This window comes from Microtus oregoni, unplaced genomic scaffold, assembly GCF_018167655.1.
Source record: "Microtus oregoni isolate MIOR12 unplaced genomic scaffold, Mior012 000065F_ref0000479, whole genome shotgun sequence".
Taxonomy (NCBI): Eukaryota; Metazoa; Chordata; class Mammalia; order Rodentia; family Cricetidae; genus Microtus; species Microtus oregoni.
The window spans coordinates 9,935,066-10,052,500 of record NW_024543875.1 but is presented as its reverse complement, the minus strand read 5'-3'; the positions used below and the strand labels follow the sequence as shown (position 1 = coordinate 10,052,500).

At 42.4% G+C, this 117,435-nt stretch overlaps 1 protein-coding gene, 1 non-coding gene and 2 pseudogenes across 4 annotated transcripts; 2 read left to right on the top strand and 2 right to left on the bottom strand.

The window, feature by feature from the left end:
* The first annotated feature begins 17,706 nt into the window (after window positions 1–17,706).
* On the top strand, window positions 17,707–17,808 carry LOC121440179. The gene has a single exon (XR_005973333.1). It is a non-coding gene; the product is annotated as a U6 spliceosomal RNA (small nuclear RNA).
* Window positions 17,809–21,249: 3,441 nt separating this feature from the next.
* LOC121440178 lies at window positions 21,250–21,342 on the bottom strand (annotated as a pseudogene).
* Window positions 21,343–26,393: 5,051 nt separating this feature from the next.
* CUNH18orf25 (chromosome unknown C18orf25 homolog) lies at window positions 26,394–102,229 on the bottom strand. 3 transcript variants are annotated; one of them, XM_041640795.1, is made up of 5 exons: window positions 102,100–102,229; window positions 67,926–68,710; window positions 44,481–44,648; window positions 34,613–34,739; window positions 26,394–30,396 (listed from the first exon to the last, which is right to left on the bottom strand). In XM_041640795.1, exons 2-5 carry the CDS (start codon window positions 68,638–68,640, stop codon window positions 30,207–30,209), a joined length of 1,200 nt encoding a protein of 399 aa, XP_041496729.1. In that variant the 5' UTR covers window positions 68,641–68,710; window positions 102,100–102,229; the 3' UTR covers window positions 26,394–30,206. The 3 variants fall into 3 exon arrangements, with proteins under 3 accessions (XP_041496729.1, XP_041496727.1, XP_041496730.1); XM_041640793.1 differs by lacking the exon at window positions 102,100–102,229 and adding an exon at window positions 101,489–101,753; XM_041640796.1 differs by lacking the exons at window positions 44,481–44,648; window positions 102,100–102,229 and adding an exon at window positions 101,489–101,753.
* A 12,079-nt stretch (window positions 102,230–114,308) lies between these two features.
* LOC121440164 lies at window positions 114,309–116,316 on the top strand (annotated as a pseudogene).
* Window positions 116,317–117,435: the final 1,119 nt, after the last annotated feature.

The window sequence follows — 117,435 nt, the reverse complement described above, 5'->3', positions numbered from 1 at the left end:
GCTGCTGCGAGGCCCTGCAGCCGCTCCCCCCAACATGCTGTACACTCAAGCTGTGACAAACCGTCCCTCCTTCCTCAAGTTACTTTGCCATGAATGTCCCCAGCAAAGAGGGTGGGGAGAGGTCCCCTGAGAGGTGCCAATCTGCTAATCAGCCAGTGGGTAGCTATGTTAAATGACTTCCAAAGGGCCTTCTGTTTATAAGGCATTTTTATTTATTTATTTCTTTATTTATTAAAGATTTCTGTCTCCTCCCTGCCACCGCCTCCCATTTCCCTCCCCCTCCCCCAATCAACTCCCCCTCTCTGGGCAACCCGAAGAGCAGTCAGGGTTTCCTGCCCTGTGGGGAGTCCAAGGACCTCCCACCTCCTATAAGGCATTTTTTAAAATGTCCCCAAACAGACTATCTTGTAGCCAGGTAGTCAGGGACAGTGCTTCCGGTGTCACACAAGAATCAGCACTGGGTGGCCTTGGGAGTCCCCCACCTAGGCAGGCCCTGTGGTCACGTTGTCAAGAAGCCAAACAGGACCCCTTCTAGTGTTCTGTCCCAGACCCCAAGACATGCGGTCATCTGAGATGACTGGACCCACATCCTCCCTGTCCTCGACCACAGACACCTCCCTCTCTACCCGCTACTTCACTCACTTCCCAAGGGCCATGGTGCTGTTCACAAAGAAGTCAGGGTTTAGGAACAGGTAAGTCAGGTGACCACCAGCGCAATAGGCAGTAGGAAAGGCCGTGCTCTAGGAGCAGAGGGACACAACTGTGGTCCCACTGGTGTGAGTGGGGGCTGGACACTGACTTGTGCCAGGGCTGTATTCCAGGAAACTTCTCTCCTGGTAAGTACACTACTGTTTATTAGATTGCAGGCCCGAATTTGGTTCAGTCAGGTCGGTTGTTACCGGTGGAATGCTCACCAAATCTAAACAGTCCTGCCTGCCTCTCATGACCTCCCCCAGCCAATCCCATCTCAAAAGAGCTACCTGGAAAACTCTTCCTCCTTCCACACCCTATCCGACTGTCAGCAAAGAAAGCACCCTTGCACATGTGGGAGACACGTCTTCTTTAACTTGACGTTTATTGGATTTGAAAGCAAGTTGATTGTAGGAAAGTTGGAGACATCAAAACAGTCCTACGACGTAAAGCGTCTGCCATGGTGCAAGCCTTAATAACCATTTTCTTGCCATCTCTTTTCAACGCAAATAGACTCAGCTGCGCGCTGCTAAGAAAACCCAGCGCACACAGTTTTACAGCCTGCTCCTCTGCCTCAGTGGCAACTTCTTTCCATCTCTATGGATTCAGCTACAGACACAGAGATCTTAGCCCCATGGGTCTCTACCTTCCTAAGTGTCTTAGTTAGGATATCTATTGCTGTGAAGCGATACCATGACCACGGCAGCAATTAGTTGGAGCAGCTTACATTTTCAGGGCTTTAGACCATCATCATCATCATGGTGTGGCATTGTGCTGGAGCTGAGAGTCCTCACATCTTGACTCAGGCAACAGGAAGTGGACTGTCTCACCGGGCGTGGCTTGAGCATATATGCGGCCTCAAAGCCAGACTCCACAGTGACACACTTCCTCCAACTAGACCACACCTCCTCATAGTGACACTCCCTTTGAGGGACACTTTCTTACAAACCACCACATTCTACTCCCTAGCTCCCAAAGGCTTGTAGCCATATCATAATGCAAAAAATGCATCTAGTCCAACTTCAAAAGTCCCTGAAGTCTATCACAGTCTCAAACTTATTTAAAAATCTGAAGTTCAAAGTCTCTTCTGAGATTCATGCGATCTCTTTAACTGTAATCACCTATAAAATCAAAATCAAAACGTAGACCAATCACATACTTCCAACATATAATGGTACAGGCTATACCTTACTGCTCCGAAAAGTAAGGACGAGAGCATAGTGGGGAAACATTGGACCAAACTAAGACTGAAAATCAGCTGGGCAAACTCCAAACTGCATCTCCATGTCTGATGTCAAAACGCTCTGCAGATCTCCAGCTCCTTTCAGCTTTCTTGGCTGCAACAAACTTATCTCTCTTGGGCTGGCTCCACCCCTTGTTAGCAGCTCTCCTCAGCAGATGTCCCACGGTTCTGGCATCTCTAACATCTTGGGGTCTCCAAGGCAATCTAGGCTTCAACTCAGAGTTTCACACAATGGCCTCTCTAGGCCTCCATTCAGGGACACCCCTGACACATGCCTGGCCTCAGTGGCTTTCGTTAGGCAAGGAGGGAGATTCCATAACTTTCTTCTATCCTCTGAAGTCAGAACCATGCGCTGAAGCTGCCAAATTCTGCTGCTTCCTGGGGTTGAAACACAACCTCCACCACCACCACCCCTGTTCAATTATATCTTCACCAACTGTAGTAATAAGGGCGGCGGGGCTGCGTTCTCAGCACCCCCGGCCGCCTGCCTGGCTAGCTTATGCCCGAAATAATTACACGGACACTGTATTCTTTTAAACACTGCTTGGCCCATTCTCCTCTAGGCTAATTCTCACATATTAATTTAGCCCATTTCTAATCATCTGTGTGTAGCACCCCAAGGTGCGCTTACCGGGAAGATTCTAGCCTATGTCCATCCTGGGTCAGACCTTCATCGTGTGTGTCTGCCAGGGAGCAGGGCATGGCGTCTCTGCTGAGGCGTCTGCTCCGGAGAGCAGAGCTGTGGAGTCTCTGACCTCACTTCCTCTTCTTCCCAGCATTTTGTTCTGTTTACTCCACCCACAGGGCCAAGCAGTTTCTTTATTGGCCAATGACCTTCCTCCATCAACCAACTTTCTGTTTTAGATGGTTTCCTTCCCTGCCTAAACTTGGCTGTTCTGGAACTTTCTCTGTAGACCTGGCTGACCTCAAACCACAGACTCATCAGCCTCAGCCTCTCAAGTACTGGGATTAGAGGTGTGCACCACCACACCTGGGATTAAAGGCATGCACCACCACACCTTGCTCTAAGCTTTTCTGAAAAGGTTGAAAACTTGGCTGGGTGGGATCTTGCCACAAGGTCACCATCCCCTTTATTCCATTTCTTAATCTATTTATATTCCTGAATTTAGGGCTTAGCTCCATTCCACTTCTTGGTGCTCTTTTTCTCCTCAAATTTTACATTTTGTAATTTACCCTGCTCAGCTTGCTCCTTTCCACCATAAATCTTCATTAGAGTTACCACTAATAACCACACAACAGAGTCTATACTAGGCTGCTTTAAGATTTCCTCTGCCAATAGAATTAATCCAAAACTCTTCCCTTTAGTTTCAGGCAGACTCTGTGGAAGAGAGCAAAAGGCAGCCACATTCTTCATCAAAATATCACAAGCCTGGTTTCTAGGCCACATATTATGTTCCTCTCCTCTAACACCTCTTGAGCCATCCCCCACAGTTCAAATCCCTCTTAACACCACTGTCTTCCATGCTCCTACTAGTATGGCCCATTCAGCAGTGCTTAAAGCATTCCACTGCTTTCCTAATCCACTGTTCAAAGGTCCATATTCCTTCAAACAAAAGCATGGTCAGGCCTATCACAGCAATACCCCAGTCCCTGGCACCAACTTCTGTCTTAGGGTTTCTATTCCTGTGAAGAGACACCATGACCACAGCAACTCTTATAAAGGAAAAACATTTAATTGGGGTGGCTTACATTTTCACAGGTTTAATCTATTATCATCACATGCAACACCATGGTATGCAGGCGGACATGGTGCTGGAGCTGAGAGTCCTTACATCTTACCTCAGAGGCAACAGGAAGTGGTCTGTCTGGCTAGGTGTGGCTTGAGCATATATGAGACCTCAAAGCCCACCTCCACAGTGACACACTTCCTCCAATAAGACCACATCTCCTAATAGTGATACTCCCTTTGGGAGCCATTTTCTTACAAACCATCACATTAACGCTGAAACCCTTTAATACAGTTCCTCATGTTGTAATGACCCACAAGCATAAAAGTACTTCATTGCTACTTCATAACTTTAATTTTGCTATTGTTACAAATTATAATGTAAATATGTGAAAATGTAGGATATCTAATATGCAAGCCCAAGGGACTCAAGACTCCCAGGTTAAGAACCACTGCCTTAGAGTCAGACAGGGAATGTGGGGTGACTGTCACAGGGAGGGACAAGGACTAACTTCAGCTTGAGCACCCAACAGCCTTACCCTCCCTTTACCAAGCTTGCTCCTCCCACTGGCTGGCAAATCTCTTTTCCTTTTCTGTGAACTGGATTTAGCCCCTCCGGGAGCCTCTATCTTCTAGTTCTGTCCTTCTGAAGGGGACAGACTGGCCTTACAGCTTCTCCCTGCCGACCCCTCAGGGAGTCACAGTTCCTTTCTAGGTTTAATAACCCCAGACCCCCACCATCTTAAATATCATCTGATCCACCCTCACTCCTATCCCGTTTGGTCACACTTTGTCTATCAATCTGTACCGCTGGGGCAGAATTGCAGGTGTCTTTTACTTGCTGCTTTATGATCTTTAGTTTCCAAATTTGCTGTCACCATTTTATATTACTTCTATTACTTAACGAATAATAAAGTACGGTATTATTTTCCTACTGTAGTATTCTTTTCTCTTAAATACTTTAACACTTTTTTGCTGAGCCAAAGTCTGGTTACGTAGCCCAGGTTGGACTTGAACTCAAAGTCTCCTGCACCAGCCTCCCGAGCACTGGGATTATAGAGAGATATAGATAGGTGCCACCACACCGCAATACACAGGTAGATTCATAAGTGCCAGTGGTGACAACAGTCACCCACACCCAAGGTCTCAACATGTACCTGACCTCAGTCAATTCATGAACTATGAGTAGTTCTCCTTGCCATAAATTACGATAGTTGTTCCATTTCATCATTAGAATTATTGTTAATCTGTTGTTAATTACTGGACCTAATTTATAAACTTTGCCATAGGGCCGGGGGTCCAGCTCAGTGGAAAAATGTTTACTTGATGTGTGCAAGGCCCTAGCTTCAATCCCCTGCACCAAAAGAGAGAGAAAAATCTCTACCATAAGTACATGGATAAAGGAAGAATTCTGTTCAAGCTTTGTTACTACACAGGCATCCACTGGAGGTCTCAGAAGGCATCTCCAGTGGACAGAGCCCCCACTGCCAACTGTGTCACAGAGGCATCTGCATCCACTGTTTTCCTCCAGTCCTCTGGTAACTGGACCCAAACTCCGAGGCCACAGCTACGATGGTGTCCTCCCCTCTCACAAAATTCTATCTCATGAGCACACAGGGCAGCCTGGAAGCTTGCCAGAGTCATTGCTTTTCCTGTCTGACTGACCATAGGATGTTGAGAAAGATGCGGGGAAAGCTTTGGTAACAAAGCTCCCTGGGTATGGCTTGCCACGACTTAATGAACTATTCTGGAACGAGCATGTTCTTTGTAGTGAGCTCACAGGCCATCTGTTTAATAATTCCAGGGTGCTGCTGAGTGGCATTAAGCTCAGATGCCAAAGCTGGATCCTTCTCATTTGAAAAACCAGGACATTTTGCTCCCTCTGGCTGTTTGGTCCCTCCTCTTTTCTCCCGCCCATCCTCCAAGCACTTTCTCTTCAGTGCCTTCAGGACTAGCCAATAGCCTCATCTTTCTGGAACTCACAACCAGAACTGAACCATGGCAGCAGCCAGGAGCAGGGCATTCCTGCAAGATCTGAGCTGCTGTGGCCAGGAGTGCTGTTCACGCACTGCTGTGACGTAGGTAACTAGAACTCCAGTCACTAGAACAACAGCTGCTACTGCCGTCTCCACGGGGCTAAGGGGGGACAGATTCCCAGAGGTTCTGGTCCCTGCATTGCCCAGCAACCCCTAGCCCGAACACAGTTGCTGAGCCTTGACTACAAACCTGGATTTTACTCTGCAAAGTCCCATTTTTTATTATTTTTATCTTTCTTTTTTTTCCCCTTACAGACAAGGTTTCTCAGTGTAGGCCTGGCTGCCCTGGAACTCACGCTATAGACCAGGCTGACCTCAATCACACAGAGATCCTCCTGTCTCTGCCTCCCGAGTTCTGGAATTAAAGGCATGTGCCACCACGTGCATCACTTCTGGGGTTCTCAGCTTCATATCTCTAGTATGTTCAATACAGGCCAACAAGGCCATGGGCCACAGGAAGTGGGTCCCCTGTGGCTTTTCTTCAGTATCGGTTCTGATCCTGCCTTCTGGTGGGTGCTGGCAGCATCCTCACCTTCACTCTGGCCCTGGGAGAAACTGACTCAAGAGGCTGAGAAGACCTGGCCCAGCAGCCTCCACCTCTCACTGCGTTATTGGAACTGTTGGGGTGTACCCAACCCCTGGGGCCCGGGAGGATGACACTGCAAAGACTTTGCCTTCTGTCCCTCCTGCAGAGCCCTGAGGACCAAGACCCAGCCGACAATTCTGCAAATCTAATACTCACCAAGGCCTTCCAGGCTGGTAATTGAATTCTGCTTCCTTCCCAGCCCCATCAGGGAGCCTCGGCCAGTTTCTGCCTTGACAAGATGCTGGGGCAAACGTCTAGGGAGGGCAGGGACCTAGACATTCCTCGCCAGCTTCTGGGAGCCACTCGGGGACAGACATGTTCAAATGTCACCTCTACTGCTGCTTTCACCTCTAGAACAATCGCCAGCCAGGAGAGCTTCAAGGTGAGATGGGCTTGTCTGTGGAGATTGACAGCAGCAGTCTGTCAGGTGGGGATGACGTCCTGGAGGTGAGAATCCACAGATCTAAGTGGTGCTCCAATGGCAAGAAGTAATCCTGCCCGGATGGGTCTCCTTGGCCTTCAACTCCCAACCCCAAGTCACACTCGGTTGCCAGGAAGTGGGACAGGAGAGTCCGTGTCAGTGTGCCTTAGACCCTGCTTCATGGAAATGCAGGGGGTCCATGTCAGTGTGCCTTAGACCCAGGCTCATGGGAATGGAAGACCAAAATGGAAGCCTGGTCCTGGAACTGGGCACCCAGGGTACTCCCTGGCTGAGGATAAGATCACCTGTGCCCCTTCCTCTCCTTCCCCCCTCCACAGCAGACAGTGTCATCACCATCTCAGCAGCCCCCCTCACCTTCTGACTGGCAGCCCCCCCCCCCCCCCCCCCCCCCGTCACCCTTTGACTAGCAGGAGGCTGTCACACCTGCCGCTGCTCTAGCCTTCCTGGCTCACACTCCTCTGGCAAATTCTCCACACATGCCCCACGTGGCTCCCTGCAGCTGTCACTCTCCAGGGGCTTCTTAAGCCCCTTTAAGTCCAGGGATCTCTGTGACTTTGACCCCTCACCTCTCCAGTGTCATCTCTCACTACTCAAACATTTCTGGCCTGTTACCTCAACGCAAGATTGCAACCCGCACTCTGGTTATTCGGAATTTCTCTTCCTACAGAAGCCTGTGTGGAGGAAGAGCTAAGAGGGTAAGAGCCTCGCTGGCGTTTGCACCTCTCATGAGGAAAGCATCAGGATTTGCATCCAGGTGGCTGGTCTCATCGTCCGATTTCTTAAACACAATCTAGATTAGAGATTCTTCGGAGCCTTCTGTGGGTATCAGCATCTCGTCTCCAGCCACCCATCCCCCACGCCCATATCTGCCCACGAATCTCCCCTACAGTTAGTATACCCGACTCCCACCCCAAAAGCTTGCTCTGCTCCAGGTTGGGTTGAAGACAGAGGATTCCCCGTCTTTCTACACACTGCCATCATTTGGGAATCTTTAAAAAAAAAAATGCAGATGCACTGTCTAAGTGGGTGGGTGCACCCCTCGCATCTCGCATTCCTGACATCCTTGCTCATGTTCTCCCTCCTGCTCCTCATTTGGACCTTGGGAGCTCAGTCCGGTGCTCCAATGTGGTGGTTCCTGTCTACGGAGAAACCCTGTCTCCAAAAAAAAAAAAAAAAAAAAAAAAAAAAAAAAAAAAAAACAAAAAACGAAAACAAAAAAAAAAAAAACACGGACTCTCTGAACATGGCGGACAATGAGGGCTGATGAGAAGCCAAAGACAATGGCACTGGGTTTTGATCCTACTGCATCAACTGGCTTTGTGGGAACCTAGCCTGTTTGGATGCTCACCTTCCTAGACCTGGATGGAGGGGAGAGGACCTTGGACTTCCCACAAGGCAGGGAACCCTGACTGCTCTTTGGACTGGAGAGGGAGGGGGAAAGGAATGGGGGAAGAGGGAAAGGAATGGGGGGAGGGGGAAGAAGGGGGAGGGAGGGAAATGGGAGGCGGGGAGGAGGCGGAAATTTTTTCAATAAAAAAATGCAGATGCTTAGGGCTGGGGGCACAACTCGGTGGCTGTGCATGGCTCCCATGTCTGGAGCCACGGGGTACACCCTGGCACTGAAATCCGACCCCCTTCCTAAACATGTGATTAAATCCCTCCCATGTGTGATCTTGACTATAAGTCTCCTCCAGGTGACTCTAAAGTTCAGCAGAGTCTGCTCAGAATGGAGATGGCACCAGAATCGCAGGGGGTGGGGGACCACAGGAACGTACAGCAACTCCCTACCCTGAGCCATAGTCCCAGCATGTACATTTCTAACACGTACCCCGGTTGAGATGCGGCTGCTGTCGCTTCAGATCCAGGAGCCCTGGAGTTCAGGTGTCCATGTATTCCCAGAACATCACACTTGCCAGTCCAGAGCTCTTTGCTTGGTCATGCTCAACGAATCACAGGACACTTCAACAGGGTTCATGCCCCACGCCCCACACTATGGCTGGCTGTCGGCGTAGAAACGGAGCAGTGAGGATCCCCAGAGCTGTTTTTCATGGAGGGCCCCCGGAACCTGAACCATGTCCTCGGGGTTTCACATACAGGGCTTCTTTGGTCCTCATAAGTTCCTTGTACGCAGGTGATATCACTGTTTCACAGACACTGGACACTGGAGTATGGTGCAGATGCCGTGATTTATCCAGTCAGGCCCCAGATGGATGCGGCAGTGTGGGATTATAGCCATTGTACCAGAAGGCCCTTTTCCAGGTAACCCCAAAGCGCAACTCTCCCCCTCCTCCACGGCCTAGATTCCCACTGAGTCTCAGAACAAGGTCTCCATCCTCTCACATCAGCCACGTGCGTGCGTGCGTTGTAGCAGTAATGTTTGAAATACCCGAGTCTCAGAAAGATCCGGGCGCAGAGGACCTTAAGCAGCATTGTTTCGACAAACACACATAAGCTTAAGCCCAGAGTGCATCGAGATGCGCATGTCTTACTGTGGGTCCCTGGCAAAAAGTTCCTAAGTGTCGCTTCGAGAAAAGGCCTCCAATTCTCCATAGAAAGGGGCTGGTTCCCCGCCATGCAGGAGCTGGGAAGACCGAAGTCGGCCTCTGCTGGGCGGCAGCAGCATTGCAGCAGAGCTGTGGCATGGGAGAGCCCAGATCAAAAGTTACAATTTCTTCAAACCGGAATATCGATGCTTTTCTAAAAACAGACACACTTTAAAACAAAATGTACGCGGATAGTTTTTTCCAGCTTGACACAGGAAGGCTCATATGGAAGCGGGAACACCAAATGAGAAAATAAATCCTTCAGTTTGGCCTGGAGGCCTGTGGAGCATTTTTTTTTATTCAATTTTTTTCATTTTGCATACCAACCCAAGTTTCCCCTCCTTCCCATTCTCATGACCCCCCCCCCATTTCCCCCCACTCCACTCCTCAGAGGAGGTAAGACTAAGTCAACAAAGTCTGGCATACCAAGTTGAGGCAGGACCAAGCCCCTTTCCACTGTATCAAGGCTAAGCAAGGTATCCCACCACAGGGAATGAATTCCAAAAAGCCAGTTCATGCACCCAGGATAAGTTCTGGTCCCACTGCCAGACCCTCCTCCCCAACAGATCAAGCCATGTAACTGTCACTCATATTCAGAAGGCCTAGTTAGGTCCCATGCAGGTCCCCAGCTGTCAGTCCAGAGTCCATGAGCTCCCACCAACTCAGGTCAGCTTTCTCTGCGGTTTTCCCAATCTTGACCCCACTCACTCATATGATCCCTGCTCCCTCTCTTCAGCTGAACTCCAGGAGCTCAGCCCAGAGCTTGGCTGCAGGTCACCGCATCCGCTTCCGTCAGTGACTGGGTGTAGGTTCTGTGATGACAATTAGGGTAATGGAAATATATAAAGAACTCGAGAAACTAAATGAGTCGGGTTTTGCTTTCAGCTGACTGCCAGAGTCTACATCACCCACTCTGCGTCTTCTCATCCCCTCCCCTGAGGGGTACCTATGCAAGTCCCCAACACCCTGGTCACCACACTCAAGTCTTCCCTGTGAGCTGCCGATAGGGCCACAGTCATTTCTTCTTTCCAGGAAGAGTAGAGCTCCTTGAGGGGAACCCCCATTTCTGTCTTCATCCAGACCCCCACGCCGACACCAGTTTGGAGGTCGTTGAGTAAGCAGACTCGTGTAACGAGTGTTGCAGAAGACCCAGGCAGGCAATGCCAAGGCGCTGTCTTTCATGTTGCAAAGGCAAAGGAGGAAGTGAGATGGGTAGAGCAGACTAAATAGTTCCTGGGAGGCCAACAACCACAGCCTGCTTCATTAACTCTCTGTTCCCCTCCCTAGCCTTGCTTAACACCAAGGCCTAAGATCCTTGGTGTTAAGAGACTGACAGGCAGTTAGGCCAATTCCAATTCCAGAGCTGGGCCTTCTGACTCCTGAGCCAGCTCTCTGGAAACAGGGAGAGGCAAGTCGAGCAAGGAGGAACCAACTGGGCCTCTTTCTCACCTCTTCCTCTAACTGCCTTTCAACATTTCTACCCATTGTACTTGGTGGAGCTAAGTCCTGATGAGGCTAGTCAGCGGTCTTTGCAGAGCAGAGCCTTTGGTGGGTAGTCTGAATGTGTCTGGGCATAAATCCTACAGGTGCCCTAAACTCCACTACACAATCTGTTGTCTAATAGAAAATACACTTTCACTGTGTTACCCATAGTGCCTTCTGTCACAGCACATCTCTAATAGAAGGGGATCTTGTCAACTTCACACCATGATGATTTGAGCCAAGCCTGCTTGGGGTGGGGAGCTCAGAAGGCTTGGCAAATGGGGTGTTAGTTACCACCTCCTTGTAATCTCTTGGAGCAGTTCTATTTCATCAGTGTCTCTGGCTACTGGTAGTATCCCTGCTTCTATTCACTAGGTACCAGTAGGAGCACCTACCTCCGTCACCACCACCACCACCACACACACACACACACACACACACACACACACACACACACAACCGAAAATGCCTCAGACATTGTCCCCTGTACTCGGTGTGATAAAATGCTCCCTGGTTAAGAAGCGCTGTCTTTGAAGGGCTTTCTTTCTTCCATGGTTCCTTTTAGATAAGCTTTCCCTAAACCTGTGTAACAGCAGCCACCATAAGCTAACAAGAAATCTCCATCTCCATCTCCATGGGATGTCATGGGGCCAACACCTACTGCCTGCTTCTACCAGGTATCTCTCCAGCATGTCAAAACCAGGGTGAACTCTGGCCGTTTTCTTCTGCCTTTTGTTTTAATTCTCCTAGAAAGCAGATTCGGGGAAATGGGAGATGAGAAACCGTGGGGAGTGGAAAAGTGAAGGGAAAAGTCAGAGACGCAGCCATCAGTGCTCAGGTCCACTGAGATTTCCTGAGACTGCCCAGAACTGTTGAACCAAAACACATCTTGGGCATTTGTCTCCTGGCTGTGGTGTGTGAGGTGAGTACACTTATTAGCTGCTTTCCATTTGCCAGCTATTGGGTCCAGGGCCATTAACTCCCCTGCTTCTCGGCTGTGCGGGAAGCACATGAGCCAAACAGACCGCACACACAGAATAAGTGCTGCCAGCCTGCGCCCGAGTGTACACAGAACCGCGAACCACACCTTCCCTGAAATCTCAGGATGGCACAGGGCACACAATGAGGCTCCCCAGGTGGTCTCCTCCTTGCATCAACCTGACCAATTAATGCCCCACACGAAGTCCATCTCGCCACTGAGTCTTCAAAGTGGCAGACAATCATAATCTACCGAAAAATCATTGTGCCAGAAAGTGAATAGGACAAACGGCAGTCATGCTCACCGCTGAAGCTGGCTATGAGGCTGAAATGCCATTGGTCATCTCCCTTTAACATCTGCTCCAGATTTCCTCATCGACAGACAGCTCTTTAGTCTGAGGGCTTGACAGACACCTATCCCTCTGTAGCATGTGAGCCCTCCCCGACCTGCCACGTCACGGCATAGCCTGCCGTGTCCCAGCATAGCCGCCACGTCCCAGCATAGATACCACGTCACGGCATAGCCTGCCATGTCATGGCATAGCTGTTGCCAGAACCTACTTTCCAGTACCACCAGGTGAAGAAGCTGATTGAGTTATCTAAGCTCCAGGTAGAACTCTGCTGGAAACCATTGTTCTTACCCATTCCTCAACCTTTGCTGGAAGAGTCTCATCCTTCCACAGGAACTCCCGTCAGCCATTCATCCCATTCGGCCAGCCGGTTTAGTAGACTTTGTTTTGCTGCCTCATCTTCTTGCGTTGGTATTTGTGACGACACTTTGTTACACCAGAAAGCTCCGGCTACTTGAGGATGAAGACTGGCCCCAGAGTCTGGCCCACTGCCCAGCACTTAGCAAACACTTAATTCTTGGCTGGTCCTGTGAAGTATGCACAGCCCAGAGATGGCAAATCAGCAGCCTGGAGCTATTTCTGACCTGCAATGTTTTACTTGGCCCCACAACTCCAAGCTGGGCTAGGCCAAAGAGCATTGATCCAGGTGATAAGGTTGGCAAGACTCACGATATAGATTTGGTCGTTGGTTGACTATTTAGCAAGCCAGAAATGTACCAGGAAATTATCAGACCAAGGATGCCAACGGCCACCATTCCTTGAGTACACTCTGTACTTATGGTGGTGGCTCCCTGTAGTCCTAGTAGCCTGCACAACATGAAGGTCAGAGTACCAGTGCCCCCAGGCTCACAGCTCACAGTGGAGAGACAGGGGAGGGTGTGGGATGGTGACCCGTTAGTGATGGGTTTGGCTGACTTTTATTTCTTCCTACACCAACAGGTCTGTACCCAGCAGGCCTGACTATGGCCACATGTGAACACTTCTAAGTCAGAAACTTACACTTTTCAAAAGAAAAAAGAAAGAAAGAAACCTACACTTTAAAATAAAATAGAAATGAAAGAAACTTACATTTTTAAACTCACTTTAGGAAACATAACCTCTTTTCATTTACCTTTTTTTGCTTGTTTTCCCGAGACAGGGTTGCTTTGTGTAGCTCTGGCTGTCCTAGAACCCTTGTAGACTGGGTTGGCCTCAAGTTCAAGAGTCAGCGTCTGCCGTCCACATTCTGGGACTAAAGGTGTGTGCCACCGTGCCAGTTTCGTTCATGCTTTTTATTAGCTTTTGAGGTGGGGTCTCACAATCCAACCCTGAAACCTGTTATGTATACCAGGCTAACCTCAAACTTGGAGCGATCCTCCTGCCTCAGCCTCCACTCCGATCACCACGGGTCCCACACCACGTAACAGTAACAGGTTTTCACACATCAACAGACTGAGTTCCTAAGAGACTGTGGCAGCCACACCTCCAGTGTTATGGGCTCCAGTTAGCGCCTGAGCTGATGCTCAGCGGATTTTGAAGATTTCACTGCTAAGAGGAAGGTTTGAATTTTTCAGTGCAGCAACAACTGTGCTCTGGCAAGGGGCCAGGGAGCTAACCGACAGAGCTAAGACGTGGAGAATGTCAACACCACCTGAAGCCAAGGGCTGACACGTTCTCACTCAGCATCCCTGAAGGACACCACGAAGTCTCTGCTGTGATAGCGACTGAAAGCCTGCAACCCAGAAATGGAGTGAGAACCCTGGCAACAGATCTTAGGACAGAGAAGGGCATCTCTAGCGAGATATAGATCCCACCCAGTGCCATGGCCAGACTGGCGGGATGCCAGCTGTGGGAAAGAGGTGGCAATCAGCAGGACCCTGAGAACTCATGGCATTCTATCCCACCTCCCTTACAAACCCTGCCTAGGCTCTCTCTGGAAAGCCATAAGTACTCCCACTCAGCGGGAATAATGGACGGTTTATTTAGGAATACATCATCTGTAGTTTGGAGAGTGAGAAGCAGTATTTCTCAAAGGGGGGGGGCCTTCTGAAGTCTCTCAGTGTCGGGGTAGTCTGTAGGTGGGGAGGGAGTCAGTCATGTTTGCCTTCAATTATGGCTATTTTTGTCCTCTGGGTCCCCTGCACATAAGTAATAACTTCCCACATAAGTAATAAACTATGTTTCGTGCCCCTGCTATTTAAAATAGTTCAGAGAAGTGTGTGGCTTTTAACATCTCAAAACATACTACCCTCAATTCCAACGGTAGTTGGTATATTTCTAATAGAGTTACATACCATAAATCATCATTTAAAAATGTTTTATTTATTTTTTTTGTGAGTGTTTTCCCATATATATAGATAAAGACAGACAGACAGACGACATGGTAGACATAGATAAATGCACTACATGCATGTAGTATCCCAGAAGCCAGAAGAGGGCATTAGAGCCACAGGAACTAGAGTTACAGACAGTTGTGAGTCCTCGTGTGTGTGCTGGGAACTAAGCCCAAGACCTTTGCAAGAGCAGCGAGTGCTTGTAACAGAGCCAATGCTCCAGCCTCAGAAATAAACATTCTAAGGCATGTAATTCAGTGGCATTTGGTAGATTCCAAAGGGTGTGACGTCACCGCCACATAATTCTTTTAAATGATATTATTTTTAACTTTAAAATAAGGTGTGTTTGTGTGTCTTTATGAACACACATGTGGAAGTGTGAACACCAGTGAATTCTTCAGAGGTGGAGGTGGAGGCAGTTACAAGCTCTCTGACATGGGTTCTGGGAACCAGACTTAGGTTCTCTGCAAGAGCAGTCACGCTCTTAACTGCTGAGCCATCTCCAACCCCACCACTACATAATTTTGCAGGATTTCCATAATCCCCAAAGACAGCCCTGATATGTTAGCATTGGGCCCTTATGTCTTAGTTTGGGTTTCTATTGCTATGAGGAGACACCATGACCACAGCAACTCTGATAAAGAAAACATTTAAGTGAGGTGGCTCACTTAGAGTTTCAGAGGTGTGATGGAGGAAGGTCATTGGCTAATAAAGGCACTGCCCTGGCCCATTTTATTGGTTAGAGGATAGGTGGGAGGAGTAAACAACAAAATGCTGGGAGGAACAGGAAGTGAGGTCAGAGACTCGAAAGCTCTCCTCTCAGCAACAGACGCCTGAGAGAGACGCCATGCCCCGCTCCCGGGATGAAGCTCCGACCCAGGATGGACATAGGCTAGAATCTTCCCGGTAAGCGCACCTTGGGGTGCCACACACAGATGATTAGAATGGGCTAAATTAACATGTGAGAATTAGCCTAGAAGAGAAGGGCCAGGCAGTGTTTGGAGGAATACAGTGTCCGTGTAATTATTTCGGGGCATAAGCAAGCCGGGCAGGCGGCCGGGGTGTTGGGGACGCAGCTCCGCCGCCGCCCCTATTACCACATATGGCGCCCAACGTGGTGCTACTTCGGAAGTTGTGAATTAGTCAATGGCTTTCTTGAAATGTCTAAGTGTCTTCATCAAATTTAAAAAACACTTTTGCAGTGCATAGCAATCTTGGTTGGAAGTTATGTTCAGGGCTTTGCTTCCTGATCTGCTGAGATGTCCACCAACCACCTCCAGCTCCTCCTGCCATGACTTACTTCCCTGCCATAGTCTGGTTCCTCAAATTGTGTGTATGTGTGGTGTATGCACGTGTGTGTACGTGTGCACATCCATGGATGGGCGTTGAAGCTAGAGAGCATCGGGTGTCTCTAGTGCTGCCTCCGTATTTCCTGAGAGGGCCCTACTCAGGGTCACCATTGCTGTGATGACACTCTGTGACCAAAGCAGCACGGGGAGGAAAGGCTTTATTCGGCTTACACATCTACATCACAGTTCATTACTGAAAGAAGTCAGGCCAGGAACTCAAACGCAGCAGGAACCTGGAGGACAGAGCTGATGTAGAGGCCATGGAAGGGTGTTGCCTCCTGGCTTGCTCCCCATGGCTTGCTCAGCCTACTTCCTTATGGAACCCAGGACCACCAGGTCAGGGGTAGCACCGCCGACCATGCGCTGGGTCCTCCCCCATCAATTGTTTATTAGGAGAATGCTCTACAGAGCTGCCTATAGCCCCATCTTATGGAGGTATTTTCTCCCTCATCTCCAGTGATTCCATCACCAGACATAAAACTAGCCAGCACAGAGGGTCTCTCATTGAATCTGAAGCTTACTATTTTGGCTATGCTGTCTGATCAGTGAGCCCCTGGGAAAAGCCTGTGTCCACTCCATACTGCTACAGGTATAGGTATGTACAGGCATGTCCCGCTCTTATGTTGGTGCCAGAGATTCAGACACGGGTCCTTTTGCTTACACTCTTACCCACTGTGCAATCTCCTCAGTCCTTAAGTTGCTTCTTATTAAGTATTTGGTCACAGGGATGAGAAATGTACCTAACACAAAATACTGGTGCCAAGAAGGTTCTTGTGAGAAACCTGCCCATATTAGTTGCAGCCCTTTGGACCAGACTGTGGGAGAATGGGAGTCTGGAGTTGCAGGCTAGAAAAACCCTAGAACACCATACACGGACTTAACTGGGTTTTTCCGGTGGGAGTTCAGAAGGCCACCGTCCTGATGTGGATGCACAGTGAAGTCAGGCTTGCTGGGTTTCAGGGAGGGCACAAAGGTTGTAAAGGGAACTGGAGTGCGGTCACTGTGACATTCTGGCCATGCGTGTATGTTCTCTCTGTGTCCTAAAGAACTGAGTGAGGCTAAATTGAACCGTGATGGACTGATCTGCTTGGTGGGAGAAATTTCAAGGCATCCAGGCTGTGGCATGGCTATCGCTCACTTTCTTCAGCTAGGCTTCAAACGAGAGTGAGCAGGAAGTAGGTAAGATGTGGCAAATATACAGATTTTTCAGGAGAGGAATGTGAACACCAAGTCGCAGACAGAGGAGACAAGGCAGATGTGTGCAGAGCAGCTGTGGCTGTTAACAGGGACGGGTGCAGCTAAGGACAAGCCAGAAACTTTGTTCTGGGACAAGAGAATGATGCCATGAGGGCAAGACCCCATTCCCAGGAATAAAACTGAAAACCCTCTTGAAAACATTTATTTCAAAGGAGAGCTCCTAAACAGAGTGTCTCAAAGGCCTCATGCTCAAAAAATTCTCTTAGGGAAATGTTTTTCCAGGCTCTGCCACCCCAGGTCAGGCTCCATTCAGAACCAGCAGTGGAAGGTTTCATCATTCATATGGTACTGGTTTTGAGGTCATGCAAGTCAGAAGACTTAGAGGGTCATGGGGATTTGTATCAAGCTTTCAGAAGCTTTTAAGGACAGGTACCGTGTACCTGAGTTGCATTCCCAGCATGCAGCCCGATTGAGCTGTTCAGAAAACTGCAAACAGATACCCCATGCTATTAGAAGCGCTAAGAATATGGATATCTGCCAAGCAGCTCTACAGGCACATGGTGGAGCCAGCCAAGAAAGAGGTCTCACATGCCACAGGAGGTGGGGTCACAGTGACAAGGCCACAGAGCCCACTGAAACTCAGCAGACAGCACCAGGAGCCTCAGATGTTGGGCCTGGAGTTGTCAGATTCGGTCGCCTGGCTCTATTGGCCACGCCCTGGTCTGATCCATCCTCGCGGTCCATATTCCTTTTTGGAAGGGCAATACTTACTCTGTACCATTTTATACTGAAAATAAGTAACCGAGAACTTGTTTTTTCCGGGGACTCAGGTAAAGACTGCCTTGATACAGAGAAGATCAGCATGGCCCTGAGCAAGGATGACTCACAGATTTGTGAAGTTCATTCTTTGCTTTCTCTGTCTCCTGTGCATCCTTAACACTCAGGGATTAACCAGTGTCATCAAACAGAAGCTGAAGGATAATAATGTCACTCAGCTCAAGAAGAATGCAGACACCCTGTGGGACATTCAAAAGTACCTAAAAAAACCTGTGACTGCTAGATCCTAGGCTAGAGAAATCCCGAATCTACAGTGTGATAGCCATGAACCTTCAATCTTCAGCTTTGTTCATGGGTCAGTCTGCTTCTCCCCCGATGTGATATGTACTCACAGACCAAAGCCCAGGCCTGTTTGGTGCTTACAGTATGAGCTCTTGAACAAATAAGGGTACCTACTGCAATGTGAAAAAGGAAGAAAGGCGAAGAGGAGGAGGAGAAGAAAAAAGAGAAGAGACTACCTTGAATCTTAGTATCTGCAGATCTCTTAAGAGTTGGAATTCTAAGACTATGGAGATTTTTTAAGTTGATTTGGCATTATGACATGGCTATGTGCGTACAGGAACCATGGGCAGAACGTTATGGGTTAGTGTCAATCTCTCCAACACTTGTTTCCTAGCAGGTGGTGGTGGGGTTTTCCAAGTTTGCAGACAGTAGGTAGGGCCAAGCTGGAGGAAGGAGGCCTTTGGAGTAGGCTGCTGGGGTAGGGACTTGGCTATCACTTTCTACTCCAGGCTGTTTCCTGATCCAGATGGTTCTCAAACTGGACAATACCCTCAAACCACTGGGTAAAATAAATCAATCCCTGAAAACAAACAAAACCCTCAAGGAGAGGAAAAAAAAAAAACCACAACAATGATCATTTCACACTTTCCTGGCTCTAATAGTTTGGGTTAAGAAGGCTCACAATATGAGCAATTGGGTCAAGACCATGATGGATACCCACAGAAACAGCTGACCTGAGCTAGCAGGAGCTCATTAACTCTGGCTTGATAGTGGGGGAAATCTGCATAGGCCCAAATTAGGCCCTCTGAATGTGGGTGACAGTTGTGTGGCTTGGGCAGTCTATGAGGCCACTGTCAATGGGACCAGGATTTATCCCCAGTGCTTGAACTGACTTTTTGGAGCCCATTCTCTTTGGAGGGAGGGCTCAGCCTAGATATAGGGGGAGGGCCTTGGTCCTGCCTCAAAGTGATGTGTCAGACTTTGTTGACTCCCCGTGGGAAGCTTTACCCTCTCTGAGGAGTGGATTGGGGATAGGGAAGGGGAGGGGAGGGGAGAGAGTGAGAACTGGGATAGGTATGTAAAATGAGAAAAGATTGTTTAAAAAAAATAAATAAATTTTTAAAAAATTCTGACAGTACTCTGATGTGTCACATGCCTACAATGTATTGGTGTGTTTTTACTTGGATCTTTTAACGTGGTTCCAGCTGAAATGTGCCAAGGCTGGGTTCTTCTCCAGCCATGTCCATTTAGGACTTTAAATGACTCTCCTCCTTGTACATGCATCTATGTTTAGATTTGGAAAGTTTTCTACTATAATTTCATGCATAGATTTCTGCACTTGAGTTTTCGCAGCTCCTCTTCCCAGGCAGTGGCTCCTTAGGTCTGTTGTATCCCTTAATTGTGTCCCTTGGTTCCTGGAAGTTGCGGTCACGCTTGTCCTCATTTTTCTGTGGCTGTGACAAACACCATGAACAAAAGCAACCAGGGAGAAGAGTTCATTTGGTTTGACTTAAACATTCAGGTCACAGTCTATCTTGGGGGGGGGGGGCGGTCAGTGAAGGAACCAAAGCAGAAGTCAAGCATGGAAGGATGCTGCTTCAAGGCTCATTCTAAAGCTTTTGTTCTTTTCTAAAGCTGAGATTCTGATATCGTTTCCCCTTATGTGGGATTCCCCTTTGTATTCTGTGAATACTATTGGCTAATAAAGAAGTGCTTTGAGCCTATAGCAGCGCAGAGTAAGGCAAGGTGGTAATTCCAAGCACACAGAGGAGAGAGTAGGCAGAGTCAAAGAGAAGCCATGGAGCTGTCACCCGGAACCTTACTGGTAAACCATGAGCCTCATGGTAAAATACAGAATAGAAATAAGCTAATTTAAGGTATAAGAGTTAGCCAATGAGAAGCATAAGCTAATAGGCCAAGCAGCGTTGTAACAATAAAGTTTCTGTATGGTTATTTCAGGTCTGGGTGGCACAGAATGAACAAGCAGCCTCTGCCTACATTCCCCCTTAGCTTTCCTCCCCTCCAACCCCTTGCATGTACACCCCACCCCCCAAATTCATGGCCTCTTTTGCTTTGTTGGTGGTGGTGATTGCATGTGTGTTACTAAGATGTAAGTACAACTTGCTCAGCCTATATAATGTTACTTGTATGTACGTTTCCAGGGCTGACCATTTGGTACTGGATAACCGATCTGGGTGCTCTTCCCTGGGGAAGACTGTTTCTCCTGGTCTCGGCACTCGTCAGCTGTCTGTGGTTCTTTGACAGTGCCCTTTCTTACACGGGAGCTTGTGGGCTGTAGTGAGCGGGACAGGATCGCCATTACAAGATGGCGCCGACATCCTGTCTTGTTGGTAATAAACAACTCCATATTTGGCTATGGCTTTGAGAGCTGCGCGTCCCCGCTTCCCACATGCGCGGTGGATGAGGATCCTTGAGCCTATCCCGATGCGGTCTGGTGTCAGCTGTTGGTGGCAGCCAATCACAGGGCGACCCGTGTGCCAATTCCCTATTTAAGCAGCTGCCTAAGTGCCCTTGGTCCCTTTGCTTCCTGCTGCCTCTCCCCTTCGCTCCCTGCCCCTCGTTTTCCCGCCCTCTCGTTCCATGCTCCCCATCAATCAAGGGCACTCCAGTAAAAGCGTGATCTGAGTGGAATCCTGGTGCGCCGGTCGAGAAGTCCGCCACAGTGGGCAGCCATGTAGCTTTGGTGATTCCTGTTTCTAATGCTTCTGCGTATCAATCTGAACATCCACTGGTCTGGACGCTTCCTAGTTGTATTTCAGTATCTTCTCAGTAAGCAACACGCTTTTGAGGGTCCACTCGCAGAAGAGGAAATTAACCACGACAACAGCAACAAGAATAACCAGAGTAAGACGCAGAAATACGCTTAAAACCACTCAAAGTCCACTTACACGCCACGATGACTATAGGCCGGAAACAGCAACAGGATGTACGCTATCAAGGTAAAAAGTACTTTGAGTAAATACAGAAATAGAAAATGAATAAAATTAAGGAAGGGAGTAGGAGGAAAACAAAGAAGGGCATACAAATAAAAGGAAGAAAGGCCAGGCATGGTTACTAGGTCCTTAATCCCAGCACTCAGGAGGCAGAGGCAGGCGATCTCTGTAAATTCAAGGTTACACTGGCCTATACAGGAAGCTCCATGCCAATCAATCAGGGATATATTAACATAGTGAGATACTGTCTCAAAAAGGAAAGGGAGGTATGAGAGAATGTCCTGAAGAGAAGGGGTTAAAAGCAAGAGAACATTACCAATAATGAGAGAATTCATAACCCAAAAAATCTTTTAAATGTAATTAAAACCTTGTACAGAGGCCATGCTAAACTTCTCTGTATTGTTCCAATTTTAGTATATGTGCTTCGGAAGCAAGGTTTTGCAGTGGCATTTAAAAAAAAAGATTTATTTATTTATTATGTATACCATGGTCTGCCTGCATGTATGTCTGCATGCCAGAAGAGGGCAGTGGATCTCATTATAGATGGTTGTGAGCCACCATGTGGTTTGCTGGGAATTGAATTTAAGCCCTCTGGAAGAGCAGCCAGTGCTCTTAACCTACAAGCCATCTCTTTAGCCCCTTGCAGTGGTATTGCTGACTGTGGACTCACAGTTGAAAAAGAGGAATACAGAAAGCTTCTATGACAACCCATACTCTCACCCCATCCCCACCCCTACAAAATAACAGCCTAGACAGACAGCCATCAAAGAGAACCCTTAAAAATGTAGTAAGGATGCTGAAGTGTACTCTCCACAACCAATGGCTTCTGGCGGGATGCGGGTGGGGAAGGACTGTTTAAGGGGCTGGTCTCTGGGAGTTTGATCATGCTCCAATGAGTATATGGGTAACACAAGTTGAATTTTTTCTCTTTCTCCTCTTCTCCTTTTTTGGGGCAGACCTGGGAGGACTGGGAGATGAGTGTGATCAGAATGATATGAAATTCCCAAATAATCAATAAAAATATTACATGATTGAAAAAAATAAAACCACAAAAGCTTCAAAACACAAAACAAAACAAAAAAAGAGCTAAAGTATAAAATCCTAAGGAGATGGCTCAGTTGATAAAGGCCACGATGAACAGGTCTCAACCCCCACACCCATGCAAAAGTAAAAAGGAAAAGCTGTATCCCAGACTGAGATGGTGTAGAGACAGGAGGATGCCTGGAGCTTGCTGCCTAGTCACTACACTGATCAATGAGCTTCTGGTTGAAAAAAATCAGATAAAGTGCTGGTGAGATGGATCAGTGGGGGAAGGCACTTGCTCTCAAATCTAAAGAGCTAAGCTCAGTTCCCAGAAACCACATCCTGGAAGTCGAGGGCTGACTCCCGCAGACGGTCCTCTTCACACCACATGATGGAAGTCGAGGGCTGACTCCCGCAGACGGTCCTCTTCACGCGTCCCCTGGGCTCTCAAGCTTTGAGCGCCTATTTCCTCTCAAGCTTTGAGCGCCTATTTCCCGGCTTCTGGGCCTGTTCTGAAGGCTGTGCAGTGTTAGACTTGTAGAAAAGCCGCAGGTCTTTAAAGGCTATACTGGCTTCTGGTTCTGCCCTACCACAGTGTAAACAGGCTGCTGCTTCCCAGGACCACACCACAGACTGAGATGCCCCCTACTGCCATGCCTTCTACTCTCAGACAGACAGGAACGTAGCCACCCTTAAGATGCTTTTTCAGCTCACTGATCAAAATGAATGAGAAAAGCAACTAACAGATCTTAACGACTGAAGCAGCAGTGAGAGCATCACGTATTTGTTTGACATCTTTCTGATGGTGCTATTACTGAATATTTGTCTGTTTTCCAGGTAGAATAATCCAGATCCTTTGCCCATCCCTTTTTTCCCCTTAACACACACACGCACACACACACACACACACACACACACACACACACACCCCATAGTCTCACTATGTATCTATCCCTGGCTGGCCTAGAACTTGCTGTGTAGATCTGGACTCGGACACGTGCCCACCTCAGCCTCCCAAGTGCAAGGATTAAAGGTGTGTGCCACTGCCACTGGCCTTTGTCCATTTCTGTGTTTTTAAAATTGGCTTGTAAGAGTAGATACAAACACAAGTCTCTTAGTTGAGGCCTCTAAGTACTTTCTTTTATTGGGTGAACAGTCTTCTCTATTTCTTGAAGCAAATTTCAGTTCCCCAGGGCACACAAAAACAAACAAACAAAACACCAAACCCCCTCAAGCCCTTTTAGCACCCTTAGTTTTCTGAGGTTCTCACCTGTCCACCGGCCTGACAACCTCCGCCACAGAACAGCGATTCAAAATTCACCGCCATGTATTTCAAATGGGCTTCAGTATTAGCAATACTCAACAGTCTACCTCACGTCACCTTCTCACTCTGGAGACGGAAGTGCAACCAGAAGGGAACAGTTCCATGTAGCAAAATTAATAAAAACCCAGAGACAGATATCAGAGTTCAACCTGAAGGTCAGAAAAGCAAAACAGCCAGCCACTCACTGGCTCTTACCTCTACCTCTGTCCGAAATGGAGACCCTGCCTCCAGTAATCCTCGGCATGAGACTGCCTGAGAGTTGTCTCCTTCCATCTTACATTCCTCTCCAGTGCTGGGATTAAAGACGTGTTCCACTTCTACCAGGTTTCTATGATAAACCAGTGTGGCTACTGGGATTAAAAGGTGTGTGTCACCACCGCCTGGTCTGTAAGGTTGGCCAGGGAGGCTGCTTTACTCTCTGATCTTCAGGCAAGCTTTATTTATTGAAATACAGATGAAATACCACTACAGTTTTAACTCCTTCAAGATGTCAATTACCAAAGCCCAGAGGGTGGAGGGTCCCCAAGGAGCTTCTTTCAGCAAAGAGTACGAAGTTACACAGATAGAACTAGCAGCTAAGGTTGGTGACCAGGCAGCATGCCAAGTCTAGACTCCACCTCTTTGTGCCACACGTCTTTGCAGAGTTGACTTAGCCACTGGCACCCGTGCCCATCCTTCACCCACCCATCAAATGAAACAGCAAGGTCCATCAAAAAAAAAAAATTCAGGACTCCGCAAGACTTGAAAGCAGGGATCCCTGCCCAAAGCCCTGCTGCAGTGGCGGAAGCACCATGTTCTCCTGGGTAAGCAGGCATTTCTTCTGTACGTCTCTGCTACTCAGGATCATTGCCTGCCCTCTGAGCTCACACCTCTTGCTGCTGCATCCAGAGCCAGCGTCTCTGAGCCAGAGTTCCTTCCGCTGCAGCCCAGGAACTTCCCTGTGTATTGGTCCTTCTGACCCCTGGCACCCACATGGAAGGAGAGAACTGACTCCTGTAAGGTGTCCTCTGCCCTCCATGCGTGAGTACACACAAGCACACGTGGGCAGCAAAGGAGAGAATAAATGTTTTAAAATTTAGATTTATTTAATTTCTGTGTAGGAATGCTTTGCCTGTGCCTGGTACCCTCAGAGGGCAGAGGAGGACATCATATCCTCTAGAACTGGAATTGCCGTCAGTTATAAACTACCATGTAGGTGCTAGGGATTTAGCCTGGGTCCGCTGCAAGAGCGGCCAGTGCTATTAACCAGAGCCATCTCTCCAGATTCCCATGTTTCAAAATGCAAATGATGAGGATGATAGAAAGCTGACTATGACGGCGCACGCCTTTAATCCCAGCCCTTGGGAGGCAGAAGCAGGCGGATCTCTGTGAGTTCTAGGCCAGCCAGAGCTACATAGTAAAATCCTGTCTGGGGCAGGGGTGGGGGGAGGGGAATAATAGAGCCAGAGAAAAGAATCATACTTACCACGATCTCAGAGGACTACTCCTTCCAGAGCAGTAGTGTAACTAAAATGAAACTAACGCGCGCGTGTGTGCGCCGTGTATGACTGCTCCTTAATTTTTTCCTTTTTAGATTGAAGTTACAATGAGGTGGTGTCTACAGTAAAAAAAAAAACAAAACAAAACAAAAAAAAAAACAAAAAAACAGACCATTATGACAGCAATTCTTGCCTAGTGGTGCTTCTCAGCACCCGGGAAGCAGAGGCGGGTGGATCTGTGAGTTTGAGGCCAGCCTGGTCTACAGAGTGAGTTCCAGGACAGCCAGAATTACACAGAGAAACTGTCTTGAAAAACAACAACAAAAAAAGGGCAGTGGTTCTCAACGTTCCTAATGTTGTAATCCTTTAATATAGTTCTTCATGTTGTAGAGACTCCAACCATAAAATTATTTTTATTGTTACTTCTTAACTGTAATTTTGCCACTGTTATGAACTGTAATATAATACCTGATGTGCAACTCACATGGTCACAATAAACATGATGACAACCACTGCAATAAGGGCAAAGGAAGGCAAAGTCCAAGGAAGAAGCCCAAATGGGGCAAGCACCAACCACGTATTAGTATTATTTTGTATTAGTATTATTTTATTTACTTGTGTCTATTCTGCAAAAGGCAAAAGGTCAGGAAATGAGGTCACCCATAACCAGTTTCCTCTAGAGTCAGGGTGTGCCCCCACAAACTCTTGGTGGGAGCTATCACATACAGGTTTCAGATACAAGGCAGTATGAAGTAGGCGTTTCAAACAAACTGGAAACAGCCCTGCTTCTTGGACTGGGAGGACCTGGAGTTGAGTGACAGGATTTAGGGGCTAGGCCTTATTCCATCTAGATCCTCATTCTTCTTCATTCACTTTACAAAAGTCATAAGGTGTTCAAACACGACTTCTACCATTTTGGTAACCAAATACAATTCTGAAAGCAGAACCAAACTAGGGAAAGAGTTTGTGAGGTTCTTTGTAAACTACAGTATTAAATCAACGTGCAGTCGCGGCAGTCAGACCCTGGCATGGTGCTTTCTGGAAAGTGATTAGTCCTGAATGGAGTTTTGTTCCTGGGAGCAAACGTACCTCAGATTGTGCCAAAAATCACTGATCCTAGCTAAGGAGAAAGATTCAGGCTACAGAGAAACTAATGTAAAACTACCTTTCTTTTTTAAGTGCTTTTACATTGTGTGTGTCAGGGCATACATGCAAGTGTATACTGGGGGTGTGGAGGATTACCATCCAGCTCCCTGAGGCGGTCTTCTGATGGCCTAGGGCTTACAAATGACAGGCCTGTCTGGGCATTCTGCTCCACGGATCCTCTTGTCTCACACCTCCCCAGGGCTGAGATTCCAAGCCTGTTCCACCTTCAGCTTTTTACATGGGTACTGAAGATCAAACCCAGGTCCTCATGTTTGGCAAACACTTTACCAACTGAGCCAACCTCTTAGTGCCATGAAACTATTTTTGCCTAGATCTGACACAGGCTACTCACAACACATCTTAGAAATAGGATACATCTATGGGTTAGCTCACATGGTGTCTTAAAATGGTCTATTAACAAAATAGAACATTTTTTCCTCCAAAGCTGGGGGACGGTTCCAGGCACTACCTTATTAACTAAGGCAGGAAAAAAAATTCTCACCAAGTATCATTGTTTAAATACACTCTATTTTTATTTTGTCTTAAAATAGTTTAACCTTTATGCTACAGACTTATTTCAAAAAACAAAATCTTATCTTGCACCAAAAAATATATATATAACACTCTGTTTATTTTTTTTCTCCAAAGACCATTAAATACTAAATGGAAACAAAAACTAAATAATGATGTAAAGAACCAAATTCATTTTACAAACTCGAGTTGCACATTTGGGAAACATTACTTCTACGCAATGATCTGTCGTCACTGCGTCAAGTCCACGCTCAGTCCCCAGCAACAGCAGATCTGTTAACGCCAAGTGCACTGGTTCCTAGCCATACAATGGCTGACAATTCATGTTCAAGGTAAGAAGAGCAAAGGATTCAATGACCTTCGCACTCTTTAAAGAACAAAGCAACAACAAAAACATTTCCTAGTTTCCAGTGATTTTTTAAGATCACTACCCTTTGAAATTTGTTAGAGAATAAGTAGTGTTTTAAATAAAAAGAAAAAATACAACAGCATTGGACTAAAATACGTGATTATTTTAAACAAACAGTGCACAATCTGAGGGAGTTGGGTTAGGGTGCAGCAGTTTTATATACACATGGAAGTCACATCACACACATATGGGAGAGCAGGAATTGGGGCTCAGCGCTTTGCCTTAAAGGGGGGGGGAGGGTGACTGTCAAAACTAAAACAAAGTCATGCCCCAGGCTTTGGCAAGCCTTGGGACACAAACAAAAAAGCAGGCAATGAATCTGTCTTAAGTTAGTCATGGTGTTAATCTCTAATAGTGGATGGACAAATAGCTAAACTAGCAAACCGGGCAGGCCATGCGCGTAACCGTGCTGACAAGCACATGCAACGGCCGCTCTCTCACCACTGACAGCATCCAGTTAGTCCACAGGAGTGGTTCTCAACTGTCCTATTGCTAATCCACAACCATAAAACTATTTTCATTGCTACTTCATAACTGTAATTTTGCTACTGTTGTGAATTGTAGTGGAAATATCTGATATACAGATGGTCTTAGGAGACCCCTGTGAAAGGGCTGTCCACTCCTCAAAGGGGTCGTGACGCACAGGTTGAGAACCACTGGTCTACAAAGAGCAGCAGTTGCCTTACAGAGCAGTCACAGTGGCAAATAGCCAGGTTTCTGCTCCTCTGGTTTTTCAAATTGGAGGGGAAGGGAATTAACCACATTAATGGCATAAACCAATCTGGATCCCACTGTAACCCAAACAGTATCTTGGCAAAGCATAAAGAACTACTTATGTTACCAAACATAAAACTTTAATTAGAAAATAATACTTTTAAAGACAATTTCAAATATTATGAGATTTATGTCACAGAATTTGATTAACACCTCACCAGAAACCTTATTTCCACTCTCCTGGATGTAGCAATAGAGAGAGCTGAAGAGGAGTTCAAATGCCCTCTTAATTAGTTATTTGATGGGAAAGTCCCGTGCGTTTTACAGAGAGCCGACTGCCTCAAGCATCCCCTCACTCCTTGCATATTAATGCCTACATCTCTACTCTGATGCAGGGAGTCAAGTAGACAGGGACCTGTATCAGGAGTAAGGATCTGTCTGTGCAACCTAAGACAAAGGCAAAAGGCCAGAAAAGAGCGTGGAGCACTCCATTCTGTCCCCAATCCACAGTGCACCCAAAGTTAGGGGATGGCTAACAAGGACTAAAGAAACTGTCAGGGGAAATCGCCTGTAGTATAGACTTGAACAAAACATTAGTAACATGAAAACAAGCCATGCAAAAACATTCTTTAAATGGGGCTGTGCCCTGATACTGGGGGAGATAGATAAAAGCTGCGAAAACTTCAAGTCATACACTCCACTATATTCTCTTATCAATGATTTTCTGGAAAGCAAAGACCAGAAATTATATATTTCTCCTTTGTTGAGCATTTTAATTCAAGTAAAAAAATGTGTAACAGTAAAACTCAATAAATTAATCCTAAAGCAAGAGGTGAAGGCCCAAAGATATACCAGCAGTGAATTTTCAAAGTTCTATTTCGGTCTGGCCTCTGGGTCTTTGGTTTCTGTCTAGGACTGTGGCAGGTGAGGGCAGTAAATGACGGACTGAAACTGGAGAGTCATAATTTTTAAAGTCTAATTAGTAGTAGACTAAAGAAAAAAACTGAAAAGTTGATGAGCAGAGGGCAGATCAAATGACTACCACCAGATAAGACCAAAAAAGAAAAAAAAGAAAGCCACATGCTCAAATATAAGCTACTGAAGGAACCCACAGAAGAACTGAAGTAACAAGAAAGAAAATTAATGAATAAACTTGTCTTTACATAAGAAAAGAGAAAACGTCAGGCTGACTCATGCATGAGCGTGCAAACTGTGTCTCATTCCTCTTAGGGCCTCCACAGCATCCACCCTGCACACTGCTTTATGCAGAATGGGTCCTTGGTCAATGTGTGTGCACTGAATGAAAATGGCAGGTCTCATCCTACGATCAGATCAGAAAGAACCACCAAGGCATAAGGAGGGAAGCAAAAGGACATGGCAACCCCACATGTAACAAAGCAAACAAAAACCAAACGTGAAACCTTCTGAGCCAGTATTACTTCACTCCCCCTGGGCACAATACATAGTGTTCTAATTCTAGGTATTGCTTTTTAAAAGTTCTTCACTAGTAACTACAACGTTATAGGAAAAAGGTAGTAACTAATGCCACAAAATTCCTCTGCTGGCATTTCCTAAATTCCCTGAAGTTTCTATTACCCTTTACTAATCCTTTTAGATACTGTAAGACTTAGAGTACTTATCAATGTGCTTTGCATTTGATTTCTTATGGTATATCTTCATTTCTCTTGTGTATGTATTTTAGAAGGCAAAGAAAACTACCCAAACACAGCATGAGGTCCAGTTAAACAGTTGTTACACACCCTCTGTGGAACAACAAGCTATAAGAAAAGGCGCCTCCCTCTCAGATTTGCAAGTGCCTACAGACTTAGATGCTACACAGCCTCTTATGCTCTTCCTACTCAAGTAACAGGTTTCCCTGTTTGCCTTCCTATTTGAATAAACCAGGGAGGGGGGAAGCTGAGAGAGAGAGAGAGAGAGAGAGAGAGAGAGAGATTGATTGATTTACCACTGATCTCTCAATGCACTCTTCAGACATCCAGAAACTCTCAAGAATTAATTATTGCGACAAGGAGACCAACTGAGTCCCCTTAATAGTATCTGGAAATAAAGGGTGGGGGGCATTTCAAATACCTGTGTTATGGCAAATTGACAAGGAGCTATGTCAGGAAAGAAGGCAGAAGATGTAAGCTAAAGAAAAATATATTTTATAATACTTCTGTCTTCCACTTTGCAGGAAGGGTTTTCGAAATGCACATGCCCTACCAGGTGCCAACGAGAAGGCCCTGACTGATATGTATGCAAATGCCCTAGGGTAGGAGTGACAATGAGGCAGACGGAGGGTGGTCATATCTAGATATTAATTTCATTATACAGAAAAATAAATATAAGATTCAAAACCTGAAATCCATTTTGACTAGTAAGTAAAATATTATTCTAAATGGAGAGTGACTTTTAAGATAAGTCACTAAGCAAAATGAAGTTCTCTAATAAATCCACCATTCTCATGTTCTTACTGAGAAAAAAAATTATTTTCTCTGTGTTAAGTTATTTTCCTAAGTGAATTGTTTTAATAAAAAGTGGGGGAGGTTACCATGAATTTCAGTTCCACAAATGCCACAAACAGCTTCTGAAGCTGAAGCTATGACAATGAACTTCCATGTCACAAAGAGGAGGAGGTGGAGGGAAACAGTGCAGAGAAACAGTGACATTGCATTACAGTAGGTATTTACGCCTGCTATCCTCATCCAAGGTGAGGTCAACAACTTCTGCTGGGGAAGCCCACGTCTGCTGGGGAGTCACAGCAGTCCATGACTGTGTTTGCCGGGAGCCACCATACTGCGTGCCAGAGCCATGCTTCCAGGAAGAGACACTCTGTATCACACCTCCTCGGGGGTGAGCACACCTGCAATTGTGTAAAGAATAGAGCCCAGTTACTTACTGTTAGGAAGCTGAGATGCTGTGACTCCAGCTGCACTCATCAACACTACCAATCCCATTATGCACACTTTGCTCAGTCTACGGGGGGGGGGGGGGGGGGGGGGGGGGGCTTGGTCCTGCCTCAAGTGCTATGACAGACTTTGTTGACTCCTCATAGAATGGTCTCACCTTGAGGAATGGTTGGGGGTGGGGTGGGGAGAAGGTGGGGAGACTGGGAGGACAGGAGGGAGAGGGAGCTGGGATTGGGATTTAAAATAAGATTGTTTTAAAAATTTATATATAAAAAAAGTTTATTTTACAAGACCAAGGGTTTGTCAGCTCCTGAGTTGTACCAGGGTCAGTTACTGACAACAGGGAAGATGGTTTTCTATGAACTCACTTAAATTAAATCTCTCATTTCTATGATACGGACATAGAAATTCCCCCCCAAAAATGAACAATCTTAGTTGAAACAACAAGAAAAACAGAAAAAATCTACTTGTAAAGTAAGTTTTGTGACACAAATAACCATGTTAAGAACAATGAAGACGAACTAGGCTGTTGGTGGTGCACGCCTGTAATCCCAGCACTCAGGAGGCAAAGGTGCGAGTTCTGTTGCAGAATATTATTTTAAGGTGTGTTACTTTTGTTTCTGCTGTGGAACATTTGTTTAATGATGCAAAGATGTATGGCTTTTGTTTATATTGCATTTGTTTAACTCTGTGAAGCTGTGATTCTCCACCCCCCCCCCCCCCCCCCCCCACACACACACAGGATTTCTCTGTGTAGCCCTGGCTTTCCTAGAACTAGCTTTTAAACCATACATTGCCCGGAAAAAAAAATATCTACCTGTTAACCTGCCAACAACTAAGAGAACTATGGAAGAATAGAGCCACTGGGGCCAAGGCACAGGGCATATGTATTTTTGTATTTTGTTGTTGTATTTTTTGGGTTTTCTTTTCTTTTCTTTCTTTCTTTCTTTTTTTTTTATTTTTTTTTTTTGAGACAAGGTTTTGCTATGTATCCCAGATAGCCTTAAACTGACTAGGTATCAAAACTCACCTTGAACTTGCACTAATTCACCTATCTCAGCATCCTGAATGCTAGAATTACAGGTGTGGGCCATCACACCTGACTGAGAACACAGATTTCCTAAGTACCAGAGAATCTGTTCAAGAAATGGGCCAAGTACCCACTAAGCCAGAGGCTAATACAATATATTCAAAGACTTTCTAGCAAAAGTATTAAAATAAGAAACCCACAGCACAGTGTCTAATCCCAAACCCTCCAGTCTGTTAAGTAAACACAGACTAAGTGAAGGGAAATGGCCATGGAAGTGGAACACTGACAGAAATTATTTTGATGGGATACTTATGCAGTTTCATATATATTACCTCACTGGCCTTTTCAAATAACCCTATGAGGTGGAATGGAAGTCATTACCCTGTCTACAGACAGAAACAGGCTTAAGCAGGTGACAGGGTTTACCTGGTCATAGAACTCTTCAAGGAACTTTGAGACAAGTCTACTTTAAATAGGCATAAATGAAATGAATCATATTCAAGTATGAAGTTCTCTAAAAGTTCAAAAGCTCATTTGCACAAGCATTCTAATTTAAGTAAAGCTGACTAGAAAGTCAAAAAGAATTCAGGGACTAAGGAGCCACCAAGGCAGTCAATGTAATCTTTGGCAGAATTCCTATATCATCTAAACAAAGGGATAGAAAGTCCCACTGTTACTCTTCCCAAGGAATCCCAGGCAGTGGTTTTAAAGGGATCTAATTGAATCTGTATTTTACGGAAGAGATGGACCAAGGATGAAATGCAACTTACATTCAGAACTACAGTAAAGTCACACTTCCATTAAGGTTTATTCTCCTCTAAGTAACTATGCTTCCTCAAACGACAGCTGAAATACTACTGTTTGGTCCAGAGGACTGTTGCTTGGTCCCAAAGGTATTTGTTAAACATGAAAACAGATTCCAGAAAAGTATTTGTTGTAGGAGCAGGAAGTGCGAGCGAGAGTTTAAAGTCTGCATTTATTACTGAAGCGTGAACAGCCACAGTGGACAGATGAAGCGCATATTTAGCTAAGCGGTCACTTCTGCACTGTGTTGCAAGCAGTTCTAATGACCAGAAGCGAAAGGGGCAGTTAGGACACTGGAACACCTAAAAGACCCAAGGATGAGAACAAGCCTGACCACCTGAGTTTGTCTTCAGAATTCTCTAGAGGACATGGTGATCATACCGCTCGGGCCTAAAGCTTTTCTGGCTCTAGACAGCTGTAGCCAGGTGGTTAGCTTCCAGAGAACCACCATAAACTGTAGAGCCCCTTGGAGATTTCAAAGATAAGTGACACAGACCAGATTCTAGAGGACAATTCTTGGGTGATCACATCTACACAATTCAGCCACCACAGAACACAATAAACTGCCCATTAAGATTCAAGTTGGGGGTTAAGAGAACATACTACTCTTGCAGAGACCCCGAGTTCAGTTACTAGCACCCACCATGGGAAATTCACAACCATCTACAACTCCAGCTTCAGAGGAGCTGACAGCACCTGAACTCACTCATGTGCCCGTATCCCCACAAACAATGAAAAAATAAACAATTTTTAAAAGAATCAAACTGGGCATTAAAGAAGATACTAACATGACCTCCAAGGTCATCAGTGCCTAGGATTTGTTGGAAGTCAGGATCAAAATCACTAAGGGAATGGCCTGGGGAAATCAAGAATACAGAGTGTAGTCACAAGAGAGTATCTGTCTGTGCTTTGATCTGTGTGCTGGATACTTTAAAAATAAACAGTTTGCAAATATTAAGGTGTACAATATGACTTGTTTTGTGTGTTATAAGCAGTAAAGCATTCATTTTTTTATGGTTTAAGTACCTCAAACATCTTAAATAGAATGATAGCCAGGAAATGAATGACACACTGAGGATTTTTTCTTCTTCATCATGAAAACACGGTCCTACAGCCCCAATATATAACTATATAATTTAAACCACTGCTTGGCCTATTAGCTCTAGCTTCTAATTAGCTAGCTCTTACATCTTAATTTAACCCATTTCTATTAATCTGTATATCGCTGTGTGGCTGTGGCTTAACGGCAAGGTTCCAGTTCATCTGTCTCCGGTGGTGACATCTCCCTGATTCCGCCTTCTTTCTCCCAGCATTCAGTTTAGTTTTCCCCACCTAGCTCTGTTCTGCCCTGCTATAGGCTCAAAGAAGTTTCTTTATTCATTAACCAATAAAAGCAACACATATACAGAAGGACTTACCACATCACAGAAAAAGAACTTTTAGGGGCAGGAGTTAATGTATGTGTTCATGTGGATATATGCACATGTGCAAATATGTGTGGTATATGCACCCATTTTGTGTGTGCATACCCACATATGGAGGCCTACAGACAACTTCAGCAATCTTCCTCAACTGCTTCTTTCCCGCCCCCCACCCCCACCCCAAGACAATGAACCCGAGGCTCATCAATCCTGCTAGACTGGCTGGCCAAGGGGCTTTAAGGCTCCATCAGCACTGGGGTTATAGATACAGCCGCCCTAAGAGCTGTGGATCAGAAATCAGGTCCTCATGTTTTGTGCCACAGGCACTTTACCAATAAAGTCACCTCCTGGGCCAAGAACTTTTCTAAAGCGCATAAAGCAAGCCAGTGTTGGAGAAATGTTTCAACTACTTTGTAAAATAAAGTCCATTACAGAAATAATTTATAGTTTATAATGATAGGGATGGAAATTTTCATGTAGTAAGACTACAATGGTTTTTATAAGCCCCACAGAGTTGTTCTTGAGGCTTGGAATTTCAAGGCATTAAAATAAAAATAAACAATTTTCATGCATTAACCCATGCACTTTCCTATATTATGGAAGGCATGGGATAGCCTACACCTTCATGCCAACCAGGATGAGGTCTACCACTTTCTTTCCTTTAAGATTTTATTTATTTTATTTTATGAGTGTTCTATCTGTGTGTACACCTTCATGCCAGAAGAGAGCATCAGATCCCACTATAGATGGCTGTAAGTCACCATGTTGTTGCTGGGAATTGAACTCAGGACCTCTGGAGGAGCACTTGTGCTCTTAAGGGCTGAGCCATCTCTCCAGCCCTGATCTATGACTTATCTTTTGGTTTAAAGAGAGTCACAATGTAAAGTATCAGAATACCCCCAGGTACTCGCCTACCTGGCATGCTCCTGAACACCCACAATCTCCACTTCGCTATCTGAAGAGGCAATATTAATTTCTTCATTAAGTGGTGCATTGCCAACAGATGTTTTGTCACTTGCTAGGAATCCTGGATCCAAATGACCTGAGAGAGAAGGGGAGAAAAGCAAGCAATACAGATTGATTCCTTTAAGCAAAAACTCAGTGATAGATTACTCATCTAAATTAATTACAGAAATAAGTAACTCTATTCAGGCTCTATTAGCCACAGCAAAACTGTTACCACTGTCATATAAACAGGGGCACAACCCTGCATTTGTTGGTTTTTTTCTTCCTTTTTCCATTTTTTGTGTGCATGTGTGTCTGTGTTTGTCATGCATGTGTGTACACTGATAACCTTTTTTTGCACATGTATAGGTGCACATGTGTGGCATGCATATGGAGATACAAGGTTGATATCCAGAATCATCTTTCATCGTCTCTACCATACTCACTCTAACAGGCTCACCTCAGAGCTCCCTGACATGGCCTATCTTCAGGCAGGAAGTACAGGCAGGCTAACAAGGCCCCTGGCATTTGCATGGGTTTCTGAATTCCACTCCTCACAATTGCATGGTAAGCACTTTAACCAGAACTATCTCCCAAGATGCTCTGCCACTTGAAAACAAATAAACTGTCTTTTAAAAAGAAATAGAAAGGGCTGGAGAGTGCAGCATGTGCAGCTCCTCTAGGGGACCCAAGTTCAATTCCCAACACCCACATCAGGCAGCTCACAGCTCCAAGGGATCTGACATCCTCCTCTGGCCTCCATGGGCACCCATACACATAATGAAAAACAAAAATATCCTTTTAAACAAAGAAATATAATGTCTGGACATGGCATGTATCCAAGTAGCACACCAGGGCTTTCCAGGAAAAGTTCCTTATTCTATATTTCTGTCTCTTAGGAGAAAAACAAAATACTTTGACTAGCACTCTACCTAAATATATTTATAGATATATAACACTCTATATTTTATTCTGTAGTGCTTTTTGCATTCAACTCTAGTCTACTATTAATGACCTGCACAACCCCCTTGAGGTCAATAGGGTAGCTCTCTACCGCTTATCATCACAGAACAAAATTCTAAATCAGAAATCTGTAAAGGCATTTGCAGAATCAAAGTGACAATTAATGCTGTATTTATACCAAAATGCTTTTTCCTATCAAGGAGTGATAATCTGGCAGAGTCTAATCCTAAAATCCATGAAAAAGCAAAGACAAGAAGCAGATGGAGCTTTGGGATGCACATGACTGAAACATACGCTGCACATGGCTGACAACTCCCAACAGACATGAACAACGCACGAGAGCCTGGGGCGTACCCAGTTCAGCGCACTGAGACACAAAGGATCACTGCACAGGCATCTTCCTAAACTACTCGTTACATGGTGCGAGGAAATGCCTGCAGTGTCACAGTGAGCCAGACTGTCACGGACCTGACCGGCCATGTAACGGTACAACATCAAATCAAAATACAATCCAAACATGAGTAAGAGAATTCAGCTATGTGCACCAATCTTAAATATACAATCTTAAATGAATTGTAAATTCCTACATGGCCAGCAATAAAGTTCAGTGGTAAAATCATTTGTACCTCAAGCCAGACAACCCGAGTTCAATCCCCAGACACACAATAGAAGGAGGAAATAGACTCCCCAAAGTTGTCCTCTGAACTAAACACACACACACACTGTCTCCCACTTTTTTTTTTTTTTTTTTTTTTTTTTTTGGTTTTTTGGTGAGTTTTGTTTTTCAAGACAGGGTTTCTCTGTAGCTTTAGGGCCTGTTCTGGAACTAGCTCTGGTAGACCAGGCTGTTGTAGACCAGGCTGACCTTGAACTCAAGGATCTGCTCGCCTCTGCCTCCCAGTGCTGAGATTAAGGGCGTGCGCCACCACAGCCTGTTTCTAACAAATTTTAACTAACAAATTAATTCCTACAAATTAACTTAGTTGTAGTCAACACAAATTTTCATTTATTCATTAAAAAAGTTTGCATTTAAATATGTTATCTGATACAATTTTTTTTCTCCATATTGAACAAAAATGTTTACGAAAGTTCATACAAATAAAACCAATGAGAGGAAGATCTTACAGGCATGGATCATCCTCTCTCTCACTGGCTCCAATGCATCAGCATCACTGAGAGATTTCGTATTTTCCCTGTCAGCTGTTCAACATAACCCTTTTGGAAAAGCACAGGCAGCTCCAAATTTAAACTTCATAGTATTTGCATCCTCTACCCTTGCAAACTCACCTTGGAGAGTTCACCCTATGAGGAAAAGCCTTATATAAGCGAGACGTTACAACAGTCAAAGATGGGCACGACAGTGTTAACAGAGACTTGGGAAAGCAGACACTCAACATTAAAGTATAATTCATACCATTATAAAATGTGTAGACAGTAAGTAAAGCTGCAGAAAGTAATCGTTTGATGAGACTGTTAGTGCTTACTGTTTAATGCTATTTTCACCTATATGGGAAGTTTAAAACGACCGAGAGTTGGTGAGATGGGTCGGTGGGACAAGTGGGACTACCTGAGTGAGTGTGATCCCAGGACACATGGTGGAAGAAGAGAACCTACTCTCAAAGTTGTTCTCTGACCTCCACATGTGCACTATAGCACATGTGTGCCCACATAGAACTAATTTTTAATGACTAGAAACAAAGTGACTGAGACTATATTACAGTCTGCATGAGTTTGTAATATGATTTGGATTTCATGTGGTAACACTGGCAGTAGCCACCAATCTTTAAAACCAAAATGCACAAATATTCTCTACATGGCACCCAGTTTTGTTAAGTCAGGGATGTTGTTTAGATGGGATTTGGGAAAGTCTAGAACTGGTAAACGCAGATCCTTATTCTGTCTACCACATTGCTTTAGTCAAGCATTTCATGCATCTGTACCTTCACTACACACACTGCTCCACCTGCACCGCAGGGTAAGACAGATTGACAGCCTTGCTCTTTTCAAGTTTCAACAAGTCTGTAATTGATATCTCAAGTAGATTTTATTGTTTATCTGTGTGTTCTTACAATAAGTATATTACTTGTGATGTGGTATACATTATACTGGGTGGTAGGAATACTATTTGACAGAGGGCAAGTACAGACACTATCCGCAATAAATCTGTAATAAATCAGCAATAGAAAAAAAAAAACAATCCATTAGCCACAGCTCAAAAAACTGCTCCATGTTTTTTGGTAGGAAGCAGCCTGGAAACATGAACAATGGTATACATCTGTGATCCTAGCAACTGGAGCCAGGCTGGGTTACGTATCAAGTTGTACAAGGAAAGAGAACAGGCACTTTCCCCAGACTCTGACCAGGGAAGCTGAGCTCCCAGGAAGACTGGGTACAGTGAAAGGGGAAGTACCCCTAGGGTCTAACAGTGGATTGAGAGTTAGAACAGAAAAAGTCATGACGAACACTGCTGGCAACACTGGCAAAGGTGAAATCTCAGGTTGGAACCTGGACTTGATTTTGAAAGGTGAGAAACCACCGAAAGACCTGCAGAGTGACATAATTCAGCTCTGTATTCTAAAGGCTTCCTTTTGAGGTAAAGAAGTCAAACTGGCAGCAGGGCCAGAAAACTGCAGGCAAAGGAACCAGTTACACTGTTGCACTTTCTGGGGAAGGTACCAAATGGGGACTGCTCATGTGATGCTGGGTCAGATAAACCAAAGGATGAGGAGTGAAAATGATGTGTGCTGGTGACTTAGGCAGCTTGAAGGAGACAATGAAGGCTGAGGATAGCTTTCCAACAGATAGTTGGAAGTACTATCCAAAAACACTTTTGAGCAAAACAGACTTGATAAATCCTTCCCATCCCCGAGAAGGGTCACCGCAGTGAAGGGAGCACAGGAAAGAACCCTGGTGACCACCACTAATTAAGAGATGGCACAGAAAGGGGAATCCATGGGAAAACAAAAACAAAAGCCCAAGACATGGTCAGGTAAGAACTGAGAAGGGGGGATTACCTACTTGGAACCCCTCCTGCTCTTGGGAGTTCTTTCTCAATTTTTCTCAATAAATCTGTGCTAACTGCTGAAGAATAAACAAAAATATGAAAATAAGTAGAGACTTCTAGAGTCAACAACAAGATGACCTTAGAAAGCAGGGTCTCAGGAATGATGGAACCAAAACAGCAAAAAGACTGAGGGGAAACAAGAACAAACTACAAAAGGTGGAATGTGGACGAAAGAAGGTAAATGAGGGAGAAAGATGAGTGTATATGTATTTTTAGAGATTTTTAAAGATGTGCTAGATCAGGTTATATTAGGAAAAGGGAAGCAACAGAGCCATGGCAGGCAGCTGAAGTGATCTTTACTGGACGTGAACAGGGAAGTTGGAAGTGGAAGTACTGCAGGTGCTCTAGGAAAAGAAAAGATACTCCTAAGGAAAGCACAGCCTGAGAGACAGGTGACATTGCAGATGAGGGAAATACAGTGACCCTTAATCCAACCAGGTAACTGTCTCCATTTGGGTTTAGCAGTGTAAACACAGGCTAACTAACAGTATGCCAGGTGAGTATAGCTAAACATTCAACTACACTCAAAAGCTGAGGACACTCGCCAAGGAGCCCTGGAACTAGACCCAACAAGTGAATAGTATCAAGAGTAAAGTCCTCAGTGCAAAGCCAGAGTGGCAGCTGTGATCTCAGCCTAGGAAGGCTGAGTCAGAAAGGAGGCCACAAAACTGACAAAACAAAGAAGGGCCCTGGTTGTAAAAGGAGAGAACAGGAGCAGGCAGAGAGCTAGCAGTCAGGAGAGTAACACACTGCCACTTAATCTTCCACCTACACATAAATGTGAAGCCCCTGGCCCATTCCTCTTCTCTGGGCTCACCCTACAGTCTTATTCTACTGGGTTTGTGCCACCCACAACTCACCTGTCAACAACTTTTCTACTGTCTTCTGGAATGTTGGTTCAGGGTAAACTGTGCTGAACTTTCCTTCCACTTCCTTATGGAACAGGCTTTCCTGAAAATGCTGCCCACCCCAGTCCAGCTTCTAACCTGTGCCCCAGTTTGGGGACTGGCTAAACAGTCCTTCATCCTCCAATACCAGCAGTGTCTTTCTTCCAGGGAACTTTCCTACCTTCACACGCTGACCCCTGACAGATTCATTCATTCATTCCTGAATCATGACTGGAGTCTCTCTCCTCTCTTTCCATTTGTACATCAGCTCTCATGACTGCTCATCTGTGTTCACAGCCATCTTAAAACAGTGTCAACTTACTAAGAAATAAGGAATTGTGCTCCAGGAGGCACTTTTTTTTTTTTTTTTTTTTTTGGTTTTTCGAGACAGGGTTTCTCTGTGGCTTTGGAGCCTGTCCTGGAACTAGCTCTGTAGACCAGGCTGGTCTCGAACTCACAGAGATCCGCCTGCCTCTGCCTCCCGAGTGCTGTGATTACCCAGGAGGCACTTAAAGCCACATGTGACAGACTTACAACAAGATTCTCAGTCTGTGAAGGTCCCCAAAATATGTACATAAACTGTATGAAGCCTAACTTAAAAGAGCATTTTATTTTAAGTCAGTGCAGCTGTCAAACTGTTCCTCCATCACCCAAACACAACCCACCGAACCTTACTACTTCTGTGTCCAGCTTACCGCCATCCTTCTGACCCACGGTTTAACTTTATAGGAATCTGTGCTCCATCTCAGACATACTTGTATTCTTGAATACCAGCCTTTACTAGGCAGGCCCTTCACCCTGACCTGTGCCCAAAGACCTATCAGAGCCAGCAATGTGATATTATACTAGTGGGTATTTTTTTCTTTAAAAAAATTGTTTTGAAGAAACCACTAAGCCACATTATTTTTAGAATATCTTTTTTTTTTAAAAAAATCACTAGTATTTCAGATTTTCTAACTTTATTCCTCATAAATCTAAAAGTCAATAATTTATATACTACTTTCAGATTATTAGACTCAAACAATTTAAACAGTACAACTGTGGCCATAAAAATTGCAATGTAAGCCATATATAGTGGACATGTGGGTCTAATTCCAGTATTTGGGAGATTGAGGTAAAAGGATCATAAGTTCAAGGCCAGCTTGGACTAAACAAAACCTTGCCTCAAACACAAACATCCAAACGTGCAGTTCAAAAGCAAGCTACCTTCCAAAACAGGCTCCAAAACCACAGAGAAACCCTGTCTCGAAAAAGCAAAAAAAAAAAAAAAGCAAGCTACCTGGTAACAATGCTTATAGTCCTAGGATTTGGGTTCTGATGAGGAGGACTGCAAGTAAGGATGTTCTTGTCCTATATCCAAGAGCATCTCAGACTTCTGCTTCTTTGAACTCCAACTATAATTATTGTTGTTCTTTCTTGTTTGTTGTTTTGAAATAGAACCTCACTCTCTAACCCAAGTGGCTGAAACTCACTATGTAGCCAAGGAAGGCCTCAAACTCATAACAATATTAATCTTCCTCCTTAATCTACTTCAGCGTTATCACTATTATGTAACACAATGGTTGGGGGCATTCCTGCTTTGTGCTGTACATTAACAGTAACAATAACATTTGCTGAGGCAGATACTAGTTTTATAGATAGAGAAAACTGAGGCTTTACATAACTGACCTGTGGCTACTGATTGAACATCAATCTATACATCTATACAACAATTCAAACATCACATAAGAAAAAGTAACATGGCAAGGAAACATGGCAAAAGCTAAAATGTACATCTTTGCTGATCAGTGTCTTTCCTGATTCCAAACTAGTCTTTAAAATCTGCCTGTTACCCAACTCTTTTACCAGTTCAAAACTAAAGATACTAAATAGTGCTACATTTTCATATCTAGGGAAAATGACTTTGAAAGAGAGACATTCTCACAAGAAAATATCATGGGTGCTACTGAACAGTGGTAATTGTATCATAAAGATTAACCTATCATAATTTATGGCCCAATGTGCACACATACTTTGTATTATAACTTAAATATATACAAAATTACATATACATGTATGTATATACATACAAAATTATATGTGCATATATAGAAAAATTATATGCATATATTCAAAACATGCTAACAGCAGCAGCATCTAAAACAGCACCCTCAACATTCAGTGAGAGGAAGCTGTGATAAGCAAACACACAACTCACAAAATGTTTAAGAAAAAAACTACAAATGATTATCTGCAATGCAATTAATTCAAAAGTAGGTAGGTGTTTTTAAACTAATTACTAGTAAACAAATTAAGAACATAAAGGAATAACACAAAAATTTAGAACAGCTTTCAGAGTAAGGGAGAAAGCAGCCTGGTACCGACCTCCTCACACCCTTTCAACATGTTCTATTTCTTAAAAAAGAAGGGTGGTAGGTACACAGCAATCATCATGTTTTAAATAAACAAGTTGAATAAACAGTGAGCTCTCCATCCCCACCAACTGTGAATGGAAAATACTGAGGAGAAACTGCACTTGAACTGAACACGCAGGATCTTTTTGTCGGCATTCCCCCCAAATACAATGAGGGCTTATAAGTGATCCGAGGACGACTAAAGTAGAAAGATATGTGTAAATTATATGCAAATACCATACCATTTATAACCGAGATTTGTTCTTTCCTATGGATTTGGGTTTGTTCTTTTTCAAACAGAATCTTACTCTATCCCAAGTTGACTCATTTATACTCTGGAGCCCATAATGTCCTTAAACTCAGAGTGATTTTCCTAATTCAGCCTGCCAAGTGCTGGGAATATGGATCCAGTCCCTCTGGGGTTTTTGGTTTTATTTTGTTTCATAATTCAGAGGTTCTGGAAATTCTCCACAGACACTAAGATATGACTTTACCAGAACCTAAAAATGTAATATTAAATCCTGGATAGAACTGTTAGGTTTTCTGTAGTTGAAAGAAAAACATTAACAATTCTACATGAGTCAACATACTGGTAAAAATTCTCTATGGTAAGTGCCAGGCGGAGGTGACACACACCTTTAATCCCAGCACTCGTGAAGCAGAGGCAGGCGGATATCTGTGAGTCCAAGTCCAGCCTGGTCTGCAAAGTGAGTTCCAGGACAACCAGGGCTGTTACACAAAGAAATCCAGTCTCAAAAGAAGCAAAGGGATTCTCTATATTAATAATTACATGGACTAGAGAGACAGCTCTGCAGCTAAGAGCACTGGCTCCTCTTTCAGAGGATCCAAGTTTAATTTCCAGCACCTACATGGTGGTTCACAAGCACCTGTAACACCAGTTACAAAGGAATCTAATGCCATCTTATGGCACCAGGCATACAAGTAGTGTGCAGACAGACATGTAGGTGAACACCCATACATACAAAATAAATTTTAAAAATAAGCAAATAACATGTGGGCTAGAGAGACAGCTCCAAGGTTAAGAGCATTTTCTTGCAGAGAGAACAGGTGAATCTCCTAACACCTATACAGAGGCTCATGACTTCCAGTTCCAAGGAATGATAACCTATTGTGAACTCCATGGATACTGCATGCACACGGTGCACATGCAGACAAGCAGGTGTTCGTACACTCGTATACGCACACACACAAATTAAAGATTTCATTATTTTTTAAGAAAAAAAACAACATGCTAAAAACTGTTCATTTTTATTCCTAAGAATTTACTAAAAAGTGGTCTGTATGTAATGACATGGTTGGGGAAACAGGAAAGTAAAATTGAGACGGAGAGACTACTTCTTCACCTATGGGTAGGAATCAAAGAAAAACACATCTAGTAATAGAACAAACTAAATCACACAGCTTGGAAATATGTTAAACAATTATGTGGTTATTATCATCTTTAACTTTAAAGTGTTACTTCTTTTCAAAGTATTGACGTAGAATACTAATAAATCCTTAAAAGATTCTTGTTAGGCAAATATTTATACAAATAAAAATGAAATGAAAATCCAAAAGAAAAACAACTGATCCATGATCAAAACCAAATCCAATTTCCAAATCAGACACAATCTTAGAAGATCAGTAAGTTATTCTTCAGTGTTAAAGACGGTGATAGAATTCAGGACAACCACCACTGGCACTGGGTTTTAATGCAGAAAACAAAATTATGTTATAAAACTTCCCATAAAAGTAATGAATTAATGAAATAATGGCTAATGACCAATGCATTAGAGCAGTGAACATAATCCTTCGAAAGCTACAAAGAAAATAGAGACTGCATAAGAGTTTACGTTTCCTCCCCTTTCCTCTTAAACTTTAAGTACTATTTTTTTATTTAAAGTTCAAATTAAAAAGAATATTTGAGGAAGAGATTGAAGGGAAGCTGGAGGCATGCTAAGAAGTTTCCAATATGCAGTGAGGTTCTTTCTAAGTATCACTTTAAGAATGTCAGAAATCTAAAAGAATGGGACGCAAAAAAGGAGATTCTCTCTGAAATGATGGAAGCAGGGGTGAAAGAAAGGCCTTAGGAAAGAGGAGGAGAGCTTACTGGGGAGGAATTAACAGAGAGAGACCACAAGGAAACAAGGACAGCACTGCAGATGAAGCAACACACGCGGAGAGCATCCACAGACCCTCCTGAAGCTACAAGGTGGCTATCCAGAGCCCAGGTAGAGACAGAACTGGCGGAGGCGTCTGAGGACATCTTGGTTGCTTTCATAAAAGCATTTTAACCCAAGAGTATGCTTCCTGGAACTTGATGCCTACATGCTCATATATTTTTATTTTTATATGAAGAAATGGCATACTACTCAAATCTTCGGTTATATAGGGCAGCCTGGAAAGTCACAAGCATTCAATAACAGAAGGCTGTATATGGCCTGCTCTCCTCAGCAGGGTCTATTACCATAAGAAATGGTTGGCAGGACTCATGCACATTGTCATTAGAAAAAGGGGTAGGGGAGACCAACCTGCCTCTAGAAGCTCGCTGGTCCTCCAGGTAGCTCCTGTGTTCTGGCCGCCTACTGAATTACTGTGCTCTTGAACTACTGCAGCCGCCAATAAATTGTCCACATTTACCACTTCTGGGTCAGAGCTGGTGTCAGACATATCATAATGAGCTACAACTGGAGGTCCATCTAGGGAGGAAAAAAAATGTATACTTGTATCTAACTTGTGGGGTAAGAAATACCTCTCCAACTAATTAAGAGCCCACTAAATGCCAGCTACTTTAACTATCACTGCATCTGATTAGAGCTCACGTTCTATCTAGTGTTTTGAAAATGATACTGAAGTAGAAAAGATAACCCAAGAATACAAAGATGAGGGATACGTTTTGGAAAGAGGAAAAGGGCATTACTTACTACAAAGAGCAGAAGACAAGACCATACTGCACAACATAACACTGAATTATTCCTACAGAGCAACAAATTAAGAAAAGGCAATGATGACTCCACAACGAATATGGGGGAGACTGCAGGAAACTGTTGACTCTAACTTAATGTCTTTCGAAAATGAGTTTAGCTCTTTTAGTAGCCAATATTAAAAATTCCTAGTAGACTTGGAGAGGAAAATCCCATGTACACTTTCTTATTTACTAATAAAGTTGGCACGAGAGCTCTGCTGCACTAACTTCTTTACCTCCAGCGAGACCCTTCTACAGTAACAGGATGTTACGCACTTCACAACATTCTACAAAAAGACAATACCACAAAACCCACTGTCAGGATTTTACTTTGGGCATCTTATGATGGATAAGAATCAAGGAATATTTATATTTTCTTTTCCCTGAGAAAGGTAAGTTCATTCAAGTAAAGGATAGTAACCTTGTGAGTAGGTTTTTAAAGAAGTTGAGAAAGTTCTTATTGAAAAAATAAGAACATGCTCAAGCCCAAATCCCAAGACTAACTGCAGGTAAGTACCAAAGTAATTATACTACAGTAATTCATGCTACAATAGCCCACTATTCATGCTTCTAAAATGAACACATGCTTTAAGATGGTATTGCCACCCTTTTCCTAACACAGTAGTAAAAAAGTATTTTGAAATTGTTTTCTTTCAGGAAATCCCTCGGCCCTGCCCCCTTTTAGAACAGAATTAAAGGGAATGCTGTCCTTCCCAAGAACTAGCTATGAAGAACAAGCAAACACTTTCTCTACATAGACTTTTAACATCACCCAACAAATGAGTATAAACACACCTATTTATGACTATGAATATATGTATCCGTGAATCAAAAAATAACACACAATGAAGGCTCATTGTTTCAATACATACATCCATCGTATAAACTATCACTGAACAAAACACAGAATACATATGGGCTATTTATGCCATGTCTTATGTGGTAACACTTTTTTAAAAATAGAAAAGTGATCAGACACAAAAGCCACTATATAAAAGAAAGACACATCACAACATGAAATTCTGACGATTGTGGCAATTTTAGATAATTACTTAAAATCATTTCCGGTTTCCTTACAGGGGTAAATCAAGTTCATCAAAGCCCAGAAAAATTAACAAGATGATAATGGATTTTAGTTCAAACAGCAAAATCTGTTCACGTTTGAGGTTTTTCTTAAGGAAAAGTCCAGCATTCTATAGAATTTTCGTCAGAGTTCAAAATGACTATTGTGGAATCATGATACTGTGTGATGTCCAAATACTTAGGTACAGGAGGTAAAGAGACCAAGTACAATGTTGACTATGTGACCACAGGTTCTATTTTGAAAGAGTTTTGTGGGTTTCTTCAGTTGTTTGCAATGAATTGCTTACTGATTTATTCTAAAATTTATATAGCCAATACCAATTCTGAGTCACTTACCAATATATTCCCCATCTTTGCCCCCAAACTGAGAAACAGGTCACAGGTCAAGTCAAAATTGTACTACTCCTACATGTATAATCATGCAAATAAGTATAAATGTATGTATACATGCAGAGTCACATCACCTACCCATGGAAATAACTTGTCTGAAAGTCTTCATCAGGAGAAAATACAAGCATAAACTTGTTATCTGGCTTCATTCTTGTATCTTCCATATTTCCAAACCGCACACCTTATAACTTAGCTTAAATTTAGTATTTATCATGAACAAAGACAGCAATATTTCATATTTTAATAATATTTAACAGTTATATTATGATTACTGTCATTTTTCATTCCCATTGAATTCAAACAATGACAACTCAGAACTATACAAACTTTATTAATAAAGTAAAGTACGTCTCCAGCTTTGACTCTCAGTGAGAAAGCACTATTAAAGATCCTGAGTTTCAAGATAATCTTACACCTATCATTAGTAAGCCCAAACTAAGTAAGTGTAAGGCACTGGCAACAAGATTTGAACTCTGAAAAAATATGTGGTATTAGTTAAATAATGGTGACAATTTGTTATAGTGTTTTAAAGTGTGAATTTTTTTGGTTGATTATTTTTATATTTACTATGGGAGAGTGTGTGTGTGTGCATATAAGCACCCATTTGCATGTAGAGATCAGAGAACAACTTGCAGGAACCAGTTGGCTCCTTCCACCATGTGGCTTCTGAGATCAAACCAGTCAGGCTTGGCAGAAAGCACCCTTCTCCAATGGCCATTTCATAACCACCACTTATCTGCTTTACTTTTTAAAATATATCTTCAAGTAAAACAATCAGACCACTGAGAAGCTATGAAGGTTCGATGTGTTAACAGAAAGATTCATGTTGTCAATTCAAGGCTGCACAGAGTAAACACTCTGATGATTCCTAGATGCTTTTAGAACTACTGAATTCCTAATTAATAAACTCTCTTAACTTTCAAGACCATCAAAATAGTTGCTTTAGGTAGGTCTACATGGAAACACTAACAGTTTAAGATTCAATTGTTAACATAAACATATTCCATGTGACAACAAATAAGGCTACCCACACAGCATTCTCCCATCTGCTGAGACCCATCACACCCATAAAAATCAGCACACAATAATAAACTTGCTAGTTTTTATACAATCATTAAAAACATATAAAGACAAACTGAATACAATTAGTTAATGACATCAACGTGTGGTTTACCCACGTGCTACTTTCCCCTCATTAACTGCTTTCGTAGGACCCAGCCAGGGTATCCTCTTGAGTTTATATACCATAGACATGCACCACTATGTACAGTTAGCAGAAACATTGTGGATGCTTTATCATTTATTGCAATTACAAAAGTAAAAACTTTAAATCAAGAAATCCACCAAAGCCGGGCGGTGGTGGCACACGCCTTTAATCCCAGCACTCGGGAGACAGAGGCAGGCGGATCTCTGTGAGTTCGAGGCCAGCCTGGTCTACAAGAGCTAGTTCCAGGACAGGAACCAAAAGCTACGGAGAAACCCTGTCTCGAAAAATCAAAAAAAAAAAAAAAAAAAGAAATCCACCAACTACCTTTTATATAAGAACAAAGCTGGAGAGGCAGCTCAGTTGTCAAGTCCCTGTCCTAGCATTTACTAGGTTCTGGGCTTAATACACTGTGCTAGATTTGTACTAAGCATCTATCTTATATGAATGGATTCTAATATCGTGTGTGTGTGTGTGTGTCTGTCTGTCTGTCTGTGCAAAAGCATGAGAAGGCACCAACCCTGAATATCCCTTCTAGTCTCAGGCATCGTTCACCTTTTGTGTTGTTGTTTTGAAACAGGAACTCTCTCTCACTGGCATGGATTTCTCCAAATAGGCTATGCTACCTGGCTTGCCTAATAGAGCCCAGGGGCCTTCCTCTCCCCAGTACTGGGACCAGAATCTATAGTCTTACATCTGGCTTTTTCACATAGGTTCTGGAACTGAACTCAGGTCCTCATGTTTATGCTGCAAGCACTTTACTAAGTAATCCATCTTCCCAGCCAGTTCTAACTTCTCAAATACAAATATTGGTGAATCTGTATTGCAACTCATTCCTAATAAATTGAAATTTACTCTTTATGATCTTCAACTTTCTTCATTATTGATAGCAAATGTTTAATAAAATTAGTTTCTTTTTCAAATGTATTTTAATGAAAAAAACAAAGTCACACACACACACACAAACAAAATAAATATTTCTTTAATATGCTTATCTATAATGGATTTCCTTAATTTGGCAGTTAGCATACCATTTGATAACGACACAAGGTAATCACACAATTGAACCATCCCCCTTTTTCCAGTACTGAGAATACCAGAATCTCACTAATGCTAGGCACTACCATTAAGCTACATCCACAGCCTTTTTAAAATTTGAAGACACAGTCTAGCTACACTGCCTAGGCATCTACCCTCCACCTGCTTCTTTCTGTACAGATGAAAAGCCTAAGTCCCTATTAGAACTATTAAAAAAAGATTCTGAGAGTGGGTCTTGAGATTTTGGCAGAAGATACAAGAGTTGAAGCCTTCCTTCCTCTCTTGGCTGTTAGAGGACTCTGGTCAATTACGTTACCAATGTTTCTTCATTGGTTAGGCTGGGTGTTCAAGAGCCAACAGGTGCTGAGGGTCAGCTGAGTCAGTAAAGTGCTTGACTTAGAAGCACCAGGACCTGAATTCAATCCCTCAGAATCCACATAGAAACACAGTGGCTGGCCAATCTAGACTAACTGGTATACTCCAGACCAATGAGGAACCCAAACTTACATGAGGTGAATGGCATTCCTGAGCATGACAACATGTCTTCTGGCCTCCATACATATGCACACACGTGAACATACATGGGGACATGCTCATATACACACCATACTTTATTAAAAAGATGACACTGACACAATACAACAGGAGTTAAAATAAAATACAGCCTGTCAAGCATGGTGTGGTATGTCTTTCATTCCAATACTTGGGAGGCAGAGACAAACTCTTGACTTCAAGACACTGATCTACATACATAGCATGTCTTTAGCCAACCATGGTTACATAGTGAGACCCTGTCTCAAAACAAAAGAAAAACATTTGCCTTCTGGCCCATCTTTCCGTCAGAAGGAGTTATCCTATTTTGTCTGTCTGCTTCTTTTTCCATGTACACTCTGTAGAACACAGTTCATAGACAAGAAGCTTTAGGGAAATAGCAATGCCCCAGTTGGTTTATTATATTGGTTATACACAAACCTGCTAAGTGTCAGGCTAAGATTAAGTTAAATGAGGTCATCATTAATGCAGGTTTAATTCTCTAATCTCAGTACCTAGGAGACTAACACAGAATGTTTTAAAGTCCAGACCAACTTAGACTACACAGCAAGTTCTAGGCTAGCCTAATTAGCTATAAAGCAAGACCCTATTTCAAAAGCACCAAAAAGGAAAAACCAAGAAACAGAAGTGAAACGTTAGTTTGTAAATATTTTTATAAAAGCATCTCAAAACCAAAGATTATTTCAGATTGGTCCACATTCAGCATCACTTTGGATTGGTCCACATTCAGCATCACTTTGGACTGGTCCACATTCAGCATCATTTTGGACTGGTCCACATTCAGCATCACTTTGGATTGGTCCACATTCAGCACCACTTTGGACTGGTCCACATTCAGCATCACTCTGGACTGGTCCACATTCAGCATCACTTTGGATTGGTCCACATTCAGCATCACTCTGGATTGGTCCACATTCAGCATCACTTTGGACTGGTCCACATTCAGCATCACTCTGGATTGGTCCACACTCAGCAACACTTTGAATTGGTCCACATTCAGCATCACTCTGGATTGGTCCACATTCAGCATCACTCTGAATTGGTCCACACTCAGCAACACTTTGAATTGGTCCACATTCAGTATCACTCTGGATTGGTCCACACTCAGCAACACTTTGAATTGGTCCACACTCAGCATCACGTTGGATTGGTCCACATTCAGTATCACTCTGGATTGGTCCACACTCAGCATTATCCCTACCTACAGTGCACTTTTACTAACTTACATTTCCAGTTTCTCATTATAAAAGCTAATTAAGTCTAGAATAGGACTTCCTCATGCATGCCAGACACCTAGCATCACTCTTGATTCACCTTCACACTTAGACCATGCTGGGCAATGCACCAAACATGGTTTATTCCTTTGAGTATTTCTATGACTACAGTAATATAAAACAAAGCCCAGAAAAAAAATTCCTTTCATCTGTTACACCTCATCTCTAAATCCCCGAACAAAAAGAATGTCTGTCCTGCTGCTACTAAGGAACCTTAAGTGACCCCCATACCCCCATCAGGCCAATGCCCAGTGCCATTAGCACAAAACACCAGGAGGAGAATGAGGGGACAGACGCCACTCAGATAATGAGATAGGAAAGAAGGCAGTCTGAAAGGAAGGTTCTGAGGGATCAATTAGCCAAGGAACCTCAGAAAATAAAATGTGTGCACTCGTGTGCATGGTGGATAGTAACAGAGTGTAGAGGAACTGAAGGAAAGAGTCAGACTTCAACATACAGAAAGGAGTCTGAATTTTAGAAAAGCCCACCTTTAAAAGACACTAGTTTTGCTGTACGCTAGAATACAAAACTACAAATTTATATTTGTAAGTGGAAAAATGCTTGAAAATACTTATTTTGTTCTTTCATTACTATCAAGGAAAAAAAGAAATCCAGAACCGTTTGAATAAATAAGAAAGCAGCCCAAACATCTCTTAGAAGAGAATTATGTCAACAGAAAACAAAAATTTTAAAAAGTACTATCTTTGGAAAAAGTAACCTTAATATCAAAAGTTGTGTGAGTATGTTTTTCTTCAGAATAACATCATAAAGCTATTTTAATAAAAAGAAAAATGTTAAATGGGGGAATTAAACAGATGCAATTCAGCAATATGCATTACATTCTATGTTTAGGAATTATGCTATCTTTAAAATAAAGTCTGCTCTAAACTTTTCCCTCTGTACTCATTTCAATTATTAAAATTGAGAAACTTCATGAAGTTCCTACCATGGAAATGGTTTTAGGAATCATAGTGTCTTTTCTTCAAGCTGATAAAAAGTCAGTCATTTTGTTCAGAAACAAAGTTACCTAGGATGGATAGGAGTGCTTCATTTGTCACTCTGAGAGGATCAAAGGTAAAGGAGTGAGTGCTTCCAGATCCTCAGAACACCTGAAAAGCTGATCAAGAGACAGCCTAACAGTTCAGCATTATTTACAGAGAAAAGAAAGCGCTGAGTCAAGTGAACTAATTCAAAAGATAACCAAGTATCCCTTATAGAGATACTTAAAAGAACCTAAAAATACATGCAAGGGGCACCTGAAGAGGTTGCCATCTGCCTTGAGGACTGAGATCTGCAGAAAGTGACTAAAGCATCTGCTACAGATGACAGAGAGCAGACCCAGTACAACTCTCCAAGTCTAGCTCCCCGCTACAGAGTCACTCGCTCGCCATTTTAGTTCCTTCTTTAAACAGACATGGTCTACATTTTGCCATTTTCCAAAATGCTCTGATTTTTAACATGATAACCAGTAAAACACATAGTTTAAAGGAAAAGACAGACTTTTAGGTTTATATTGGTGTTTATCTCCCTTTTCAATATAGCAATTCCAAAACTGAAAATCACCCTAAAAAATATTGTGTAAAATCCATTATCCTAACTATAAACTAACACTGCTAATCTTATTGTAGAAATATTATTTCTTGATTCAGGAACAGAATGAACTAGCTGGTAGGGAATGACTAACATTACAACAGAGTCCTCAATAGAGTAACAAGAAACATTTCTTTTTAAATTTTTTATTTAATCTATTAGTTACACTCCAGATGCACAGATGTATAAAGGATATAAAGAAAATGCAATAAAATAAAAACAGCAATTTAATAACATTCTTCTCAAACCTTCAAGGTTCTAATAGAAATCAGAATACATTTATGGAGGCCATTCCTTTGTATAATACTGTGGTGACCTAACACAGCAATGAGACCATCTACTCCATACTCAGTGCTCTACCTAGTGTGCTGCTGACTCTTAACTTCTCTCAGCTTCAAAGAACAAAAATTACAAACCCCTCCAAAAACACAGAAGTAGTATTCAATGTTATTTATGTTTATAAATTCACATACCTTCTAGATAAACTGACACATTTCTTGTCTTTACTATATGATTAAAGGCACTTATGCCATTTTTGAAAAGGATCTGAGAAGAATCTAAGAAGACTTTTACAAAAACAAATCAATAAAATATATTTAATGGGCAAGTTTAATAAATCTGGTAGAACTATTTTTGATACTATATTTTTTGATATGTGGCATAACACGAAATCTCACCACTACCCATAGATTATTTAAATCATTTTAAAAGAATAAAAAGGTTTAAACTAAATAGAATATAATACTTTTAGAAGATTTCCTGTCCATAATTTTTTATTATATACATATAAAGACAGCAAGAAGCCTATGTACCATTTTCCTATATCTGTAGTGTAACTACCATTAGGCAAAGTCAAATACTGAAAATGAATCTTAAGACCTGGTGTGATGATACACAACTGTAATCCCAGAACTTGAGTGGCGGAGCCAAGAGAATCGCAAGTTCAAGATCATCCTTGGCTACACAGTAAATTCAGGTCAACCTGCATTACAGGAGTCCCTGTCTTAAAAATAAATAAAATTAAAAATTAAGAAAGAGGAAGGAAAAAAGGGAAATAATCAGTAGATGAGCAGGCAGCAAAGGCCTGTGATTCAGGATGAGTCAAGACCTGTGATCCCGGATGAGATAAGGTTGGGCCAGCAAGACTGCAGAGTCAAGGGCAGCTACATAGCAAGACCTTGTCATTGACAAATCAAGTTTATCAGTAGTATCAATTTAAGACGCCTTGCTGAACAAAATGACTTACTACATAATTTTTTTCATCAGCAGCCACGGTGTACTTGTACAAGCCACACAAGCTTTCATAAGCCTAGACATAAGCATACTCAGAGGCCCTTGCTTGAAACCTACATAACAGTAAAGCAATAAGTAAAATAAATTCATTTGAGTGTGTGCACATTTTTGGTTTGTTTTGCTTTTTAAAGAAACGATCTCATTATGTAGCCCTCGATAGCCTGGAACTTGCTATTAATACAAACAGGCCTGAAATTTGCTACATAAAGCATACCAGGCTGGCATTCAACTCAGAGATCCATTTTTCCTTGTGCTAGAATTACAGGCATGCACCACCATGCCAAAGCTAGATATCTTATATTTTTTATTCAGTCTGTTAGCAATAATTTATGCCCAAAGATACTGTTTGAAAATAAAAGCCGTTCCTCTCTCCAATTTAATTAGCATAACTAGGTTTATATTGAACGACATTTTCCCCTGCATGTTAGGAAGCAACAAATGGACAGTGTATTAATGACTGGATCCATTCCTATCACTGTAGACTACAACACAGGAATTTGCCTCTAGACACTCATCAAATAATTTTAATGAATTTGGAATTAAGGTAATAGGTATATATGTGTATGCATACACATCCCTCGAGATTAGACTCCTTTTTCTGATTTGGGGGGAAAAAATAGAAAGAAAGGAGGGAGGAAAGAAAGGAAAGAAGGAAGAAAAAAAGAGAAAATTAAAGATAAGTTCCTTTAAAAAGCTTCATGCAAGAGGCTGGAGAGATGGTTCTGCAGTTAAGAGCACCTGTTCTTACAGAGAATCAGGGTTCTGTCCTCAGTACTCATACGATGGCTCACAACCATCTGTAACTCCAGTTCAAGGGTATCTAGTGCCCTCTTCTGACCTCAGAGGGCAACAGGCTCACATGTGGTACATATACACACATTTGAGCAGACCACTTAAACATATAAAATAAAAATAATTTAAACTCATGTAAAATATTAAATCTTAAGTTTTTAATTTCTTATGTATTCTACACTAAAATTTTACTTGAACTTTTAAAAGTTACCTCAATTTTAATAATGTGTATAAAATATGTCAATACAATTGTTACTATCTCCTAAGTGGCTCTAATAACTAATTACTTTAATCTGTTACTTCAAATGTCTCTTCAAATGAATAGGTATATAATATTTCAGAATGCCAAACTAGTAAATATCGGGGAGAAAACAGAATACAGAAACATTATTAGAAAGTATTATTTAACTTTATGAGGGGATTTGGCCCTTTAAATGCTACAAATGAAAGTGAAACACTGTGATGAACTAATTCAGTAAGAGTTATGACTCAACACACTCCCTAACACCTGCCAAATAATGTAAGTGAAGGAACAACTTTTTGTTAAGTCTTCAACTTGACTGTCTAATTCTCTATCCCATGGGGGAAAAAGCCACAAATGAAAACAATCACCCAATAGATAAAAGAAAATTCTATATGCAGATATTAAGAGATGGAACACTCCTGTTAAAGTTACTCTTACATAAAAGCATTTCAGCAATGGCTGGACTAGCACTGTGGGTAGAAAGATGCTTCCTGGCAGGACTAACCCTTACAGACTTAGAAGTATATCCAAACAAGACACAGGTTCTATCATTTTTAAATTGCTGGACAACTACAGAAATTCATGGAAAAGGAAGGGTAGACTGCTAGGTACTTAAACAACAGATACATTAAACTGTTATCTCTAATCTGGAAACAATTCTCACTTGTGATTTTCAGAATACTGGCATCTGCCTGACTGAAGACAAATTCAATAAACCAGTTTTCTAAATGTTCATAATACAAACTCAAATATTTTGAAGGAAGATTTTGAATCTGTGCAATCTGGAAATGGTGCTACTGTTCCAGTGAAATCTAGTCTCAAAAGAATAATCCTTAAGACAGTTACAATGTATTATCTTTAAGGCACTGAGTGAAAAAGAAACCAGGGTAAAATTTTTGTATGTTTCTACTGCAAAATTACTCTTAAGGCTAAACTCTGAAAACTATAGAATGCCAAGTTTTAGTTCAAGATAAATTCTTAATAATTTAGTATATATTCTTTGAATTAAATCAGTGTGTTAGGAGTTTCTTCTTTCTACCAAAACCCTCTTCCACATCTTTACCCAAACTTTTGCAGAGAAGACCTCCCAAAATGACAAGTATTTAACATATCTTCAATATTCAAAACAGTATTTTATTACCTGAAAATATCAACTATTACTTAAACATTCCAATTAGTTGAATTTTTCCTTTTTAATTCTTGGGAGGGATGTATATGTGTGTGTATGTATGTGCATATATATATATATATATATATATATATATCCATCCTTTAATCTCAGTCAGTACTTGGGAAGTAGAGGCAGGTGGATCTCTGTAATTTCAAGGCCAGCCTAATCTACATAGTAAGTTCTAGGCCTGGAAAGGACTACACAGTAAGATACTGTCTCAAAAAAAAAAAAAAACCCTCCATAGAGTTCTTAACAACAAAAATAAGACTATGTCCAGCCAATATAATCAATACCAGTGTAATTTTCTTACAGGTTATTTCTAAAAGAATTGGTCTTTTTATTTTAAAAATAAACAAAAATTTTAATTATATATATTATTTGTTTACTGTGTTAAATATCAGAAAGCAAAACAGAACTCATTAAGTTAATGCATGCATTAGAAAGTCATAGCAACATGCTGACATGAAAGTACTATGTTTATGTCTATAGTCTACTTCTAGGAAAATCTGTGATTCCAGAATGAAAGTAAAGACAAAATTAATTTCCTCTAAAAACTTCCCAATTTCAAGGAGAGATTACTGAGCAAAGCTCAGTTAGCTATTCAAAAGCAGGCCACTCTTTCTGCTGATATAAACTGAAGATCTATACATGTATGTATTTATAAGATCTGACATAGTCTGTAACTGTACTTTCACTTCAGAGAAAATATCAGTTATAATAAACTCCTATATCTTTTACAGGGAAAAATCTTGATGTTCAAACCTTACCTCAACTGATCAAAAACAAAGTTCATAAACCTTCAACTCATTACACAGTAATGAGAACATCAATCTACAAAGATATTCTTAGGCAAGAACATATTAAACTTTCCACAGTTAACTCAAAATTCTCATACATTATGTTTTGAACATAAAAAATTACAAGTATTTAATTCAAACCTCCTAAGAAAAAGGAAAACCTTGGCTGAGTCTATTACTCTTAATTTAAAAGTTGTAAATATTTGCATGCTCAGTAATACCTGCCTGGCATGTGTGAGGCCCTGGGTTAAATCAAGACCACCCATAAGGAAAAACAATGGGCCTGGAACATAGCACAGTTGGCAGAATGCCTGCTTAGCGTGCATAAAGCCTTAGGCTGGATCCTGAGCACTTCATAAACTGGGTGTGGTAGACAAGAGGATCAGAAGTTCAAGGTTATCCTCAGCTACACAACTAGTTCAAGACCAGCCTGTGCTATAAGAAAGCTTGTCTCAAAATACATTGGGAAAGAAGTAACAGGTTTTTTTCACATAAAATTACTGAGAAATATTAAAATGAATTATAGGTTTCAATTTCTTACATGCAAACTTCTAAATATACTACCTGGTCTGCAAAACATAGAATTTGTTTTTTTTCCCAAGTTGATGAAGTTGCATACATAATAAATAAAACTAATTTTTTTCATTGACGTGAAGGCCAACTTTCTCTAAAACCTAAAACTCAGTTAAACAGCAAAATTATGTATCCCTTATTGAAGACTTTCATGCTTCAATTTAGCTGTCTCTCACCACATTCCTACAAATCCTCAAAAATATTTAAAAAAGAAGAAACCCACATTCAAGCACATCTATCATACTGCAAGACTTCTGTTTTTGTTTTAGGGGCAGAGGAGGTTATTATATAGCCAAGAACGACTTTGAACTCCTAGTCCTCCAGCCTCCACTTTCCCAATCCTGGGATTAGAGGCTCACACCACCAAATCTAACAAGTCTGTCAATCCTGTCATATTTATTCTCTTTGTTACACTCCACGGGACTTTTAACACTATCAAAGACTATTTTCAGACTAAGGAATGAAAACAAAATTAAACTAGTTATTTTAAAAGCAAAATTAACTAAAACTTTTTCACTAGCAACTTAAAAACCCATTCAATTCCACAGACTGCTATTTGCCAGGGTTAATTCAAAGCTCAAGATTAAAGTTTATCTGTGTAACACTGAAAAGCAGAGTATTGACCCACTAAAGACACTTGCATTTTCCTTGGTTTCAGTTACCCCACAGTTAGCAAAAGACCAAAATAAAAGAGGAAACCACAGAAATGACTAATTCACAAATCTTAATTGGCACAATGTTCTGAGTAGTGTGATGAAATTTTACACAGCCCGGAGCTCAAGTTCTGAACCATCCCTTTGTCCAGAGAATCTACAAAAAAAAGTCACCATCTCAGTTATCAAACCGTTTTAGTATTGCAGTACTTTTGTTGAAGTAACTTATGCATATAACAGGCGAAGTCTTAGGCCAGTAGCACTCCCTTCACCATGAAGGCAAGGTATCTGCCATCTTACTACACCACAGTAAGGGTAAATGCAGTCCAAAAGGATGCTTTGAGACACTAATTCAACAGTTTTTTAGTGTACTGTTAAAACTTTTCTATTTTTATTATTGCTATTAACCTTAATGTGCCATCTTTATAAACTAAGCTTTATAGCAGATGTACATAAAGAAAAAAGCAGTATATACAGGGCTTGGTATATGCAGTGTATAACATCCACTGGAATTCTTAGAACACACCCTCTCCCTATAAGGGGAACTACTGCACTATTTTTCCTCATGCAGGAAGTCAACCTGCAGTAAGGCAGTAAGATGGCCTTTCCTACAATACTGTCCCCCTTCCCTTAAGGAAGGATTTTGCTATAACCCAGACTGACCTCAAACTCATACTCCTCCAGCCTCAGCCTCTTAAATGTTGGGATTACAGGCCTGCACCATCATGCTATGGTATTCCATACAGTATGTTGCATAGCTGGTACAAAAGTAAATTTACTCAAGAAATTAATTAAGACTACTGACAAATTAGTTCACTAAATAACAAAGACTATGAAAAGGTTCATGTAGTGTATTCTTTCATAATCTTCATAAAAAATTACAGGATTTGAATCAGACGAGTTGACAAATGTTTATGGAAAGAATGTAAGATATTCTCAAGTTATAAACTACCCATGAGTTTCTACTAATTATCCTTTATTAAAGTTTTTATTTAGCTTTTTTACATGAACAGACATAAAAGGGAGAATCATTCCTTCCTATTGTTGCAAAAATATGGTTTAGGTTCCAATCTACAAAATAAAACATAAGCTAAAACTTACCAAACTTCTGCTTTCTGTTTTTAATACTTTTGCTTTTTTTTTTTTTTTCTTGAAACGGTTTCAAACAGCCCAGGTTAGCCTCGAACTTGCAAATTAGCCAAAGCTGGCTTTGAAATTACTGGTATTCCTGCCTCCCTATCTCCCAAATGCTGGGATTATGGTTATATGCCACCAGGCTCACCTAATTTAAAAAGAAAAATCAAAGCAAACCTGTTAAAATACCATCAAAAGAAAATTCTAATAGGCAAATATACTGTTTACTTAATCCCATAAAATGGACAACACACTTTAGTGATACATTCATAGATAATTTAGAAATGCTTTCATTTTTAGGAATGATAAGTAGAAAACTATTATGTCTTTGGGAATTGTAAAATACTGCGAAGCTTCAAAGGGGTAAGGAACATAAGAACTGACAAAGGATTATTGTGAGTACTTGCAAGGGTAGGGATCAGCATTTAAGCACCTGAAGAGGTGAGGGGGAATTCTTGGAGTAACCAGCTGTGTTTTGGGTCCCCTGGGCTCAAGGGCTGCTCACTGTCTTCATCAATGTCAAAGTGAGTTAGTTTCCCACCTACCTACATTGAGGACTTCTGCCTATCTCTGTAACTCAGCAAAACAGTTACTGGCATCTTCTAGAACACTGCCTATCCAGTTTCTCATACGCCACACCTCTCGTCAAGGAATTTTGACATTTCCTATTTCCTTGGACACTCACCCACATTTAGCTGATGTGATGTCATTCATAGAATGATATCAGCAAAACTGATGCCAGCTTTGAGACACAGAGGCCACTTAACAACACATTAATAACTTAGAAAAGTGTATTTTTATTTAAACACACTTAACTCTGAAAAGTGGCAACAGCGCTGTTTTGTTTTTAAGCCTGATGGATATACCACTGATAAGCAGTGTTGGAATTCACTAACCAAGCCAAATTAATAAAATTACCAATATCATATGATGTTACCTTTTATTATAGCTTCAATGATCTATCTGGGAAAATTGGTTTTCTTACTGTACAACTGTCTTTACCTGCAGTTAACTGGTTTTTAGCCTTTGATAAATGTAAGAACCTGGAGTGCTTTACAATAACACAAACCACAATGGCTCCAAGATATATAAAGCTTATTTTTTTAAGTTTTCAAGATAATTTTAATGTACAGCTTTAGTGAAGAACCACTGTATATTTGACTTATGTTGACTGTGTTGGCTTTTAGAATTCTAAAAGGTAATTCTTGGTCAGGTGGACCCATAATTCTCACCTGACTGAAAGCTTTTATTTATTTTTAAATTGTGTGGGAAACACATAAAGGATGTACATAATCTATGTGAACTTCTGGGCCAGTCTTATAAAAGCCATAGTGTCTGCCAGGGTGTTAAGAGGGCTGCATGTAGCAGAGGAGCCCTGTGTTTAAAGGTTGAGGTACACAGGCTAAGTATGTAGGATATACAGTACTTGCCTAGCATGCATGAAGCCTGGGTTCAATTTCCAACACTGCATGAAACTAGATGCAGCGATACATTCCTATAATCTTATAATACCAGTATTTGGAAGATGAAGGAAGGGGGGGGGTTGTAAGTTCAAGGTCACCCTCAACTGGAAGCCAACCTGGACTATAATGGGACCCTGTTGCAAAAATAAATAAATAGAAAAATAAATAAATTGAATAAATAAGGCATAGTGAGAATTATATTTATCCCTTATAAAGGCTTTATTAATAGTCTTAAGTTGTCCTGTAGTAAAGAAACTTGTTTTCACATAATCTAGCATATTCCAAATATGTGAACATATAAATAAGTATTGATATTCTGTAGAAGAGTAGCTTCATAAGATTCTAGTTGAACTTCACAAACTGGCCCTACACAAAATGTTCATCCTTGAGCTGGACTGTTTTGGTTTAGGCCTTGAATAAAACTAACAGTATTAAACGCTTCATTTTTAGGACCAATATTAAATAGGCTACCTTCTCACACCACTCTTGACTATACTATCTACAATAGCTTTTCTATCTAATCCTCATTCAGTCTTTCTCCTTTATATGCTTTATTATTGTTGTAGTGGTGATTGTTACTATTAGTATTGATAATATATGCTATATTATTATTATTATATAGTATAGAACCACCTAGTAACAATGAATGCATTTATTATCTGGCTCCTCTGGGAAGAGTACATTCCGTGAGGGAAAAGACTTCATTTACTATTATGCTCCCAACACTGTATATTAGGTACACAAATACTTGCTAATAAAATGACTGAGGGGAGCAATCAATGTTGGGCTTATAAAATCTCTACATTAAGAAATTGTATGAACAGTACTGAGATTGGGATACAGCTCAGTGATGGTTGCCTAGCATGTGCAAATCTTGGTTGGATTTGATGCCCAGCACCACTGAAAAAAACAAAACGAAACAAAACAAAACAAAATTGCAAACACAATCTTATAAACTGTTCTATCATGTTTCCTCCAGGTTATTTCTGAAAGAATGGCTCACTTTATCATTTAGTGGCTATTTACAAAAATGCAAAGGAATGCCTCATTATCAAGAGTAACTGCAGACACTAAGAACTTTTAATCATGCCATCCTTTTTTCTATACCTATATGCTACTGAACAAATTTTTAGCTCCTTTTCTACTTAGTAATAAAAACCTCTTCAAGTTTGTTACCTACATTTCCTCTAACTTCATCTTACCGCTTTTCTTCTGACTACTTTCTCCACTATTTCCACTTTTAAAAAATTGTTTAAAGAAAAGCTCTGTCTGTATTACATGATTCTTTGAGAAGTATGTACCTTCTCTTCTTGTGAATTCAGCTTAGGAAGATCAGATCAAATAGAATTGACACTTTATTCTCCTTGTGGTTTTGAGACAGTGTCACGTTACATAGCCATGCTGGTCTAACTTGCGGTCACTCTGCATCAGCCTCCTGGGGCTGTGAGTAACTACAGGGTACCTGAACTCTATACTATCTTTGAGACAGGGTCTCATTAGGTGGCTTAGGCTAGCCTTGAACTTGATAAATAGCTAAGTCTTTCATTAAACTCCTGCCTTGAGTAACCATTTTCCTTTTAGTCCCACTGCATGTGCTCGGTAAAAATAAGTGTTAAGAAAGCAGAAACGATCTGTTAGATACTGACATTACCTATTTCTTGAGATATATATATATATATATGTATGTATTTAAAACTTGAATTCAGGAAATGGTGAGAGGACACTTATACTAACAACAGTAAAAGAAGCCCTAGCCTCAAAAAGATGACTGCCAGCCATAAACACTAACAGATATAAATTTCAAGAACTAAAACTCCACAGAACTTAGAAAAATGAAGTGAATCCCAAACAGTACAGGAAGAACTTTAGGTGATAACAGAAGGTCAATGTAGGCTTATCATTTTTTTTTTAATGTACACTTTAATTGGGTTGCTGACAATACGGAGGCTGAATGTGAAGGAAGGAATTAGAAAAACTGTTCAAATTTGCTGTGAATTGAAAACTACTAAAAAGTAGTTTGTTAAAAAAAAATTAAAAAACAGGGATGATAGTCTCATCTTAAGTAACTATGGTCTTTTTCTTAACACTAAGGTATAGTCTGTGTTGTAAATACAAAGTTAGTGTAGACACTCACTTTAGACCAGAAGGATGAGAATAATGTATCTTTGTGTTTCAACATGAAAGGTTGCCAAAGGATATCTACTTCAAAGCCTATAAATTTAACATGCAGGCATTGTAACATCCAGATAACATCCTTAAACAACATATGCTTTAAAAACACTTAGGGTGGGTGTGGTGGTAAATGAGGTGGAAGCAGGAGAATCACTAGTCGAGGCCAGTTACCTCATCAAATACTGTGTTAAAAAACAAACATTTCACTTAAATGGAGAAAGAGGTGCCCCCAAAGAATTGTGTACAGTATACAACTCTAATTTCCAATAATCAGACATCATTTTTTAGAACCTCGCACCCACTGGCAACTCCGGTGACCAGACTACCAGTTTTCCAGGAGTCACTCTCACCACAATCTGGATCAAGCCACAACTCCTGGCTAACTGAACAGTTCACTGCAGAGTTATAAAGGCACTGGTACCCATGATCAGACCCCAGAAGATTGTGATTTGATTGGCTGGAGTGTGGCCTGGGCACCAAAAGTTTTAAGTGGCTATTAAAATACATAGCTAGGTTAAAAGCTGCATGACTCTTTTAGCCTAGTCTACATTTACTAAACTCAGAACAGTTTTTACCTGAAGGTTCTAAACAGCTGCCAAACTAACTCCAGATTATGGAAAACGTACTTACATTAACTATATGAGGCTTTCAGCCACTGGAGGACACTTCATAGTCAATCAAGGAGAGAATGCTTCATGGGGATCCTTAGGAGTCTAAAAGTCTTCTACTATGAGTCCCTACTGCTTGGATTAATACCAAAATCTTTCCAAGCAATACCCAATAGGTTAAGAACCACTACAGATTAAGAAGAAAAAAAGCACATGTGCCAAGAAGAAAACGTATGAAGAACATGAAAATTATTTACCAAAAGAAACAAGTGGCAAAGGTAGTTTTTCAACTTCACTAAACAGCAACGTAACACAAATTAACCTGAAGCTCCAATTCTTCACCAAATCAACAAGAATAAATAAATATTTATCCATAAAAAGAATACAATACATAAACACTCAAACTCTAAGATAAAGTAAATAATGTATTTTTAAAGATCATTTTAGACTATATGGTCAGAAGCCCTAAGTGCTCATACTCTTTAAATTTATAACAGCAAAATATAAAAATGGCCCAAATGGCAAACATTAGGGAAGTTATTTTTATAGTTAACTAAATTATTCAAAATCCAAATAATATAGAGGATAATGTATCAGTTAAAGGTTCAAAATGCAATGTTATAAAGAAAGTTTACCCAGTGTGACAAATTTTGTTAGGTATTATAGAAGACAACATACTCCTTAGACAACAATGAGGACACTAAGAGAGACATACATGGATCTGATCTACATGGGAAGTAGAAAAAAGACAATATCTCCTGAGTAAATTGGGAGCATGGGGACCATGGGAGAGGGTAGAAGGGGAGGGGAGAGAAAGGGAAGGGAACAGAGAAAAATCTAGAGCTCAATAAAATCAATTAAAACAAAACAAACAAAAAACAAAAAGACAGCGTACTCAAATATCAACAAAAGTGAAATTATGGGAGGCTGGAGAGATGATTCAGCAGTTAAGAGCACATGTTGCTCTTGCAGAAGACCTGAGTTCAATTCCAGGCACCCACATGGTGGCTCACAGCAATCCATAACTCTAGTTCCAGGGGATCAAAAGCTCTCTTCTGACTTCCACAAGCACCAGGCACACATATGGCCACATACATGCATTCAAGCAAACAACTGTACACAGGAAAAAAAAATTTTTAAATAAGAAAGCTTAAAAGTCATTTTTAAAAAGTGAAATTATGGGTAACTTAAACATTTACTACTATTTAAAAAGAGATTTATCTTTATTGTTAATTGTGTGTTGTGTATGTATCTCTGAGCAGGCGTGTGCACATACATATGTGCATGAAGGCCAGAGGCATCAGATCCCCTAGGACTAAGGTTACCCATGTGGACACTAGGAACTGAACCTCTAAAAGAGCAGTACTCATGCTTAACCACTGAGCTATCTCTCAACCCCAAATTTGTCACTTTGCAAGAATGTTTAATTCTAGCCAAGAATTACTTGATTAAGTATAATAATCAGAAAAACTGGCTAGACAAATTTGTCATGATACATGTGAGCATATCAATATTTGTGGTGGATAGTAGGTGTAAAGTTGCTGGCTTCAGTAGGGTTGAGCTGGTCTGAGAGCATCACATGAATTAAGAATTCAGGTGATTGTACATATCTGTTCTCACTAAACATCCTCACCTACTCCAAAAAAAGGTAAACCAGCTGAGACAACTGCCTCTTACCTGACACAATGGGTACCCTTCTGGAACCTCGTTCTGAAAAAGCATTTTAAGACCACACAAAAGTAGGTCATAAGAGCCAAGATGAGACAAAGCCACCCTAAAGCTCACTCTATGCTAACTGTTAATGAAAAGGCAGGGCCAGAAAAAAAGAATGTTTTCTGGATGCCCACATATACACTGATACAAAAGTGAACTCAGGAAATTCCTAGAAATGAAGTCTAATGCCCATTATTCTTGACTAAAACCAAAACCCTTCCAACAAACTTTACAGAGCTAGAATGTTTTACAGAGAAACTGTACCCCCCCAATGAAAAAATGTTCAGTCATAAACTGTAAAGAAAACAAAAACCATAAATGTTCCAATTATAAAACTGCAAAGATAATATATAAAGCATACCAAAAACTCTAGAGATAAGTCAGGCATTTCATAAAAGCCTTAACTACTCAAGATAACTATCACATAGCATTTTTACATTAGTTTACTATAGAATACTATAAATTTATCATAAAAGCTCTAAGTTCTCCAAATGAAAGTACTGCCAGATTATCATGTTCTTCCAAACAGGTATTTAAAGCATCCATATTTCTAAAAACTTCAAGAAAATGGTACAATGCAATACTAAGTAGCCTATCAGTTAACTGAAACAGTTAACTAAAAAAAAAAAAAAAAAAAAAAAACTTCATAAACATCTCTTCCCAAGACATCAAACTAATTCAGTAAGACTGTACTGGTCTTCACCATTATCTACATTCTTTAAAAGAAAATATACTGTTAAATTACTTGACATATAGTACAATCAATTTTTAAGAATTATAAATGAAAGTTTATAATAAAGCATTTTCTGAATTACTAAACTGCTTGTATCTTGACAAAAATCACATAGTAGGAAATTTTACTGTTCCAATTGCTTTCCATTCTGTGTAAACAGCTGGATTCAAATTTCAGCATCCAAAGATTCTCTTAGGCACATCCAATGTAAGTTCACCCGAATGTCCATGTTGCTGCACTGAAGTTGGTTCACAGCATTTTTTAACAACTACTCTTGCTAAAGGTTGAGTGTGCCTCCCTTCTGAACCAAAGTCATAATGTGACTCAGGAAATTAAAAAATATATGTCTGTCACAGTAGAAATGGATAAGGTCACAGTTTTTCAGAGATAACAATATGGTTGACCTGAAGTTCCTTATGTTTAAACACTAGTTCATTGTTTTCTGCTTTGCACAATTACCAAAAAAGACCATTTATACCTGTTCTATGTGTGAATAGGGCCAGCCACCTTCAACTCCAAAAACATTAGCAGTGTACATCACAGTCATACAGTGGCTCCATCTTCAGCTATCAATTCATTTCCCACAATTACCTTAGAAACTATTGCTTCTTCTCAAAGGCCAAAAACTTACCAAGTTGTATAAAAAAATAGAAACTATAGTAAATATTAATTTACTTCAATGTTTGATTGGTATACAATTCAGAATAGATGGCAAACAGAAAGAATATCAGTATTTCAGAAGTCTTAAAAAGGTTATGACAGTCAGAAATGAACATACAACAACTAGTCTATATATATTTAAGGAAATAAAGAGTGTTCATTAGATATTACTCATTTCACCTCTACAATGGGATTCCAGCTTTAAAAAGAATTTTATTCACCCACCTTCTCCCTTTCCATAAAAAAGGCAAAGTGCTGAGGTGGTTAAAAGAAAATCTGTTTATAACTGGAATTAAGTACTGTTTCAGGAGATCCATTATAACTTAATAGATTAGAACAGAATATAAGAATACACAAACAATTTCATAGGTATTTAAAGGCTTCCTTTAGAGTATTATTAAATGAAAAACTGAAATATACCTAGAACATGCTTTAGAACAACCCAAAAGTCTGCTTCTTTCATGAACTTCATTTAAATCTTTTCCCATTAGTTTTAATATAAGGAAGTAGTAAAGGAATTCAATCAAGATATTATCACAGGAAAAAGAATCTCAGGACTGTTTAAACTCATATTTAATATGCTATATGAAAGGCTTACTGTTAAGAGTTCACACCTATAAAGTGCTTTCTAAATCATTCTTGCTATTGAGTTTACATGATTAGGTATAAATTTAGATGATCAATATAATTTTTCTTGAAATATATTTTATACACTAGCAATATGTTGCCTTATGCATAAAACAGAAAACTAAAAAGAAAAAAATCACCTATAAAACTTTAGAAAAACCAAAACTTTCCCCTCTGTAATGCAGGAATAAACAAAAGCTGTCATGACCTATTAAGTATGTTACTTTACAAAATACTGCTAGCCATATAATTCTCTTCAATAATGAGAATTCTTCACTTAAGAACCATTCAGACATCATCATTCTTCCTCTATGCAATCTCAAGACTGCCTCTGTAGCACACAGTATGAGATGTGACAATACAGGAAAATTAGACATGTTAAAAATGTAATGAACTGCAGACCCTTTTCTCTATGAGAGCTGAGAGAAGCCAATTTCCAAGTAAGTTTTTAAAGCCTGGGAGATCAAGGGGAAAGTTTTTTTTTTTAAAAAAAATTCTTTACAATTTGAGTGACAAAACAGGATAAAAAAAATGTGCAATTATGGGTAACTAGTTTATAATCCACTAAGCCTGGTAGGAAAACACACAAAACTATTATTTTAGGAGGAACAGTAATTAGAAAGTTTCAACGAAAGAATGTATTATTCCAGACACCATAAGCTCAAGTGCAGAGACTAGATAATAAAGCAAGGTGCCTATTCCTGAGGGAAATGTACTTAGTGATAATGCTGAACAGTGAGTAGTAAATCTATGGAGTGCTAAAAAGGCAATGATGGAAGTTCAGATAGCATGTTACAGAGAAAGACCTGTAAGAATTCCATTGCTTAAAAATTAAACCTGTCCCTGTCATTAACCACTTAATGTTTCTGCTGATGTGCTAAAGTGCACTGGCAACTCACAACAGGTTTGTTTGTGTTTTAAGCTGGCCATGTCTTGTTAATAGACTGCAGTCTTCACATTTATACAGAGCTGCAGGTCTCCTGGATTTTTTCAAGTGTCACTCATCTAAATGAGTCTGACAGCTGGGGAAGGCCATCAGGTGCTTTACGGTCAGTTTAAAAAACACCCTCTACCTGGTGTCTCTGCAGTGGCCATCAGTGCTTTACGGTCAGTTTAAAAAGCACCCTCTACCTGGCGTCTCTGCAGTGGCCATCAGGGCTTTACAGTCAGTTTAAAAAGCACCCTCTACCTGGCGTCTCTGCAGTGGCCATCAGGGCTTTACGGTCAGTTTAAAAAGCACCCTCTACCTGGCGTCTCTGCAGTGATGGTCTTGCTGCTCCCGGAAACTTCTTCATCGTCCTCTGACGAGCTCGTGCTTGAGTCACAGGTCAGGTCACTGTCACTGGTACTACTGTCCTGCAGCAGGTTGTACTTCTTCCTTGCAGCAGCCTCCCGTTTTTGCCGCAGTAGTCGGATCCTTTCCTTGTGCTTTTGGCTCCGATGACCTTTAACCTTGGTGACTCGGCCATTCTGCTTATCACTCGATTGCCGGTTTTTCTTGGCAGCCATAGTAGATGTTTCACTTTCAGAACGGGATCGCCTAGACTTGCGCCCAACAGTGGCACCAGACACTCCTGATGTATCTCCTTCTACTGTTGTTTCTGCTTGAGAGGGTTCATTCTCTTCTACAGAAGACAACGTGTCTGAATCAGCCAAGTGACCACTAGAGGAAGGGGAAAGCATGCAATGATTAGAGGAGTCACTCTCATAGATTCGGCCAGTTGTGGGCTTGTCACTCTCTGTGGATGCTAACTGAGACTCTGAAGAGTCCCTTCTCAGTTCCATCAACAAACACGGCATTGAAGAAAGAACTGTAGAGTCAGCTACACCATCCTTCGGAACTTGAGATTCCAGTTCTACAGAACCATCTTCCTCCTTGACTGTCTCTTGTTCGGAGGTTTTTGGTGGGGCTGCAGACTCAATGAGGTCTTCTACTTTTCCCACTGTCTCCTCCATCTTCATTTCAGAATTCCAAACTAAATCATGGAGCAGAGACTAGGAAACGATATCAAAGATGCAACAGGAAAGCAGCCTGTATGAAAATACATAAAATCAGTGACTAGAAATGAAAGATTATTTAACCTATACGGTATGCTATTTTTCTAAGTGTCAAAAGTTACTACTTAGGCAGACCCTTAAGATATTATGTATCCATACTTAGTTCGTTAACAGCAGCACAATCCTAGCAAGTCTTTATCTACTAAAAGCAGAACACTAATCCCCTATTGCTGTAATTACAATACGAACCAAAGAATTAAGTTTAGAACTTTAGATAGGGTTGGGAAAGTAGTGTAGCAACAAAATAAGAAAGACTTAAAAACATTCAAGAAAGAATCTTAGAAAATCTTTAATATAATTAATGTTTATCTGACTTTATTACAAATGAAAAGAATGGTTTAAAATACAACTATTCTGAGTCTGGAGGTGGAGTTCAGTTGGTAGAGTGTTTAACTCATATATATGAAGGTGGGATTCAATCCTCACCACTACCTAGAACTGAGACCCTATTAAAAAAAAAAAGAGTAGTCTGACCTGGACATGATAGCGGTAGCACAGGCCTATAATTCTAGCTACTTGACAGGCTGAGGTATGAGGCTCCCAAAGTCAAGGCCTACTTGACTTTGGAACAACTTTTGACAACTTGGAAGACCCTGTCTCAAAATTAAAACAAAGGGGGCAGAAAGATGGATGGCTCAGAGGTTAAGAGTACTTCCTGTTCTTGCAGCATACCTTGGTTTGGTTCCCAGAACCTACACAGCTGCTCCTTTCTATAACTCCAGTTCCAGGGGATCATACACCACTGTACATACACATGCAGGCAAATACTTCTACACATATAAAATAATTTTTAAAAAGTAAATAGGTATAAAGGAGGAAGGGCTGGGATGTAGCTTAATAGCAGAGTGTTTGTCTAACATGTTTAATGGTCCAGTACTACTAAATACAGCAGTAGCCTGGGAATCATTATAATTAAAATGATGGTTTTATACTCAATTCCCCAAAGAAAAAGGAGAACTATCTATGTACACGTATGAATTGTTAGGGGTTGGTGATGCATTTTTTATGCATGTATGTGTGCAGGTGCATGTGGGGGGGTAGATGAAAAAACCTCCTGTGTCATTCCTCAAAAGCCATCCACCTGTTTATGAGACAGGATCCTTCAGTGGCCTGGAGATGGCCAATTCCACTATGCTGGCTGGTCACTGAATTGTAGGGAAGCCTGTCTTTGCCACTCCTGCACCTGAATTATTAACATGGGTTCTAGGTGTCAAAGTCAGGTCTTCTGAAAGAGCTATCTCTTCACCGTTTCCTTTAAAGAGAAGAAGAAGAAGAAGAAGAAGAAGAAGAGGAGGAGGAGGAGGAGGAGGAGGAGGAGGAGGAGGAGGAGGGGGGAGAAAGAAAGAAAGAAAAGCAAAAAATTAAAATGAACAACCGAAGTATAATTAATTATGCATCAAACCTGTCTGTATTCCCCTCAGTAGAAGCTGTGCCAAAGGAGGATTAAGAGACAAGGCCAGCTGGGCATGATAGCATACCTGTGTAATGTGGCACTTGCAAGGGCTGACTTTGGACTGAGAGTTGGACATCAACCTAGGCTACATACTGAGAGCCTGTCTCAAAGGCCCTCAGCCCATCTACTAAGTGAAGTCTCATGTCAGATGTTTTGCTTCAAAAACAAATAGCCACTACAATACAGTTCAGTTACTTTGTGAACCCAAGGAATCCTCTGACTGGGTTCAGGTTTAAGAAAAACTCCCTGCACATTTTACACCTTTATTTGCTAAATTTAGCACCCAATGTTCTAATCACTACCATAAAGGACACAACTCTAATCAATCATGAGCCGAACATAATCTTTAACTACCACTCTGCAACCTTTTACATGGAAAATTTCATTAATCGATGGTTTTCCAGAGCATAGTAAGAAGGAGCAAGGCAAGCTACTCCCTCAACTTGTATACAGAATAGAGAAGGCAAGGACCATGATGCCCCATTGGCCACAGGTGCAAACGTTCGTTCATCATGATGGCATGCTAGTGAAGTATAATACAGTACCTCCATTACTTTAGTCTACCAAGTATCAGTTCATTTCATGACGGAAACCAGAAATATCAGAAAAATCCTTTTATTGCTCTTACATTCGAAATACCATTTTTAATTAATACAAACATGTATTTTATGTATCATTTTTTGCTTTGCATAGCTCTGCTCTCCAATAAAATGGGCATTGAGATAGTTTCCTTAACAAACTTAACAAACAAGAATACTAAAATATTCTTACTAGAGCATTTACTAATTTGAGACTCTTGTATGTACTACTTCATAAACATATTCATAATATGACTAATTTTTTAACTAAATGAAAATAAGCATAGAAATTTTACAGTTCTAAAAGAAATGTAACACTCCTGAAAGCCAACAGAGGGAGTATAGGCTAAATCAATAAAGAAAATATCACAAATAAAGTATGCTAACAACATGAAATATTTGTATATCTATATAAAAAACTCTTGGACTAAAACAATAAGCCAAATTTTTCTGATAAAAATAAAAGCAGCAAGAGTTGGGACTGGCAAGATGGTTTAACGGGTAACATAAAGGCACTTGCCACCTAGCCTATGGCCTGATTCAGCCCTGGGATCCATAGGATGGAAAAGCCTATAAGCTGTCCTTTGATCACTATATACACACTGTATCACATGGGTGTGCTCCACCCTCAAATAAATAAATAAATAAATAAATAAATAAATAAATAAATAAATAAGTTTGGGGAAAGCTTAGGTGGGAGTTGGTGGGCTTGGCGTTTGTAAAAGTCCTGGGTTCAAACCCAAACACAACACAAACAAGGCATGGCTAAGTATGTGTGTAATTCTAATCAGGAGGTGATCGTAGGAGGAACAAAAATTCAAGATCATCCTTGACTACGTAACAAGATCAATGCTAGCTAGAGCTATATGAGACTTGAAAGAGCAAGAGAATCTCAATTGATTCTCTGTTGAGAATCCACTCATACACTCTAAAAATAAAGATTTTTTTTTAAAGTAAAATATACTAAAATGAAGGTAAAGTAAACACAAAGCCTTCTTTTGAAAGAAGGAAGCACTAGACCTTTTCAAAGTATTACAATATAGCATCATCAGACTGAAAATAATTTATTGCCTCTTCCTTCAGTGCTGCCAAGGTGTATGGTCTTCTAAAAAAGCTAAAGCTGCATCAGATGAGGGCCTCATTCCATCTATTGACTAACTAGCACATCAACCAGCAAAGGCAGTTTCCCCAGCACCATCCCCACTGTCCCCCATGGCTTATCTCCATGTTTGCCTGCATCTACTCTGCTCTCATCCTGCAAGATGAGGTAACCTGCACTGAAAGATCAATGCTCTCATTAAAAGCAGCTGGTGTAAATTTTGAACTTTTTGGTATGACTTATTTGCAAAGTCTCAGTCAATGTCAGTCAGCACTGGGAGTCTTATGTACAACACAGGGGCTGCTGGACCTGCTCAGGCACCTGGTGTCACACTAGTAGGAGCTCTGCCCACTGCTGTCATCAGAACAAGAGAGAGCAAGAAACAAGAATCAAGAGAGTGGGCAGCTGAGGTGAGAAGGCTCAGTGATTAAGAACACTTGCTGCTCTTCCAGGGGACCTGAGTTCAGTCAGTTCCTAGCATTCACAATGGGAAGCTCACAACTGCAGGTAGTTCCAGCTGTAAAAAACCCAAAGCCTTTCTCTGGCTTCTTCAGGGGCGCCCGCGCACATACACACACACACACACACACACACACACACACACACACGCTGCCATAATTCTCATATTCATATTTTCTGTATCTCTCACACAAACACACAAATAAAAATGAATCTCAAAGAAAAAGTAATTATGCTATCTGTTTAAGTACAAGCAATGATTTATGACTTTGTCTATAGGGCAAAGAATCTCAGTAAGTATTCTTGTTATAAAATGGTAATGCCACCAGCTACCTTAAAAAGAAAAGAGAGGGTAAAAGAAAAGATGCTATTATATGCAGTTTTGTACCTATTAAATTTTGTATCATATACAACAATTATCTTTCTTTCAAAGGTCTAGCATAAAAGTCTTCTGAAAGAGTAGTGCTTTTTTTCTGGACATGACACTCTGTCATTTGGGTCATTTTTCATCAATAAATTCCATAAAGCTTTCCCTCTGGAAACAGTGGTCAACTTTCCTAATGCTCCAACCCTTTAATACAGTTCCTCATTTTGTGGTGACCCCAACCATAAAATTACCTTCTTTGCTACTTAGTAACTGTGATTTTGTTAATGTTATGAATCATAATGCAAATATCTGTGTTTTCCAATGGTCTTAGATGATCCCTGTGAAAGGGGAATTCGATTCTCAAAGGGGCCACAACCCACAAGCTGAGAACCACTGCTCTAGGATATAATTTTCTTGTAATTAAACACAGGGTTGGAGCTGAAAGTCATCAAAGTAGAAATCCAAGCTATAAAAAAATTTTTTAAGAGATTTATTTGTTTACATATTTTATATACATGAGTGCTCTGTCTTCATGAACATCAGAAGAGGGCAGCAGATTCTATTACAGTTGGGTGTGAGCCACCATGTGGTTACCAGGAATAGAACTCAAGACTCCTGGAAGAGCAGCTAGTGCTCCTAACCTCTGACCCATCTATCTCTCCATGCCCTGAAAAAAAAATTTCATTATAATGAATTAAAATAAAGCTCTCTAAACACAATAGGAAAGATATCATACATAAAGTTTAATCATGCCAAACAACCAAATTATCTTTTTTAATTATTTTGGGGATTATAATAGAATTATATCATTTCCCTCTTCCCTTTCCTCCCTCCAGACCTTCCCATGCGTGAGTGTGTGCTCCTAAATACATAAGTGCAACCTGCTCAGTCTGAAGTGTTACGTTTACTTTTATGCATGTTTTCCGGGATGCCCACTTAGTGTTATATAATCAATTGGTGTGCTTTTTCCCTGAGGAAGGTTATTTCTCCAGCTCTTAGTATTATTTAGTTGCCTGTAGTTCCTAGTGTAGGGTAGAAGTCTCATGGGCTTCCCCTGTTCAAAAGGCAGATTTTATTTTTTTCTAGGGATAATCAATTAGCTGGAAGTAGAAAATGATTTTCTTAACACGTGAAGCTAAAGCTGGCAAAATGGTTCCACAGAAAAAGGCACCTGCCGCTAAGCCTGACGGTGGATAGAACTCCTTGTCCTCTGACCTCCATATGCACGCATGCCTGTGCTCGCATACACACACACACACACACACACACACACGCACACACGCACTCACACAGACATGTCAAATTAATAAATGACTAAGTTTAAAAGGGTTAGGACCAGAGAGAGTTTGGAAAAGAAATGCACTTATAGCAAAGCCTGACAACCTGGGTTCAATGCCCAGACTCACGTGCTGGAAGGAGAGAACTGACTCCTAGAATGTGTCTCTGACCTCCACATACACACTACTACATGGGCACACACACACACAAATAAATGTGATTTTTAAAAAGATGTTTTAAAAAAGGTATCCAGTGGGATCTACATCATTTAAATGGGATAAAAACCATTAACCTTACAGGATTTAATGTTCACAATGTACAATGAGTATAAATATGCACCATCATTTGTTAGAACCATCTCATCCATGTTCTTCCTTCCAAATTAAAGGCAGGCTTCTCCTGTGTGGCTATTAGATCTCATCCTGTCTGTTCTCCCTATGACCAGGCAAAACTGACTATTTGATGCTCATCAGCTCATCCATTCATTTATACATTCATTCACCTATTCATTTCTAAAATCCTGCCCACTGTGGTAGCTCATGCCTGCAATCCCAACACGTAATCCCAATACTCAAGAGGCCGAGGACGGATGAGTTTTGGAGGTCAGGCTGGGGTTACATAAAAGATCATCACAAAAGACAAGGGGCTGAAAAGATGGCTCAGTGGTTAAGAGTACTTGCTCTTTCAAAGGACTAGAGTTTAGTTCCACGTCACCCACAACATCCTCTAAGTAAACTAGGGGATCTGACGCCCTCTTCTAACCTCTGCAGGTGCGCACACCCTGTGTATACACTAAAAATATGTCTTAAAAAAACATAAATAAATACAAATTTTCTATTTAGCACCTCAACTTCACTTTTCTCTCTTTTAAGACAGGATCTCTCTATGTAATCTTGGCTGGCTTGAAACTGACTATGTAGACCAGAATGGCCTTAAACACAGAGATCCACCTGCCTCTGCCTCCTGGATGTAGAACCAAAGGCAACACCACTACTGGCTCCTGTGTTCTTTCATAGGATACTTCACTTTGCTGTCAGGGAATAGCAGATCCAATCACTGAGACAGCCATGTATACTGCTGTATCATTGGGTCAAGTGAGTTATCTAGCAGAACATGAGACTCCAGAATTTTTGGTATGGTGTAATCAGCTACTAACAAAGAACTAGTAAGAACCCCATTTGTTACTTCAGAAACTGCACTACCAAGGGTAGTACTGCTGCACAGAAGCACCCATTAAATTCGCTTGCCAGAATAGTTCTGAACAATAAAATATTTTATGATTACTAATTGGCTAAACAAGAAGTCTGTGATACTGTTAACACTGCATGCTATACTTCAACAAATTTCTTTGAGGAAGCTGAGACCCAATTATACATGATAAAGGAATAAGCCATGTTTATTAGTCTCACCCCAGTTTCTTTGGTCATTTGTTTAAATGGCTGCTTTGAAGCTTGGGTTTTTAGAAACAAAATAATTTTGAAAACTGGGGCTATCATATACTCTTAATTTTGCTCTGTATTATCCTTATCAAATTTTGGATCTGTTACCTGTCAGTTTCTAAAGAAATGCAAATACCAGAAGTCAGTCATCTATCTCAGTAGGTAAAGGCACTTACAACCAAGCCCAAAATACCCGAGTTCACCTCCCGGGACCCATATTTGAAAGAGAAAACCAACTGCTGCAAGTTGTCCTGACCATGTGTGATGTGAGAGTGTCATATATCAATTTGTGGTTTCATTGGTTAAGCAATAAAGAAACTGCTTGGCCCTGATAGTTTAAAACATAGGTGGGAGGAGTAAACAGAACAGAATGCTGGGAGGAAGTGAGCTCAGAGAGACGCCATGCTCCCCTCTCCAGATGCGATAGCTCTGCTCTCTGAGACACACGCGATGAAGCTCCGACCCAGGATGGACATAGGCTAGAATCTTCCTGGTAAGCGCACCTAGCTGTGCTACACAGATGATTAGAAATGGGCTAAATTAATATGTGAGAATTATCCTAGAAGAGGCTAGATAGAAATGGGCCAAGCAGTGTTTAAATGAATACAGTTTGTGTGTTGTTATTTCGGGGCATAAGCTAGCCAGGCAGCGGGGGTGCTGGGGACGCAGCCCCGTCGCTCTTATTACAACACATGTGCACTCACATACATACATGAGTACCTATGTGATAAACTACAGGCAGGATACATACATATACATACACACAGAGACAGATGTACTAACAAAATAATGCTGACCCAATGCTTTGAGGTAATAGACAGCCAAACCTGCAGGACAGACAAAACTGAATGAGAGTGAAACCTTGAACACTTGGCTCTATGAGTCAAAGCACTTGTCAAGCACGCCAAATAACCTGAGTTTCATCCCTGGAACCACAAATGGAAAGAAGAAACCCCTAAAAGTTGTCCTCTGACTTCCATCTGCACAACATAGCATATATACCTGAATTCATACATACATGAGCACACATGTACACACACACACATACACACACAAATTAAAGAAAAAAGAAACCCTGAAAGTCTCTCCTTCTGTCAACCATGCTGAACAATATGACTATTCAGGTGCTGTATTTGTTTCAAGATGTTATTGTTTATGTGTGTATATGTGTATTCATCTGTATGAGTTTATGTGCACACCATGTATGTAGGTCCTCTTAAAAGACAGAGGGCCACCTGATGTGGATGCTAGGAGCGGAATGCAGTAATGAGCGAGAGCAGCAAGTGATGTTAACTACTGAATCAACAGCTCTCCAGCACTGCTATGCATGGTAGTATCAACTCCTTGTTGCTAGTCGTTTTCTTATCATGTGGGTTCAGAACAACCAAAATAGGTCATGGTATTTTGATGTGGGATGTCCTTCTGTATATGGGTTGCTTTTATTGGCTAATGAATAAAGCTGTTTTGGCCAATGGCTTAGCAGAGTAAAGCCAAGCAGGAAATCCGAACAGAGACATAGAGAATAGGTGGAGCCGCCATGTAGCTACCAAAGGAGACAGATGCCAGAACCTTACCCGTAGGTCACAGTCTCATAGTGATACACACATTAATAGAAATGGGTTAATTCAAGATGTAAGAGCTAGCTTGAAATACGCCTGAGTCATTGGCCAAGCAGTGTTGTAATTAATACAGTTTCTGTGTGATTATCTGGGTCTGGGCAGCCAGGAAACTATAAAGCGCAGTCTCTGTTTACAATACTTTATCACTGCAACAGAAAGGTAACTAAAACAGATGATGCTGAGCTTTGTCATCAATGTATCTTAGAAAATAATAGTGGTAGCTATATTCTGAAAAGACTTCAGCTTTAAAATGTATTCCCATATCTACTCTAGAAGATAATCTCTACTAGGAGAGAATGAAGTTTTATTAGCCTCAGATGTTTATGGACAACCACTGTCTATTCACTGGCTGTAGATCAGTAAACAGGAACAGAAATGACAAAAGCAACCACAAAAAAGCTTAAAATTTTAAAAAAGAAAAAATATTGAGCAGAGAAACTAGTAGCTATACACTGGAGTGAAGGCATTTCACAGATCTGTTACCTAAACAAAGAAAGTGTAACATCTTCAAAAGGACAAAGATCAAAATCCAAAATTGGAACAACATTTGTCTGAGAGGTCTAATTTCAACAACAACAAAAAAAAAAAAAAAACCCTCCCAAAAGAAACAGGAAACTGTGACACATACACAGGAGAAAAAAGTAGTCACTAGGAAAAATTTTCAGATGTTAGACTTAGCAAAGACTTCAAAGGAGCTATTTTAAATATGTTCAAAACACTTAAGGAAGGGGCTTGGTGTGCAATCTCATTGATAAAGAGAGCTTCCCTGACATACACAAAACAAAACCCTGATCTTGATTCTCAGCAAAACACACAAACACACACACACACATACACATGCATGTGCACACAAACACACATTTAAAAACTTATTTAAAAAGAAGAAAAATGAAGAATCACACTTTGAAGGTTTACAGAATGGACAAAATAGCAAATACCACCATACACTTAATGGTAATCCTCAAAAGAGAATAAGACACAAGAAAAAAAATGAGGGGGGGAAGTATTCCAAAAGCCATGGCAGCATTCATTCGTAATCCCAGTCTTGGAAGGTTAGGTACAGAATCAGGAGCTCAATGACTCTCTCAGTTACATAGCAATTTCAAGGCCAGACTAAGCCACATAAGGCCATCAAAGACAGAAAGACAGACAGAAATTAATAATTAACACATACTCTCAATTTGATTGAAAAAAATCTAAGAGGCTCAAAAATACCTCAAGTAAGATAAATGCACAGTTATCCACATATTCACATCATAGATAAGCAAAAGACAAGAGGAAAATACTGAAATCAGGTAAAGTAACACATCAAATGCAAAGGAACCCTATACTTCAGTTTTATTTCTTCTTTGAAACAGAAGCCAGACCCACATATTCCAAGTGCTGGGGCAGAAAACTGTCAAATCAAGAACTATAATTCCGGGGGCTGGAGAGATGGCTCAGCAGTTAAGAACATTGCCTGCTCTTCCAAAGGTCCTGAGTTCAATTCCCAGCAACCACATGGTGGCTCACAACCATCTGTAATGAGGTCTCATGCCCTCTTCTGGCCTGTAGGAATACACACAGACAGAATATTGTATACATAATAAATAAATAAATAAATATTAAAAAAAAGAACTATAATTCCAACAAAACTATTCTTTCGAAATGAAAACAAGAAATTCAAAAGGATCTTCAACCATACGCCTTGAACCTTAAAAAAATGAATGACAACAAATAGTGGAGAATGTGCTGAGAGAACCTACAGGAACCTACATACTTTCTTCCCTTCCAGAGATGGATTAACAGGTAAGTCTTTGAAATATGTAATTTCTGCGCACCACCTTTAATACCAGCACTTGGGAGGCAAAGGCAGGCAGATCTCTGTGAGTTCGAGGCCAGCCTGGTCTACAAGAGCTAGTTCCAGGACAGGCACCAAAGCTACAGAGAAACCCTGTCTCGAAAAAAAAACAAAAATAAATAAATACATAAATAAATAAAAAGTAATTTCAAAGTAACACACACACACACACACACAGCCTTTCAGGGACACACTGAAGACACTAATCCACCCCTTGGGTCTATACTGTTCTTTCCTCAATAAACACCAACTTTGCTTCATTCTGATTCATCCTCAATTTTTTTTTCTGAGATCTAAGTCAAGATTCACCAAATACTTAAGTGGAGGGTCCTGAGAAGAACTCTTCAGGCAACAAAGCTGATAATTTGAGTTACATCTCTTGCTGCTTCTAGCAAATGGATTATTTAGCTACCCATAAGTAATGGGCTGGAGAGATGGCTCGGCAGTTAAAAGTGCTTACTGCTCTTGTAGAAGTCCCAGATTCAGTTCCCAGTACTCATGTAACAGCCCAAAACCATCTGCAATTCCAGTCCAGAGGCTCTGATGTCTCTTATGGCCTCTTCTGGACCCAGGCACATATGTGGTACAAAGGCTTACAATCAGGCACACATACACATAGAGTTAAATAAAATTAGTATTTTTTAAAAGTTATTCCTAAATGAGAAAATAGTGGCTTCAGTAAAGACAGATTTGAGAGTTACTTAATAGAAACAAGGCTCCAAGACAGATCTGGAAAGTGCTTTCAGAGAGGAAAAATGGGCTTGAAGAACATTTTTAGGTGACAAAAGTAGACTATAGAAAGGACAAAACAGGCAGTAGAAAAGTAATCAACTTGAGTATGCATGGATTAGCACAAGAATAAAACCCTCAAAAAAACAAAAAATACGTGGATAAAATGTGGTGGCACATGTCTATAACCCCAGTCCTCTGAATTTATTAGACTACAGTGAGTTTCAGGCCAGTCTAAGCTACACAGTAAGATCCTGTCAAAGGGGTGGAGGGTGGGGGAGAGACAGAGACAGAAAGACGGAAAGGCAAAAAGACAAAAGGGGAAGAAGAGAGAAAAGGAAGTATAGCAATGTATGAACCCCCTGAGGACCCAGCATGTCCTACCTTACCTTTTCAACTACATACCTTTTTAAGCAATCATTAACTATCGCTTACACCACTATAATGATAGCACATTTGTGCAAAAACAAACTTAAACTGTGCTATCTTTTACCCTTGTGACAAAATATAAACTGAAGTCATTCGATGTTACAAGTTTATTGCTGCCAAAAAGACTTTTCAGTTGAAACCACAAATTGATGTTGTAAGATGACAAAAATGCCCATTAAATGGCATTTTTCCTAGGCTAGAAATATAGATCAGTGGAGCATCCATGTACCAGACCCAGGTTCTATCTCCAGGACTATAATAATTCACTTAATTACATAAACAGGATACTTTAAGTCAAGATTTTGCTCCACAGAACAAGGCACTCTAATTGCTAGCACTGCTACAACTACTTAATCATCCCCTAAATCCAGACAAAAAAAACAAGCAACTAATACCTCAAACAGGATCCACATAAACCAGTTAGCTTACTCTGCTGGTCCATATGTATGCTCCAGTGTTAGATAACTTATTAATTCTAACTGTATTGTCTTATACAAAACGTATAAACTAAAAATGGATTTCTAGTTTTAAAAAGGGACTCCAAATTTTTAGAGTCACAGTTTACTGATAAAATAAGAAAGCTTCTGTTCACTAAGAGTATATGAAATTTTCCCTGTCACAGAAATCTGAAGGGAGAAAAGGCCTTAGAGGTGAGGTAATTCTATTCCCTTGCAACATACAACGGGGTCAAATAATATACCTGTTATTTTAAGTAATCTAGTTCCAATACCAATTGGATAGTGCTTTCATCAATCTCCTTTGAAAGAATACTGTATTCTGTATACTGGAGGGATGCCAGGAAAAGAGAAGCCTGTTTCCTGTCAGTGGGATTGCACACTGGTGTATCTACTACCGAAATTGGTGCAGAAAATTCTCAAAAAGCTACACATATATCTACTATATGACCCAGCTATACTATTCCTTCACAAATGTCAAAAGGGTTCAACATCTTACTCCAGATACTTGCCCAGCTATGTTTATTGCTGCTCCCTAGAATCTAAATGTCTTGGAAATGGAAAGAACCTAAAATGTCTTCCAATCAACAAATAGATAATAAATAAAGTGTGGTATATGTGCACTAAGGAATACTATTTAGCTGTAAGGAAAAATGAAACCATGAACTTTGCAAATAAATGGATGGATTTTTTGAAAATCATATTGAGTAAGAAAACACAGACCCAGAAAGACAAACATCACATGTTATCTCTCACTAGAAACTCCTTGCTTCAAATCTTCATATATAAGCACATAGCTTAATGCAACTGCAGAAACCAGGCAAGTAAAATGGGCCCACTGCCCACTGCCAGGACTAAGGAACAATAAGAGGGGAATAGCAGGGTACAAATGGTCTGATTAGGGAAATACAAAGAGGGGACTCTGATGGAGGAAGGTCATTGGTTAATTAATAAAAAAACTGCTTGGCCTCATAGGTTAGAACATAGGTGGGTGGAGTAAACAGAACAGAATGCTGGGAGGAAGAGGAAGTGAGCTCAGACGCGATGCTGCTCTTCTCCAGGGCAGACGTGATGAAGCAAGCAGCCAGGTCAGACATGCTGAATCTTTCCCCGGAAGCGCACCTAGTGGTGCTACACAGATTATTAGAAATGGGCTAAATTAATACGTGAGAATTAGCCTAGAAGAGGCTAGATATAATGGGCCAGGCAGTGTTTAAAAGAATACAATTTGTGTGTTATTATTTCAGGGCATAAGCTAGCAAGGCAGCCAGGAGCCGGGCTGTGGGAAGAGGCCCGCAGCTCATACTACAGGACTCTTTCTGGAGAGGGAGGGAGGCAAACACAGAAGGTGGTAGAAAGTAAAGGAAATAGCAGAGTACCAGTGATATCCTGCCTACATGATACTCTGGTGGCACAGAACGTTGTGGTAAGAATCAATCACTACTTGGTTAGATTAAGGCCCACTCCACAAGATGGAGCCCATACCTGACACTGCTTAGGTGGCCAAGAACTTGAGATTAGACAGAACACAGGTCTAGGAGAAACCCAAATACTATTGTCCTGCTAAATAACACAGCAATAAAATGGTTCCTAATGATATTCTGATATATCTATAGATCAGTGTTTTGCTCAGCCATTATCAGAGAAGTTTCCTCTTGCCATAGGTTGGAACCAATTCAGAGACCGACAACTGGGTAAGTGCAGAGAGTGGGAGACTTTTGTTACACTCAGTCTTAAATGAAGAAAGGTCTTCGTCAAACTCCTCTCCTCAGGGTTCAAGGAGCTATACAGGAGAGGTATCTTCCAAACACAACAGGACTAATGTCGCATACCGCCCTCGTCCAGCAAGGATGACGCGCGACACATCGGAGCTCTTCTCACTGCAGTTTATTCCAGGACTTTATTCACTTTCTCTCTTCCCCTCTCTCCTCCTTCCTCTCCTTCCTCTCTCCTCTTTCCTCTCTCTCTCTCCAGGCAAACCTCTCCCAGCCCTTAAGTAGGCATGGGCTGCCAATCCCAGATTGCCAGGTGGGCATTGCCCATAGGCCCACGCATATGCAAGCAGCTGATGATCATTGCGTGATAATAGCATAAGTCAGGCCTTAGCCATCTCAGGAGTTGATTATACATCTCAATCAGTTGTGGCTTCACGCAGCTCACTACAGACTAATACAAAGACGAACTCACAGAGACTATGGCAGCATGGATAGGGTTGCACAGGCTCATGCCAGACAGGGTCCCAGTGCTAAGGAGAAGTAGATACAAACTCCCATCCCTAATCAATAATCTATCTCCAACTGATAACTGCTTGGGATGAAAAATATCAGTTTTCTCCAATGGAGTCCACTGGGCATATAAACCACATTTAAGGGTAGGCTCCAGGCCCAGCAGTAGACAGCCAACACAAACAAAATGGTGTTTTTGTAGATTTTCTGTCTCAAATTGCTTTGTTTCAGCTTTTTTTTAAAAATAAATCTTACAGGTCTTTTGTTTGTATATTATGGTTTCTGGTTTTTGTTTTGTGTGTCTGAGTTTCTCATGTATTTTCTTTTTTTTAATTTGCTTTTTTATTTTTTTGTTTGTTTTGTTGTTGTTTTCATTTTGGCTCTATTTTATACAGAGAAAGAAGGTGTGGGGTTGGATGGGTGGGGAGGATCTGGGAGGAGATGGAGAGAGGAAACCATGATCAGAATATATTCTATGAATTTTCAATTTAAACACACACACACAAAGAAAAAAACCGTTTTAAAAGCTGGGAGTAGTAGTGCACACCTTTAATCTCAGCACCACATACATACACACACACATATACACATTAAAAAGAAGGCTAAAACTCTGAAGGAAAGCTGCCTTACTTAGTACAGGGCAAAGTGGTATGGTCAGATGTGATACTATTGAGCTGGGACCATCACAGTGGTTTCTACCATTAGCTAAAAGAGCCAGCTAAAAACAACAGCCAACAGGTCTACCAGGAAGCTTTCAGGCAGAGACAGGGAGATCAGTATCCAGAGAATTAGATGCCACTGCCTGACTCCTGCTTGTCTAGATAGCTCAGTCATTGTTCTACTGAAGTGAAGAGATTCCAGTACCAAGGACATCTCATAAAATAATTCAATTGCAGGCCTGCTTACAGTTCCAGAGGTTTAGTCCATTATTATCATGGAGGGAACATGGCAGCAAGAATGGCACTGCTCAACCCAGCGACACACTTCCTCAAACAAGGCCACACCTCCTAACTCTCAACAGTGCCACTCACTCCCTGATGACTAAGCCTATGGGGGAGGGGTCTTCAAAAATTCAAATGTATATCTCTATGTGGTCAAGAAATCCTGAAAAAGCAAGCAGAAAAGCAAGCAAAAGATTGCCAACTTAGGATTTTCACTACCCAAGTTTAACCAAGTAGGAACTTCTAACAAGGGAATTTAAAAACATACAAAGGAAACCAGGCATGGTAACATGGGCCTATAACCCTTGTGCTGGGAGGCTGGAAAGGAGGACCAAAAACTGAAGACCAGGCTACAAAAAAGACACCATCTTTAAACAAAACTGGAGATGTAGCTCAGTGATGAGAGTTCTTACCACCAATGTGTGAGGCTCTGGGTTCACACAGAAAACAGAATCAATTCACAGAATATCAAATCAAATTACAAACACATATTCAAACTCCCAAAGAACTATTCTACAGTTTCTTTAAACCTGTATAAGGGAAGAAAAATGAAAAAGGAGGGAGAAGACAAAAAAAAAAAGATAAAATCAAAATAGACCAAACAAACAAACAAAACAGCAGCACCAACAAAAACCTACTTAATACCCAGAGCCTGACATCATAGAAATGCAAGAACTGGTGAGATGTCTCAAATAAGCCTGCTACCAAACTTCCTGCAGTTGAGCCCCAGGAACAACTCCAGCAAGTTTTCCGTTGACTTTCACAAGTCCATGCCCCAACACAAACTAAATAAAAATTTTAATTGAAAAGTTCTTAGAGATCAGATATATAATATCAATACTCATATATTTTTTAATGTTTAGAATGGTAAATTATATAGTATGGTAGACATCTTGATGACATTTAAAAAACTTTTTTAAAAGATTAGTACTGTGAGTTCCAATTCTAGAATAATATGTGAAGACTACCATGTATCCACTTCCTCTACAAAACTGGTAAATTCATAAATAAAGAAAAACAAATTCTCTGAAAAGTCCTGCAGGTATACAGAAAATGGAACCAATATTCAAGATACTTCCAAGCTAGGGTGGCACAAGTCTTTATAAACCCAACACTGTAAAAGTTATAGCAAAAGGATCACAAATTCATGGCTAGTTTTTGACAATTTGTTGCTGGTTTGGATTTAAGGACTCATTTTGAGACAGAGTTGTATGTATCCCAGACTGGCCTTGAACTAAAGGTTAGTTTCAACTATTAGTCTTCTCGCCTCTACCTTCCTAGTGTGCTGGGATTAGAGATACACCACACACAGTTTTTCTATTTAAAATGATACATTGTTCCTTATTTTTATGCTTTTTAAAAAGTTGTAATATGGGGCTTCAAGTGTAGTAGATTCCCTGTAGAAGAGCATGATATCTTAGATTTGATGTCTACCACATAAAATACAAAATGTACCTACACTGACAACTATCTTTAAATAACTCCATTTAGGTTTTGAGATCCATTTATTCTTATTACTGATCATAACTAACCTGAAATAAATACTCATTTCTAAGAAAAGAATATGTAGGTCAATGGCCAAGATATATTTAGAAAGATATATTTAGAATACTTTCTGAATTTCTACCCTGCTTCATTCAAGCCTGAACCATGCTACACTAGCACCCTCCTGTAATCAAACACAAGCATTCTAAACATCTGGACTTCTACAAAAGATGAATTAGACTGCAATGCTTTAAAGACAAGAATTTTGGGCTCAGGCTAGGGCTGGAGCTCACTTGGTATAGTGCTTGCATCCCATACACAAAGCTCCGGGTTTGATGTCCAGCACCACATAAACTGAGTATGTTAAGGCATGCCTATAATATACCCTGTCTCAAAAATAAGGCTACTCTTCTATGAGAAGCCCACACTCAACACACCCTGGGTGTATCCGTCTTCTTGCTCAGTGCTTCTCTTACTCTTAACCTTCTGGGGTAGGATCAGTGTTAAAACAGTCATAATAGAGCAAAGCATGGTGGCACACACCTTTAATCCCAGAACTCCAGAGGCAGAGGTAGAAATGGATCCACCTAGTACCAGGCCATATGGTCTACATACATATCAAGTTCTAGGCCAGCTAGGGCTACATAGTAAAAAAAGATAAGAAAAAAAATGTTTAATTAACCCAACTCTGCTTCAAATGAAATTAATAAAAGTTTTTATATTACTGAGGACTGAAACAAAGACTCACTCATGCATGCCAGGCAAGTGCTGTACCACTGGACTACGTTACCAATCCCTTTTTAATTTTATTTTGAGACAGGGTTTGGTTCAATTATTCAGGTTGGCCTTCAACTCACAAGACTTCTGCATCAACTTTCCCTGAAGATGACAAATACACAACTACATTCCACAAGGCTTAAAACAGAGTTCTTTAGAATGAAACTTCCTTCAGCCACAGACTCCTTTAAGAAACTAAAGCAGGAAGATGAGAAGTTCAAGGCCAGCCAGAGTTTTAAAACAAGGTCCTGTCTTAAATAAATAAGTATGCCAAGGGTTATTTTGTATAAATTCTCAACCCCTACACACACACACACACACACACACACACACACACACACACACACACACGGGGGGGGGGGGGGGGGGGAGGGGGGACGGGACACACAAGAACCTAACAAATTGCCAGAAGTACACCCAAAGACTGAGGAGATGGCTCAGCAATTAAGAACACTGGTTGCTCTTTCAGGGGACCCAGGTTCGATTCCCAGCATCTGCATAGCAGCTGAAAACTATCTGTAACTAATTCCAGGGGATACAAACTCCTGTATGTAGTGTACAAACATACACACACAAAATAAGCTTTTCTAACTTATTTGAAGGTCGCTATTTAGAGTATGGATGTCCACAAATACAGAACACATCTTTTGTGTAAGAAAACATCTACACTTCACCTAAGTATAGTAGATATACTTAAAAGACTAAAGAGGACTGACTGCTCTTTTTTGTTTTGTAACAGTTTCCTCTGAGATTGAAACATTTCATCCTGCAAGGAAGCACCTTAAGCAGCAACTCAAAACAGCTTCAGGAAGTCCCTAAAACCAACCAGATTCCCTAGTCCCTCCTTGCCAGAATAAGCAGTAAAAGCTGAGACCAGATCAACTACCTGGAGGAAGCAGAAACCAGCTGAGCTGCCTGGAAGAGGTTAGGACACCTGAGGCACGTAGAAAGGACACTGCCCAACCTGTTGAGCTGCTTGCAGGCTGTGCAGTGTGCTCCAGGTTCCCAGCTTTTGTGTTAGATGAGCTTTGGTGATGCAGCTATCTTTGAGTAATTTCTGCTTGTTTTCTTTCTTTCTGTCTTTCTTTCTTTCTTTTTGTTTGTTTGTTTGTTTGTTTTTCAATACAGGATTTCTCTGTGTGGCCCTGACTGTCCTGGAACTCACTCTATAGACCAGGCTGGCCTCAAACTCACAGATCCTCCTGCCTCTGACTCCTGAGTGCTGGGATTAAAGGCATGTGCCACCACCAACCAGTTATTTCTGCTTCTTTAAGTAATCATTCTCTATATTCCTGTAAGCGACCCCAATAAAATTCATGATTCATCAAGTTGTACTTTGGTGGTATCCATACTTTTCATGATTCACCAAGTTGTACTTTGGTGGTATCCATACTTTGTTCTGTCATGGATTCCCTATCTGGGCTAAGTAGATGTGTGGGTAGCATCTTCCCAGAAAAAGCTGTGTACACAACATTTACCCAGACCTACAGTTTCTCTATATGTTTCCAAATAAAATAAAATTTAAGAGCCAGTAAGATAAGGTAAAGTTGCCTGCCACTGAGTCAGACTATCTGAGTTTCATACCCAGATTCCACAAGGTATAAGGGGAGAACTGACTCCCAAACTGTCCTTTGACCTCCACATTAGTGTCATGGCATGCTTTCACAGATGGAAAGACACAGACACACAATGTAAGAAAAAAAATTAAATAAAATCTGAAGAGCTGGGAATATGGCTTATTGGTAGAATATTTAGATGGTATGTACAAAGTCTTGTATTCAATCCCCAGCACTATACAGCAAGAAAAGTAATAAAAAAAAAATAAGGTTTTCTAATGGCTCACAGACATGGATTGCTGAAATCTTATTTTCAACATTGAATTCATTCAGGAGGCTCCAAAATCTTTTATGATGTAGTGTTTTAAACTTTGCTAGCTTAAAACTAGCTCTTTCTTTGTTTAGTTTTTTTCTGTGTGGCCCTGTTTGTCCTGGAACTTGCTCTGAAAAGCAGGCTGACCTTAAACTCAGAGCTCCACCTGCCTCTGCCCACCCCCACTCAAGTGGAATCTAAGGTATGGGCCACCACTACCTGGCTTAAAACTAGTTCTTTCTAAAGGTGGTTCCTTCTTAAATTTTCAGTCCAATTTAAATTTATTCTTAAAAGTTTCCTTAGGCAAGCGGGATGGCTCAGTAAGCAAAGGTGCTTACTACACACACCTGACCACCGAGTTCAATCCCAGTCCCCGACTCCACAAAGCTGTCCTGACCTCCACAAGCATACTGTCGACTGGAGTACGCATGCTCACAGGCACACACACCCTATATGTACATACATGTGTATAAACACATACATACACACACAACAGAGTTTTCTTTAAATATTTCTTGGAGAAAGGTTTCCTTAGTACATCCAAGCCGTCTCTATAACATATCAGACTAGATGGCTTAAACAGCAGAGCATTTCTCCCAGTTATAGCAGCTAGAAAGCCCAGGATCAGGGTTCTGATAATTCTGGCAGATCTGATATCTAGCGAGGGTCTGTTTCCTGGCTCACAAAATGTTCCTCATTGAATCCTCCGTGGTGGAGGGGGCAAGCAATCTGCACTTCTCCAATGCCCATAGCCAATCTATTCTAAACACCCCTGATCTCATCTAATCTTTCTCTGGCCTCTTTATAAAGGCACTAATCCCACTCATTCTAGCTGATCCCTCATGACCTAATCACTTCCCAGAGGCCTCACCTTTCTAATATCAGCATTGGGGGTTAAGACTTCAACATAAAAAATTGGGGATGACAAAAATTAAGACCATAGCAAAAGGCTTTCATCAAATGCACTAAATGACTTCTCTCATTCACACTCTTAATATATAAAACAAATGGAAAACTAGTGCAACTGAGCATCATGGCAGGGCATAGTCAAGAGACGGAGGCAAGAATTGGGGATAGGGCTCAGCTGGTAGAGAGTGCTTGCCTAACATGCCCTGGGTTCTTTTACCAAGACAGAGACTTGGCATGGTGGTACATATCTATAGAGGCAGAAAGATCAGGAGCTTAAGGCCAGCCTGGGCTACAGGAGAGCTTGTTTGAGCACACACAAAAGTACTGATGGGTATGGAGAGGGAACTCAGTGGGTAAGAGCATTTGCTGGTCTTGCAGAGAACCTGGGTTCAGTCCCCAGCACCTACATTAAGCAGCTCTTGACCAACTGTAACTCCAGTCCCAAGGGGTTCCCATGCCCTCTCCTGGCCCCCAAAGCACTTACATACATACATACACACATGCACATGTGCACACACAGTGCACACAGACAAGCAGGCAAACACGCATACATATAAATAAAAATATATTCTTAAAATACCCTTTTTAAAGTATTAAAATAGAATCTTAATATTCTGGCTTATTTTCTCTGAGCACTGACTTTCCTATAACATAACAACACAAGGCTTTAGAAATAAATTACTTTTTCAAAACAGCAGCTACAGGATGTGTAAGCAGTATGTAATACCCTTGTCTAGATTTATGGCTCAATTAGTACAGACTATTACTATAAACAAATACTATACTACTTTATGACTGTAAATACTGTTTTTGATAACATTCCTGTAAAAACATAAAACCACCACTGTCTTAACTGATTGGGGAAAATTAATCCCTTGCATACTTTAATACTATACTGAAAAAATGGCATAAAAATATAAACAAAAACAAACACCTTTGGGATGGCAAGATGGCTCAGCAGGTGAAGACATCTATTGCCAAGCTTGGAAATCTAAGTTTGATCTCTTGGGCCCAGAGAATGGAGGAAAAGACCTGATTCCTACACACTGTCCTCTGTCTTATACACATATTTCTCTAATAGCTGGAACCAAGAGCCAAAAGAAGAAAAAAAGGAAGAAAAAGATTCCTAAGAACAAGCTGTGGCCAGGCATGGTGGTGCACACCTTTAATCCCAGCACTTAAAAGGAAGAAGCAGGCCTACCTGGTCTACATGGTGAGTTCAGGGCAGCCAGGGCTATGTAGAGAGAGAGAGGACTGTCTCAAAAAACAGAAAAAGAAAAAGAAAAGAAAAAAACCAGAAAAAGAACAAGTTGTGAGTATTAAGATTACTTCTGCAGTCCCTTTGTCTGGCTTATTAAAATGTATAATAAAAACATTATCTAGTGTGGTGGTCCATGCTTTTAATCCCAGCATTGAGAGGCAGAGGCCAGTGAATCTGTATGCAAGGCCAGCCTGGTCCACATATCAAGTTCTCAGGTTTAAAAAAAAAAAAAGTCAAGTAAAGATGTCTGCGGATTCTAGTTTGGGAGTTCTGTTGTTTTTTAGGCAAAGCCTCATTATACAGCCCTGGAACTTGATATGTAGACCAGGCTGGCCTGTACTACTAGCTCTGCTCACTTTTTATCACAAGAAACAAGAGCAGAAAACATGGAGACAAAACTAGAATGAGGCAAGGATTTCAAACAGTACTGTGCATCTGCTTGCTTCCTTCCTGCTGCTCTGGGAACTGATTGCCACAAAAAGATTTAATGTATTTCACAGGCTAGGTATGCAGTTTTGGTGATGAAGAGAATAATTGCCTAGGATGAACAAGGTCCTGGGTTCCAGCTCTAACACTGGAAAAAAATGAAAGACACGTTATTTTACCCATCGTTAGACAAGCTGGCTCTTGGTGCAGTACTGTAATCAGGCAATGACACACCTGCAGTTCCAACACACAGAAGGCACAAGCAGGACTGAGTTCAAGGACAGCCTGAACTTCAGAGATTCTGTCTTCAAAAAAAAAAAAAAAACCCAAGGCCTAGGGCTGAAGAGATGGCTCAGAGGTTAAGAGTACTTGCTGCTTGCAGAGGACCCAGATTTTGCTGGGTGGTGGCCCACAACCCAAACCTCCAATTCCAGGGAATTCTATACCTTCTTCTGACCTCCACCAGAACACATAGAGCACATACTTACATGCAGGCTAAATATTCACAATGAATAAATGAATGAATGAATGAATGAATGGATGGATGGATGGCAAGGCCTAGAGGTGTAGCTCATTAAGCAGAGTATTTACCCAGCATGCACACACATAGTACAGACACTATGCAACACTAGCCATCATCTAAGAAGATTAATACCTGACTTATCTAATTTCTCAGACTATAGTCACAACAAATACACTGCTTCAAAAACTTTTGTTTTTTAAGTCAGGGCTTCATGTAGCCCAGATTAGCCTTGAACTCTTGATCTTTCTGCTTACACCTCCCTAGTGCTAGAATTACAGGCATGTGCCATCAATCCCAGTAACAACAACACTCTTAAGTACCAACACATCAACAACTTTGTCTTCCAACAACTTCCAATTATTTGCAAGGATCTTAGGTTAGTTTTTCCAATGAGAATATGTAGCACAGATAATGTGAACTGTGCAGAAAGCAATGATTAGAACTGAAATTAAAACACCTACAGAATTGCAACAAGCTCTCTGCTCCACAGAGAGCATCCTTCCCCAACTCTCAGAGGGAAGAAATTAAAGAAGTTACAAACAACACACCATACACACACACAGACTCCCAACTGGAAATGATGAAACAAAAGAAATTCATTAATGGAACTGGACAATGACCATCAACAGCATCTAACATTACGGACAAAATAAAATATGTGCCTTCTGAGGGAAGCACTCAACATTAACTATAAAGTCTCCTAGCCATCCAAGAAAAAAAAAATTGACAAAGACTATACATCACAGAAACTGAACCAGATCTGCTCTCTAAACAGAAGACATCAGTTAGCAACGCACAAGCCAGAAGAGCATGCTTACCACCAGTTCAGGAATAGAACTAACAAATTCAGACTACAGGAAAGTTTCAGTTTCTTCAGAAATGATGTGTAAAGAAAAAGAGAGGAACTAGAGAGTACTACAATACGAAGACTGCATTTGGCACTTGGTCTAAATAACAATATGCTTATGAAATAATGAAGAAACCTGAATGCTCCCATATGACACTAGAAAGTATTAAACTTATCCTTCACTGTGATTAACAGTTGTTTGGTCTTTCTTACTGTGAGGGTGAAGGTGACTAGGAAATGAGTGCCAAATGGCTGGAGTACATAAAAGAAACACTAAAATTAATAAAGATGAATGGAGTTATCAGTAACATGCTGGATCTGCCCTAACAAGCTTGGAAATATAAACTGTCAGACAGCAACCACGAAGGCAACTTTTCATGCCCGCCAGCCAACCTTTTCTCCACTGATACAAGCCCTATAAATAGGTCAAGAGTGATAATAGCTGCTCAAATCACTTTATACTGTAGATACTACCGCTTCTAGCATGTACCTGGCCCTCCACCAGGACTGTGAACAAACCAGCATCAGGTGGGAGGCGAAGGAAGTTACCAACTGCAAAAGGCACTGCAGCTGATGAGAGAAATCCTAAAGCACTCATTCTAAAGCACCATTACCATAAATCAAAAATAATTTAAGACACAAGCTTTACATTTCTTGATTTAAGATTTTTGCTCTTGCCATTTTCTAGCTTTCCCAGAAGATGGTTCAAAAAGATGGGTCACCATATAAGCACATATGCTGGGTCTAAGGTCCCTAAGAAAAATGAAAAAAAATGCTGCCAAAAATCAGGCTAATAGCAAGTTGTTCTGTATTTGCAGCAGGGAAAAACAAACAACACTTGATGATTAAATGCTGATTTAAGAATACGCTTCTCGGTGTTGGAGAGATGGCACAGTGGTTAGGGCTCTTGCACAGAGTTTAGTTCCAGCACCTATTATCAGGATGCTCACAACTACCTCCAGCTCAAGTTCTAGGGCACGCAGCAACCTCTTCTGACCTCAGGCAACTGCACTTACATACCTTACATTCACGCACACATACATTTTTTAAAAAGTAATTAAATTTTTTTTAAAGTAAAAACTAAAGGCATGGTGGCAGACACCTTTTAGCACTAGGAAAGCTGCAAAGCAAGTTCCAGGTCAGCAAAGGCTACATAGTGTGACTTCGCCTCAGAAAAAAAAATAAAAAGAATATGCCTCTCACCTAGGAATGGTAGTGCAGGCCTATAAATCAAGCACTTGGGAGTAGAGGCTGGAAGATCACAAATTCAAGACTAGCTTCAGTCCTATAGTTAGAGTTCATCCTGAGCTATTTTAGACACCACACACACACATTCATTTAAAAAATTAATCCTTTTTATCAGATGCGCATGGTGATTCATTCCAGTATTCTAGTATCCCTGATGCAGAAGACTGCCTGGAGTTCAAGTTGGGGGGTACAAAGTGAGATCCTGTATGAAAATAACACAAAACAAAAACACCCAACCTTCCTCAATAAACCCTGTTTTACTTTATGCTGTGCATGTGTGGGTTTGAGCACCACAGCATCTACATGCTCACAGGCAGTCAGAAGACAACTCGCCGGAGTCCATTCTCTCCTTTCACCATGTGAGTCCCCGGGATCAAACTCAGATAGTCAAGTGTCATGACTGGGGCCTCTATCTTCTGAGCCACCTCACAGCCCCTTTATTTGTTAGGGGGAGCAGGGTCTCACAAACACAAAGCTGGCTCAAACACACCTAGCAGCAGAGATGACCTTAAACTCTCAAACTTCTATCTTCCAAGTAATGGGATTACAGGTGTGTACAATACTTGGCACACAAAAAAAAGTTTCTATACTAGGATAAAACTAAGACACCTCAACATAAAGCCAGCCATACTGAACCTTATAGAAAAGAAAGTGGGAAGTAAGCTTGAACGCATTGGCACAGGGAACCACTTCCTAAATAGAACCCCAGCAGCACAGACACTGAGAGAAACAATTAATAAATGGGACCTCCTGTACAGAGGTCTCATCTCCAAAATATACAAAGAACTCAAGAAACTGGACACCAAAAGATCACATAATCCAATAAAAAAAAATGGAGTACAGACCTAAACAGCGAACTCTCAACAGAGGAATCTAAAATGGCTGAAAGACACTTAAGGAAATGTTCGACATCCTTAGCCATCAGAGAAATGTAAATCAAAACAACTCTGAGATTCCATCTTACACCTGTAAGAATGGCCAAGATCAAAAACACTGATGACAACTTATGCTGGAGAGGTTGTGGGAAAAAGGGAACACTTCTGCACTGCTGGTGGGAATGCAAGCTGGTACAGCCCCTTTGGATGTTAGTGTGGCAATTTCTCAGAAAAATAGGAAACAATCTTCCTCAAGACCCAGCAATACCACTTTTGGGTATATATCCAAAGGATGCTCAGTTGTGCCACAAGGACATGTGCTCAACTATGTTCATAGCAGCTTTGTTTGTCATAGCCAGAACCTGGAAACAACCTAAATGCCCCTCGACTGAAGAATGGATAAGGAAAATCTGGTACATTTACACAATGCAGAAAAAAATAACAACAGCTGGAATTTTGCAGGAAAATGGATGGAGCTAGAAAACATTATTTTGAGTGAGGTAACCCAGACACAAAAAGACAATTATCACATGAAGCCATTCATGGGTGGTTTTTAAACATAAAGCAAAGAAAGCCTACAAACCACAATCCCAGAGAACTTAGACAACAACGCGGGCACTAAGAGAGATCTAATCTACATGGGAAGTAGAAAGTAGAAAAAGACAAGATCTCCTGGGTAAATTGGGAGCATGGGGACACTGGGGGAGGATTGAAGGGGGGAGGGGAAGAAAGGCAGGGAGGGGAGCAGAGAAAAATGTAGAGCTCAATAAATATCAATAAAAAATTTATTTTAAAAAAACTAAGGCAGTCAGAAAACACACTTTAAAATCAACTAGATGAGGATTTTGATCTTAACACGGAAAGGAAAACAACCTTGTTCTCCTAGAGTTTTATACTCCACACCCGACTTCTCTATCCCGAATACCTTTATCTAATTTTAAAGCAGCTAACAAAATACTGAATCTAAACATCATAAAAAGTTATTTCTAGGGGCTGGAGAGATGGCTCAATGGTTAAGAGCGATGGCTGTTCTTCCAGAGGTCCTGAGTTCAATTACCAGCAACCACATGGTGGCTTACAACCATCTGTAATGAGATCTGGTGCCCTCTTCTGGCATGTGGGCATACATGGAGGCAGAATGTTGAAAATATAATAAATAAATAAATAGTTTCTGAAAATCTGACAACTCCATTTACAAAAAAATTCTAATGTCAGTGATCTTAGTTCTGTAATGTCAGCCATGCCAATAAACACTCAATTTACTGACTAACCAAAATTCTAAACGCATTCTTAGAAACAGCTGCTCCAGGGCTCCAGGGCTGGAGGGATGGCTCCGCAGCTCAGAGTGCTGACTACTCTTCCACAGGACTCCAGTTCAGTCCCCAGCACCCAAATGGCATTTTACAACTACCTATAGCTTCAATTCCAGCAAACCCAACACCTTCTTCTGTTCCTCCTTAAGAAAATACAAACTGGCAGCACACATTTACACAAATAAACACACACATACATATAAACAGAACAATAAAATCATTTTTAAATTTTTCAATACAGCAGTGGGCATAGTGGCATGTGCCTTTAACTAAGGCGGATCTCTGTGAGTTCAAGGCCAGCCTGGTCTATGAAGTGAATTCCAAGACGTTCAGGGCTGTTACCAGAGAAACCTTGTCTCAAACTGCCCCCCTCCAAATTAATATAGCTACTCCAAAATATTAACAGGTTTACCATTGATGCTCTTTGAACAACCACCTAAACTAATTAATTAATACACAGACCTGAATTCAGGTGGAGGAAATGCAGTTTGCACAGCAACTGGCCGTACATTTAAAAAGGTACCCAGTCATTTGTTTAAAGCTTAGGGTCTCTAAGAAAGATGCTGCTTTCAACACCCTACTGAAGACTGGCTCAGAGAGGAAAAGAACAGCTTTGGCCTACAATTGCTGTGAGTGCTGCCCCTTACAGTATACTTCCTCTGCTCACATTCTAAGGCAGGAAGGGGACTTAGGAATCATCTGGTTCACTAGAATCATTTCATTAGCTAGAAACAATTTCTTTATCTACATACCCATCCCCACCAGCACTTCAGCATTCAGTAAATGAGGTTTTAAGTTAACTGCTTTGTAAAATTCACCCATATTCACACCAAGTAGGATTTGCTGATAAGACTTACTTTTCATTAATCGTCATCTAATAACTATGAAAAAAATTTCAGGTAAATGTGTAAATAAAGCCAGGTTCATACTTTATGAATTTACAATACCTACCTATTGGCTGAGTAAAGACAAATTCCTTATTTTAAATAAAGACATGAAAAAGAACAGAGTTACATTTACAGAAACCAAGTCAAATCCAGAAATCCCTGAATAGAACTGACCAAATCTGTCATATAGGCTAAAGTATTTTAAAACCACATTAGAAACTGTCAGCTGCTCTTACTACTTCTCAAAAAGTCTGTACATATGTGTGTATGCATACATGTGTGTACGTATGTATGTTTCTCATGTTTCCTCTTCTAGTAGTGCAGAAACACTGAAAAGAAGATAATTTCTTAGCTCGCCCTGTTCCTTCCTTTTACAAGGCCCTGTAGGCTGAGTGTGAAACCCGAATGAACAGCAATCCCACTCTTCTGAGATGCTGCCCACACTTCCCTTAAGTTCAATAATGAGTTCTGAAAGAATTAAAGTAGGTATATTTAAAAGACTAACAAAAACTTTTTATAAAGTTTCGTGACAACAGTCAAATTCAAAGCAACTAAAGAAAAAATAACTACCAGGGCCAGTGCGTCAGCTCAGCAGACACTCTGTCCCTGTGGTAGCGACCCCAACGCTCATATACTGATCACTTGGTACCTAGTTGGTGAAACTGTCTGGGGAAGGATTAAAAACTGTGGTCTTGTTGGGGCAGGTGTGTCACTGGGAGTGGGTTTTGAGGTTTCAAAAGCCAAGGCCAGGACCAGTCTCAATCTCCCGTCCCCTTCTCTGGCTCCTGCTTGTAAATCAGGATGCACTATCTTAGCCACTGCTCCAGAGCCTGCCTGCCTTCCACCATGCTCCCCATTACGATGATCATGGACTTCCCTCTGAAACTGTAAGCAAGTCTCCATTAAACACTGCTTTCCTCTATAAACTGCCTTCATCATGATGTCTCTTCACACCAATAGAACAGTGACTAATACAGCAACCAAACCTGACAACCTGACTGTGATCCAGGAGCTCACATGGTAGAAGGAAAGAACAGATTCTTACCTCCCCACTCGTCAGACACACACAGACAGACACACACACACACAAAGTAAAGAGCTAAAAAAGTTTTTAAATTAAAAAAATCTATCAAATTTCTTTAGCCTGATAATCAAGGATCAAAGCAAATTTAGTAGGAGCAGGGCAGTGAGAGCTCAGTGACAGTTTGCTTTCCTAGCATACACAATACCTGGGTTCAATCCCCAGCACTGGGGAGAAAACTGAAAACAAGACCAAAGACTTCCTAGGCTAGTAAGAAGGCTTAGTGGGTAAAGGAACTTGGTACCAATCCTGAAGAATTTCATCCCCGGAACCAACCAACAGGGTCGTCCCTGCTTTCCATTCAAGCACTATGACACACACAAGTAAACAGAAAGGAAAAATAAATACACCAAAGAATTCCTACTTCATCAGACGTATAGTAGTTTCTACCAGTAATTCCCACACTCTGAACACTAAGTAGAGGATCACAAATCCCAGGCCAGCCTGGGCTAGATGACTCTGTCTTTAATTGAGTTTTTATTACAACTGAGGTGGGAAGGGACATCTTAAAGGAAAATTCACAACCCATTAGCAAACTAAGAAACCTTCACAACTTGGCCCTATCTCTATTTACCACAGCCACCCCTCTGAAAGTTCAAGGCTCTGGCTACACTGAGCAACTCAGAATTTGATAATCATGATTCCACTTAGGCTGGTCCCTTTCAGGAAGCTTTTCTGGAAACTTATCTCAGACTTTTAAGTACAAAAAACTTGAGGCTTCTTGAGCTTGTTCCATCACAAGCTCTATGGAACTGCTGGTACACGCTAACAATCAAAAGTTTCAGGCTAAGGATAAAGAGGTGACATGTAAGGCCAGAGAGTGGCGGTACATACCTTTAATCCCAGCACTGGGAAGGCAGAAGCAGGTCAGCCAAGATTACAAAGTAGATTTTTCCTGTCTCTGTCTCTGTCTCTCTCTCTCTCACACACACACACACACACACGTACGTCCCACATGAATATTTTCTTTTTCTCCATCTCTCTAGATATCACCATTTTACTCATGTTATTATCTCTATTTCATTTTGTCTACATAATTATAGTTAACAAAAAAAAACTGAGCCCTAAATCTTTATTAAAGTAGTATAAATCACTGGGTGTGGTCAGGAGACAGAGTCAGGTAGATCTCTATGAATTCAAAGCCAGCCTGGTGTCTACATAGTGAGTTCTAGACCAGCCACAGCTATATAAAGAAACCTTGTCTCAAAAAACAAATTTAAAAAATAAGAAAGTAATATACTAAAATCAGTATGCTTCAAGAGAACACACATTAACAATATATTTTTAGTTTTTGCAGAGTTTCAAGTGTATGCCTAATTACATGCAGGAAAATAAAAGTCTGAGATAATTATTAAAATTACCAAAATAAGGATTGGTTTGCTACTACATCCAAGCTTTAAAATGGGAGAAAAACGCTCAACTTGTCCATCCAGCTTGTATATTTATGCACATGTTGGAGCAAAACTGTACAGTTAGGGATCCCAGCAAAACAATTTCTTGAATAATGAGTAACTACACAAGCTCACAGAAATTATTAGTTATGTGGTAAACAGATTTATTTTTGAAGTTCAGTCCCACACTATAACCCAGGAAGTCCTGAATCTCACTGTGTCTCCCATGTTGGCCTTGAACTCAAAGCAATCTTCTTGCCTCAGTTTGGATTACAGGCATTAAGTCATCACACTTGGCTCAGTAAAGAGATTTACAGTATCAATACCAGAAATATAAATATAAAGAAATTCAGAAGTATCAATGTCAACACAAATACTATGAGCAAATTCTTTAAAGGCCATACACTGAGCACAGAGCTCCAGCAGAACTGCATTATATTTGAAAGTTAAACTTATCTTTATCATGTAGGGCTTGAATTAGTCACATAAAACAGTCTCATACGAACGCATGGAGAGTGAACAATGCCAGGAGCAATGGCACATGCCTGCAATCCTAGCACTTCAGAGGCAGAGGAAGAGGAACTGCCACAAATTCATGGCCAGTCTGGACCCTGCCCCTCCCTGTCACATACACAGCAAAAAAAAAGATTGAACAAGCTGAATTGTGAACTTAATATGAAGCAAATGATGGACAAGTTTCTTGTTCCAAAATCCAATCCTCTTTCCACAAAGTTGAGGTGCGTCCCATTAAGAATCTTACTTATGGAGCCTGCAAGATGGCACTGCAGGTTAAAGAGACTTCCCAGCAATCCTTGGGAAAGAACCAACTCCCACAGACTCCTCTGATTTCCACTTAATGAAACGATGCATCACCCAAACATAAAACTTTCATTCAAATCGAAAAGAAATTCGAGCACTCAGGAGGCTGAGGCAAGAGGACTGAGACTGGCCTGAGCTACAAGGTGAGACTCTAAAAAGTCTGCCAGACTCAGTCCCCTCATCTTTCAGATTTCATACATTTACTTTGGTGTTTACACCTACGTTAACATGAAGCAGGGCAGGGTGACGAACCCTAGCATTTGGAAGGTGGAAGAAGAATCAGGAGTTCAAAACCAGCCTGTGGCCGGACGGTGGTGGCGCACGCCTTTCCCAGCACTCGGGAGGCAGAGGCAGGCGGATCTCTGTGAGTTCAAGGCCAGCCTGCTCTACAAGAGCTAGTTCCAGGACAGGAACCAAAAAAAGCTAAGGAGAAACCCTGTCTCGAAAAAAAAAAAAAAAACCCAAAAAAACCCAGCCTGTGTTACACAAGATCCTGTCGCACACACACTCTCGGTGTTTGGCAGGGGATGAGACAGAAACAGAGTGTAGGCTATCATATTAAGAATACAATATTACACAGTAGTGGTGGCATATGCCTTTAATCTCAACACTTGGAAGACAGAGACAGCCAGAGCCACATAGCGAAACCGGGTCTTGAAAAACCAAAACAACAGCATCACTGAGAAGCACTCTAAAAAAAAAAAAAAAAAATCAATTTATAGGTTAAAATATTTTTATTTCTCATGTAATAAAAATGAATTAAAATTTCATTCAAATTATTTTGAAAGTATGTGGGTCACTGAAGTCAAGTCCAATTTGGCTTCCTTAATTCCAATTTAATTAGTAAATTACACATTTATCGACAATCTACTAAGCACAATGCACTCTACTTAGCATATAAATATGGTCTCCAAAACAGAAAGAAAAAAAAAGGTCACTACTATAATTCTTCAAGATAGCAGAAGATACACATCAACTGTAAGTCTAAACTGCTAGTTAAACCAAAAGGCTCTGATTACTGGACAAATCCAGTTCGCCAGAATCAGCAAAACTACATCACAAGGTTAATAGCTTACATCCTTAAAATATCCCAAGAGGAGAAAAGAGTGATTCAAACGGTTAGCATGCGCCTAACGATACTACACAGTAATAACCTAAGCAAACGGCCAGATGCATTAATAATTAAGTAGCTCAACCTTTACAAAGAGTCATCAGTAAGACTTTCACCCAAATGGATGCAAAGACTCAGATACAAAAAAGCGCAAACGGAGAACTGCAAGCACAAACTGCCTAAGCGGTCCGTAAAAGATCTGGAAGGGCTGCACGGGTCCACCCCTTCAACCGCTGAGCCTCTAGGTTGTGATAACGACGGGGTAGTTAAAGGTGGAATGAATGGCATACCATCGGATGGGGGAGGGGGACGGGACGGACCGCTCCATAAAAAAAAAAAAAAACCAATACGCTATAAAATTGAGTGCTTTAAGATAAACGGTGAGAAATTATACTGGAAGCGGAGGACTAATAATCTGGGAAGTCTGGGAAGGCAAGAGTCCTTAATCCGGGGGTCGTCAGATGACGTCTGCGCTGGCCTTCAACTAAAGTTGACAAACTCGCAGGTCCGTGTTGCAGACCCAGGCGCACTGATTCGGGGCATCTGGGGACCGCCAGTCGCGGGAGCGGCCAGAGGCCGGTACCAAGCCAGGGAAGCCGTTTCTCGCTCCCCCAAGGCCACCGCCGGAGGGGGCTCTCCGCGGTTCGGGTCCCCGCCGGCGTCCGCTGCCGAGCTGGCGGGGCTGTCGCCTCCGCCGCTCCTCCCGGCCCCGGGCTCGGGAAAGTTGTTCCAAGCCAACTCTACGGCCTGGGGGCTGCGGTCCCTCCAAGCCGCCGTCCTCTCGGGGCCAGCGGCCGGGGGGGAGGGCACTTCGGCGGGTAGAGGACGCGAGGGTCACCAGCGGCGGGGCGAGCGAGGGGTCCCGGCCGCGCCTCCGCCGTCGCGACCCTACGCTCGGACGCCGCAGAGCCCTCTCAGCCCGGCCAGCTTCCCTCAGCCTCCGCAAGCGCCTCGCCGGATCGGCACGCAGCCTCCGCCCCGCGGCCGAGGCCGCTACCCCGCGCCCCTCTGTGCCTCACCTGAGCCCCGCCGTCCGTGCCTCCTAGCGGGCCCCGCGCGCCCCGACGGGGCACGCGCCCACCCCGGGCGACGCTGACGGGCCGCTGACTCGGGCCGCGGCGGCCCCGCCGCCCCCTTCCTCCTCAGACAACTCCCAGCGACGAGCAGAGGAGCGCGGCTGGAGGCCCGGCAGGGGGGAGGGGGGCAGAGTAAAGCTCGCCGCCTCCGCAGCCTCCAACACCAATTCCCTTCAGGCGTCCGCGCCGCCCCAAGAAAATGTCACCAGAGGCCGTTCCGCTCTGCGCCTCACTTCCGCCCGGAACCACAGAGCAGCGCCGGCCGGCTAGAGCGGCCGCCGCGGCGGCGGGAACTCGTAGTGCCTGGCAGGCGGCCGGGAGCAAGCCGCGCAGCGCCATCTGGCGACGGGGACGGACGCGCGCCAGCCCTCCGGTGAGCGCGGGTTGCGGCGCGCCCGCTTTCCCGGCTTTTCGCGCGGACCCCCTGCAGCTGTGCCCGCCACCTCCATCCAGAAACGTCGGTCTCGATGAGCCAAAATGCCAGGCAATGCACACCAAGGTCAACGCCTTAAGAGCACGGGAATCCGCTTCCCGAGCGCTCCCCAGTTACTCACCCGCTCGCGAAGCTTTTCCGAAGGAAGCACACGATGTCCGAACCGTAGAGTCACTCCGGCAGGGTGTCCGCTCCCTTCTCTGGTCACTCCTCTCCCACGGGAGCCAACAGCTCGGCTCCGGGAACCGCTCGGCTCCGACACCCGTACTAACGTCTTGTTCAAGTTTCGGCTCGGGAACGGCGCGGGGCTGGCGGCTAGCGCGCCACCTGCTGGCGGGACCGTCCTCCAGGGGCCCCTCTCGGCCCTCACACGCTTCCGACGCCCAAAATTCCACCTCTGCAGAGTCACTCCGGGGTTTGGCGCGCCCTGGGAAGGGTGACACACTCCGCTGTGAGGTTGGCAAACCTGTCCTAAAAATGGGCGCAGGGCACGTGCGGGCCTCGGGACCCAGAGAGAATAGGATGGGTTTCCACTTGGCAAGGGAAGAGAACTCCAGAGACCGATGCTGAGGACAACCTTACGACACAAGGTCTGACTCCCTAAAAGCGCAGGTTTTAGAGGTGAGGAGGGATATAAAAGGTTTGAGAAGAAAATGATTGCTATCTGTAAACCCCCTTTTTTAAAAAATCAGGAATTGAACTGATCCCTTTGATTCCTGCAGATGAAGGGCAACTGTTCCACCCCTGAGCACCGTCCCCAGAGCTTTTTCTAGTGTTGAGACAAGGTGGTCTAACCGTTTTCCAAACTGGTAAAGATCTGCTCTGATTTCTGGTAGCGGAGTCTGGAGACAACACACACCACGAAAAGAGAGAGAAAAGATGGGAAAACAAATCCGCTATTGAAGGGAAAATGGACTGGGTGCCTGCCGTGTCTCTGCATCCTTCAGTGGGAGTTACTTTTCTATGTCTCTGGTCTTTCTAGCAAAGAAACCATCGGCCCAGCGACTGGTGGGATGAGGGTGAAGGCGACCTGCGAAGAGCTCTCCCCTGGCTCGTTATTGCCCTGCATCTCACACTCCAGACCAAGACCCCCGAACCTGGGACCCACTCTGCCTTCGGAGCTTCTGTTTGCTATGGGATGTCACCGCATCCTCTCCGACAGCATCTGAAGGAAAAAAGTTCACAGTCAATGTCTGTTAATAAATTGCCTTTGTGTAAGAAAAAACAAGTGAAATCTTGGGTGAGATACCCCAAAAGGAGACTTGGAAAAATCTACGCAGTGGGCCCACACCTCCGTCAGCATCGGCTCCCTCCGTAGACTAGGTCGCTCTGCTCCCCAGCTCCTTCGGAATTTGTTTTTATCACCATCTTGTTATTTTTTGGGGGGTGGGGGGAGGATGCTCAGAAGACAACCTTGGGAGTCTGTTCTCTCCGTCCACGATGGGCTCTGAGAGTCAAACTCAGTCAAACTTCCAAGGCAAGCACAGTTACCCACTGAGTCTTCTTGGCGGGCCTTTCTCCAAGACTTTTTAAGTATGTTTCATTCACATATCACTTTACTATTTGTGGGGTACAGTGTACCATTTCAAAACATGTACGAGGGCTGGAGAGATGGCTCAGAGGTTAAGAGCACTGGCTGTTCTTCCAGAGGTCCTGAGTTCAATTCCCAGCAACCACATGGTGGCTCACAACCATCTGTACTGAGACCTGGCGCCCTCCTCTGGCATGCGGGCATACATTGAGGCAGAATGTAGTATACATAATAAATAAATAAATCTTTAAAAAAAAAAAAAAAAAAAACATGTACGATGTAATGGTCAGGTCAGCATAATTGGCATATCCATCACCTCAGACCTTTTTTTTGTATTGAGAATATTTAAAATCCTTTCTACTACAATTTTATTCAATTTATTGTCACCAGCCATGGTTGTCCCACCTTACTGATGGAAGACAGTGTGAGTTGCTCCTCCTGTTCATCTGCACCCCTGCACCTGTGCTTAACATTTCTCTACATCTGGTCCTCCCTCGTGTCTTCCCCAGCCAAAACATGACCATCCCATGACCACCTTGGTGGCCATCCCATGACCGCCTTGGAGCAGAAGTAACTTTGGCCCTCTAGTCGTGGCCACGCCCCAGAACAATACAGTGCCAACTAGGTCTGTGGGAACAGTAAGGGGACTGTTAACACGCCCTAGTTAAAGCGGGGGTGTGCCTTAGGACCTGAGCCTGGGATTCTAGGCATAACTTCCCCTGCCCTGCCCCACCCCCAAGTTGTCACATGATCTTGGGAGTTTCTAGAATATATATATATATACATATATGTACATACATACACATATATATATGCATGTGTGTATGATACATGTATATACATGTGGTGGGGTGAGGGTGGTAGAGCGTTAACTGAAGGCAGGACTCCATGGGACAGCTTCCCTGAGGCCCCCACTCCTGACGAGGTAGGACCTTTCAGTGACGAAGCTGTTTTTGAACCACCCAAGCTCCTGTAAGTAACCCCTCATGTGTGTTCCTCTTGTATATAAGCCAGGAAACTCATTGGTCCACTGAATTGGACTTGGGTGTGATCATTCCTTGGATCTGTCACAGGTATCCTTTTTTTCTCCATACTTTTCCCCCAGAAAAGTTAACGTGGTGACATTTAAGTGAAAGCATACATACAAAGTTTCAGCACTTGTCCTGTGGTCCCTGACATATTGTATTTAATATCCAAAACCTCCAAATTGCTAGAAATGGTAGAATTTTATTTCATGGCTGAACAATATTCTACTCTGTATCACTTTCATATCTTGTAAATAGAGCTGCAATAAACATGCAAGTGCAGATATTTCTTTGATATACTGATCCCATTATATATGTGTGTATATATATATTATATATGTATTTTATGTGTATATATATATATATATATATCCTATACAGTTCATTCATTTTTGCTAACTGGCATTGGCATAAGAGCTTTCCAGTCCTAAGTAAATAAAGTGAGGGGATGAGATAATAATGGCTTTTATTACTTACTATACAACAGATTCCATACTATTTAAATGGATTTATTCGTCTACACCCATAGTATCCCCATGGACTTGGTGGTGTTTTTAATCCCTGTCAAAGGCACAGGCAGTGGACTCTGGGAAACGGCTGAGCCTCCGTACTGTGATAGCCATGGAACCTCAGACAAGGGACGACTTCCAGAGCAGAGTTAGCTTACTTCTTCCCCCAGAATCACACTGTATCCTTATAGGGAAGGCTATCTAGAAGCCGTCAAAGGAATCCAAAATGTAGCCAGTCTGAATTTGGACCTGGCTCTGCCTCACTCCAGCAGAGCGACCTTCAAGCAACTGTGTGATCTCGCTGAACCTTGGAGTCCTTACTGGCTAAAAGGATGGCCTCTTGGTGCTCTTGAGGGTGAAGGAGAAGTGAGAAATGCATGGAAAGCTTCCAGAACCGTCCTTGGCTCAGAGAGAGCATACACATCAGGGCTATCCTGGTGCCAGTGTTCCAAGGCACATGTCAGGAGTCCCAAGGCACACAGCACATGACATTTCCATCTCATCAGGATCCTTTTTTTACCCCTAGAACAGGTTCACATGGAAGTGGAGCCGTAATGGAACAGTGTAGGATATCATCAGGTGGAACCCGGAGGTGGCCAAGAGGGCCGGGAAGAGCTCTTTTTTCTTCTCTTGGCAGGATGGTTGGCATTCCTTAGCTGGGGTGAAGTGCTCAGAGATCCAGTTCCATGCCCCTCTTTCTTGTCTGTTGAGCCAACAAAACTTAGTCCATATAGAAAAGACTAGCTTTCTTTTTAAGATGTATTTAATGTGTGTGAATGTTTTGTCTGCATGTATATATGTACCCACATGCTTGTCTAGTGTCTGGGGAGGTCAGAACAAAGTCAGATTATCATAAGTGAGTCATCGTGTGGGTGCTGGGAGTTGAACTTGGGTCCTCTGCAAGAACAAGTGCTCTTAACTGCTGTGCCATCTCTCCAATCCCAAGTCTAACTTCTTGAAAGAAAGAAAATGGAAATAAATGCGAAAGATGGTTTCTGATTTGTCAACAAGTCTCCCCCGCTCCTGTCCCTCTCTCTGTTCTAGCTATATAGCTAAGGATTTCTGATTCCCCTGCCCCCACTTCCCAAGGGCTGAAATTACAGACACATGCCACCACGCCTAGTTATCCAGTTCATACCGTGTCACCGAGCAGACCTGGGTCATCCTGTGTGCTAGCAAGGACTCTACCAGTGAGCTCCATCCCCGGTTCATGACCTTTGACTGCTTTAAATAATCCCCCTCCATGACAGGTGCCTGCCCCCAGTGCTGCTGGAGTTGTCGGGACCAGAGTCTGGACCCTGGCAGTTATAATAAGCCAGGCTACTGTGCACAGTGGACTTAACTGGCAGACCAGTGATACAGAAAAGAGAGTCATTCAATTACACCACATTAGGATAGGAAGAAAGGGGTCTAACAACTCCCCTGTCCCCCACAAACCCACCCTCAGGATTCTGACGTAAGGTTTAGGTTTGAAGGGGGAACAAAGCCGGGCATAGTGGCACACGCCTTTAATCCCAGCACTCACGTGGCAGAGGCAAGTGGGTATCTGTGAGTTTAAGACCAGCCTGATCTACATAGTGAGTTCCTGACCAAGTACTTGAGAACTTGTTTCAAAAAAACTGGGGGGAAAAAAAAGCAAGGATGATAGGAGGGAAGGAAGAAAGAAAGCTGGACTTTCTCTTACCCACTGACAGTACGGAGAAGAGGGAGCAAAGGACTTGAACCAGCTACCCAAGAAACTTGCCAGAGCTCTAGAGGAAGAAAAGGCTACATCCGAAGGCTCTTGGAGAAGCAAGGAAAACGTGGGGAAGGAAATGGCAAGTGGAATCAACCCTCAAGAGCTCCAGACGGGTGGCCACAAAAGACAAATAGTTTGAGAAGAAAAGGTTAGACTCCTGTGCATTCTGGAAATGGCCCTCATCCTGCCTTTGCCTCCCCAATGTGGTATTTAACTACACACCAGGGGACAGGTGGTAGAATAAATATACCGATGGGCTCTGCCAGTCCTGGCCCAGCTTCCTGACCCTGGGGGATTTGTGGAGCGATAGGAGTCCCGTTACCTGCCTGTACGCTAATGACATGACCTTGGAGGAACCCTAAAGAGAACCTCAAGAAGGTACCAGGTGGAACTTTTAGCCCTACCCTCCACCCCCACTTCCATCCTCACCACCCAATCCCAAGAAAAGGAGGACTGGAGATGGGACTCAATTGCCGAAAACAGGGATTGTTGGTTTGAAATTTTTTTTCTTTTCCTTTTTTTTAAATATTTATTTATTAATTATGTATACAATGTTCTGTCTGTGTGTATGCCCAAAGACCAGAAGAAGGCACCAGACCCCATTACAGATGGTTGTGAGCCACCATGTGGTTGCTGGGAATTGAACTCAGGACCTTTGGAAGAGCAGGCAATGCTCTTAACCTCTGAGCCATCTCTCCAGCCCTCGTTGGTTTGAAACAAGGTCTTGCTGTGTAGCCTAGGCTGGCCTTGGACTCAAGATCCTGCTGCCTCAGCTGCCTATGGATTTCAGGCAGGCATTATATACACCTAAGGCTGATAATTTAATCATGCAAGGCTATGTAATGAAACCTTAATACATTCCCCCAAAGTGAGGGCTTTGAGTAGATTCAGTTGGCAGACACATAAAGTTCTGGGCTGTGGTACATTGAACAGGTCATGGAGCTCCTTAGCTAACCTCAGGCCCTGTCCTTGCCTCCCTTCCGTTTGGAACACTAGAGGATGCATCCGCTGGGAGCACAGAACAGCAAGAAGCTTGGAGAGCATCCTGGGTCTCAAGCAGCTCCGCAGGAGCCTGCGTATAGGGAACTTTAGAGATTGGTGTCTCGTTTGTATTTTGAGCCAGAGCCTTGTATAAGCCAGGCTGGCCTTGAACTCTTGATCCTTCTGCTGGCACCTGCTTGGTGCTGGGGTATAAGCATGCACCACTGTGCCCAGCTTACTCTGACCTTTTATTTCCAACTAGATTTTCTTCTTCCCTTCTTCAAGTCACCAGAGAGACAAAGGGACAGCTCAGGAAAAAGGCATCTGGAAGTCCCTCCTTGGGCTGACCTGGAGGTCTCAGTGAGTGAAGTCAGGCTCAGCAAAGCAGAGAGCAAGTGCCAAAACCAGCAGCATTCCTGTAGGCAGAGAAGACACACACCCAGACCAAGGGATGCATGACTCTGCTCTCAGAGAGCTAAGACTTTCTTTAATGGAATGCTAAGACTACATCTCCTGGAGGAATTATTGTCACCAGAGGAAACCCTACCTAGAACAAAACTATGGCGTTGAAGTTTGTCCTGGTTAGAGTTTCTGTTGGTGTGATTAAACACCATGACAAAAAGCAAGTTGGGGAGGAAAGGGCTTATTTGGCTTACATACTCCGAATCATAGTCCATTGAGGGAAGGCGACGCAGGAACTCAAACTGGGTAGAAGCCATGAAGGAGTGCTGCTTACTGGCTTTCTCCTCTTGGCTTGCTCAGCCTGCTTTCTTATAGAACTCAGGGCCACCAGCCCAGGGCTGGCTCCACCCATAGTGCACTAGACCCTCCCCCATCAATCACTGATTAAGAAAATGCCTGGCAGGCCTGTACTCAGCTGGATCTCACAGAGGCATTTTCTCAAGTGAGGTTCCCTCCTCTCAGATGACTCTCCCTGATGTGTCTGTCTCCACTATTCCAGGCCTCTCCTTAATCCAGCAGGTGCCTTTTCTCATTACTGGAGGAACACGATTTCAATCTTCCTTGCCTTCCTCACTTCTAACAGCCAAATCTTCCTGCCCGGGACTCTCCATCTCCACGTCTCCACGTCTTAACCACAATTTGTAGAGACTAGTTCTTATTAGAGTGGCTTATGACTAATACGCCACTAATATGCCCCTCCCAGATGGCAGAACACCCTGTCCAACTAATAGAAACCCTTCTCCAGAGTTTGTCAAAGGGAGACACAGAATGAAGGGGTTTTAGATAGAAAGATCATCTGGTAAGCCAGGTTTTATGGAACCTTCAAATCATACCCTGTTAGCCCAGAAGGCCAGTGTAACACACACCCGTATGTATATTCATTCATTCTGTGCCCCAGTGCTGTCTTCCAGACTGGGGAAATACCAGGATATTCTGGAATTTGCAATCACAGTTATAAACAGAACTAGATCTACCTTATTGATGTTGGTGTTGTGATCACTCAGAAAGATCGCTGCCCTAGGTGACTAAGTCTCTGCCACATTCAGCAAGGCAGAATTAAAGTGCAGCCAGAACCTCAGTGTGCTGCTGGGGTAGTGGCCCAGGGTCAGAGCACTGGCAAGGTATACACACCACACATCGGCATAAAGAAGAATCGGGATATGGGATGCTCCAGGCCCCGTCAAATTTCACTTGAGATCCTTCTACTTTTCTCCAGAAACTTTAGAACACATATCCTCAACTCCACACCAAAATGAAGGTTGTGGGGGGCAACCCAAACTGCAGGGTCGTGCCATGGGGACTTTTAGGAAGTTGACTTCTACCCCAGCAGGTCCCCCATCCTCTCCTGTTCCTTCACCTGCCCCTTGACAGAGGCGAGCTCACAGCCAGAAACTTTGGGGTGATGGAGAACTAGAAGAGCAGGCGAAGGCAGGGAGGAGTTTGTCTTCCTGGGAGGCCTGAAAGAGATAACCCCTGGCTACTGGGGGTGGGGATACTCGGTCATTGCCAAGGCCGACCTCCCTGCCACTGGTTTCCCCATAGCCCATTGGCACGCCAGTCCCTCAGGTCTGCTTCTGCTGTATCCCCAGCTCTGCTTCTTCCCTCTTTTTGTCCCCTGTCCCCACCCTGCTTTCCCCTCTTCTCTTTGAGCCCTGCTTGCCTCATCTAGGGTAGACTCTCCGATTGTGTCTCTGTAGAGACAGGGGTCTCCCCGACAGGCAGGGGGAAGCAATGAGAGACCTCCATGTGAGCTAGAGGAAGCCCTCGTTTCTTCATGATGGGGGGGGGGGTCAGCAAAGGCAAGTGGGTTACAGAGAGGACAGAGGGGCCTGTAGTTTTCAAGAGTCCTCCTGGGACAAATGGCAATACAGTCTCAAAAGCCAAACTGGTATTCTTCCTATGCCCTTGGTTCCCTGGAGGTAGTCCTGGGACTGGCTGGTCAAATCGCCTTCAGATCTGGAGCGATCCTGCCTGCCCTGCCCAGGTGCTCCTGAACTTGTTGCTGGGAAGGTTTTCCTCTGCAGTTGTTGAATTTTCTCTGTGCCATCCTCTCCACCCTGGTCCTCAGCGCTGGAACGATGGAAGAATTCATTACTTAGCTGGTCCTTTGGTCTCTGACTGGTAGCACCCATTCACTGATGAAATTCCCTTTGTGCCCGGCTTCCCACAAGCCACCGTGATTCAGTCTCAGGAATGACAACCCCCCAAAAAACAGGTGAGGGAAGATGGAATCAATTCTGGGTCAGTTCAAGAGCTGGCAACATTTCTATAGTGTGTGTGTGTGTGGTGGTAGTGATGGTGTGAGGAGCAGCACTTCAGGGAGGAGCTAGGGATTCAGAATTCCTGTACTGTGGATAACAATCTATATAAGTGGATAGCATCCATATAAGAAATGTCACAGCGGGACAGTGGTGGTGCATGCCTTTAATCCCAGCACTAGGAAGGCAACGACTGACAAATCTCTGTGAATTCGAGGCCAGTCTGATCTACAGAGAGAATTCCAGGACAGCCAAAGCTACATAGACAAACCCTGTCTCTCAAAGAAAATCAAACAGGGGGCTGGAGAGATGGCTCAGAGGGTAAGAGCACTGGCTGCTCTTCCAGAGGTCCCGAGTTCAATTCCCAGCAACCACATGGTGGCTCACAACCATCTGTAATGAGACCTGGTGCCTTCCTTGCCAGCAGTACATTGTATGCTTAATAAATAAATCTTTAAAAAAAATTAAACAAACAAAAGCAAACAAACAACAACAACAAAAAAAAAAAAACCCGGGAAGAGCTGCTAAGCTCGGTGCCTTCCACCCACGTCCCGACACTAGTAGCCACCAGCGTGGCAGTCTACTGCAAACGGGAGGGATGGAAAGGATGGAAAAGCCAAACGCAACACCTCATGGGCACCTGCTCCAGAACCAAGCGCCCTGCTAAGTGCCGAGGACACGTGACCACAGGAAGGCCCGCCAGTGCAACGCACAGTCTAGCCTCTGCTTTGGGACAGTCACCTCACACGAAAACTGGCTAAAGGGTTGTAGACCGGAAGCTGTGCAGAGAGGACCAGTCAGGTCCTTGGCTCCTTTTCAGCAACCCTTGTGTCAAGCAAGTCATTTCTCTAAGAGAGGCCCGCCGGATGGGCTGAGAGATGGCTCTGCACTGGAGTACGTACATACTAGGCTTCCGGAGGGCCTGAAGTCGGTTCCCAGCACCCGCATCGCAGTTCCCAGCTGTCTATAACTCCAACTCCAGGGGATCAGACTCCCTCTCCTGCTCTTCCTGGAAATCCATGTACATACACAGAGAGAGATAAATGAAAAAAAAAATCCTTCTTTTTTTTTCTTTTTTCATCTCTGGGTTTTTGAGACAGCATCTCACTATGTAGCTCTAGCTCTCTATAGACCAGGCTGTTCTCCAGAACATTCAGCTCACGGAGATCCACCTGCCACTGCTTCATGAGTGCTGGAATTAAAGGCATATACCACCACACCTGGCAAATATATATGGCAAATATATATATATATATATATATATATAGAGAGAGAGAGAGAGAGAGAGACAGAGAGAGAGAGGGAGAGAGATAGAGATGGGGGTGTGGAGAGAGAGAGGCAGTCCAGAGACACTCATGAAGGGAGGCTCGCACAGCACCCTAGCCACATGGAAATAACGAGGAACTGGAATGAAGGCTCATGGCACAAGTCATTTCCTGAATCAAACAACAGCTATACGCTGAGTGGAAACCCAACTAAACTATGTATTTCCTTCTTCCTGGCAGTGCTGGGGACCAAACCCAAGCTCTCACACTTGTTAGGCCCACACCACAGCTACATTGCCAGCCTGAGAGCACACTGGCAAGTACTTCCACATCCATTCAATAAGAACACACACACACACAGACAGGGTGTGGGGAAACCACCAAAGCCCACCAGCTCCTTTCACAGATAGTGAAGCACAGGCCTGGAGGTTAGGAGACCAACAAAGAGCATCAGTTTGGCTAGAGGCTGCTTGTTCCAGGCTTTATTCAAAGTCCCCAGCTCAACTGACTGAAGCTTTCCTAGTGTTTGTACTCTTCGCTCTGCAACAACTCTCCTGAAAACCAGCACAAATCCCCTCAAGAGAGGGACCCCAAGTCAGAGAAATTCTGAGAGCATCTAAGTGCTCGCTCGGCAGGGGTTCAGGAGCTTCTGTATGCACTTGTCCCATCTGGGCTCAGCTTAAGCCCCAGCCATTGAAGGTGCTGAGCTAAATGTAAGCATGAATAGCTGAGGAACTGGAAGGCAGGAAAGGCTTTTTAAAGCTATGAGTGGAGAGAGACTCTTGAAAACAATAGAGCAATGAACTTGGCATTGCCCAGAGGCCTCTGCCAGGCTTGCGTCCTGGCACCTGTCCCCATTCTCCAAGGATCTTTAAAGGTCATCTTGGGCTCCTTCCTTTCCTTCATCCCCATATCAAATTAGTTTCCAAGTTCTCTTGTTTCTCCTTCTTTTCCATCGCAGTGGCTGTACCCTGGCCTAAGTCCTTATCGCGTGGGGCCAGTCTGGACTCCGGCCGGCTGGGTGAGCACAAAGCCTGGCAGGCAGCTCCAAGGCCAGCTTACTGCCTCAGACTGTGCTGACGCTGGGTTTGTCTCCTCCCTCTGTGTGGCTCAGGACTCCCCCCTTATCAACTGCTCTCACATGTACCCCAGCTCCTCCCGTACCCTGTGCCAGCTCCGGGCTTGGCTACCTAACCCCTGTGTGCCCTGGCTTTCTCTACCACCTCGCCCTCCCCCAGCCCCTTCCTCAGGTTTCAATTAGCTAGCTGCCCATAGATTGCAGCAAATTTACTGTCCCTGAAATAGAAGTGGCCCATAGCAAGGCTTAATGAGATCATCCCCCAAGGAATTTAATAAGGGACAATCCCTTTAGCTAGGCAGATGAGAGTTTAGCTGTGTGTGCAAGGGAGTGTTGGGGGAGGGGAGGCAGAGGGTTCATGATGCTCTCCTCCTGGGGTGTGTGGGCAGTTGGCTTGGGGATTGTCTGGATGGTGGGAGAGCCAGAGAGGTGTGATGTAGCGAGACATGGCAGACCGGCTGGGTTGGGGGGCGGGGGGGAGGGGGAGTGCAACACAGCCTTGTGGCTTTAGAAGCCTGCCAAGAACCAACAGGAAACCTGACTCCCAGCCCTCGCTCTGCTGCTCCAGAGGGCCCAGGTCAGTTCTAGAGGATAAGTCCAAGAGCTTCCCAAACCTTGAGAGGAAACTGTCGAGCTGTAACCTTTTCCGTCTCCTAAACATGGAGGGCCCGCGTCTAGCACAGTGTAGCTTGCCTTCCAAGCAGGGAAAAGAGACCGCTTCTTTCTCCAGCCCTTCCAAACTGTCTCTAAGCTCTGCAGCCAGGAGCCTTGCCAGCTGCTGTCGGCAGCCAGCCTAGCAGATGGGTCAAGAGGGACCCAAGGTGACTCCTCAGCTGTCCGGATTTCCTCTACCTGTGCGTTTGCCACTTCGACATCACAGATCCTGGACCAGAACCGTCCCCTCTGCCTTCTCGGGACTAGAAGCCCCTCCCCCACACGCCCTAGAGCAGTGGGTCTCTTTCTAATGCTATGTCCCTGTAATACAGTTTCTCCTGTTGTGGTGATCCCTGGTCATAACATTACTTTTGTTGCTATGTCATAATTGTAATTTTACTACTTTTATGAATCATAATGTAAATATCTGGATATCTGATATTGTATATGTGGCCCCTATGGGGGTCGTGACCCACAGGTCTAGAACCATTGCCAAATAAATAAGGGTTTATTAGGGAAATAGGTTCGTGTCCATCTGATTACGTGGACTGGGGAGCTCCAAGACAGGTCCAAGGATGCCTGTGCTACAGTCCAGGCCCAAAGACCTCAGAGCCAATTCTTCATTTGAAGGTCAATGCCCGAGAACACACAGGGACGTGGCTTAAAGACGGAGATCCTAGAGTTTGGACGGCTCGCAGGAGGTGACAAGTATCTTGGTTAAGAGAGGGAATGATATGACTCTTCCACATCTCCTCTAGAAACGACCTCACAGCCGACTACGCACGTGCAGCTACTGCTCAGTGCAGCCTGCTAGCGCGGCCCGGCAAACATGTCGCACTTACAGATGAAACTCCTGCGCAAGAAGATCAAGAAGCGGAACATCAAGCTGCGGCAGCGAAACCTGAAGCTGCAAGAAGCATCAAACACGAGCCTATCCCAACCTTCCAAAGAAGATGTGCCCAAAGAAGAGGTAAAGGTCAGAAAAGTTAAGAAAGCAATAAAGCATGCTGCAAGGGTGGGCTCAGCAGAAGCACAAAGTGGAGGCATGCCTGAAGAGACACTGGAAAACTCGAAAGTTGAAAAGTTACCCCAGAAACCTACTGCTTTAACCAATGGAGAAACAGCAGCAGCGCCATCTCCTGATTCAGAATCAAAAAAGAAAAAGAAGAAGAAAAAGAGGAAAATGGCAAATGACGCAGAGCCTGACACCAAAAAAGCAAAAACTGAAGAAAGCACTGTGGCTCTTGAAACAGAAGATGCTGTGGAGAAGCCAGATGACAAGGAAGTGCCCAGCCTGCCCCTGGGGCTAACAGGGGCTTTTGAGGACACTTCGTTTGCTTCCTTGTCTAACCTCGTCAATGAAAACACTCTGAAGGCTATAGAGGAAATGGGCTTCAAGTGCATGACCGAGATCCAACATAAAAGTATCAGGCCACTTCTGGAAGGCAGGGATCTTCTAGCAGCTGCTAAAAACCGGCAGTGGCAAAACTCTGGCTTTCCTCATCCCTGTGATCGAGCTCATTGTGAAGTTAAAGTTTATGCCCAGGAATGGAACAGGAGTCCTGATTCTCTCTCCTACCAGAGAACTGGCCATGCAGACCTTTGGTGTTCTTAAGGAACTGATGACGCACCATGTTCACACGTACAGGCTGATCATGGGTGGCAGCAACAGGTCTGCTGAAGCGCAGAAGCTCACCAACGGCATCAACATTGTCGTGGCCACCCCCGGCCGGCTTCTAGACCACATGCAGAATACTCCAGGGTTCATGTACAAGAACCTTCAGTGTCTTGTTATTGATGAGGCTGATCGTATCTTGGATGTTGGATTTGAAGAGGAATTAAAGCAAATTATTAAACTTTTGCCAGTACGCAGGCAAACCATGCTCTTTTCTGCCACACAAACTCGAAAAGTTGAAGACTTGGCAAGAATTTCTCTGAAAAAAGAGCCATTGTATGTGGGTGTTGCTGATGATAAAGAAGTTGCCACAGTGGATGGACTTGAGCAGGGATATGTTGTGTGTCCCTCTAAGAAGAGGTTCCTTCTGCTCTTCACATTCCTTAAGAAGAACCGGAAGAAGAAAGTGATGGTCTTCTTTTCGTCGTGTATGTCTGTGAAGTACCACTACGAGCTACTGAACTACATCGACCTGCCTGTCTTGGCCATCCATGGAAGGCAAAAGCAAAATAAGCGAACAACCACGTTCTTCCAATTCTGCAATGCAGATTCAGGGATACTGCTGTGCACAGATGTGGCAGCCAGAGGGCTGGACATCCCTGAAGTCGACTGGATTGTTCAGTATGACCCTCCCAATGACCCCAAGGAATACATTCATCGTGTGGGTAGAACGGCTCGGGGCCTGAACGGAAGAGGGCATGCCCTGCTCATCCTGCGCCCTGAAGAGTTGGGTTTCCTTCGTTACTTGAAGCAATCCAAGGTTCCACTGAATCAGTTCGACTTTTCCTGGTCTAAAGTTTCTGATATTCAGTCTCAGCTGGAAAAGCTGATCGAAAAGAACTATTTTCTCCATAAGACCGCGCAGGAAGCATACAAGTCCTACATATGAGCCTACGACTCCCACTCTCTCAAGCAGATCTTCGATGTGAACAACTTAAACTTGCCTCAGGTGGCTCTGTCCTTTGGCTTTAAGGTTCCTCCCTTCGTTGATCTGAACGTGAGCAGCCATGATGGCAAGCTTAAAACGAGAGGAGGTGGCGGTGGATTTGGCTACCAGAAAACAAAGAAAGTGGAGAAGTCCAAGATCTTTAAACACATCAGCAAGAAGACAGCGGACCGCAGGCAGTTTTCTCACTGACAGGAATGGCTTTCTAGCTGGACTTTGCCCTAATTTCCCCCTTTCTCTTTAAGAAGGAACTTTTTAAAATCACCTTTAGGATTTTTTTGTCTTTACTATGAATGATAATTTTTATTTTTAAATACTCCCATAAAAAAAAAAGAAAAAGAAACGACCTCACATTTAGTCTCATTTCTTTGGGTACCCACCGACTCCAGTCCAGTTGATCTCCAACTGAACCATCACAAGGTCTCACCCATACTCAAAGGAGTCACCAGCAGCATGGGTCCTGAACTTTAGGGTCATTTTCGGATGGAGCCGTCACACCTATCTTCACATGGATAGAGAAGAAGCCAGAGAGCCCGATTTCATAATCGGAACAGGCTTCCAGGCCAGCTCTGTTCCAAAATTCAGGATGTTTCCGATTCTATAAAGCTTACGTGTTCCAGTGAGGTCCGGTCAGCACAAGTTACCACGGGTGTCAGCTGGCCAGACTGCTTGAACCTGTTCCAGTAGGGTTTCTTTTCTTTCTATTGTGGTATTGAGGACGGAACTCAGAGCACTGCGAGCTAGGTGAGCCCTTCCTCCATCGCTGAGCTTTGTCTGAAGTCCTCACGACGATAAATCCAGGTCAGGCCAAGTTTTGCTGGATGAGTTGTGAAACTCTTTGGGTTTGGAGAGCTTTGGGAGCTTTGGAAATTCTAGTGAGGAGGTGTGAACACGGACTAACTGAAGAGCCGGATGCAGGCCAAGGGGCTGCATTCTCACAGTCCCAGGAGGGACACCGTTCTGCTGTGTCAGCCTGTGTCCTCCCTACGCCCCTGTCTTCCCTTCTCACTCCAGTAGACTCTGCATTCGTGAACATGGGATGGGAACAAGAGGAGGCTGGGGATGTCTAACTCACTATTTTATATTTTCATATTGTTATTTTTATTATTTGAGGTTGGGTCTCACTATCACTACACTGCTCTAAATGACCTAGAACTTGCTATGTAGTTAGGCTAGTCTTGAACTCACAGAGATCTTCTTGTTTCTTCTCGCTTTCTTTGTTTTTGTGGTGCATAGATTGAACCCAGGGCCTTACACAAAGTAGGTAAGTACTCTCCCACTTAGCTATAGCCCAGCCTTATTTATTTCTAAGAATTTGTTATTAGCATACAATTT

Excerpts from the sequence above, each read along its gene's own strand:
- CUNH18orf25 (XM_041640795.1), bottom strand. The coding sequence starts at position 68,640 with ATGAAGATGGAGGAGACAGTGGGAAAAGTAGAAGACCTCATTGAGTCT. Across the intron at positions 44,649-67,925 it reads CATCACTGCAGAGACGCCAG|ATGGACCTCCAGTTGTAGCT; the intron begins GTAGAGGGTGCT and ends TTTCCTCCCTAG. Across the intron at positions 34,740-44,480 it reads CAGCGAGCTTCTAGAGGCAG|GTCATTTGGATCCAGGATTC; the intron begins GTTGGTCTCCCC and ends CTTCTCTCTCAG.